Source organism: Chanos chanos, chromosome 9 (genome assembly GCF_902362185.1).
Source record: "Chanos chanos chromosome 9, fChaCha1.1, whole genome shotgun sequence".
NCBI classification, from domain to species: Eukaryota; Metazoa; Chordata; class Actinopteri; order Gonorynchiformes; family Chanidae; genus Chanos; species Chanos chanos.
Window position 1 is genome coordinate 22950042 of NC_044503.1, and position 129442 is coordinate 23079483.

At 39.7% G+C, this 129442-nt stretch overlaps 2 protein-coding genes across 2 annotated transcripts in view; one reads left to right on the forward strand and one right to left on the reverse strand.

The window, feature by feature from the left end:
- Positions 1-18822: 18822 nt before the first annotated feature.
- nphs1 (NPHS1 adhesion molecule, nephrin) lies at positions 18823-97612 on the reverse strand. Its single transcript, XM_030785305.1, has 32 exons — positions 97507-97612; positions 97088-97337; positions 90940-91033; positions 79270-79536; positions 67871-67964; positions 64649-64843; positions 62614-62736; positions 50665-50787; positions 49387-49468; positions 48354-48457; positions 47416-47537; positions 45398-45569; positions 43707-43864; positions 42877-43018; positions 42605-42729; positions 42022-42190; positions 41171-41300; positions 39944-40116; positions 35979-36119; positions 35588-35728; positions 33294-33415; positions 32047-32209; positions 31605-31761; positions 31155-31306; positions 30447-30558; positions 27833-28014; positions 22524-22637; positions 21930-21975; positions 21223-21349; positions 20863-20941; positions 20003-20169; positions 18823-18939 (listed from the first exon to the last, which is right to left on the reverse strand). The coding sequence occupies exons 1-32, from the start codon at positions 97610-97612 to the stop codon at positions 18823-18825; spliced, it is 4449 nt and encodes a 1482-aa protein (XP_030641165.1).
- Positions 97613-128888: 31276 nt separating this feature from the next.
- Positions 128889-129442, forward strand: part of kirrel3l (kirre like nephrin family adhesion molecule 3, like) — a 19075-nt gene continuing 18521 nt past the window's right edge. The window contains exon 1 of the mRNA XM_030785306.1: positions 128889-128898. Coding sequence (XP_030641166.1) covers positions 128889-128898 — 10 coding nt within the window. The remainder of the gene's footprint in view (positions 128899-129442) is intronic.

Here is a 129442-nt window from a genome sequence, read left to right on the forward strand (position 1 = left end):
AGTCCCTTTATAAATGTTTGCTATGAACCAGACATGACAAACCAAAACTGCCATTTCTGAAAGAATAACAATATTTAGCAAATCAAGTTCAAGCTCAGAAAGAATCTGGGGTTAATTTGTGTTACTGCATTGTCATGGGAACCATCACATCCTAGCACTGGCTGTGTCAGAGAGACTAAACAAATCTTACCACACAACTGAAAACCCTCTTTCACACATTACATTTATAATATTTCTTCCAATTGTGCACATTTCCACTATAATTTTGCCGGTGATGGTGTTGTTGCTGTTGTTGTTGTTGTTAGTATAGTTTGTCTGTGTAGTTGTTTTTCAATGTAGTAATGAATAATTTTAGGAAGCGGAAAACCACTGGAGTCTGAACAAGTCTGGGAAGAACCAATTCGTCCCACGTATAACTTCCTCAAGGCACCTGGACAGTACAAACCTGGCGCTAACGCATTGCACAGATGTGTGGACCACACAGCTGGCCAAGTACTGCTTCCGCTAGACAAAGTGGTATGCAGCTCCTGAATACAATTGTGCCTTCTTTACGTAATGTCTTTGGAAAATGGCTGGGAACCACCTTTTACCCATTTTTTTGTGTTTTCCGTTAGGGTTAATCTTGATGGTCAAACATAGAACAGGATTCCTGGCAACGACTCCAGAAATTCTTCTCAATTTACTCAATCAAAGACAATGTGAGAAAAAAAAAAAATCTCCCTGTGAAGACAGAATGCCCCTATACCGACCCACCGCCATACCTTTTAACACACACGTACACGGACACACACACACACACACACACACACACACACACACACACACACACACACAAATGCAATGTTGATGTCCATTGTGTTCTGTTTCCTGCTAATGGTTTTACTGCAGCAGTCCCTTAACAGATGGGAGATGACCACAAATACACACAAATAATTTACAGTTCACCAAACTGTTACCATCAGCAGCACAGCTGGAATCACATGGGGTAATATTTGGTGCTAAAACTAGACAGGAACCCCTATGACTTCCTCATATAGCTCTCTTTCTTTCCCTCCTTCTCTTTCGCACACACACATACCACACGCCACACACACACACAAACACACACTGATACGCACACACTCACACATGCACATTGTGTTCTAGCCATCTAGACATTTGGTTAAATCCTGCCAAGGAAACCATTTAAATTTTGTCATTGTTACATTTGCCAGTGTCCAGCTGGTCAAGACACTGAATCTGCCACTGGTGTTGGAAAAGTCTATTTAAGGTTAGTGGATGAGATATTGCACATTAATGAGGAAAAAGTAAGCATTTGAATATAGTCTGGCCATTATGGAAGGCCAACATATTCCATTAAGAACTGCAATATGGTTTCCACGGTATTTTATGAACATCGCCGTTTATATCAGCATGGACAAACATTGGCACTCATGTAAAATTTTCTAGGTCATGTAAAATATGCAAACAATTAATTAATCAAAACATGTTTGGTAACACATGTTTTGATACTTCTATGAACATAGTACCTCTCCAGTAATGCTTGTGGCATGCATGCCTCCACTGCCAGCAATGTTTTTTCATGTCACACTCATTTTAAAGTCAACACGCCCATTCCAGGTAAAAGATAACTCTGTGGCTATTCAGACAAGCTTCTGGAGCCATGCAGTGATTTTCTGCCCGTCAAAACCAAAGGCAATACCATCCCTAATGATATACGTTTACGCTACTGCAGGATTCTATGCCTTTCTGAACAGAGTCAGCATCGCTTTCTAGCTTGTTATCCCTTAACCCTAGATTTATTACAACATGGCATCAATTAGCCTCAGTTAAATCAACTTGTCCAATTGACCACCTGCTTAAAAACACAAACGTGAAGAGCCTCAAGGCTGTGAGTTATTTAATAGCATAATTTTGTCTTAGAAGCGATTTAAGTGGCCATAAATTTAAATGTCAATAAATGAAAGTGTCAAACCTTCAATATTTTAAGGAATGCTTCACAACTCCAACAGCTCTGAGAAAAAGTATTCATTCAAATACATGTTAAATCCAAAAAACATACAAACTGAATGTCTCACCTCCGGCTTGACCCTTGTCTAGTTTGGCCTGTCGGTGCTCGGCATTGTCACCTGACTAACCGCTGGCTCAAACAGTTCATTGTCTGGTCATTCCCTACGCATGTTTCTAATTCATTCACTCATTTAGACTCTGGTACATATATAGTCCTCGGGTTTAGTAAGAGGTCCGTCATTCCTCAAGTTACTAAGTCAGTCTGTCAAAAGTCTGAATTGGTATTGCTTGAGTTTGGCTCTGGTTTGTTTTCTGATTTCGCTATTCTGCCATATCTCTGAAATTCTTGATTGCTGTGCACCAGACTGGTCTGTTTTCATGACCTGATCCTGGATTACGTCTTGAGTAAAACTCCCTACACTGCACAAACATCCTGTCTCCCTGAGTCAGCATGACACCAAAACCTCAGAAACCTCAGACTACAGACATTCACCAATTATGCTGAAACAGCTATTAAGTGTACCAGGCTATTTTTTTCTGTCATCTTAAAAGAGACAATATAATCACAAATCCATTACAACACGCAACAGACTGTTGTTTTTGGCTGTCTGGCTTAAGTAGCACCTTGTGTGTAAACACTACCAAGACAGCTAGACAGCAATGTCAAATGTAAAGCAATTAATGCAATGACACACACACACAGGTCCAGGTTCTGTGTCAATTGCTACATGTAGATTTATAAATTTCGGACAGACACACAACTGGACAACATAGGAAATTTTAACCAGTCCTGCATATTAGTCTATTGTATCTGTGCTATTTTTCAGCATTTAGTACTTTTTAATAATGGTATCCCCAGCACATTTCTCCTACTCTATTATCCTTTAACACAAAGAGAGCAAATGAGATCATACATTCAGGTTAATCTCTTTGTTTTTGTTAGCAGTCAAAGGCATGTGCATAGTTCTTTGCAGGATTGAGTTTTCTGTTAAAATAAATTCTTACAGGCCAACTTTGAAAGGATTAGCACCATGGTATTTTAACAGCATGGTAGCTTGGTAGCAAACAATACAACCGTAATAGAAATCGTGCAGGCGTCTTGAGACTTGAGATCAACTGAGTTCAAAAAAAAAAAAAAAAAAAGCACTAAATATCAAACAATATTCACTCTATCAAGAAGCACTACCTTCGTATCACTGACTGATTCATCTTGCTGACTGATGTAGACAAATGTGGTTAAAAGAGACACAAGGCGGATGTCGCATGCGAGATGGGGTGACTGATGTTAAATTTACTGCCATGTCTGACAGCGAGTAAAGTGAGCAAGTGCAGGTTTCTATTTCCTTGGAAATTTTTGGGGGGTTTATTTTGTCGATCTCAGCAAAAAAAGAAAAAAAGCACCATGCGAGATGAAACAAAAGTTAAGAATAAAGTAAATAAAAAAAAAAAAAAAAAAGGTTGTGAGGACAACGTGTCAGAGAAAGATGATAGGCAACAGAAAGCCTCCAACAGCCAATTCAGATGATAACTACAACTCGTGTTCGTGATGCCAAAACCCAGTGTCGTTTTTGTCTGATTCAAAGCTTCACTGAGGGTTCGAGACTAAAAGCGGTGTATGCAACCCTCTCGATTTTTCAAACCCACATACTTTTGAAATGTAATCACTGTGTATACGGGCTTTTGCCTTGGACCTAATCTCATATATCTGATACAGTCATGGATTTGCATATCAGGGCCTTGATTTGCTGAATCAGCTGTATTTGAATGTACAAACCCATCCTACCTCAGTCTCTAATCTACCTGTTCTAAGGTCTGATATCAGGGTTTATCATTGACTTCGGAGTTAACTATCAGATTCTAAAGGCAATGGTCATAAAACCGCTCCAGTGGCGGGAGGACTGCACTGTTTACGCCTCAACCCGGGGTTACTACTCAACTTTCGAAAACCTTTTGATGACTCTTGTGAGCTTTATGTGGCTGAGATGTTTTCGCTTGTTTCTTATGGAGTGCTCTCAGATGTTCATGTACAGTATCTGTAAGCCATGGTATGAAACATTCAATAAGGAGCATCACTGAAATTTAAAAAAAAAAAAATGGGGGGGCGGGGGGGGGGGGGGGGGGGCTGGTTGATGTAGTTAAAAGATAAGTGGTACCATAGTCTGAGTTTTGTTTGATATGCACACACAAAAGAGTCTGAGCAGAACCATATCCAGCAGTCAAACTACCAGACCTTTCAACAAATGCCACCTAGACAGGCTTTTGCATCCCTAGTGATTCATGGCAGCCTTAAGAGATGCTTTGAGTATCATTTGATTTACGTCATAATGCAAAAAGCGTAAAAAAAAAAAAATTCTTTAGTTTGCAAGATAAATTGCACTAATCACAAATGAGTAAGTAAAGACATATGTGTTTTTTTAGTGTGTTTATACGCATTTGTCCTCCTTGCTTTCTCGTGCCTCAACCTGCATCGATATCTCCGGGATACTCTGAGTACACCGTCTACTGCTATGGCAACATCAACTATAGAGTGTTGTTTTATTTGAATCCAGTCTACCTGTTGCGTTTTTTTTTTTTTTTGGCGTTTTTATTTAACCCCTCATTGTCCTCCTGTATTACCTATGCAGGTTATACCGTAGGCTTTTTGCGCTACACTTGAAGCATCTCTAGGCTTAAGCTGTCAGCTTAAAGCCAGACAAATGCTCAAAATCGACAGCATCATCTTCAAGTTCGAAGTAGATGTCAGATTTTCTGTCAGACTACAGGTCATCCAAACTCAGCACTGTGTCCATATCATTACCTGAGTATCGATATGACCGGTACGTCTTTATCATGTGTAGTGCTGTCGTACTGTATCATGAATCACATAAGGCAGACTACATACCAGTTGTACTATATATATATCATCATTACATTATAAAAATCATTGGTCTGCTTGCAATTCATTAATTGATAATTGTAAGCAGTCCAATGATTTTTATAAAGTCATAGGACTGCTTACAAAATGCTGCTAATAATGCTCAATTCAATAAGAAATGTCTGGGGGGGGGGGGGCAGAGCGAGAGAGAGCAAGAGAGAGAGAGAGAGAGAGAGAGAGAGAGAGGAAATTGCTTATGAATGATACATTTTCAATGCACCCTGGGGAGAGACAGCACAATTCACATATTCCATCTCAAACTGGAATGTGTGAGGATAGAAGGTATAACAGAGCTGTCTTTCTACTGTGTTTCTTTTTGTGCATGCTAAGTAGGCACCTAAAACAGAGATATTTTGGAAAAAAGTCACTCTAGGACAAGAATGTAACTGCCTGGCTTCACTTACGGTCGAGCTGAGGTCTCTTTGCCACTTCGCCACATCTACTGCCTGCTCTGTAAATAATTAATTCTTTAAATGATTTTATGGTTTTACGGTGATACATATAGTCACCAGGCCATTGTAAATCGATCCTAAGCTAGGTACAGTTCTGAGCATCTTATGGGAAAATGGAGGATGTGAAGCTTCCTGACAAACCACTGTTATTAGAATATTACAACAAGTCAGATGCTTTTATTTGCTGGCAGCGTATATAGTTAAATCCACACAGAAACAAAAAAAAGTCCTCTTAATGTACAACATTTTAGGATGCAGCTGAGTTATATTAATAAATGAAATGATATGTTGTGTAAAGGTTTATGTGGTTAAATGGTTAACTGTGTCGAAGATACTAGGATATTATTCGTACATATGCACATTGCTGTAAGAACTTGTGTCTGTATTCATATGTTGCTCTGATAATGTGCAAAGCAAGTGTTTACTCTACTTTATTCCTTTGTCAACCCTTATGTGTGTTTCTGGGACGTGTCTGTTTTACTCAGAGGAATCCCAGTGCTAGACATGAGAGTTTCACATGTAGTGGTTAACTGACCTTTTTTTTGGCTTTTTGTTTTCTGTGCAAGCTGTCATACATTCTTTAAAGCCACATTCAACTGCAAGCAAGCAGTAAAAAAAAAAAAAAAAAAAAAGCATCTCTACAACAGATCGGTTACTGAGGAAAATTCTACTTACCATGGTCCTGTTCTAGTTGCAAGGTGACAGCGTGAAGTCTGATGTACTCTCTGTTCGTTCTCTCAAACTCTTGAGTGATAGTCTGGCAAACACAGGAAACTTCCTGACTCTTGGAGTGTTACGAGTGTCAGACGCTGGGAGGTTTCAGTTCTTGACGTTCTCGTTGTAATCTGACACCTGCTCTTATCTGAAACACGTCTAGTATAACTAAAATTTCATATGTCCCCTGCAGGACTGTGCTGACAGTGTTAATGAGCCACTACTAACATTTCTATTGTTTCTTCTTCTCCTTCTTCTTACTATTATTATCAGTATTATTATTATTATTATTATATGATGATTGTTGATAGTAGTAGTAGCAGTAGTTGTTGTTGTTGTTGCTGCTGTTTTTTATTGTTGTTGTTGCTGTTCTACAGCAGTTCATATAGTATGAAACTAGTTGAAATTGTACTGTGGTGTGAGACCACAGCTGGCTGACGACAGCATAACTTCCTGCTTATGGTACTGTCATTACAGCTAACAGGTTGTGCTATGTTCCTCATGTGTACCTTTTGAGTTTACTGTAGAAAGGTCATTAAAGGTCATTTTTGTTTATAACTTTGTACTCTTTTCAGAAACTGCATGTCATTAGACATATTTCCCATGTATTAATGTTATACAAATTATTTACAACAGAAAACCGTTTAGCATGGATTCCTAAGTTTTATTTGTAAATGTCTGTTCAGCATTCTCACATTACAATGTTGAATCTAAGGGGTTGTTTTGATGGTCTGAACGGTGTTGTGTAATGGAAATTCACAGTGGAATTTTTTTTTCAGCTATGACACAAAAGATGAAGTTGATGAAGTTTCATGACCATGTTAGACAGTAAATATAGCATGGCCAATAGGTATGGCTTATGTCATCTTTAAAAGGAGCATGGTTTCCATGGCAATTTCACAAAACCTTTGGTCCTTCTGTTCTTCACTCTTTAACTTCAGCAAGAACACTGTCACAAAAGGGAAATAATGAAAATAGGTTTTGAAAGAGGAAACATGCTTCTGTATATCAAAATTCCAAAAAAGGGCTTATCTCAGTTCTTATTTACCAGTACGTGTCTACTGCAGCACAGACTGAAAATCAATGTTTGAGTGATTGAGTTTTAAAGGAAACTCGAAAGATCTGACAGAGTTTGAAAGAGGTCATTTAGCAGGTGTATTGCTGACAGAAACTGGGAAAGAAACAAATAAATTAATACATTAGTGAGTCAAAGGATGGAAAAAAAAGAGATGGAAAACATGACGCATATGCTAAACAAGGAAAATCAGGAAAGGCGAACAACAGTCACAAGTCGAAACTCCTCAGGAGGAACAGGTGTACCTTTACCAGGGTGGAGATAGTAATGTGATCTGATGAGTTCTCATTTATCACTTTTTCCTACGTGTGGACAAGATTATGTTTAAGTTAAGCAAATAACAACTTTCATCCAACACCATTACTATTTCCCAGCTGTAAAGTGTCGTGGTTTGAAGTGGGTTTTTGACAGTTGTCCTCTCTGGGCCCCTGAGTTGAGGGTATTGTGTGGCAGGGCTTTTGGTACGAAATCATTCATATATCAAACTCAACACAATATTTCATCCTCAAAAACATTTTCATGGATGAAGACATCTGCTAGAACTCCCCCTATTGTATATATCCAAGCATTAAAAGTCAGTTGCCAATTGATTATCACACACAAAGATTATCTACAAACAGCTGGTAGACCTGCTGTTTCAAACTGGGAAATGGCTTTACAGTTTTTAAAGAACTTTTTACATTTTAAAACTTTAAAACAAAAGCCAATTAAAATAACGTGGATAGCTCTTACTGAAATATAATGGATACATTCTTGCTTAGCTAAGTGCAAAGGCCCCGTCACTGTTTTAACCTGAATGAATTTCTGTTTGGTGACTTTTAGAGATCTCATATGCATGACCACTATGTGATTGTTACATGGTCACTTGTATCAACAGTTTTATTTTAGTGGTGTATTAGCAGTAAGTCTTTAATGTACAGATTCAAAATGGTTGGACACAAAATGAATAGAAAGTTTTGTGAAAATTAACAATCCAAACAGCACTGTACTGCAGAAAAAAATGAGGGGTTTTTTTTTTATTAACTACCACTAGGTGGAGCCACAGACAAATGCACAAACGAGGAAATCGGACATGAAAACAAAGAAAATGTTTAAATAGTCGAGAAGAGTTGATTAAAATGTACGCATGTATGCACACACACACACACACACACACACACACTATTTAAGTGTTTCATTCATTGAGTTTTACTGCTCACCTGTTAATGTACAAAGCTTCTTATCAAACACGTTAGTCAAATCAGCAATAACTCTCATTCTTTTAGTACATTTGTGTAATGAAATTGCCAGTAACACTGTCCAAAGCGTTTTAAGATCAATTTATGAATGAATTTCATTTTCTCAGCATGGTACTGGAGGAAGCATACTAGTCCAACAAACTCAGATCTGTTTTTTCTTTTGTTTTGTTTTGGGGGGTTAGCTAGTTTGTTTTTGTTTTGTTTTGTTTTTTAAACATATTTCTAGAGGGCAGTGTCTTATGGTGTAAACACTGACCTTGACCACAAGAACAAATAGGCCAGCTAAACAGATCAAATTCATAACATGCAAACTCACATGTCAGCAATAACAATATAACAGTATGTTAAGATGAAAAAATGTCCCAGTTTGTACCTATGAACCTGTGAAGAATCCTCATTACCCTCACCTTAGTGCCTTATCCCTGCATAAAGTGGATACAGGCTGCCTTCTGTTCTCTATCTGTGCTTGTACCAGCCTTCTTTAAGGAGACTGACATGTTACTGCATTTGAATTCGTATTGTATTTGAATCTGTATTTGCATCTGATATTTCTCTATTTGAACATGAACTTCCTGTATTGAGGTCAAACCGTCTGTGCAGGCTGTTGCATATTAGCAAAAACAACATCATCTACACCACTGTTATGGAAAGCTAAAACCTTTACCAGTAGATCTACACAGTACAGACTAAAATCTGGGATTTACATCAGTCAGTCTCCAAAGAAACTGGCATTCCACACAGAAATAAATAAACAAATGTGTAATAAAATAAAAATACAGTCTGAAAATGATATTGTAAATACTTATAATTAGTTATCTGATTTATTTATTCAGCACTCACTCTCTCTCTCTCTCTCTCTCTCTCTCTCCATACACACTTTATTTATTTGTTTATTTATTCGTTTATTTATGTGTTTGTTTCTCTGTTTGTTTGGGGCCATTGACTGGCCAGGTTGCTATGGAGTCACATATGTTTGCATCTGGGTCTGTTCCTTTCTGGTCAATAGATCCTGGGCTTGTCGTACTACGTGGATACAGCTACTGTGTTAGGTAAAGTTTTTGTCATCTCCCCTTAGTTAGTCTCTTTATGTTTGCCACTTTAACTCAGCCTGATGTCAACATTTCCATACTGTTACCTGAAGAATAAATCATTTTTTTACAGGACAGCCTGGTCTGGTTGCTGGATGCTTTGCTTTCTATGTCACTAGCTTTGATCCCACTCCCCTAAATCTTCTATTATATGATGAGACATATTTCCTGGGAAACATTGACTATTTATGCATTTATTCACTTCATTACAGCAGGTTTCGCTCCCTTTAAATTGAATGAAGTGCTACGTTCCCCTTCTGTGGCCCAGAGTACAGGGAAGTATAAACTCTCCCCTGAGTTCATTATGGTGCTTGACGGTAGTATGTTGATTGTTGGTAAAAATACACAGAAAGGTATGCTAGCCATTACTCTCCCTATCTAATATGTTTTTTTGTGCAAAGCGAGTGAACCCTAGGAACAGGTCTTCCATTCCAAATAGAAGGAAGAGAGGCAAATGTGCAGGGACAACTGTAGAGAGAGAAATTGAGAGATAATACTCACTGTGAATGAAAACCTGCGCTACAAGAGTATCCCACTCATTTCCCTCATTTCACTATCTCTTCACATTTTTGGTTTCTACCTCCAAGTGAGCACTCCACAAATGAAACACTCTCAGTTTGTCTGGAATTTTCCCTCCCTTCCCTCCCTTCCCTCAAATTTGGAATGTCCAGTTCTCCCTAACAACATGGGTCAACAAAGTAGAGTAAAGTAGAGTAAACAGCTGCATTGCACATTTTGAGAGAAACATATGAACACAGACATGGGGGTTGTTTGTTCGTTTGTTTGTTTGTTTGTTTGCTGTGTCAGTCTGGGAGGATCAGGGCAAGGACATGTGTCCCCAGTCACATGCAAAGCTCAGTACCACTTCTTTTCACCAGTTTATGTGCATGTTTGTGGGAATGTAGTGCGTGTGCAAGCCCACCCTCTCCCTCGCTCCTTTGGACTCACCTGCAGGTTTGCAAGAGCCCCGCTGGTGCTAAGAGTCACTGAAGTGCAATGGAATCAGGAGTGCTTTGTCTTAGTGACTCTGAGTAACCTGGTCAGTTGTGTTCTTGACGATGCCCCACAGGTAATGAAACATTAATCTGACGTGAAACCAGTATCAACAGTTCAGTGGAATCTGTGGTGTAGTACAGGGCTTACACAAGAAAGGACAAAAAAAAACGAATGTGTCTTACATAACATTAATATTGCGCTGAAGTGTGAGTCTGGCAAAGAACTGCTTTAGTCAAACCGCACCACACAAAATGTATAGTATTCAGCACAAAAAAAAAGGAATAGAACCCCAGCTAGAGAGAAATTATTAGCAGGAATTCCTGTCAAAGTGTCAAAACCACAATGTGATTTCCTTAGTCATTGAAAGGTTGTGCTTCTGGTTGGCTTAACTGTAGCCGATTTACAAGCTGGCCATGGTCCATAATTCCGGCATTTAATGTTGGACATTTCACTCAGTCTTCTGTCATCTTAGGGATAGGGTAGAGGGGGAGTCAATAATTCTCCCTCCCTAAGTAAGTGGTGACAGCCTTTCTCTGTGTGGTTGTTTCTCCTGATTGGCTGTTATGGCTGTTGATCAAATTAAGGTGTCGTCACTACATACCAAGTCAACAATACCATCAGAACACACTTGACAGTTTCAGTATTCAGATGAATCTAGAATCTGATGAACATCTGAACTGATTTCAGGTGGTGCTGGATGGACTCTGATCACGCAGACATCTCATAGTATATTTCTCCACTGTTAATTTAGAAAAATCAAGTAGGATGACAGATTATACCACCAACAATCCCTCACAGTTCATGTTCACCTGATATAGGCCTTTTAGGAAGGCTCTGAACAAAAAAAACAAACAAGTTGACCGTTATTCTGGCAGTGAGGTTTACTTTCATGGCTGTGTGAAAATTGTTTTTTTCATATTAATTAATACGAAAATAAATGGAAAAACCCTCATATGCAATGCATCTAAAGCAAGTGCTTTTCTAATGTAGATACTATTCGCCTCTTAGTTCAGTAAAGTTCACGAATCGATTGAGTTTTTGATTTCTTTAAACCACGCCACATAACCATCAATCTTACAAGAAGAAATATCAAACATTTCTTCCTCCTGTCTGGGCATTAAGCATATTTGTAGTTGAGCGTGCTTGTTGAATGTTTTGTTGTCTTATATTTGGCTTCCTTTGTTTCTCTCTGTGTATGTAAACTGTGCCAGATTGGGTTAGGTGTTCAGCTATTGTGGTGCGAAAGAGAGGATGTGGTGGATCTCTCATTAAACCGAACATAAACCAGTGAACCCTAGTTCTCTCTGAGGTTCACCTTACAAAACGCTGAGTGTAGACCTTGAGCTAACTTTGTTATTGTTTATTGTGATGTTAAGACCTGTGCAAGCTTAGTCTACAGGAGATTTAGATAGATAGATAGATAGATAGATAGATAGATAGATAGATAGATAGATAGATAGATAGATCATTCATAGATTTATACACATTCATAATGGTTCTATAAGCATAATAAGTAGTGTTTTTATGGCTCAAGTTACATCTGCACTTAACTAGTCTTTCATGTATCACAGAAACCCAAAACCACTGACCAATAGCTTTCTCCTGCAGACTAAGCCTGCAGAAATGTTGATTAACATGCAATAGTGAATAGCAAGAAGGTCAGGAACAGGTTTTTAGATAGCCCTTTAATCACAAGGTGAAACTCAGAAATTCTAAGGCCCTTTACACAGGGCCAAGCACAAACACACACACACACACACACATATGCACGCTCGCACACATGCGTGCACGCACACACACACACACACACACACACACACACACAGACTCGCACACGCGTGCGCACACACACACACACACACACACACACACACACACACAAATGCATTGTTGACGTCCATTGTGTTCTGTTTCCTCTTGCTAACGGTTTTACTGCAGCAGTGCCTTGACAGATGGGGGATGACCACAAACACACATAAAGAATTTTCAGTTCACAGAACTGTTACCATCAGCAGCGCAGCTGGAATCACATGGGGTAATATTTGGTGCTAAAACCAGACAGGAACCCCTATGATTTCCTCATGTAATTTGTCGGGATATTCCCTAACAAAGCTCCTTGCCTGCATTCAGTCTCTCTCTCTCTCTCTCTCTCTCTCTCTCTCTCTCTCATTAGGGGATTCAATTTTGTGCAAGTGTGTTTGTGTCTGTGTGTGTATGTGTGTGTGTCTGTGTGTGTGTCTGTGTGTGTGTGTGTGTGTGTGTGTGTGTGTGTGTGTGTGTGTGTGTTCTCCAGGCATATCTTATTTTTTAAAAATAATTTTACGAGAGAAGCAAATTTCCCAAACTGCTATGACAGTTGCAGAGACTCAGCATTCTCAAAATGTATGATGTTAACCACTCACAAATGTGCCTTTTTGTTCCACAAGCAACATGACTTTCATCTTACAAATACTAAATCATATATTATGCCTGATATGTAAAGGATCTTGTTCATCCTGTTTTCACCCTTACGCAGGTTGTGTGAGAATCTTTATCGCAATATACATTCTTTGGTTTTTTGTGTGTTTTGTTTTGTTTTTTTGTTGTTGTTTATGTATGCAATTGTTTATTTATAATGTTTGCACCAATTATTTAAGAGCTGTAGTTTTTCAAGGCATCTGTAAGCTTTTTATTTTTCCCTTCCCACGCATCAAAATTTTCATCACTCTTGCATGTGGGGAAAAAAAGACAATGGCTTTCATGTCAACATGTTACATTTCATGACAGTACCTGAAAAGTTTAGTAGCTAATAGCATTTATTTATCCAAAGAAATGTTCCTAGTCAATACATAGAGCATGATATGGTTGATTGATCTCCTGTTTTGTATGCTGCTTCATACATACTTTAAATATTTGCTCAGTTCATTCAGAATTCAATATGTTTTTTAGTCTTTAACAGCTCACTTGTTAAGGAAAATATCAATTATCAAAGAAAACCATCCTATTCTAGTTGCAAGTTGACAGATTAAAGTATGATTTTCCTCTCCTCTCTCTCTCAACCACCTTTATTACACTTTGGTTACACAAGACACTTCCTGACCAATGTGAGGTGTGGGGACCATGTGTTCTCACCTATGACCACAAGAAAATCTCTCACAACCAACAGAGTAAACAATCATCAGTACCACGGACAGGGACAAGCTGTCAAAAATATCAACAGGAGCCCTTGAAAAAGAGCGGCCACTGTTTCCTGCTCTCAAGTGAGTAGGATGCTTTTTGCACTGCTCCTGCTTGACCTTTCCTTTTTTCTGTCATTTCCATTCTTCCTGGATTCTTTTATTTTCATTTTCTTGCATTTAGTTAACAGAGTTGGTGAAATTGGCAGATATTGACATTGAGTTTTAAAGTAAGACGAAAATAAGACAACTTTGCTGAAGCCAGTCGAGTCAATATGCAACAACTTGGCAGCAAATCACCTTGAAGCTGGAACAAAACAAAATGAGATCCAGCTGCTGTGGAAAGTGCTCTGAGCTACTACAGAGGATTACCATTTTGGAATCAAAGATTTTCCAATTGATCTTGTTGTTGGAATCAAAGATCTTGTTGTTGGAATCAAGGACCGATGCCTTTTCATCAAAGAGGGATGAGCAACCAGAAGCATCCCACAACGTGAGTACAGCGACAGTTCTCTCAGGAGTGCCTGAGAATGTGCCTGATAGGCTAACATTACTGCCAACAGAGTGGCTGAATGCATCAACCCAACAAAGCCTAATGGGAGTACTGACCGAGCAAGGTGCCAGACCCAAACACCAAAATGCTGTAAGGTCAGTTATTACCTCGACCCCGCTAAACTCAAATATAGCCAGACCTGTGAACCCCAGGCGTCATCACAGCAGTAATACCAGGCATGCAACATACAACAGTGCTTGCAGTCCAAGAGGAAACCCTCGGCACCCAAAGCTGCAGAATAGACTTGAATGCCTTGGAGATTTGGGAGAGGAATTTCGGAGGGAAGAGACTGAAAGTCGAAAGTTATCAAACCACAACACCAGAAAGGTAAGCGCAAACAAGAAGCAGCTCTTAACAAATGTTCAATGCACAACCCTAATTCTTGGTGACTCTGCTGTCAGACATGTAGATGGAGAAGGGATGATTATATGCTGCCTTCCAAAAGGGGCCCTCTGTGACACAAAAGACAGACTTTCAGAAATAGTGTCAAAACATAAAACTATCAAATGCATTATTGTGCATGTTGGTGCAAATGACATTTATAGGGAACATTATTACCTCCAAGAAGATTTTAAGGAACTTTTTTGTGTCCAGCCAGGAAAACAAAAAACTTTCCTGTGCTGGGAGTGGATCACTGATAAAAGTTTGCATTCCTAGCAAAGCTAATCATCTGCTCCAAACTCCATGGGATCTCAGCGGTCAAATGGAGATCGTGAGCACGACGAAACAGATAATGTTGGCATGCAGCGGCCATCATTATCACCTCCCAAGGCTGGGGACGGGCTATCTGACAAGGAGGGCCATGCTGAGGCACCAGTGTCTCAGGGAGAGCCATGCCAAGGCAGACACACTAACATCCCACCCCAATTTCCTTGACTCCTTGTCACCATCACCACCCCATTATCTGAAGTTCTCTGAAAGTATGGAGAGCTGGCTGTCAATTGGCAGGCTATCTTTTTCTAGCCCAAGTCAAGTCAAGTCAAACCCACCTCTCCCAAGGGTCCAGTACCCAAATCACTTGCTCCACCCCCACCTTCACTCTGCGTTTTCTCTCCCTCCCATGTCAAATCCACCTCTCTAGCCCCAGCAGCTTGTCCAACTATCACAGAGTAAAGGCCAATTTATACCTCTGCATTGAATCTTCGCCATAGGTACGACATAGGCTCTGCAAAGCTGCGTACCCTACGTCATAGCCTACGCCATAGTCTGACGTGCACCTCCCCAGAAATGTACCACAACAGCTGTGACTGGTCCACTTGGTAGCATCCCTCTCCTTCTGCCTCAATCGGTTCAATGGTCGTACACACTATCTCATCCGACATCGTCTCTCTTTTCTGCGTTGCAGTAATTTCAGTAAAAGTAATCATTGCTCAACATTTATTAGCTCCTACTCCAACATGATCCACTCAGTTTCAGTGGCGAACTGAGCACTCGTTATTTTGAGAGCTCCATTTGTTTGTCCTCCAAAGTTTAGAAACTTGTCCTTCTTTTGAACGCAAAACTTGTTTTACAGATATTGCTGTGCAAAGACTGAATTCCGACTTTTTATTTAACCGTACTCTCGCCATCGATTGTTACGCACGAAGAAAATCAACACAGTGGAATAGAAACCCCACCACAAACTAGCATTTTGGCACTGTAATTACAGAGCGACACAGACACACCGACGCACAAGTATAAATGCTCACAATGGCGTAGGCCACTCTCGTAGGCTACGGTGTAGCCTCTGCGTAGAACCCACGTAGAAGTATAAATCAGCTTTACGAAACTCCCCATGAGTTTCCATGCAGAAACGCTAAGTCTCACCCAGGTGTCTATTTATAAAAACTGCTGGTTCAAGCCACCAACAAACAGAAAGCACCATGGAAACGAAGTCCAACTGTTAAACTCCTGAAAAGAGAGCGTAGGAAGACTGAAAGAAAATGGCGTAAATACAAACTCCAGATCCACTATGAAATCGAGAAATCCATAATGCTTCGCACATATAATGCTGAAATATGCAAAGCAAGACAGTCCTTCTTCTCTGTCATCAGTAGAAATATATACAATACTTATGTGTTGTTTGCAACTGTTGAGATGTTCACTCACCCCCTTCACAGCTGGCATCTGAGCTTCTCTCTGTTAATAAGTTTGCGTCCTTTTTCTAAGGTAAAATTGATCAAATCAAGCAGAATATATCATCTCAATTACTAACAACTCGCAAAATCACTGAAAAAGTAGTTTTTAATCAACTAACTGCCTTCTTAAGATCAAATGGATATTGTGATGACTCTCAGTCAAGCTTCCATGCTAAAAATAGCACAGCTCTCATTATGTTTCTAAATGATATACACCTCAATACCGATTCAGGAAAAAATCAGTCCTAGTGTTATTGGATCTTAGTGCAGCCTTTGACATTGTCGAGCATAACATGTTACTACACAGACTGGAACATTGGATTTTCAGGTACTGTTATCAAGTGGCTCATATCATACTTACAAGACAGGAGCTTCTTTGTTGCCATTGGAAACCATACCTCAACACCAACATCCTTGACCTGTGGTGTCCCCCAGGGGTCGATCTTAGGGCCTTTATTATTCAATCTTTATATGCTCCCGCTTGGGCAAATCATTAAGGACAATAAGATTTCTTATTATAGCTATGCTGATGACACCCAAATTTACCTAGCCCTCTCACCTAGCCCACTTAACAATTTAGGTCCCCTAGAATCTCTTTGTCAATGCATTGACCAAGTTAACAGCTGGATGTCCCAAAACTTCCTTCAGCTGAATAAGGACAAAACTGAAATAATCTTATTTGGAGAACATGAGGAAAGACTCAGGATTGCTACTCATCTTGACACAAAAGGACTTACAGTGAAGGACACTGTTAAAAACCTTGGTGTCTTAATTGATTGCGATCTCAGTTTGAACAACCATGTGAAAGCAATAACTAAATCTCTCCAGTGGATCCAGTGGATCTGGAGAGAAATCTATTGGTAATATCTACTGTCAGAACTAAACATGGTGTAGCAGCTTTTAGCCCCTATGCTGCTCATCTTTCTAACCAACTTCATCAACATCAAAGGTGCTCCAATGGTAGCCAGTTTCAAATCTACACTTAAAACTCAACTGTTCTCAGATGCTTTTTGTTAACTGATCAAATGCACTCTACTTTTTTCCCTGTTTTTAATTCACTCTACCTTTTTTTTTAAATCTCTTATTTTCTGTTCTTTTATCTATTCATTTGTAAAGCACTTTGAATTACTAATGTGTATGAATTGTACTGTATAAATAAAATCACCTTGCCTTGATAGAAGGTTCCCCCATTACAGTGACAGTAAGAGTGACAGTACAGTTCATTTGGTTGCTTTACTTTTTAAATTCACAATCTTAACTTGAAGAAGACATGTGATCCAGTGACTTTCTTATTGTCATTGGCTGTTGTTATGGTCATTGGCTCATTTTGTTGTTGTATCTCATTTCAGAGTGGCATCTTCTCTCCTCACCCTGACTGTGCTTTGATTTGAAATTCAGGTTAATGTTGGAATGGGTTGAAATGTGACTGACACTGGGACAGAAGGACGCTTCATTTTAGCAGGAAGTTACTTTTTTAAATCTTGACAGCTAAATAAGTGATCTATTGCCCTTTGAAATTATTACAAAGAAGGTTAGGCCCACTGAGTGGAAAGTCAAAGATTTTGATGATTAAGATAAGACATCTACTGTTTATCTCCATGGAGATTGTTGTATTAAGACCACCTGCCTAATATGCTGTTGGTGCCGCCAAAACAGCACCAACCCACGAGGCATGGACTCTGCAAGATCCTTGAAGGTATCCTCTGGTTTCTGGGTGTTGCCCTGGCCTCCGAATTCTCCAGATTTCAGTCCGACTGAACATCTGTGGGATGCGCTGGACCGACAAGTCCGATTCACAGCGGCTCTACCTCGCAACTTAGAGGACTTGAAAGATATTTTATATATGGTTATAAATGATCTGCAAGAAGACTGCCTTCCTTTAGACCACTTCATTACAATAAATGGTAAAAGCTGGAGCTAATTCTGGTAACTATACATAAATCAGAATTCCAGAAGTTGGTGATTTGCTACTGTCCTGTCATGAAGTTCATGAAGGCAAACCGGAGGCATGTGCTAGCCAAGGTCTTTATTTCAACAGACTGAAGAATAAAAAGGCTACAGACAATAGACAAATATCATGACCAAGAACAGGAGTGAAGCATGGTAAACATGACAGGTAATATACAAACCTAAGTAGAGAGTTGCAAATAGACAAGGACCAGGTTTGGTAAACTCAAGCTGATAACTAGACTTCACAAAGACACTGTGAAAACACAGGGGTTATATATATGCACAGAAGCAAACAAGGGGAATGAACAGAAACCAGGTGTAACAAATGATGGAATAATTGACTGATTAGTTCAGTGAAACAGAACAGAACTTGACCAATAAGATGGGTAATGAGGACAGAGGCGTGGCAATTCCACTGAACAACCAGCCATCGAGCACAGGAATAGGGACTCATCTAATGTGAAAATGAAGAGCAAAAACAAAGATATGTGTGGCAGGGGGGGCCCCTGAGGAGCAGATTGAGATTGACAGCTAGTGATATGAACCAGGTTAACTACCATCTAAACCAGCTCTCCCCTGAGTTCGAAAGGCAGCATTGAATCCCGTCTGCGTTGGTAAACCATGGAATCATAAATCCCAAACGGTGGATCCAGCTGTGTCCCATCTTGGCTCCTCCCCTAGAAGGAAAAAAATGAGAAAACTGGCCATTAATCATAACAACACAATATATTAGCCCTTGTCCAATATGTATCTTCCTCCGCATCTTTTGAAAACATTGCATCTTCAGAGAGAGATCCAAAGTTTAGGGGAAGCCTCAGCATGATTTCAGCCAGACTGATGAATGAATATGACTTATTATGTTGGAGAATCTCTGTATGTCAGTGGCCCAGCACAGAGTGACATTCTCTGAGTTCTCTGGGCTTAAATACTGTGCTCAAGGGCATGTATGCAGTGTCATTCAATAGTACAGGGCCAGTTTTTACAACCGCATCAGCAATGAAGCTAATAACTATCTGACTGCTGCTGGTTGTTTTTACTTTCCACCATGGGCTAATGATGCCTGAATTTTTGTCCCTCATTCTTGTGCTGATGTAATTGGTGTAGTTTGTTAGACAGTCAAAAGCCAGAGAGTATCAGTATTTAACTTGCTAGGCAAAGAACAACACCACAGTTTAATGATAACAACTGATGTATGTAAAATGTAAGTCATAAAAGTTCATTGAAATTTGTAGCTATGTTACAGATCCAACAATACTTCCAATATGTGGAAATATCAGCATGTTGAATGAAAGATTTCATTCTCTGCAATTTTCTCAACGCAGAAAGAGTCTGCATGCTATTCTTTGCAACAGAGAAATCCTTGTTTCTCCATTATCCAAGTTAAATTCATTAATATGTGTAAAATATGCAGAGCTAACCATAGTTCATGATGTATCTTAGTTTTACAGAGTTGAACAACAAGGATCAACTTGAAATCTTTAAATTCAAAATTATAAGAAGAAAAATATTAACATTGGTTCAGTATGTCTGACTTGTTATTAATGATATTATAGCATATCATTATAGGACATTTAATGATATTACAGTAATAACGCACATAGATGTCATATGGAATTTAAGTGACATGCTGATGGGGTTGTGTGGATCAAAGGGGGATGCTTGGCCTATAAATTTTGGGAAAATTAAGCATTTGACCACAAGAGTGATACAGAGTACTAATGCACAGTAAATACACTTTACCCCAAAGTAGGTGGGCGGAGGTGCTGTCCCTTGTCGCGGCTCAGGGAAAGCAGGCAGAGGACGCAAGAGGGGAGGTGGGACGGGTGGCCCCTGTAGATTTTGGTAATCCCGCCAATATCTCACTTCTTCATAATCATGACTCATCAGGTCTGTGCCACGTCTGGGATCTAGAAAGGGGGCAATTTAGAAATTTGGTTTCAGTGTCACACAAGCCCACAGATGTTTTCCTTATACTTTATACTTTTATTCTGTTTTCTTACATTATGTGATTTTAAGGGAACAGCACTTGTTTCACAGTGGTGAATTAATTACTTAGGGTTATCAATATCTACAATAGTCAGGGGTGCTAAGTAACAAAGTAAGGGTATTTCATTACCACACTTGAGTTAACTGCTGTTACCTATTTCATTTTGCATAGTGAATCATAGGCCGCTTATTTTGTTTTTTGATTTTTTTTTAATTTCTTTTTGTTTTATCATGTGATAGCTGATTGAAGGCTAGTTTAGGCATTGCTGTGTAGGACCTAACTGATGTGGATGTACACAAACAGTTGCCAGATCATGTGTGTTTGTGTGCCTAGCTCATGAGCCTAGCTGTAGTACTTGCCCTGGCATGCACTTATTCATCATTGGTTTACTATGTGTAAAGACAGGCCTTGAAACCTTGCAAAAGAACAGCTCAAACATCAATAAATCAATAAATCACTTATAACAACCGTGGGAGCAATTCTAAACAGCGAGTGCAGTTCTAATTTTCAAGTTGTTGCTGTGCAGTTGTATATTGTAGGAACATATAAGCCAACCCTGAAATAAGAACGACATAATTAGTGTGTTAGTATGTTTAAAGGTAATTACATTTACTGTGGTCTTCAGGAGTCTCTGAGAGTGGATAAAGAGTGGGCTGATAATCTTCTGTAGGGTAGTAGTAATGAGTGCTCTCCTAGCAAGAAGAAAAAACTTGTTTACCACTGTTCAAATAGGTGCACAATCCCAGATATTATAACATAACAAAAAAAAAACCCCACTAATATCTGACTCAGTCATGGCAATAAAAAGTGTAGTTATACGATACTGGTGATTCTTTTCCCCTGTGCTCTACTTTGTTACCAATATCTTTTAATCTTTTTTTTTTAATTTTACATTTCCTCTTGCTCAGTTCTCTTACTTCCGCTGTCTATCTGTTCCTTCCTCTCTATCTGTCTGTCTTTTTCCCTCTCTCACCTCTCCGTAGGTCTCGTAAGTGCTGCTCTCTGGTTCAGAAGAGCCACTGTCAATGAGTAGAGTGCGCTGGGCTGCGGTGTTGATCTGCTCTCCGCTGTCGTAGCGAGTGGAGCTACTCCCTGATGATCTGTAAGATGGGTCAGAGTGACATGTAAGGGTTAGTGCACTGGGGGCAAGTTCGTTATTAGAAAATAACTGCTTGACAGTGTGATGGGCAGACTGTGATCCATCTGGTGTCAAACATGTAGTGAAGAGGTGAAATGGACAAATGCAAAAGGCTTTACTGTAGACATTGTCACCATACATTATGGGGCAGCACTGGTCAGGAACCCTGTGGCCCATAAAGTGAGCAGATGATTGGCTTAGGGTTTTGGATCTTTGCTTAGTAGCATATTACAGATAAGAGTGTGTGTGTGTGTGTGTGTGTGTGTGTGTGTGTGCGCACACGCGTGCGTGTATTAGTACTAATTCTAAAATGCTTTGTTTCAGCCAAAATGTGATTTAACAGCTGGCTTCAGCTGGATAGTCACGTCACACCTTAACATTTGTGGGCCACCACACAAATATGTTGTGCTATTTATGGTGTGTATTTCTCCCTAATTTGGTTTTGTTTCTTTGAGGGGTTTTTTCTGTGTGAGCTAATGGTAAGTGAAAGTCTACTGTTCTACTTACAGCGACACTGAGTCAGACTAAAGTGACATACTCACCCCTCCAGCTCACTCTTCTTTCCCTCTGACACACTGCCCTTACTCCCTGAAGAGCAAAAAAGAAAGTAGTGAGGGAGTGAGGAGAAGATTCATGGAAAAAGAAAGTGAGGTATTGTTAAAGAAAACTAAAATGAGTAAGCACAGTAAGCACATAGAGAGAGAGCCAGAGAGAGAGAGAGAGAGAGAGAGAATCTCTGTATAATATACAATGTAAATAATTACCTGTGGAAGACATAAATTTTTTAATGAATTATAACATTCCATTCATTTTAAAATATGAAGAAATGACGGAAACAGAAAGACAGAAAATGAGAGAGGGAGAGAGAGAGAGAAAGATCTGACAATTTAAGGGAAGGAGGATGGAGAAGAAATAGATGGAGAGCAGAGAGAGTGATGACAGACAACAGGAGAGATGGCTTGGACAGATCCATGGAGGGAGGGAGAGGAGAAAGGGAGTAAGAGGTGAGACAGATGGGACGAATAACAATCACGTTAGACATATGATCTTCTCACTGGAACGCTACACTACTACCTGACAGGAATTCAGAGACGAGACAAACTCTCTTGACAGAGATAACATGCACTGTCAATTACCTTTAAATCCACGCTCCTTTGTTCTCCTTGAATATAGAAAGCAGCCGACCGCATTTGAAAGAATTAGCACTCCGCCAACCACCACAATCACCACGTACACTCGAACGCCAGATCCTGCTTTTCAATCAAGACGTGAGATATCCGCATCAAAGAAAAAGAAAAGCTGACAGTAATCATAAATTTTAGTGTGAACACATGGAAACTCATGGAGTTTCTAATCAAGAATTTAACAAAGAATAGCATCCAGATAATAAACGTTTAGAAAAAAATGTCATGAACATTTCAAAATGACAATGTTGACACAAACTAGCGGTGACACTAATGAAATACCCACAATTCTTTGTCATAAGAATGAAACACTTGGTTTAGTAACCACCGTATATTATTTAAGTGATCTTTTATGTGTGTGTATGTGTGTGTGTGTATACCGTGAAACTCTTATCAAGAACCTTTATTTTGGAAACAATGCTTTCCTTTAACCTCTCAGTTTTTTTGCATTTTATATCTTGTGTTCAAAGTTTAAAATTACGAACATTTTAATTTTGCATGAATACATGCCTACATATGTCACATCAACTAATCTGTAATCTGTGTGATTTAAAGTTATGGATTCGGAGCAGCTGAGAGCTGCCTCAAGACACAGTGATAATTAAACATTAAAAAATGGACTAAATTGCTTCAGTGTGTCTGGTTCATTTGAATACTAGATGCTGTTCTTTTGGTGAATGCCATGCCAGGAATGAGATATCTCATTAATAAAACCCTATGTGTTTTATGAGTGTTGTCAAGTCAGCAGCATGTTGTACCAAAAAGCCTGAAAGTGAGAATGTATAGACCAATATACTACTTTCCCCAAAGTGCACTGTTCAGTTAATGCAGATATCACAGCAAAAAAGGTGACAAAAATCTAATAGTGATGCTAACCATCATCCTGATTAACCAAAAAGAATAAGCCAAAAATGTGTGTTTGGTCAGATATTTTTCTTCCCAACCTGTGGTATGAATACACCTAGAAGAATGACAAGAAGTTGCTACAATTAGCCATGAAGAGCTTTAAAGTTATATAAACCAGAGATGTTGAACAGGGGGTCCGTGACCCCTAGGGGGTCCTCAGAGTTACTGCAGGCAGTCTGTCAAATTATTTGATCCCAAACATTTTTTTTCTTCCAAAAATTAAAATATGACCAAAAATACACACTAACATAAATACAACCTATAACAAGCGAAGATAAATCTTCATATTCATTAAAAAAAATTACAACATTGAAGATACCTATGAATCCTCGTGCAATAACGTGATCTCCCTGAGAGCCGAGCACCAACTAGCTATCCTATGCTAAACCACTCCATATATATAATTTCTGTTTTGTTTTTTTATCTTCCACTTATTCAGTTCACTTCTGTACAAGTAATATAAGCAAGAATTGTGCATTCTTGATTTTCCTAATAAAAAAGAATAACAAAAAAATATGTTCTATAAATATATGAATCTGTCAATAATTATTATTTTCATGGCATAGCACTGTATACACCATTACAAAGTGCTTTTATACACAGCACACATTACTGTTGGCCTGGTTTAATAAGCAACACAATTTTATACGATACGTAATAAGGGGTCCCTCTGCTGTGTCTCCATCAGCCGAGGGGTCCTTGACCTGAAAAAAGTTGAAGACCTCTGTTCTAAACCTCTAAGCCATGAAAGCAAATTTGACTAATATGCTAGTTCTTATTTTATCACTGCCTTTTATGACACTTATTCAAACAAAAGGTAACTAGACTAAATCAAAGGATAATGTACTAGGAGTCAGCTATTATTGAAAAAAAAAGTGCACAACATGGTTTACCTTTTAAAAAAGGCAGCCATTTTCCAATAACTGACTTGTCCAATAACACACATTATCTAACTTTTACCACTGCTAACCTGCCAAAGTAATTCATACACTGTTAGTTTGATGCTTGGGCACAATTCTTTTTTCATTAAACACATCACTGGGGAAAAATACTAACGGCAACAAGACACAGAGCTGGCCTATCTGCGATTGATTTATTTTTGAGTAAGTAGTACATCATTGACACATTTCCACCTATTTGTCACAATTTGGAAATGCTGGAATGTCTTTTGAAACACAGATGACCTTATCTAGCAATGATTTAAAATATCTGAAAATGTCAATGTGCAGACAACGCTGGACCGGCTGGCTTCTGTCTGTGGTGAAAAGTGGGGAAAACTGAAATACTTCCATGAATAAGCCAAAAAAATCTACAGTATATCAAGGTCTCACGGCATGTGCATTGATATTTGTAGATATTTTAAATCATTGCCAGGTTGATGAGGTAAGATCTGGGGAAATGGAAATGGAAATGGAGCTGAGAGAAATATCACAAAAGAAAGGAACAAAAATGAATGTCACTAAAAAAACATTAACGTCCAAGACCAGCGGCTGAGATGTGGAGACTGGGGAGTAATGGCAAATAGAGGACAACACAGTCACTTTGGCCCTAAGATGAAATGACATTGATCATGAACAAATGTGTAACTTCTGTCACTTTCTGTGGCAGTGAAGAGAAATTTTAAACCAATTTATGAGTTAAAGTTAGAGGACGACAGATTTTGCCTGTTTTCATTAGAAGCATAACGAAATGTATAACTGATGAGTGAACTCACAAATCTTTCTTTTGTTTTCTTTTCTTTTCTTTTCTTTTCTCTCTTCCAGTCCAAAAACAAACTGCAAGACTCTGAGGCGTTTTTTCTTCTTCGCCTGTCCACTTAGTGAACATAATAAAAATCACATATTATTTATCTGTCAGTTTCCTAGCAACACATTTTTTTATGTGCTCTTCACAGCTGGAGCATAGAAAACCCACTGCTAAAACACACTAAGTCCTTATACCTACATTGCCTGGTGGGAGTGTTTATATCTCTGCTTACTATGAACTCTAACAGGGGCAAAAGGCTAACATGAGTTAAATGCATTCTAAATAAAGAAGTCCACAAATATGTAAACCTGGATGAAAAAGAAAACACGGCTAAATATGAAAACAAATCAGTTAATGAGGAGCAACAAGTTGTGACAGAACAAGAGACAAATACGAGGGTACAAATGGTTTTAAGACTCTACACATTAAAATAACTGGCTTGCTAGTGACAAGGCAAGAGTTACAAACAGGTCAACAGAGTTACCTGAGGATACAGTTCAAGGTTTAGTGCCTTCTCCCAGACCCCCAGATAGAACTGGCAAATGTGAGTGAGCCTCAGCTGTTGGCATGGGAACCATGTTTATCAAGTCCCTCCTCATAATTTGGTTATCAGCGCAACTTTTCTGATATGTTTTTTTTTTTTTTTGGTACATTTTCATGAGTGGTAAGTTTAACATTGAAAGTTTAATATTTTGTAAAGACCAATAATAAAATATGCCGCTTCTTCCGTCCTTCTGTAGCAATGAATACTAACTGCATCTATCGAATCACATGCCTCTCAGAAAACCCTCAAGTGGAGGTAATAGGTCCCTCTTTCTTTCGTTCACTCTTTCTTTCCATCTTTCTTTCTGTCTCTCAATCTGTCTCTTAAACACCACATTTAATAGTAGATCAATGTTGGTTTGAATATGTTTCAGGTCATTGCAAAAAATGACTATTTTTTGTGAAACATAGACACCCCCCCCTCCTAAAAATCCAAAAATTCAAATCCCCTTCCCCCATTTTTATGCACTGTATACTGAAAAAGTCCACCATGTGTTCACTGTGCAACTTTTTTTTTTGGCCAGTGCTTAGCTTAGAACAATTTTCCTCTGTGGATGTGTGTCATTTTTTTTTTTATTAAATTAGAGTAGTGTGTATGGATTTCTGACACATTTCATTAAGAAACTGTCAGTACTGGGGCTGTGTATCTGCTAGAGAGAAAGAATACATTATCGATCTGGGGTGTGGGGTAGCTAAGAGGTTATTCTGCAAAAGCTTGATTAGCTGGAGTAAAAACACTAATATTCCTCAGCTGTTCTCCTACTGGATAGTTTTGTTTTGGGAACGACTGAGGAATCCCACACTGTGAAACACTTCCTGCATTAATTTTCTTACACAGAGGATGTCATTCATTTCAGTTCAGTTTCTGACTTTTCAGTTACCTTTCAGATAAAAAAAAAAAACATTTATAAAAACTGTGGGCTGACAAAATGTGTAACATAATAATTCAGGTATTTTTGCGAAGCTTATGACCGTCTGGACCCAATGGATAAAGTAAACTTGTTTTTTGTTGTTGTTCTTAACGGTACAATATAATCTCTAAACTTGTCAAGTTGGACAACCTGAAGTGTGTCTAAAAGCCCCTTCAATTGTTGTCTTTAAAATGAATTAGGTAAGAAACTAAGAGAGTACAAAGAAGTGCACAATCAATATGACTTGGACAGCTGATGCTCCTATTCAGTAAACAGCAGTAGATTGCTTTTAACTGAATGAGCCACTAATGGGGAGAATATACTGGCACCTCTTGCGGTGGAGTCTCCATCTTCTGGTGGTGGCAGAAATTCTGATGGATCCAAGTCTATTAAGAATAAAAGAGAAGCCAACGTTCAGTACAGCTACATAAAAGCAAACATATTACATCAACAAAACAAGTTAGTCTGACAAGAAATGACTCCGATGACTTCATCTGCTCCTAACCAGTTGTACATGGAGTAACAGTTTACTTGTGCAACGTACAGGGTGATGTTGTGCAACAGAGATGAAGTGTAGAGTTATATCAATACAAAATATTTCACTGTTTAATGCTAGACATGCATGTTGATGGCACATCTTATTGGCCTGTAGTTGCTGTTTTGTTTACTCAGCTATGCTGAAATCCTGTGAACACATTAAACAAAGTGCTGGAACAAGCCCCTGGAACATTCCAGAATGCTACATTTTTAAGTGTCAGAGAGGAAATGATGTGGTCTGCAGAGTTGCCATGTTGTACCATATTATCTCTGTGATTTTCCTGTCAAATTTGTTTAAAAAAAAAAAAAAGCCAAAAAGACATTGTGGGTTATAGGTGGCTATTTTTAAGGTTACTGGATGCAGTTTTGGATGTACTGGATGCAGTTTTGAAGTAGGATAGCTACTCTTTTTGCTTAATGGCAAAATATGGAAAACAAGTGTTTTTAATCATTATATTCTCAATGATAATTTTACAAAAAAAAAAACTATGTTAAGAGCAGCCTTCTAACTCAGTAACTTCTCCATATAGGAAAAATTGGGGTCAAAAACAACTGGCTACAAATCAACCAAATTATTCAGAAGTGTGTTGCACTAAGCGGGACATGCTTCATACTGACCCCCAGTGGCGACTGTGAGTACTGCGTTGTTGTCGGCATAGGCACTCTCACCCATAGCGTTGAGGGCATTTACAGAGAAGTTGTAGACAGTGGAGGGATAGAGGCCAGTTATGGTGTAAACAGTAGCTCTTGGTGGAAACACATCTACATACAGATAACTGTTATCCCCAGCTTTCCGGTACCTGTCAAGCAGAATTAAATATATCTGTTAAAGACATGGCCTTTGCAACCTCAGACAAGTCAAATACAGTACATTACTGCTAATTAACACTGATCTATTTTCCAGTCTACTTCTGTTAAGGAGGCACCATATGTCTCAACGAATATTAAATACCACATATAAAAATCCAGCAAAATAACATTAATCAACGACTAATTAGTTTATTTGTCTGTAACTGTTTATTTGATTTGTGTGATAATTAACTACATTCTTCTCACTCTCCTCTGGAGTCATAAAAAGGTCCATAAAGTTTTTCTTTCCTCAGAAAACTGAACAAAGGGGCTCCTTTGCTCAATTTGGGTAGCAGATTAACTGTGAGATACACACACACACACAAACACATGCACGCGCACACACACACACACACAATCATGGGGAGAATGTGGGAGAGTGCTATGAAAGGATACAAGCAGATGCTAATTGTAAAGTGCTGTACTGCTGCTCTTTGCTTAGAAAAAGCACAGAGACAATCTGACAGAGAAACAATTAAGCCTTTCTAAGGAAATAAACAAGAGGAATGTTGAGATATTGCATTCTACACACTAACCAAGAGGTACTTTATGCCGCGCTTACAGACTAAAACAGGTGGATAGTTGCTATGGTGAGATGTGTCATTTAACTATCTCTGTACTTCAGTAGGAGACAGACAAGGAGAGTGACATTCTATCGTTCCTGAATTAGACCATTAGTTTATTGTTTGCTGAGCTATAGCTAATAGAGCCTGACAGTTTTTAGACTATAGTCTCCTTTTTGTGTTCAGTCTCCTAGTCTTCCAATCAGGATTTTCACTGTGATGTTAGAGCTAAAATTTAGTGGTTCATATTTCAAGACAGATGTAACTGGGAAACCCTTTTCTACACGGTGCAGTGGTATTGTGAACCAGTGTGAATGGTTGCAGCCTTAACCCAAATACACTGAAACAATTTAAAGGTTTGTGGACTAGGTGAAGACAAAAAGAAGAGGAGGGCCGGAGAAGGGATGAAATGATTGATGGGAGGGTGAGGAAAGTGCTGCTTATCGATTTGACTGGTTTATGTGGTTAGTGTGAATAATGAAGGTTGGTTTTAAAATTCTTCTGTTGAGATTCTACTGACAATTTCCAATATGACAGGTTAACAAACAGTTTTGCACTTGCCTTGGTAACAACCTTGGTGGAAAGACAGACATGCAAAAAACTAGAAAACAACAACAACAACAACAACAACAACAACAAAAAGAGAAGCAAACAAAAATCCATAAGAACTTTGGAATAGTCATGGTCTGAATTCTGGGAACAAACCATTTCAGTCCCAGTCATGGACCTCCAAGGGTACTCATACACTGGGAGACATATACGGGCCAAGCGGGCTTCTTATTTTTCAAGAACTCAGTCATCTGTTTGATATTCAAAAAAATCGACATTTTTTTCTATATTTACAACTCTGATCAGCATTACGTACTTATAGAGTACCCTGGGGGTCGGAATTACAAATTCATCCAGTCATTAAGAGGTTACTGAGTTCTCCCTGTAGAGGATTTGTCACCATTTTGTATCACTGGCTTTCAGAGGCAAAATATTCTTGTCTTAACATACAGAGGAAATGAGAAAAAGACTTAACTGTAGCAACAGGATTGAGAACGGGTAAGGGAGAATATTTTTAATGCATCAAAAAACCCAAACCACCAATTGATACGACTTAAATTCTGCCACAGGGCATATTATACACCAATCGATAGATATCACGCCAAGCGAGCATCCAGCTTGAATTGTGATTTATGTGACAAAGGCATTCCTGCCACATTTCAGCATATGTTTTAGGACTGTCAAGAGGTCAACCCATTTTGGAAAGATGTAACTATTATACTGGCAGGTTTATTAGAAATGGACATTCCCTTACAACTGACTCTGTTGTTGCTTAATGGTGACTCGCAGATCAAACTTACTGAAAAACAGCCTAAAGTCTGGCTTGCAGGTTTAACAGCAGCAAAGAAATGAACTGTGCAGAGGTGGTTACCCCCACATAAACTAACAGTTAGAAAACAGTCATTATATTTTCAAGATGTTATTGCGATGGATCTTTCCACTGCTAGAATTCAGTGTCAAGGATTTGTTTGCAGGTAATATGAGAAGAGAAACATGCTTTGTCGTCAAGATATCTTGTATGAAATATTTTATGTACTAATGTGCGGGTCCATTGTTTGATTTATATCTGAGGTGGGGAGGGGGTGGTGGATGGGAGGGGTGGAAGGATGTTGTTGACATTGTAACACTGTTATGTTTTGCTAATAAAAACACTGTATTCAAAAAAAGAAAAAAAGAAAATGCATCAGACACTCATACAATCTGCACGTTCTTACAGGTCATATGCATTTTATATTTTCTTACTGGTCAAATATTTAAAATGTCTCATTTACCGAACACGGAATTTCTGTGTCAAACCTCCGTCAAACCCTGGCATCCATTCCAGTGTGACACTGTAGGGCGTGACACCCAGCAACTTCAGGTCTGAGGGAGGATCTGGGTGATCTATAATAGAGCGAAACACAGACAAAAGATTTTGTGTTTTACAAAGTTAGTGGAAAGGTACAATGGAGTGCTTTCTGAATGCTCTACACCTTCTCAGCTTGTTTGTGTGAAACTCTGCGACAAAAACAGCCTTAAATTAGGGTTCTGCTTTAGGATGGGTGTATCTGTTAAAACCAGGTCTACTCAGATACACCTGTTTAAAAACCCTGAGATGCCACTAGCAGGTTATGACTTTATTCAATATAATGATCATGTCTCAGGTTGCTGTGTTAATATTGCACACAACATTTAAATCCTTAATATGTAGTATGTGGACAGATACCATCTCAGTGTGAACAGTGTGGCACTTTATTTAGCATATATAGCTTTGACCTTGCCAACATTTCTAAACTGTTTCTAAGGCTTAATAACTGTATAATTAGGTGTCTCACAAGAGAACTTAAAGACAAAAAAAGAAACACACACAAGTTCCTCAGTTTTTTTTCCCTTTAATGTAATTCAGGTTTGGAGGAGGTTTGTGATTGTCAGTTTGCAGACTGTAGGTGACCAGAGCAAACTCTTGTGTGTGCGTATGTGAGTGTGTTTTTTTCGCTCACTGGTGCTCAGTAACAGGATGTCCAGCGAGTCTTCCCCCAGGCTGTTGTGTGCCGTGCAGGTGAAGGTGCCATAATCCAGTGCTGCACTCACATTGATCACAGTCATGGTGCTGGTGTGGATGTAGCCTTCTCTCTTAGTCTCCTCCAGGTATCTGTCCAATGAGAACAGGCCAGATATACCAGCATTATCCAACCAGATTAAATTATATAGCCACTGTATGTAGATAATACAACCAGTATATATGGTTATATCTGATTATTATATGTACATTTACAACAAATATTGGCTTTTACGTTAATATGGATAGGTTGGTGCTCAGCGCTTCCATTCCATAGCTCTGACTATACAAATAAATGAACCTTAAACTTTGACAAATACCTCAGTTTAAAAAGATAAACTCTTCAGTAGGTCGTAGAAATGACGTACAGTAATATGCCCTCTCTACTGACCTGGGGTTGGCAAAGTCCATTATCACTCCATTCTTAGCCCAGGTGAAGAGCACGCGTGGAATCCCCTCTGCCTGACACATCAGCTCTGCGTTACTGGTTCCATCACCGCGACTGGCTACTTTCCTCCACTGCGCCCCCTTCTGGAGTTCTGGCTTAACTGCAAGGTAAAAAAGAGAAGCGTACAAGATCATTTAGCACTTGCGGACTCTGCATTCTACCTAAAGCTACGTTACTTGAGAATGCAAACAAAATCAGACAATGTGCAAATGTTCTTTACAAAACTGAAAGATACCCACGCCCTATATCAAGACCTGAGAAAATGCTCCCAGTGATACATGCACATATGTACTCTATTCTAAAATGTATATGCAAATGAACACCAGCTTTCATGTTTTAAGTACTGTGTGTTGACGAGCATTTTATAAAGCAGAATGAAACTCACAGCGTACAACTAACTGTCCCTCAACACTGGCTGGTGTGCCTATGCCGTTGTCTGCGGTGCACTGGTAGGGTCCGGCACGGGCACGAGTGACATTGTATATGGTCAACAAGCCTGTGGCATCATCTTCAGTCTCTTCACCCAGATCCTCTACCTCACCATCACCCTGTGAGGTAACAGTAAACACGCACAAACACAATAACACACCAACCAACACGTAAAATAAGATAAGTCAAGCAGCTTTAAATGAAAGAGACCGTCACTGATGACACGATAAAGAGTTATTAAAGAGTTATCAAATAAAGTTATTTTTCTCCGTTTCAGGTGGTAATGTCATAGAAGCGAGAAACTAGCACAGCTGACGTTGTGAATGATTGTGCATCCTACATCTGAGGAGTGGCCAAGACAAACAGCCAGAGAAAAAAAAAAAAGACGAACAGAAAGAGCGTGGTTTTTATTTTCATAAAAAAATATGAAGAGTGTACTTTAAAGAACTTTCCAGTACTGATTGAGTACTGGCATATATAAATTCTCTTTGTGTCAGGAAAAATGTCGGCTTTGTCAATTTTGATAGAATGACGTGTGATCCCATGAGAGAGAAGAGTTGCCTCAAGAAACAAGATTAATAAAGATATTAAAAACTTACAAGCAGATAATGCTTGTAAGTGCTTGTAATTTATTGATAACCGTTCTTTCACAGAGTAAAGTTAAAACTTATCTGAGGATCCAATTACTGAAGAAAGAAAAAAAAACACATAAAACTACCTCCTCCACATTCCTTAGTGCTTTTCACAAAATTAAAATGGAAGCCATCCAAGTTTGCATAGATAATGGTTCCTTGGAAAACTTTCACTACAGACAGACACACTGAGATGTAAAATAAAGTTCATGTCAAGACAGCACGTCAAACAAAGTAGAACAGTTACCAACTAAAAGGATTGCCTTGATGCAATTTTTGAAAACTGATACAAGACTGTGTTGATGTAGACAGACAGAGTATTCCATCATTGCATCAAAACTTAAACTAAAACTAAAAAAAAAAAAACCTTATGGTTGGATTGTCAGCTGTAGAATTTTTGAATAACATAAGAGAAACAAAATAAAACATAAAAAGGGGGGGGTGCTTACAGACCCTAATTCTTTTCTTAACTCTGTTTATTTGAATATTTTGAAAAAGTTGTCAGATTTTTTTTTTTTGTCCAATTTTGATGGAAAAACAGGACGTGGACGTGAGAGACGGAGGTTCCTACCATCCATTTCCAAGAGAACATGCCGGAAGTGATGGGATTGGCGTCAGCCAGGCAGAAGAGATCAGCAGTGTTTCCTACGTCCACATACACAGGATCTGTCCTCATCTTCACACTTGGTGCGTCTGTGGGTCAGACACGCATTCTATTACATACACTGTGTTCTGATTGGAAGACTGAAGCTTCTGCCACACTGGACATGTTTTTCATTGGCCCAAGCTGAACTTAAGCAAAAACCATGGGCAGCAGACAGTAATTAAAGAACTAAAATGTGCTGATATATTGAAGCAGTCATGATGCTCCATAAGCTAGTCCACATCTAGTAAACAAATGGAAGAATGTGCAGCTCAAGTAGTCAGTAGTCAAGCAGTCCCTGTCTTGGAACCACTGGGAGAAAGGCTTAGTAGGATCCATACAGTAGGATCCCGTGTGCTCTTAATTCAGGATGATAACATCCTTAATCCTGATTAGTGAGAGTCTTTCAGGACCTTAAATATTTTAGGATTTTAAAACACAGAAGGACCATATAAAATACTGGCCATGCCCTTAAAGATTAAATGTTTTTTTTGGAGTTGTAAGATCTTGAGAGGATCCTTAATGATTTTATAAATCACTAAAGATCTTAAGAAACTTTGTAAGAGAGGTACTTGACAATCTTGTGTGAACAGTTAGAGACCTTCTTTTCTCAGTTATTAAATGTTTCATTTTTCATCATCAACACACACAAAAAAGGTATAAAAGAGTGAGATGTAGACGAAAAAATTCAGTAGCACAACTCCTCCCACTTATGAAAATTTGATGTCTCTCTGTGCACTTGTCACAGAACACTCTCGCTGAAACAAGAGAGAGGGGCTGTACACAATGACTATCCACAAATCCTCTTTCTGTTCCACATGACTACAGCACTTCCAGAAGCCCTCCAAACCCTGTTGTCAGAACTGAAACTGTTCTGTATAGAGGAATTGGCCAAAAACGCGGTCTACCCGCTGCAAAAGTCTAGTTTAGAATGTTTGAATGGCGATACGCAATATATATCTCAGTATTCTCTACAAAGTGGACTAACTGTTCAGTTGTAAGTCAAAGCCACATGTGAGATGTCACAGACTGTGATCAAAATAAAATGCAAAGACAGGTTATCCTTCCCTGTTTGAAAGTATACACCTACAAAACATGTAAATGAAAAATTACATAAAATAAACAGCCTATATAAAATAAAAATAGGCCTGTCTGTGAGAATGCCTCTTCAGTTGTGTTCAACAACAATAATAGACTGATTAAAATAGAGTACAATTACAGGTTTTCCTCTACTGCTTAACAAAACACATGGCTGTGAAAATAACAATAAAAATGTGAACAGAACAAAAATAACAACAGGCTTACCCTGTTTGAAAATATACAGCTGCACAATATATTAACATGTGAGTGAGAAAAACATATAAAATAAATGGGGATCCAGACTAACTTTTTACTTTGGTTGCACTTTTCATTTAGGTACGGCCAAAATTTTTCACTGCGCCCTTTCATTCACATGTCAATAGTTCTCTTCATTTTGAATTACCGGCATATTTTAAGGTTGATGTCGCTCGAGGAGGAGTACAGGGCGCGATTTCACATATACACACATGCCCTATTTTTTTCCCACCCACACTCAGCGAAGAAGAATATCAGAGTCAGAGCCAATCAGAAGCAGAGTAGGGGCGGGTCTTCACAGAATACGGCTGGGGAAAAAATTAACGCTACACACACAGTGACAAACCTGCTAAATGTTAGGTGCACCGGTGGGACCAATGAAAAGGTTTAGTTGCACTTGACAGAAATGGTTGCACTCTGGCACCATGGCAACATCAACCTACAGTGATATAAATGGTATTGTCTCGTCCTATATCTCATTTGAAAATATATCGATATATATATATATATAAAAAGTCTATATACTGCCCAGCCCTAGCTGTTTGATAAATACATTTTTTCATTGGATGAGGATCAGATCACGTTTTAGGAGACATTCATGTAGAAATCCAAACATTTCAGAAAAGAGTTCACAAACTTTCTCACAACTTTAATTAAAAGTATAGTTTAGCTATTTTTACATTATGAATGGGGAGTGATAATCATGTGCTCAGCTTCTTCGTTAGGTGCTGGAACCTAACAAAGGTTGATATGTCTGACACTTGATCTGTTTTGACTGTTTATCACATTAGGGACATTTGAGGCATGCTTGTTAACATTGTTAACTGGCATTGTATCTAGACTTTCACATAAAAAGACCATGAACATGGAGAATAAACAGCTCTCACATAAAACGTTGAGCTTGACGGTGGTGCTGTTCTTTCCCTCCGTGCTAGAACATTCCAAGGTGTAAACACCTGCATCTTGTCTTGTCACGTTCTTAATAGTCACCACCCACCCATTGGGAAAGTCATAACGGTGATCCCTCTCTGTCCAGAAACACACACACACACATACATTTGAAAAATATTTGTAAGCTAATGGTAATCAATCACTTGATGAATTTAGCATGCAAAGACCTAACATCTAAAGCTAGGCTAAGCCAAATACAGTGTGGTTATCTTAATGCCTTTAGACTGATAGCAGTCATTGTTATTCATGACTCTGGCCCATAGAGATGCATTCTGCAAACAATTAAAAGAATCAGCCAATCTCTTATTGAGTCTGATGAAAACTCACCTTTGATGACACTCTTTCCCTGATGGGTCCACTCGCAGGTGATGTCATCTGGATTGGCCGAGACCATCACAGGTAAGGTGACATCTTCATCCTCTGTGGCTTCAACTTCTCTGGGCTGATCAGGAGAGAACTCAGGGGGAACTGATACACAGGTGTACACACACACACACACACACACACACACACAAAGTGGGGTATGTGTCATTTACTAACACAAAAATATACAAACAAATTCAGACACTCAAACATAAATGCAAACATCACCAAGCACTCGAAAGTGATTACATGCAAACAGAATGTGCCACAGTTATTTACGGGCACAATTTCTAGCCTAGGGGGGCTGCTTTGTTTTAAACCGTATTTTCCACCCCAAGCTGCAGTATTCATATTGGTAAAGGATCTATCCTCTGAATCCTTTTATTTCAGGCCATTACCTAGTGTCCCATTAGAGAAAGTACATCAACGCTGTTGATTAACAGAGCTGATTCTTAAATATGTTAAATATAACTGTAAAAGTATTAAATATGGTAGTTCTTATATATGGCATTCATCACATTCATACTGGAATGACCTTCACTGACAGGCTTCCTGAATCGTTCAGTAAGAAGGAAGTCGAACCCTTGTGTCCTCATTCTCATACAGTTAAACAAACCCTGTCCAGAGTGTGAGTGAAGCAAGGACCTCATTAGCAATAACAAACCTTCCCTGCTTCCTTCTTGTTAGCCCTCAGTTTAGCCAATGGCCACACAGCTCCCACTGCTCCTGTTTGGTAAAAACTCTGGTGTAAGCCACTCAGGAGAGGATGTGGGTCAGGTGTGTCAGTGTCGAGAGCCGTGTGTGAGTGTGTGTGTGTCTGTGTGCTACATCACAATTCTTATTTCCTACAGTGACAATTTTGGTTGCAATCATAGAAAAAAGACTATAAAAGGTTGTGAGAGAGCATGTGTGTGGTGTGTGTGTATGTGTGCGTGTATGTTCAAGTGCCCCTGAGAGAGCAACTCATGCGTGCTCCATTTTGTGCTGAGTAGATTTTGAAACACACAACACAGAGTTTATGTACACACAGTATCATCTGTCTTTATTTCATTTTATTTATTTATTTACTTATTTATTTGTCCCTTTTAATATCACTTTTTAGGTGTTAATTTTTTTCTGCATTATTGTTAAAGGCACTGTTTGTATATAGGCACATCACATATTTTCCTTCATTGTACCAATATTGTTGACTACTCTCCCTTTTTTCCCTAAAGCCACTTTTGTTGCAATACCGTTTAATTCTTTATAATTCATCATTTATAATTTCTTTATCATATGATGTGTGATCTGAATTCTGAAAATGCGCACACACACAAACACCCTTCCACGCAGACAGTCAGACAGACAGACACACACTCTGTCTCTCTCTCTCTCACACACACACACACACCAAGTCTTTATTAGGAGAATTTCTATTATGTTTTGTTATATTTAGCAATTCATGAAAAAAGGATTTTGAGATTGAAGTCATCACTGATGAATGACAAAGGCCATGTTGCCTAAAGGTCAATTTATACTTCTGCGTTGAATCTGCACCATAGGTACGGAGTAGGCTCTGCGTAGCCGCGTACCGTACGCCATAGCCTACGCCGTAGCCTGACAAGCACCTCCAAAGAAATGTAACTACACGTCGCTGCGACATGCGTCGAAGCGGAACGCAACAACTGTGATTGGTCCGCTTGGTAGCAGCACCCTCCTTCTGCCTCAATCGGTTAAACGGTTGTACACAGCATCTCCTCCAATGTCTTCTCTCTTTTCCACGTTGAAGTAATTTCACTAAAAGTAAGCATTGTTCAATATTTATTAGCTGCAACTCCAGCACAATCCCCTCAGTTTCAGTCGCCATTGAAAATTTTCAGCAAAATGGCAAACTGAGTGCTTGTAATTCTGAATGCTCCGTTTGTTTGTCCCACTAAGTTTAGAAACTAGTCCTTCCTTTGAACGCAAAACTTGTTTTACAGATATTGCTGTGCAAATACTGAATTCTGACTTCTTTTTGCCGATGTAGTTACAGAGCGAAGCAGACACACCTAGAGCCTACACAGAAGTATAAATCAGCCTTAAGTGAGCAAAATGCTGTCTTGCTATTCATGCTTCAACAAGTACTTTATGTAACTAAAATGTAGTAACAGTAACAATCACTGTTATGACAAAAATCTGGGTGGAGATTTGTGTGACATAGTAGCAAGTGGCAGCTTATGTCACTGTATATATTTGTTATAATATGTGACATGTAAAATTATACAATTTCTACTGATCCGCTTAGATCAGAGATCTGCACATGCCTGGATCTCACTGGTCCTTAAAATCAATACTACTAAAAGCCTATTGGAAATTGGAACATATGTAGTGCTCAACTAAATTGGAGGTATATTAGATTACTCTGAGAGAAAGCCTTTTAAGTTATAGGCAATGTCCAGTCATACTGATATAGTAAGAAAAATCCCAGATAGATCCCTATTTGGAATATAGTCTCCAGACAACCGGGAATCGGATAGTCACCCGGTATCACTGACTCACATTGACTTGGACTAATTTCCTAAGATGAGCGCCAATCCACTCCTGGCCATTTCACTCTCCTTTAGCCCATAACAACATATTATTTCAATGCTCAGACACCACGGTTGCCAACCAGAGGAGAGTGAGGTCCCCTCTCTTGATTCTTTTAAAGGTTTTTTTCCTATTTATAACCTAAGGGAGTTTGGTACTGTCGCCTGCGGTGCACACACGCACACACACACACAGAGAGAGAGATTCACTGGCTTGTCATCTTTTATGGACGCTTTGAAGAGATGTCTATTGTACGACACACTACACAAATAAAAAAAAAAAAAACAGAATCTGAAATTACAGTCATAAAGCCGTCATAAATATTCATTTGGCTTGTGATGTACAGAGTGTGTGAATGATTATGAGGTCATAATGAATGTTTAATCAGAGTTACTTACTGTGAGTTCTACCCGTCCAGACAAATAATGCAGCGTTAATGGAATATCTCATTTACCTATGAATTATTAGATGTCTCTTAAGAAATCTATCCTGTGTGATGCATTAGCGAAGATATTCTTTTGTCCGAACATACAAATGTCTCATTAAGTTTTCCTTACACGTTAAATTATGTAATGGTTTTGTATTGGTTCCTGAGTTTTCATAAATAGATGGATGGATGGATGGATGGATGGATGGATGGATGGCTGGATGGATGGATGAATGGATGGATGAATGGATGGATGCATTGCTTCACAGACAGATAGGTGGATGAAGGTATAGAGGGACATATTCGCGGCAATGCAACAATAATTGTAAATGAGTGATAGCATGACGCATGAAAAGAAGGATGGAGAGTTTGGATGGCTAATAAGTAATGTTATTTAGGAATATCTCAGTGAAACAAAAAGATGAAGGCAGAAACTATTCAGCAGGGTAGATAGAGAGAAAACTGAACGGAATGATAAGAAGTGCCTTTATAGTCCTAGGAAAGACATACAGGTTAGGGAGGTATGGGAAGAGAAATAAAACCAGTCTGTTTCCTGCTAGGGTAGTGTTCAATAATGATGTAAACAGATAAGGGAATAACGAGGAGAGAGACTGAGAGAAAGATTAAAGGGAATGTAAACTGAAAGACAGTACTGGAGAGGTGTACGTATGAGCACCAGTACAGTGTGGTCATTGTCATGGTAACAACTGTTATCATAGTTATATTACTGATTAGTGTGGGCAGGTGAATGGTGAAAAAAGCGGTAAAACTGTAGAAAAGGACAGTGCTGTATGGCACCTTCACAGTAACGAGTAAGTAAACTAGGTTCAACAGACAAGCGGCTCAGCTGACTGTCTTTAGCTGTCTACAGTTTTTTTTAAATTGGAGCTTCGGTAAATTAAAGATCTTTTAATGAAAATTTAAGGCTGTATGTACTTTGGGACGCACTCACAGAGTACATTAAGGGTGTAGAAAGAGTTGACTCCTTCAGATAGCAAAGGGCTGAACGTCTGGCAGACAATCTTTTGGCCATGGTGATGGGAGCCCAGGGGAAAGGACAGTTTGCTTTTGACAGAAACTCCGCCAAACTCCGCCCTCTTGGGCGCCTCATCAACCCCCTGCAGGCTGAGGGAAGAGAGAAAGACAAAGAGTGATAACCTTACACATACAGAATATACAGGCAGTGAACATACATGCATGTGGCAATCCCCTTAAAAAAATGTAGTTAAAGTTACAGAATACCGTGCTGTTACAAGGTGCCTTCAATCCAATAAAAAAGGCGTGTCTAACATGTACAGTGTGAGAAAAGTATTAACAGTAAAATAAATAGAGCAAATATAAAAAATTAGAACTGGGTCTGCTATCTAACAGTGTGTGTGTGTGTGTGTGTGTGTGTATTTATACAACACAAATACTTTGATCTATTTAATTACATGCACTAATATGTAATATACCAGGACAAACTTTACATATTGAGTTCATTCCTACACAGTGAGTGTAGCTCATTGTTAAACATGTCACTGTGTAGCACAACATGTGCATGAGTGAAAATAAATTAGTTTAAAGTGAATTTTTTTTTTCATTTTAAATAAATGCCACTCAGCTGGCTATCGCTTCTTAACTGAGCTTCCTCAGCATGCAACCACCAAGAGATGAAAAAAAAGACACCCCCCCCCCCCCCCCCCCTCTCCCCACCCCCAAAAAAAGGGGGGGGAAAAAGACTGAGCTCATTGAAAATTCCAACAGTGACGGACAGATGACTGCTTTCTAAAGGAATAGATGATGGACTAATGCTGAATGGCAGTCTTTGCAAACACTCTGATTAAATAAAAATTCACTGCCTGCCTTAAAACAGAGCAACAGGAAACCCGGTTATTAGCATCCGCTGGGCATCCGCTAATCTGCTAATTAGCATCTAATTATCATCATAATGTTGTAGCACGAAAGCATTCCATGCATCCCCCTCACTTGATATTGTGGCTATCAAACCAATGAAACTGTCAATAAATTGTGTCTGGGAGGCTCTGTCTTCTTTGGAGAGGTTAAGTGTATCTGTGAAAACGCTTCGAGCTCCAGGAAAGGCGACTGACCAGAAGGGACGTTGCCCCTGGTGACCATAGAATCTCCAGGTAAGCCTACAGAGCCTAAGGAGCTCCACTTGTATGAGATACCAATGTACCTGAGCGTGCCAAGGGCCCAAGAGACATTGGCTTTGGGGTTACTGCTCCCAGACAGGCACTCCAAATGAATCACGTCACCCCGACGCAGGTTGTCTTCCTTCGCCTGTATCTTTACATGGATGGGCGGGACTGCGAGAGAATATCAGTTGGCACAGCATCAATCTGGAGTTCATAACCACATGACGGATAATCTATACATGGACATTTTAAATGTGCTAAAGTATTCCCATATTCCTCATCAATGATTTATATCTAGTTAACATCAATTCTGTACCAGGACACTCGTGCGAAAAATTAGGCTGATATTGGCCAGAGTCCGCACTTACTGGTACAATAATTGTGGCCAAGCCTATGTTAAACAGTGGAAAAAGTTCAACTTGTCAGACCTGCTTAGCAGAAATGACTTTGCCATCAACAAGGCAAACAACACATTTAATTTAAAGGACCGGATTTAGTTCAGTCCAGTCAAAAATATGACTAATAGCTGTTAGCATAGAAATGGCTTAAACTTCTCTCTCATTCACAATACTGTGATCTCGCAAATAGCTCGTGTTGTTTTCAATTTTCTAGACTCTTTGTTCCCTGTGTTCTTGATAGGGTGTTGATAACAAGTGACACACACCTTTCTGCAGATTCATTGAGTCCAATTGAGTTTACACTTACACACACTCCACTTTTCCTAATCATTTCATGATGTAAATTCATGATCAAAAGGGTGCCGTTTCTCAATTTCTGACACACTGAGCCCAGTTGTTTTGACGGAAATCATCGACACAGCAGAGCTAGTGATGGAGAGAATGGATGAGGGAAATGAATGAGAAAATGACTAACATATGGGCAGTGCACTCACACTGGACTCGCAGTTTGGTTTGAGAGGAGAGCACTTTCTTCGCCTCATTCGTGGCGTCGCAGCGGTAAGAGGCCATGTTGTCGCTGGGGTCCAGAGTGAGGTGCAGTTCTCTGAAGACGACTCTGTCTGTCTGCACCTGCTTTGACGCTGTCTGCACTACTTTCCCATTCTCCACATTTCACAGATACAGCAGAGGACAAAATTTGACTTTTACAATTATATATTCTCTCATCCTTCCAACTGTTTTAACTGAAAGATGGTGCAAACTGTGTGTTCTCCATCTATCTATCTATCCATCTATCTGAGGAGACATCCATTATGGTGAGGGCACTCCTTTAAGGACCTCTTTATCTACTAAAAACATCTTAAAATATAAACATTAAAGTTGCAACTCATTTACTCTCTCGTGTGCTGGGAGGTACACAAAGATATTCATAAGACAACTTCATGATAAGTGTCAACTCAGAATCTATTAACAAGCTTGTGCATGAGCAGTCTTGTCTCAAAGGGACTGGTCCAAACATTTACCTTGTGTCAGTTATTATTGGCGGCATTATTAAAACACACACACACATACACAAACCTTGAACCATGTCAGGCGTCCTGCAGTGTTTCCTCCAGCAGAGAAACACACCAGGCGCACTGCAGTCCCTGACCGGAGAGGGACCTCTACTGGTGGAGTATCCAACCACACCCTTTGGGGTGGGTCTGGAAAAAGGATGATGACATGGTTTGAGGTATTGAGAGAAAGGAAGGGGGTGGGGGTGGGGTATAATAAAAAATAAAGTATTACAACAGTCACACTCCAATTCATGTCCAATTCATATAAATAATTAGCCGTTGGTAGGTACTCACAGAACACACTGAGGATTTTGGATTGGGTGTTGGAAAAGTGGGTCTGTTCATTGAATATTTCACAGGTCAAGGGTAAACCGTTGTCTTCCCGTGACACTTTGTGGGTGAGGTTAGACATGACAGTCATGCCTCCATTTTCTCCCTGGAGATGGACATGACAGACATGACATGACAAACAACTCAGAACAAATCAGTTTACTCAGATAATACTGACAGAACTCCTCCAACCAGTCACTTTACACAGATAACACTGACAGAACTCCTCCAACCAATCACTTCACACAGATAATACTGACAGAATTCCTCCAACCAATCACTTCACACAGATAATACTGACAGAACTCCTCTAACCAATCACTTTATTCAAAAAATACTCATATTTTTATGATAATCCAGTAGAATGAACAGGATAAAAAAAAACTATAAACAACAAAATTAATTTTTAAAAAAGTGTCTCAAATATTCACACATCTATTTCCAGTGCTTTGTGTGTGTAACTTTCACAAGAATGACACTACTCATCAGCTGTTTAATGCAAATCAGAGGAATATGTGATCATTTCCTCAAGTAGCGTCAATATAGAATCTAAAGATCCTTATGTTTGTGAACAGAATAATCATTTTTACTGTGTATTGTATTAGGTAGGTAAGCAACTACAGTTACACTGAGTATCAACTTTTGAGACAGTTTTTACCCCTAATTACTCTACCTAACCAGTCAGATGATTAACCAAGAATCAGATGCCCAACAGCTAGCACTAACCTCTTATCGTCCGCACAACGTGAGTGGTTTGACTTTATTGGAAATCATTATAACATGACTGTCATTACCTCGGCAACGGTGACCACGGTAGTGTTCAGTTCCCTGAAGCCCAGCCACCAGCGGATCTGGACTGGGGGGTTGCTGGAAGAAGCGTAGCAGCACAAGGCTAGTTCTTTCCCCTCAATGGCCTTGAAAGGTCCCACGAGGTTTACCTCCGCAGGCTCGACTGGGAGGATGACACGACACTGTTCAGGCACTGACTCTACACATAAGTACTTATGGACCTTTGATTCATTCAGGGCTTAACATAAAGGTAGTAGTTATGTGTTATGCTTGTATGTGGTGATAAAAAGGAATTCATCATATTCTAGCCCATTAGGGAAACATGCCTACAGTGAAAGAGAGAAGAGAGAGAGAGAGAGAGAAACTTATGCACTCAAGAAAATACGTTATCACTCATTACAAGTGTGTACTAGTAACAACAGGTCAGTGACACTTTAATGAAGTCTAAGTCACACACGTCCCTCAACTCATTCACACCATGGACACTTAACACCTCACAACACTCACACACCTTGAACTGTGTTCTTTGTATCTAATTACCTCACCCCATCTCACTCTCCAGATCTTTGTCATACAAAGAGTCTCCCCAGTCCATTGTTCTGTGCAGTAATACATTGTGCAATAATTCATTGCGTAATAATTCACAGCGTATATATTTTTTTGTATTTCTATATAGTGTACACTTTTCTGTATATAGTGAAAAAAAACACCCAATTTTTTACAGCTGACTCGAAGAGATACGCACAAGAATCCCAATGTACCTGTGCAAAGGGCAGTAAAATCTCTTGAATCTTAAGTCAACAAAATCACACCATACATTTCATATATTTGTGTTTTTCTGTTGTTTATTACTGCTTTCTCCTATCCTAAAACAGTTGTACTATTTCTGAAAGCTTTGCAGCTCTATATAATCTTGACTGCATGAGGTAGGAATGATACTGTCTACAGAGTAAAGTGCTGAACTATTACATCTGCAAGCAGCAATGCCCTGAGCGAGGTAATTACACTGGCCTCAAGGTGGCACTACACATGTAAAAACATCAGTGATCAACAAGCATGGACGAACTCTGCTGATAATAAGTCACTACAACTGGACAGCTAAGATATATCTGTCAAAGCATTTTGCATGACCACTTTTTCCATTTTTCAGTTAAACAAATCTCTTTTTACACAGCTCTTTAAGATTTGTTTGTTTCGATGCTTAACACAAAAATTGTCATGAACTCTGAAGCTATGAATCAGTCCTCTGCTATCTCTCATATTTTCATTTCACTAGTTGTAATGTCTGGCTATTGTACGGTTAATTAAAAATTTTTGCTGGCTGAAGAAAGAATCCTCGTATGATTTTTTTTTTCTTTTTAAAAATCTGACACTTCAAAATGTAATTAACAAACGGAAAACAGTTTATTTACTATGGATATTGGGTTAAGAGGTCTTTTTAAAACAATAGCTACAGCTCACCACCTCAGCACTTTTCAGTCAACTTCTATCAATTAGAATCTGCCTACAGCCAAGAAGATTAAAACGCATCAAGGTCTTATGCAGTACTTGCATTTGTTTATTTTTTATCTACAGATCATGAATAACTATTCAGTCGCGGTTCTACTAAATGGAATTCTGTAAAACATTATCCATTGTGAGACACAGAATACGCTCTATGCTAAAAAGTCAGTAAAGTACGCGCAATATTACTCACACACAACATTTAGCGTGCGGGTGATGGACATCGGTGCCTTGGACACCTGGTTGGAGCTTTCACATTGCAGCACTGCATGATTGTCCTCTGGTGTTACCGGCATACTCAGCAGACTGCTGGCCCTCCTGGAGACAACGTCCACCTCCCAGTTAGTGAACAGAATCTCGTCGTTCTGAGAAAGAAGTGAGGTGAAAGAGAACGTGAAAGAGAAAGAGAAAGAAGGAATGGGTCAAAATAAGACTGTGTGATCTGCTTGTGCACATTATATCTACACATAACGTGACTAAGGGAATCCAATAGATCACTGCCTTAGCAAATAGAGAGGTTTAGACAGAGACTGGATCATTAGGGAGCACTGGAGCGGTACAGTGGTAAATTACTCTGTGCAGCATCAGTGGGGCTGGGAGTTTGAATATCAGGAATACTCACCAGCTGGATCAAGAGTTCCAGTAAACACTACTAGCCATGTTCTATGTATTAGTATAGGGAACTGGCAATTCCCAATGTAGTAATCAGCATATTATTCTACAAATCCAAAGCGCTGACCCTCTTTTTTTGGATCTAGTAAGGGGTTTATCATTGACGTAACTCTTATTAAGATATTGCAATATTCTTTGACAGTGGTGTCATGAATCACTATGGTAACACATCATCAGTGAGCCAGTTTTCTGAAGTTTGCAGTTGGGCAGCATGAAATAAGCCTGTGTGGTGAATGACATGGTATTTATCCTCAGACTGAGAGCTGCTTTGGCTCAGTTAACTCTGAGGCTGTCCATATTCTGTGAATGAGCTTTCACAAACCTAAAAGTAATGTGTATAAATGTGGCATGTGTTTGTTTATTTGTTTTTTTTTTTAAGAGTGTCCATATTTAGATTTTCATTTCATACATTCTGTTTGTAAGCGAGCATGTATGTATGTCTTGTCCAGAGAGCAGTTTTCAGACATGGCCAGGGCTCATTCATGGCATTAAACAGTCACTAAATACATTTACAAAATACATTGCTACTCTAAACTAAACTCTAAACTGTTCAACTGCCTGGGAAATACACAGCTCTTTTAATATCAAATGTGCTGTACGTCCACTATTCTTGCTCCTGTCTTTGTTCTTATTCTTGCTATTGTTTTTGTTGTTGTTGTGGCCACTGTTGTCAAGGGCTTTAGTAAAGAGTTCTATTTTTTATACAAGGCTCATTTGTTCTTAAGTGTTAGCAGTAAGGCCAGCTAGAGAGTGTCCGGGTTAGTGACCTGTAGCTTTAACTTTATACAGCTGTCTTGAACTAAAAAAAGGCTTTAGCCATGAAAACTGAAGTTAACTCTTTCCTAGCACACCTGTTTTTTCATTACTATTCGCATGCCTGGACTTCAGGAGCAATTGAGGAAGGAGTTACCTCTTCCGTGGGCTTAATGTTCCACCTGATATTTATAAACAAAATACAGGTAACTCCTGAAAAGTAATTTAACAAACTAAGACTGGCTAGCATGAGTTAAGAGCTAGTTATTAGCAGTAGTACAAATAATAAACATTTCTGCATTAAAAAAAACACATCTGTCATCCATCCTGGACATGACAGGCATGTTTCTAAAAAACGTTTTAAGTAATGTATCACAGAACATTATTTTTAGCCTCACTCTGTCTGTGGTGAAATGCAAGCAACGTGATTACAGTAATGAATGACAGTTTGGTAATGTTCTTTTTTTGCTTTTGTTTTTTTTAATACAAGTTTGTCACAATTATGCTCTAGAACAGAACTACTGCTGTGAACACATATTACAGGTCCTTTCCCGTACCTCAGAGTTCCGTGAAGAGACACATTATGTTCCGAATTAGGACAAAAAAAGCATGATTGCTTCAATGAAAACAACTGAGAAAATGAGACTACTATAAAAAAAAAGAGCTCTCTCACTTAACAGACAGAATTCAATTTCCTAGACTGGAAAAACACAACTCTATAGATACAAAAGTTGTGAAATGAACTATTGTGCCAGAGTTGCATCTTGTTCAGTTCAGTGGCCTAACCTTCCTCCAGTGCAGCATAGCCAACGGGTTTCCACCGTGAGACACACACAGGACTCTGAGAGTGGTACCTGCTTTCACAACCCCTCTCTCCAGTCCCACAATCTGTGGAGCCTGCGGAGGGACTAAAGACAACATGGGATTAGATGATGGATAAAACTAGTCCAAGATATTTTTAAAAAATGATATGGTGTCATGCTACAGAAATAATTTCAAAAACAGCAAGAAAAAATAATGACTCTTGGCGGCCGTTACAGACTGATGTTATTTCATGTTGTGCAATATTTAAATACTGAGAGCCAATAAAAAATACATTTAATACTCAGAGTCTCTCTCTAAAAAACAAAAAACAAAAACAACAACAACAAAAACCCAGAAGCTGAGGTGAGAAGCAATGCAAATGCGTTAAAGCCCAAGGTTAGACATTCTTGCTTTGTTAAATAAACTAACTCTAAACGACTGCTTCAATTAATTATCATGGAAATTAAATCAAAGTGTCATCACTATTTATTTCAGTTGTTTTGTGTGAGAGGATCTTATTCTATTTTATTTGGAAAATTTGTTCCTGTTCAGTCTAGGAAGTTCTCATGGAAAAAATAAATCTGATGGTTGTCTTGACTACACAGACTTCGAGCGTCAGTAACTCTGGACTACCTGGACTGACATAGGTACAACTGAAACAATCAAAATCGTGTAATGCCGCAACTGCAACACGCTAAGAATCATACGATCAAGCTTTCCTTTTCACACTATTTGTCGATTCATGTCCATGACTGTCTGGTTCATTTACAGTATGATTTATAATATCTGTTGTGTCCCGGTTTCATTTTATTACACTTCTCTTTAAATAACAAAAAAAAGACACTTTGAACTTGAAGATGCAGGATCAACGCATAAAGAGTGTTTTGCATGTCAGGACTTTATGAAGAAAAGGTGCTTACAGAACACGTTCATGATCACACTGGTCTCCTTGGCGTGTAGCAGAGCTGGGTGCTTCGTCCGGCACACCAAACGTTGACCGTTGTCTGAACTGTCTGCCCTGATCCTGGCATCAGGGGGCAAATTACACTTATAGTAATGTTTAACACATTCGCCCACTTCACAACAACACCGCACACAAAATCATCTGCCAAACCACAAATACGACCTGACTCTTTATGCTAACAATTGTCGTTACTCTTTATATGCTGGCTGGCATGACATATTCCTGTAACACTTAAAATTTGCCTCACTGTAGAACCTCAATATCACATATCAAACGGATCAATAGCATTCCATTCTCATAATTAATGTTTGCCCTAAAAAGTCTTACAGTGTAAGGGGGAGGCTTTTGTGAACCATCCTATCTAAGCTGTGCTAGTTTATGTATTGTTTGGAAGGGACATCATTGTCGTGTTTTCACGGAATAATTTCAGTTTAGCTTCAGTTTATTTTGTTCAGATGCTGAGGTCCCTCAGCAGATTGTCTTATGCACGCAACATAGCATCTGTCATTTTATTTATGCAGTTACTTTTTTTTATGTTGTTGCCTTAATTCATTTTCTCTCCCCCCCCCCTGTATTCAAAGTTCTTTGACAGTTGAGTTTTAAATTCTTCACACCTTCAGTCGCAACAAGCTCAGTTTTTCTTTCACACCCCCTTTTTTTTTTTTTTTTTTTTGATGCACAGTTCACAATATTTTAGAGGTGTTCAGACAGCTCTCAGCAGATCTGCATTTAGCCACACTTACGTCAACTGCATATTATAGCATATACAGTGTCATTTGCCTGCACATAAAAGAAAAAAAAAATGAGCTGGTCTTAGTGCTGATTAGCTTGGCTATTGGCTTATAATTCAGCACAAACTAGTTGCGGTTTCAGTACAGGAGGACTCCCTGCTTTTCCCATTGTGGCCAGTAAATAAGTTCTGTGTGTAAAATATTACTGTGTATCTGGGTTATGAATAAATCTGAATCCCCTGTCACGGACGCACTCACGTCACTTCGGCCTGAGTGTTCACCAGCTTCTCCTCCGAGCCCGGCATGGTGACGACTTCTATATCCGTCAGCTCCACTCCATCTGAGAGAAAGAGAGAGAGAGAGAGAAATATTCTGTCACTTCCACTCCAGCTACGAGAAAGGCAGAGAAAAGAAATCCTGCGAGTAATGTTATAGAATTCATTTGTTAAAACATTAAAAAGGAAAACCTTCTAGACTAAGCATTCATTCTTTAGATCCATTTTTTAATCTGACTTTTCATATTAAATTTCTGACATGACCCATAACCACTGTCAGTGCAAAGGCTCCAACTTAGTGGGCCTTTTTTCACAACACAGGCATACCTATACAAAAATAAGAGAAGAAAAAAATACAGAAAAACAGTAAAAAAAAAACAGTTAACTAAGTCAATAGAAACAGAGGACCACACAACTCAACATCTTAACAACAAAGGATGCATGGTGCAAAGTCCAAAGTAAACTACAGTCAGTGCAATATAATGGGGTATGGTTCTTTGTTGTTAATTTAACACTATTTGGCCTATTTGGTTGAGGGAGGTCTTTTTTTTTTGGCCCACAGGCAAGACACAAAATTACACTTTGGCCCTTGATCAAATTGAGTTTGACACCCCTGTTGTAGAAATACTCTTGTTGGTAAATGTACCGTGATAGCAGCAAAGTTGCCAAAGACCCAAAAGAGAATGCCAAACTGTCAAGAACTGGAGGCGAGATTAGACGCATTCACGGATAAATTCACAAACTCAGGATTCAAGACTTCACAAAGGTTTTCATGCAAACAGAAAAAGCATATTAGATTAACAGATACAGGTGCCCATACTAACTGTATAATTAACTGATTGGAACAAAGAGGTGACTACAATTAAAACAGAGCAGCAAATCACTAGCATAAGGGGGAGTGAGAACTGATGTTGTTACACAAACAGTTTGCTTCATTGTTCTCACCAAAACAGACAGGTCCCTCTTTAGTCATAGTCTAAGTTGATCTGCTGCACCACGCCAACTGAAAACTACAGTCTTTCAATACATCCCCTGGGTTCGCAGAATCTCCCTGTTTGTTGAATACCTTGGAGTTTGTTCCACTCCAGTTTGTCCTCATTCAGGATTTAAAAAACATAACAGCAGTGAATGCGTCATTTAGGACAACTTTCCCTCTGAATGCTGAATCATACAGATCTTATCAACTCCTATAATGTTACTGTTTAACAGATGTGAAAGGCAGGATCTAAACTCCGCAACAGATTTTTTTGCCGTGACCTACCCTTGAACATAGTAATCTGGGCCGAGGGTTTGGAATCCACCGCTGTACAGGTCACAGTGTGCTCTCTTCCTGCCACCCATGGCTCCTCAGACTCCAGCTCGATGTACAGGTCCGAGGGTGGAACTACAGTAAGCAAACAGAAGTCTGGGATTATTATTTGACTCAAAACTTAAATGCATATTATAAAGCCTAGTTCTATGCTGCTTTGCAAGGTTATACTGGGCTAAAAATATTGATCTAACAGTGAGTTTTCTGTTTTGTCAAAAAAAAAATAACAGCAATTAGTTGGATACTGTCTTACAAAAAGATATGACACTAATCTGACCGCATTAAATTAGTTTTCATTCATAAGATGCAAATAAATGGAAATTGACTTTTGGCTACAAAAAAAGTATTCATGTATTCATGTAAAATTAAGCACTCTCACTATCACTGATCACTCACATTTAAAGACCACACTGAGCAAAGGGAACAAATCCACTCCCAATTTTTAGATAACTTCAACAGGAGGAGGGCAGATATGAAACAGTAAACAGGCAGTAAATTGGTAAAGAAAAGTAAAGTAATAGAAAAAAAAAAATAACCTAATAAAGAAATTAGTAAAGAAGTGTGTAAGAACATTAAAAAGGGAGGCAGGGAGAGTGTCAGTGTAGCAGTAAGGTAAGTATCGTGTTAACCTAAGGGTTGCCTGTTTGAATCCCAACTATGGTTATTCACTACTAGAAATACATGCCATTTAGCATAATAAATGCTCACTGAATGTTGACTTGGATAAGACTCAGCTAAATGAAAGAATGTCAAATATAAATTCATAATGAAAAGTATGAAAGCCTTAGAGATTGTTAGACATATCTGTGATTGTACTGTTGCCTTTTCTTTCTGATGTAAAGTTACATCCCTGAAGAACAGGATTCTAACATTTGGGAATTTGGCTAAGTGGGGCTAGACATGTGCCTGAAGCTTCAGAATAATAATAGTCACCAATCCTGTCACTCATCACTCGCATTGCATTGCATTTCATCTCATTAACATTATACTGATCTGAACCCTAAGGTATGACTAAGATATGTGAAAAATTAGAAATTAAAAACAAGCCACTTTTCATAAAGCATCTTAGAGTGGGAAATCCCCCAAAAATGTTCCAAATTTCTGAGAGTGGCACATTTTGCTCCTGCCTGAAGAACACAAGCTGTTTATGAGCGTTCCTGTATAATAAAGTACATTGATTGAAGTGCTTTTATGATTCAGGTATCCTAATTACTCTGAAATTAGTGCAATCAGAATCTGTCAACTGAGGATTTTTCATGAAAGGAACAGAAACCTTCCCAATGAAAGTTGATGAGATGATGAGATATTTTCAAATACATGGAGCAGATGTATGATTCCTTTCTCCATCCATTTTTCTGAATGAGTGGAATTTTTATTGGGGGGGGGGGTTGTGTTTTCTTGTTGGGTTACTAGATGTATTTTTACTTGGTGTCCACTTGACCTTTGTGATTATATTACTGTCTCAACAAGTCACGTGAGCTGATGAGATGATGTCATACAGCAGCGCTGGGGACTGGTAAACCAGAGATGGATATCTCTTAGCAGAGCTCCTGCTCTGTCTCTAACTATGGATCTTGATTATGATCTGCATGGATCTGTAGAGAAAAAAACCATTGCCTCACTCAGAATACTGCATAACCCCCCCTCCCCCCACCTTGTGAAAGAAACCTTGCCATTGCCTGACAGCTATCAACAAACAAAGATAAGCAAGAAGGAATCTCCATGGTCACCGCATGACAAGCCAATGGGCCGTCTTATACTGAATAACCTATCAGACACTGAACCAGCATCTACCAGTGGTAAAAGTGCAAATGTAGATGAGCATGGAATTACCTTCCTGTCCTGCAGGGCTGTAGCCATGTTGGCACCACCGAGACTGAATCAGAAAATTTGGAATAAAGGAACAAAGGAATCACCTCCTCACTCTGTTCTAAGCACTCAAATATTATATCAAGGAGTACCTCAAAACACTACACTGTTTATCGGACAGTGAACTTTAATTCCACTGCATGATGAATGTATTGCATGCTGTCATTCTCTGCTACGTGTCTCCTTTTGAAATGGAGGAACTTCTGAAACAATGAGCTTTGAAACAGGTAATTTCACACCATGGATGGTTCAGTGTCGCCCTACTCCATTAGCCATGAGTTGCCTATTGCTGACATGCAGACAGCTTTGATAATCATTTAACACTCTCTCAGTTCACCTGGATAAACAATGAGGCAAAACAATTCATCTTTGCTTTTGCAGCACTGATTCACTATCCAGACATGTTGATGTGTTCAAACTAGGGATGTGCAGAGAACGCAGTATTTGCATTTGTATCTGTATTTGTTGAGGCAGCAAAATTATTAGTAATTTTGTATTTGTATTTGTATTTGTAATTTTGTATTTTATATTTAATTAGTATTTGTTATTGTATTCAAATACAAGTGGAAAAATCCTATTTTTGCCTTGATTACACTTCAAATTTTAGGATATGAAAGTGTTAATATAAGTGTTCTTTAATAAACTATTATAATAATTATGAACACTTAAATTTAGTATTGGTTTATGGTTTTCATAAACCCAGCAATAAACATGCATAATCATAAACATCATCGAAAAGAAAATCATTTTAAAACTAACATTCAGTTCCTGATCAACACTCAAACCAATAAACTAAACTCTAAATTAATAAATGCCTATGTGAACATTGTGAACCCCCACCACCACCCGGCCTAACTGGAGGACGCTGAACAGGCAAAACATAAACAAACAAAACATCATTAGGCCTACAAATAAATGCTGTTCTCTCTGAAGTACCGTTAACTACACTACGAAAGCTAACGTAGACTAATCTCCTCCTTCCTGGTCAAACAAACTCCGCTTCACATATTGCAGGTCCTACAACGGCGTATTAGGGCCACATTACGCAAAAAAAACCTCTGAGATTTCGAGAATGAGGTCGTAATATTACGAGAGCAAAGTCATAATATTACAAGAATAAAGTTGTACGACTAAAGTTTAGAGCGGAAATATCAGAACAGCCTGCCACCTGCGTTAAAATGAGGAATGTGGAGCATCTTGTGAAGTTATACTTTAGTTTAGGTTGCACAAATAACAAAATACTTAATCTTTTGGCACATCAGCACCAGATCATCATAAGTATTAGGGCTTTGAAAAGACTTTGCAAGAAACTGTGTCTATTCTGAAGAAAGAACCACAAAGACTAGGAGGAAATTGCCTCTTCTGTGAAGGGGGAAATGGCTGGTAGTGAAAATCATGGGTTTTTTAAAATATTTTTTCGATTTTATTCTCATAATATTGTGGAGGTTTTTTCTTGTAAAATCACAAATTTATTTTCGTGATGTTATGATTTTTTCTTGAAATATTATGACATTATTCCCATCAACTTACGACTAACTTTATTCTCGTAATATTACAACCTTATTCTCCAAATCTCAGAATTTTTCTTTCCTCAATGTGGCCCTATTACTCTGTCATACAGGTCCAACAGGAAAGAAAAAGACAAGTAACCTTATAATAACCTACCTCAGGAAACAGTGTACTACGTTTTGCCTAGTTTGTTTTAATCAGGCTGCGCTGCTCCTTTTCCAGTCTGTGCTCTCCCCTTCACTGTCCTATTGTCTTCCTGTCACTTCAGCACAAGCAGGCGGAGCACAAATACCCACCGCACTCACAGTTATGAGGAACATCAGCTATTTGACATGTTCTTTCTCTTCACGAAAGGAAATCATTTTTAAAATATTTGTACAAAATAAATATTCGTAAAAACCTTCTATTTGTGCTTTGCTGAGCACTGTATTCAGATTTGGCTCCACTCCTAGTTCAAACAATTAACAATAATGATAACAATTGCCTGTAGAGCTAACCATCTAATTTTCTTCACCTGAGTGTCTTATCCCACACTGATGTCACTGATGTCAGAAATGACCCAATACAGTCTACTGCCATTCCAGCAGGAGGGTTTTCAGCAGCCTTGCCCCTTTAGGAATGAGTGTAGCTGCTCCTTTCGGAATTCTTAAGGCCAGAACTGAGTGCACCCTCAGTCTCCGGCATTTCATAGATGTTCACCTTCTTCCCCAGGCCAGAGGAGCTCAAGACCCAACTGCCACCCGTCAGAGCGTAAACTAACCTGCCTATGTTCTATTTGCATTGGCATGGGTATTAGCTAGTGCTCCTGGCAACTGTACTCATTTCGCTAGATTTAGATGAAACTCATCTAAGACACTGAACTAAAACAAGTCTCAGAGACTGTTGCGTGCTTATTGCTGCCTACTGCTTTATAGTATTACATAGCATGTACTCACATTTCACTTTTGTTCCTTTTGCTGTATTAATTTGGTTTCACCTTGACAGCCTTAGTTCACTGATCTGTTTTGCTGCTGAATTACATATCTGCCTGTTAATTTCCTTCCCACAATAACTGCCAGAAAGCAGTTTTATTCATTGGGTTTCATGTACTTGGTTTTACCTTGATCGTATTATCTGGATTGATCCATTTTACATCGTCTACTTCTGCCTCTTTCATCTGTTCTTTCAAAACTTTCAAAACCCATGTTATATTGTTTCTTTCGTGTCATATTGGTTCTACAATCTTTAAGTATTTATAAGCTCAGTTAATGTCTAATTTCAGGTCTGGTGCCCAGAAATTACAACCAGTAGTATTAATCAACTTCTGCCACCTTACCAATATCACCTACAGATCTCTATTCAACAGCCATAATGACTGAGTTGTAGTTGCGTAGTTATGAAGTAATGATCGTGGTCTGGGTCATCCAAACCTTCAAGAGCTCAGTGTCCTTTTTGCCAAATGATCAGAGAGTGGTAACTCAGTCGGATGGTCAACGTCATCTTCTGCGGTGTTTGCTTTTACGAACTAACTAAAATTAAGGTGACACAGCTCTGAGAGATTGAGGGAGATAATTATACCTAAATACAAAGAATGTCCTGTAGTAAAAGAGAGGACTCCAGGACACAGCACTCTAGTCACTTTTCACAGACAGGCAGTATTGTTGATTTGCTCCAGTTTACAGAGTAGAATATGAATAGATGAGTTCAATGACTTCATGCTTTGATTTTGATGGACTTTGCAGGAATAATAGTACATCATTTCCAAAAAAGCTGATCTAGCAGACAGAGCAAAAGGTTGTCATATTGGTTAAATTCGTCATTTTGATTTGACACAGAAGCTATTGGCACCTGCAATAACACAAAGAATGCTGGGAAGTCCAAGTGTGGTGCCTCACTGAATTGTGCAGCTTTGTGAGGTCATTTCACTGCTTGTTTCTACAGCACTTGGATGAATTATAGGGTGTTTTGAGCAAGTGAATGAGAGATTCTCCAGAACAAGATTTGTGCAGTGCTGCAAAGGAAAATGTTCAATTTGCTTTGTCAAATACTTTTACTAAACTGATCCGAAAACCTGAGGGCTAAGGTTACAATGCGGCTTAGTATGATTGTAAAGGCAGCTAATCAAAAGAAGATAGGAGAGCCACAGGTCTGCATTGATGAGCTTTTTCAGAGGAAGTCTGAGAAAAAAAAGCTAACTAATTGCATCTTTGAATTTCTGGACCGTCCTCGACATGCAGCTTCTGACCTCTTTCCTTCAGGAGGATGCTTAAGAACCTCAAGGGCACAGTTAAATGGAATGAATTTGTCTTTTATACCACCAGCTTTTTATTTTATTCTGTTTCATCTATATGGTGCGATATTGCTATGGTAGCTTGTGAACTGTTGGGCTAACCTTAGTATATTTGTTTGTGTATCCATAAATTTATGCTTTTTAGCTCTGGCTATGTAAAAACCATAATAAAGAGCTGAAACCGAACTGATTTTGACACATCAAGTGATTCCAACTATTTTGTTTTGCTTTGATGTATTCATCAAGTTGGGGAGGTGGCATGTTCTACTCGACAGATTTCTACCTTTGATAAAAATGTATGGGGCCTTCACGAATTAGAGATGAAATGATGCTATCGATTGTTATCGCTAGTGCTTTTATAGTTATTTTGAGGTCCATATTGAGAGAAGACATAGGCTTTGGGTTGTGTATAGAACTGTGAGATTTATTTAGGATTAAGATTAAGGAGTACTGAGATTAGGGTGGTCTTCATACGCAGTGGGATTCTTACAAATAATCTGAAAATGATATGCTTGGAATGTCTGTCCATTAGCTTTATCAGTAGACAATTTGTTGATTGATATTTCATATCCTTCTGCTGTCAACAGTAAATCTAATGACTGTAATTGGTCGTTATTTATCTTAAATTATACTATTTGGGACCGCATTCATCTCTCCATGTTTTTTTTAAAGTTGTTTATATGTTTTCTTTTATTAACATGGCCTAAAGACATCAAATTGTCTTCTGTATCCTGTATATCAATCCACTCTAAGTAGTTCATTGTTGCTGTCATTTATATTTTTATTATGTTTGAGTTGATTGACTAGATACTTTCCAGATTTATCTCTATGTCACTGCTGTAAAAAAAGTATCGTTTTTATTGAAAATGTTAAGTTGAAATAAGTTTCTCATAACTCAGTTCATATTTGTTCTCTTGGGACAAGTTCTGTATTTGTGTTCTGTGTTTGCTCTGTTGTGTAAACCAGTCATGAAGGTGTGCCTGCAGGGTGTGTGTGCAAAGTCACTAGGGGGCGCTATTGTAATATGAAGACTCCTAAACAGATCAAGGCCATGCTCAGAGAAGAATGATATGTGGCTCTGGCTTTGAACAGAACAGCTTTATCTCTGTGGACAATGGCTCTGAACAGAACAAGATGTTTCCCCTCTGCTTTCTGTCTCCCCATTTGTCCTCATTATCTGTAATTTTTAACGGCATCACATCTCTTATAATCTCTCTATCTGTCTGTCTATCTATCTTTCCTTCTCCATTCTCTCTGTCCCTCAAGTCTTCTTCATTTAATGTCTAGCATTTCTCTTGGTCTGTCTCCCCTCTATCTCCCTATCTACCACATCCCACAGCGTGAAACTTGGTTCTTCACTTGTGAACCAAAACAAAATGAAAATATGTTCACACCTTCACACCCCACCCATTTCCCCTTTTGCTCTCTTTCTCACACCTGCTCCCTCACACCTGCTCCCTCAGCAATACTTTCCCCTCAATCACACACCGCAGTGCTCCACCCAAGCAGAATGACTGACAGACGCTGGGTTAGAGGCTGTGCTTGCAGTGAGCCACAGTGGGTCCTCAGAGAAACCCACCTGCGTCAAGCATCTCGCAAACACACCCACACACACACACACACACACGCACGCACACTTCCACACACACACAAGTGCACGCACACTACCACACACGCGCACGCACACACACACACACACACACACACACACACACACACGCATGCACGTTCACACGCATACACACACACGCTCACACAGATATTCCCGAAAAATGTGAGCAAGCCAAACATGCAAGTGGTAAGATTCTTAAATATGCAGAGCAAATGTCAGATAAATGAAAGGAAAATGCACAGGTAAGACAGATAAATCCAAACACACACACAACACACACTAACAACAAAAACACATCTTTACACTCAAAATTACACACTCACACACACACACACATTCACACACCACTGCACGTACCCAGTATTAGCACACAACGACTAACATAGCCTGGCATGGCGACATGTCTTTTTAGTGGAAATACGGCTTGCTAAGTGCAATGACAACATGTCAACACTCATAATTTGTAGTGAGGAAGGCTACACTGGTCTGTCCGAACACATAACCATCAATGCAAACATGCAACATGCTCTTAACATACAGTCAAACACACTCACACAATGTATAAACTACAGTTATGAATTTTGTTGCTTATACACTTCACCAGCTTCCGCTGTGACTGGCCTATGATCAAGGTTGTGGAATTTAGTGGCTTCCCTCTCATGGTTTGCCCAATTTTCATGACAGAACTGGATTTGAGGAGAAAACTGACAGTGTGTATTTCACGAGACTTTAAGATTTAGCCAAAAAAAATAGTCAAAGATGGATGTTAAATGACAAACATAGAATCAAGAATCCTTATAAATCTCAAAAAAGACTGTGCCACTCTGATGAACTAATGAAAAATTTTACACACATTCGCGCGCACACGCACACGCACGTGCACGTGCACGCACACACAGAGAGCCAAATGAGTGGCTCAGGTGCGAGCTTTGAAGCTGAAAGCCAATGAAACAGTTCAACCCCTTTCCTCTCCCTCTTTGTCATTCCCCCTCAACTCTCTTTTCATCTCATCCCCTCTTCTTTGTACCACTGATTTCCCCATCTGTCTTATACTCTTTGCTTTTCTCTTCTCTTTGCTTCCCAATCTCTCTGCACAGGTGAAGAAAGTGCATTCTTCCTCTTTTTCCATCACTCCATCTCAGCTTCTCTCATTTTCACAAAAATGTATTATGTCTTATAGCGTGCGTGCGTGTGTGCGTGTGTGCGTGTGTGCGTGTGTCTGTTTTTATCACATAGCACACAGTAAGACATCAAACCCAAGAAGTTGGCACATGTTACAGTGCAACCTACCTCAAACATACTAAAAAAAAAAATTGAAGCTTTCATTTCCCAAGCTCAGCTAGAAACTGTAATTAAATAAAAGAGAATGTACAGTGGACGCCGCAGTAACAGAAACACATGGGAAGGTGTCAGCTCCAACATGACACTGGTTAATGGGTCACTGAACCACTGTGTGGTGTGAGAGCAGCCTGTACCCCTGTGCCATAGCATTTACTCACACCTGCAGACATAGTGGAGGAATGCAGAGTAGTCTGCTGTCCCTCCAAAAGAGGAATTCCTCCAACTGTCTCGCTGATGGTGGGAGAAACTGTCTCCGCCATGAACACAAGGTGTGTAAAAGATGCTTGCGTGAGATTTTATCTCTTCTAGGGTGTAGTGTGTCTCCTGAAAACCCGAATATTTGGATTCTACAAGCATTAATGAGCCATGAGAGCAGCCAAAATAAGCCAGGAGAGATTGAAGATATTCCACAGAGAGATATTCCTAACAGATATTTCAGTAAAACAGAGTGAATGGTGACCTGAGCCACCTGAAATATGAGCAGCTGAGAATTCAGTTTGAGTTTCTCACTAAAGATACTATTCAGCCGTTGCGTTATTGTGTTAGATATGTAGGTTGTTCCAAAAGAAAGAAAAGAAAAGAGAAGAAATGAAAAAGAATGCCAAGTTAACTTCTATTTGTTCTCTTCAGGTTCCATTTTAATTACCTCTACAAAAGTTAGATCAATATGGGTCTAAATTGTGGAGAGATGGTGTCAGCTGTATACAAAGGTGTTTACCCATACATAAACAACCACATAAGCCACTATATTTTGAGAGAGAGCACTAGTTTTCTGGTCAGACTTGGAAATAATCTGGGATGAAAATTTTCAGGACATCACCTCTTTGCCAAATTTATTCCTCTGGGATCATTGGCATCTGCCAGCATGTATCCTTGAAATTTTCTGCTATGAAAAAACATTGGGCTTTGATCTGCTGGACACTGAAATGCGCAAATGCAATCTCTTTTTTTTTTTTTTTTGATGTTGTTTAATGATGACTCAGCCTCCATGCTCTCTCTCTCGTCATCAAAGGAGAACTTGGCTGGCGGTTCCAACTGCTACTAAAACGACAAACACACAGCTGTGGATTCACTCCCCTTTGCCTGGTACCCTGATTTACTTCTCCACCTTTAGGAGTGTTCTGCTCTTGCTGCACTCAATGGTAAATGGCACTCACTGGTATAGAAATGACAGCTCAGTCTTGAACATACATTGGGAAGAACCGCTCCAGCTAGTGAAGCCCTAGGTGTGGTTTCTCTTAGCAGACATTAACAAACATCACCACAGCGATGCTGACTCTTTTTCATGTCAGCCGGTAGTGGAAGATGGTCAAGTGTTTGACGAAGGTTTTTTTTTTGGTGTGTGTGTGTGGGGGCGGGGGGTTATGTAAATAAATAAATAAATAAATAAATGATACATTCATATCAACATATCGGTCACAAAATGCAGCCAAAAACTATGAGGAATGACTTGATAACCGAACAAAATATGGATTTCATGCTTCACTGTGCAAACTTTTGTTGGATCAAGGTTCAAGACCACTGCGCATGGGCGAACCAAATCCACAACTTTGTGTGAGGTTACCCTAGATGGTGATCCGCAAGTAGGGCTTTTGATCAATCGAACCACAGAACACCCCCAGTGCAGCTTTACTTTAATCCTGGACTGTAGCCCTAAATATGTGATGGCAATAAAGTGACAACTGAAAAAAACAAACAACAACAGAACAAGAGGCTGGACTGAATTGTTCAATGTTACAGCATTTTTTTTACAATTTGGTCATCCCATCTCCATTTGATAGTGGAAAGAGTAGACCGTCAAAGAAGACATGACAATCTAAATTTGCCATTTCCCCAACATGAAACTGTGGATTAAAAGATTAGACACAGTGACCCATGCTGGCCAGTCAGAGGAATGAGACCTACTGCCACCTAATGTGTGTGCGTGTGCGCGTATATGTGTGTGTGTGTGTGTGTGTGTGATGATAGTGGTATGAAGAGAACACCTCTGAGTTTCTGTACCATTTCTTATTCTTCTGTCTGTGTGATTTATGTCTGCGTTTTTGCACCCTTGATATGTGCTGTGACATACAGTATTAATTTTGTTATGCATGTGTTGTTATGCACTTGTCCCAGGTATCAGCAAAATTAATTTAAGAATTAATTTAACAAAAAACATTTTATCTCTGCATTTTCAGCACGGAGGATGAAATGGACAATTCACTTGATTTAAGTAATTAAGTAATTAAATCATTACTAATGTCTTGATATTTGTATGAATATATGTGTTTGTGGGTGCGCGTGCGTGCTTTGTGGTTCTAAAGCAGAGCCAACTGTATACGGCAGAGCACAGAAACATGGGTTACACTAAAATATGGGACCTGCCAAGCACATAGACAGGCCCTTTTCCCCTTTCCCCCTAATAGAGCAAGAGACAGTGTGTGTGTGCGTGCGTGTGTGTGTGTGTGTGTGTGTGTGTGTGTGCGTGTGTGTGTGTTGTTAGAATTACAGCATCTGCTCCAAAATTCTGTGCTGTCTGGCAAAGGAGCCAGTACATTGCATTCTAGGGCTGGGAATACACACTGACACAAAAACAGCGGATGAACACAAGACACTAAAATACATTGATAGCCCCTCTCTCAGCTTTGATTAGAGACATTGGAGGAGGCTCTGTGTGTGTGTGTGTGTGCGTGTGTGTGTGCGTATGTGTGTGTGTGTGTGCGTGTGCGCGCGTGTGTGTGAACAAACACATGGTTGCACACAAGGCTTGAATGTGCCTCAGATGTGAATGACAAATGTGGGACTGGTCCCTGCTGTGGCTGCAGGCACATTGAGCGTGTGTGTGTGTGCGCGCGCGTGTGTGACACATTCTTTCACACAATCCTCTGTTCTTTCTCTTTCATCCATTCACTCTCCTCTTTTATCAGCTCATTGGCGTCAATAAAACGCTCTTTTCAAGAGAAAGAAACCCCTTTACCCCAGCCCCTTTTCTTTCAATTTTTCAAACACACAGAGACAAGAGGGAAAGTGGAAATGAATGGACTGTGACTAGCGTAGAAAAGGCCATCAATGACTCCTGTCTCTCACATATGCACAGACTCCCACCACCAGAGACAGACAGACAGACAGACAGACAGAGAGAGGAAGAGAGTGAGAGAGAGAGAGAAAGAGAGAGTTGTCCATGCTGCAGAAGGCTGGCCAGCAGTTGGTTCACAGAGTGGGGTGCAATGCCCAACTCCTCCACGTCCCCACCCCCTCCTCTATCCCCACCCCTCCCCCCTCCCCCCACCCCCCACCAACACCACTTAGTGGTTCTGCTTACTCTGCACATTCAGCCACGCTGTCTGAGAGATGATGGCTTGACTGCTCATGGATCGGCTCACTTGGCACTCATAGGGGGAGTCATCCTCCAGGGACACATTCAATATCTGAAGATGGTACTGTCCTACAACAGAATGGGAGAGAAAGAAAGAAAGAAAGAAAGAAAGAAAGAAAGAAAGAAAGAAAAAAAGAAAGAAAGAAAGAAAGAAAGAAAGAAAGAAAGAAAGAAAGATGTGATAAGGGATTGAGCTGCGTACGAGATCAAGGAAAGTATAACTAGAGTTGTTAGTGAGGCAGGTGTGGAAGTCGACACTTTCAGGGTCAATATCTATCTAAACCCTCTGAAAAGTGAGAAATCTCCAGCTTTAAAAGTTCTCCCACTATTTAACAACTTCACAGTTTTGGGATCCTAACGCTGAATGTTAAAAACAAACACGAACAAGAGCATTAGCCAAGGTGTTGAGTTCCTGACAATGTTGACACAGAAAGGTTAACACGACTCCCAGGAGTATCAGATTTGTTAGTAACACCATGTAATCACGTAAACGTTGCATCCGTCCCACTGTTAGCGTTGGAATCTGTCTGATCACAAACATACAATCAATCTGTAAAATCTATAAACACAGTATTTGAGCTTGTGATGCCGCAAACATTTCAAATATGACAACAGCAAGACTTTGGTCTATGTTGGATTTTAAATCATCGTCGGGTTTTTTTTTTCTTAAGTTGCTAATTGTTTTAATTCAGGAGCTGAAAGTCTAATCCGCAGACAAGTAATACAAGCTGTTCTTGCAATGGTTCATTTGAATCTGGGCATTAAATGACTTAACACTCAATCCCAGCCACTTTGTTCAATAACCTGAGACATAGGGAAATGTAATCACTTTAATTTTCATTGGTTATGGATTCAAGAACTGAAAGCTTAATGGGCAGATGTATAAAAAGGCTGGTTATGGACTAAATTTCACTGTTAATGGGTACTCTCCATTAACAGCAAAATTCTCTCATTTTTAGTCCTGGGAGAATATAGCCTTTTGCAGAGTAATGGAGACCCCGCTGTTGACTTTTTGAGGATATTAAGTTCCCTGATTTCCAAAAGCCTCATCTTACTGTAACTCACTGAGGCAAATGGCTGGGGGCATGCTTTTTTCCCGTAAGCCTGACCAATATAGAAGGGGTAACCATGGGAGGTGGGACTTAGAATGGAAAGTGTGTAAATGATTGGTTGGAGCCATTCAGCATTTGATGGTCATTAGTAATGAGGAACCAGAGGCAGCTCCTACTGACACTGTGGATGGTACCAGTGTTCATTATCGTTATGTTACAGTCCATACTTTATTTCTATTTAATTCTATTTATCTCCAATCAATTTAGGCAAGTAATTATATGTAATGTGCTACTTTGCAGAACCCAAAAGTGATCCCCAAAGATGGTATGAATTTCCTAACTTTTTCCAAAGCCTGCTTCTCCATGATTAAAAAGAATTCTCTTCCTAGGAAAAAGATCTTTGGCTTGACGATTCCCCTGGCCCCTCCTACAGATATCTGGAGGAAAATGCGTACTTTAGCTCTGAGATTTGCGTAGGAGAGTAAACTCTGCTGATTAAAACATTAACTCCTCACAGGCCAAAGTTAATGTACCACTTCCTGCATCAATTGTTTTTTCTAAAACTTTAATTACGATGATGCTTTCAAAATTCACAATTCCTAAGACAAAAAAAAGGTCTTGAAGGATATTCTTGTGTGTTAAATTTCACCACATGTATTATTCATATTAAGAACACTGAGTTCACTCTGCCTGCTTTTCAAGCAGTATTTTATGAAGATATTTGCCCTGGGGCCCCTCTGTTTGTTGGCAGCTAAGCTGTTGTCATTTCGTGGGTCTCAAATCAATTTCTCCAACCATATCTTGAAAGATCTGCTTGTGTACGTTTTCATATATAAAGGAAGCATTTTATATGGTTCCGTTAAGAAATTCGATCTTTTATCGGGTCTTTTTTTTCTCCCTCATAACCTTATATCTGTCGTCTTTCTTACCTTTCTTCTGGTCACCAATCATGGTGTAGCGGGGATGACCCGGGAGGGTGCGCTGGTGCCCCAGGAGAAGTTCGTCCTTCGCCCACTGAACGGTCCCCGAAACCCTCAGCACCTCACACTTCAGCAAGGCCGTGCCCCCTGCCCGCACGGTCAGGTTACGCGGCTGTGTCTTGAACGCTTGTTGACCGCTCGCAACTTTAAAGAATGGGGTGGGTTTGGAGTGGTGAAAAAAAAAGAGGCAGTTTAAGATCATACACGAAAGGATCCTTCTATGTTTCCCACAGGTTTCAGTGTAAAATGAATCTAATATTGGTTGGTCAACATCAAGAAAAAACCTGCTAATATCTGAAAAAATGCAATTACTGCTAGCACCATCATTATTCACACACATAATGAATACTGATTCACCAGAGATCAGAGACTCATCAAAAACACTGCTCCCTCATAGTTTACTTAAGATTTTTAAAAAGGCAGACTGGGTACAAAACACTAACAGCAGACAAGAGATACGCCTCCTGTTTGAACTAGCATACGTTTTATAAAGCCGAAGTCATGAAAAACAAACATGACATTTTTGTTTTGTAAATGTGCGGTATGTCACTCAAACAGTCGTGAGAAAAAATGACTAACTGAAGCCGAAACCCTTCCCTTCATCATTTGTAATTTTTTTTCTTTTTTTTTTTGACATGAAAAGATTCATACAGTTACCTAACTTATAAATACCAGACCATAACTTATAAAGGTCAAGTTTAAAAGCAAGACAGAAATGGTAGAGTGTGATGGACAGAGATCTGCAGCATTTATATATACGTATTTGTTTGCAACAACAAAAATACAGATTCAAATGCCTATCCAAAAGTCAGCATTAACTTTCATAACATCAGTTTCATTCCACTGATATGGGACTGAAAGCCTGTTCGACTACACAAATGCACCTTGCAAGTAAGGAGGTGTCAGGCCTTCATTTCTCTCTGCTAGCCAATCAGTGCCCTGCTTTGTCAACTCAACAGCCACCTGCTCAGTCAGCTCATTATTTGATTATCAGGTACACCTGTTCCCTGTCCATTAGTTCACAGAGTCTCCTGTGTAAATACTCCTGGTTTGATTATCTTGTACACCTGTTTTTTTTTACTCACTGGTAAAGTCTCTCACATGAGCAGACCAAGCTGTGAATTCTGCCTTAGCCTACTTTTTCCAGTTAGCTGTTTTTTGATTTACCAGTAGTCTCTCACATGAGTGGATGAAGCTGTGTATTCTGTCTTAGCCCTACTCTGTTCCCATTTACCTCCGTGTCTTGCTCCTGTTTCCCTTTCTAGCTGTTAGCTTTTCAGTTTCTGTGTGTCTACTTCAGCCTGTGTCCCGACGTCTGATTTTGTCTATCCCACAGTAGTCCGTTTCTTGTGCACTGGACCTTGCCTGTTTTTGACTTTGTATTGGATTGTGTTTTGAATTAAAGTTTGCCTGCACTTGCGTCCACTCTGTCTCTGAATTCGTGATAGTAATAACTTCCTCTTTTGTTCCCTTGCCGATGTTATCCAGTCATGCTATTCATCTGTATTCTGGTGTTACTTTTATGGGTCAAGAGTTTGGTCAAGTCCGGGTCACGTCTGAACTAAAATCCGTTGTCTCAGATTTTCACATCCTGTGATGCGGTGCGGGAAGTCATTTGTCATGTCTCTTGATATGCGTGCCTCCAGTTACAGACGTTAGCAAGGCTATCTTTAGTTCGTGAATCATTGGTAACCTTCAAACGTGAGCCAAGTGGTCCGAACAGTGTGACTGATCACAAAACAACTATGATTAAGTGAGGGAATTATGAAATATGACTGAAGCATCTGCATACATGGACAGCATTAACAACACCTTTAAAAACTCATTTGCATGTTGTTTACAAAAATGAATGCGTAAATACGAGAGGTGAGAAAATGAGATAGAAAGAGGCAGCTGGCACCTTCTTTTCCTGACGCTTTGCTTGGGAGGAAGGAATGCCAAGAGGGAAAGACATGTCAGACACATGCCAGTCCTGTATTCCCGGAGAGTTTAGATATTTTATTTGAAGAAAGGTGATGCAGTGGGGTTAAATTGCGACATCGCAAACAGATTGGAGAATATTCCAGCACATTTCAGAATTAGCACCTTTATCACCTGGGGACTGTCGGCTTTCTGCCAGGGGTGATTTTGTTTGTTTGCTTTCCGATTGAACGTGTCAGATCATTGCGGTGTGCATTAATTCTACGTGAAACCGTCTCCTGTTACAACGCAGTTATAGCAACAAGACTTTATTGTGTCTAACGACTTTCTTTTTGCTGGAGGACTTACCAGAACACCCTTTAAAATATCATGTCATATTAACGCAAAGTAGTCTCCCACCTTCCTTCTCTCAAAAAACAGAAATATGCGTTCTTTCCTAATTTAAAACCCTTGGTTGGAGCACCTTCTGTAGATTGTAGATTGACTTTATTAGATTAGATTAAATGACCACAGCAGAAGTTTATGCTTTGCCTCTGGTTAAAATGCATTAAACGGAAGTTAAGGGTGTCAGAGTAAATGGGTTAACTTCTGAAATTAAAATAAAAATGCATAAGACTTTTTTTAGGCTACACAAGCTGTGTTGGTGAGGCTTTGCCTATGTGGCTATGCATGTCAGTTTTATCATGTAGCACTATTCTAATAAATGACACAGTGGTTTTCATTGCAAGACTTGCAGCCTCCCATACCTTTGTATTCTCAGAGTGCCCTCCTGTTTAGATAACTAGTTAGGTTACGAATGTGAGCTTGTACCTGTCAGCTTGTAGTGAGCCAACAGAAGAGAGAGACATACTGGAAAACTATAAAGCCTTCACGTATATTCATGTTTAGATTTCACCAGAGGTACAGTAAATCAATTTTAAATTACAATTTATGAGTAAAACATTGATGATGCCAGGAATGTGCGTCCCCCTGTGGCACCACAAGACAGGCTGAGCGTGGAGGCTTGGGGACAGAGCTGGACTGTGAAGAGGCACATTGTCTCTGCTATGTTTAAAGTAAACGACACATAGAAGCTAACACAGTATCTTTTATACTTAGGGGTAAACTGCATACATTAATATCAATCAGTATAATAATCACTTACTTTTAACTAAGACCGTTATACAATAAAGGTTGAACTATACAGTCCAATATGTAAAATACTGAGTACATATATCCACATGCATTCAGTCAATTCGTATTATATCTTACTCTGTAAAACAGCGACTAGGAGAAACACACGACTGGAGATGGAAATCAGTTCTACCCTCAAACCCATCATGTCCAGTGGAAGGTCAGCGCAGTCCTGTGGTGATGACAAACACAGAGAGAACACGGTTATGATTACACTTATCAAATATGATTGAGCCTGGAGCAGTAGCTCTCTGCTTAATGAAGTTACTATGGCCTAAAATATGTCTGTGTTAAAATGAAATGAAAACTAGCCTGGCTGGAACACTCTTAAGTCCACAGATAAAGGGAAGAGTCACAAATAATACGAAATAAATGTTTCAGTAAGAGTGGGAATAGCACCACTGTCACAACTAATATAAATACAAAAACAACAACACATCTGAAGTTTCTTTTTTTTTTTCTTTTTTTTTTTCTCACCGTATACCACCCACTGGTATCACAGGATCTTGGTGCATAACCTGGAATGCTTGATTTAGCTATATCTAGCTAGAGGCCTGTTAGTACACACATCACTGCCTCGTCAGAGACGGCATGAACGAAATGGTGTCAGACAGCAACACACTTTAAAGCAGGTTTCATTAAAAATTGCCTGAGATGAAGGTAAGATCAGATGTCCTATCTGAAGTTAACCTGCGTACTGTTATGGCAAAGCACAACATTAATTATGACACAAAATACATGTGTGGTAGCCCAGAAAACATCATTTCCATACCTTGAAATATTTTTTTTCAACTATTTAGATTCCTGAAATATGCAATCAAAACTGGAGTTATGTTGCTTTCAAGTTCTGCATCAGCGTAGCTTTATCGTTATAGTTATTCATGCAATGTGGAATGTGTGTGTGCCTGTTTCTCAGTAAAAATTTGTTAGACGTCAAACACACAAAATGTATGCGGCTTTACTTATGAAAAACCCAAAGCTTCAGAAGAGAGCGAAAACGCAGGCTTTGAGGCCTATGTTTTATCTAAGGCTTGTCAAAAATCGTTGCATTTAAAAGAACAGGAGATGCCACTGCTCTGCATTGTGTTTATATGTCATGTGCATGAATTATTAGTCATTTATCCACTGCCAAGTGCCAGTTTTCATTTAAATGTAACAAACTTTTCGCCTTCGATTTCCCCAAACAAAGACATCTGCTCTCCAACCCTAGTCCAGTCAGAGTAACTGAATGGTCTCTTAAGTGCATGACAGTGACACTTTCCATAGAGAATATTATGGCCTTTCACACACATGCTAGTTGTAGCCCATCATGTAATGAAGCTTCATTCTTATTGGAATATGTGTAAAATCACATTATGGCAATGCTTCCTGTATCAGGTCTATAAATACATGACTCACATGGACAAAATGAAGAAACTAAATGTACAAAAATTATTCTTCACATTTTTAAAGCCAAAATACCTTGGGTTAATGAATGAATGAATAAAACTTTTCCAATTCAACAACAACGGTAGAAAAGCAGCTGAAGACCAACAATGGGTTGTGGGCATGCAGTGATTTTAGGAGGCTTAGTATCACAGCAATATGATTCCATTTGGTAATGCTTCACTAGCTGCAAACTCTCCCCCTCTCTCTCTCTCTCTCTCTCTCTCTCCTCTCTCTCTGTCTCTCTCTCTCTCTCTCTCACACGCACACACACACACACACACACACACATACAGAGGCAGTATTGATATTCTCCTGCTCCATGTTTATCTAACAGAAAAAATGTTCTAATAGTTGCATTTAATAATTGCCCTCAGAAAATGTTTGTGTCTGCCTGAGCATGTTATCTTAATAAAGCATCACTTTACAGTCAGCGCATACACCTTGGTAGTCTATCGAGCATATGTAAATACTTTTGGCATGCAATATCTTCAAAGATTCATGATGTATCTTTATTTACAAACTTTATAAAATGGAACTATCATGCATACATACAACATACAACAGTTCATTTGAGGCCTAGAGCTCAGTCTAAATACTTCATGAATGTATCGTTCACATTTTCTACTATGCACCAACCCCATCTGTACAGCCTTAACTCTACTAAGTTAACTGTCTATTGTTTGGACTCTAACGACACACAAAGCGAAAAATGTGGCTTCTAACCTTGAGAACTGGCACCATCCCAGACAGCCTCAAAGTCAGGAGGCAAATCAGAACTTCAGCTTTTAATGCTTTTCAAAGCATCCTCAGAAGTAAAGGGAGAAACCAAAATAGAGAGAGAGAGAGAAAGAGTGAGAGTGAGAAAGAGAGAGACACAGTGAGAGAGAGAGAGAGAGAGAGAGAGAGAGAGAAGTAGACTGAGAAAGCTTAATCAATCAACTCTTCTGTCACTCCACCTTCACCTGTGTTCTGGGAGTACCTGAGAAACCAGCATCGGGAAATGCATCTCCCACCACACAGAATGAGAAGAAAAGGAGAAAATAAAAAAGCTGAAGAAGAAAAAAGAGACAGTCTTTTAAGTGTGCTGAGGGATTCATATGAGTGAGAAGTTGAGCTTACCTGTTAAGACTTAGCTGGCATCACAGGACCTTCTTCTGTGTGTTCTATGCCTGGCTGAAAGCCACCTCTCTCACACACACACACACACACACACAAAGGCTACAGTTAAAGAAAAGCTATGCATGCCAGTGGGACTTTCCTACTTCCACTCCTTTTTTGCTGACACTTTAAAAAAATGCAGGGAGGAGGAGGAGGAGGAAGAGGAGGAGGAGGAGGAGGATGAGCTGGGCTGAAATTAAAAAGAGATCCCACTCCCTTTCTAATGTAACACTCCTTACCTCACAGTAGAGCAATCTTTCAATCAGTTCCAGCACTCCAACATCCAATGAGTTTCTCATAACACCATTCATTTGAACGTTATAAGCTCATGTGATGGCATTGGATGCACTGGATACATATTGTTTCCTCAGATGATCTGCTCATTATGAAAGATTGTTTGTGAAGGCATTTTCTTTTTTCTTTTTACTAATCAAAGGGGGTCCTTGAGAGATACATAGTCATAGTTGTCATGGTCGTCTCTTTCACAGTCACCAGTTTTAGTGACAGAGTTTCAGACATAACATATCAGGGCCAGGGTTCATGCAGTGTGTGTGTGTGTTTTATATGACGAATGACATTCAATCTGTGTTTCGATATATCCAAAAAAGAAAGAAAGAAAATAAGAAAGAAATTTGATATCGGATTTTATATATTTTACATAAAATTTTAGTTATCAAGATTTTATGTCTAAGCATTCCAGTTTTTTGATGTGAGATGATTTTTTAAAATAGAGCATCAAGATTTTTGCCCCAGTGTTTATGTAGCAGATCAATGTATTATTCCACTCGCCATGTAGTGTTTATCTCTTTGAGACTGAGACCCCGCCCCTTGTGCCTATGCAGACTTGGGAAGTAAAGTATCACAGGGGTAGGTTGAAAAGTTTAATCACCCATTAATTTATTCAATCTTATGTTCAGAGATCATATCTAAGTTATTTTATTTATTATTAATAATAGCTTATGTGCTACTAAAGAACACGTTGGTGAAATATAACGGTTTTTATTGAGTTATTTATAGCGATTAGCATATTCATATCAGCTGTTTGACCAACCGTCACTAGGCAACGCAGCTAACATTTCTTTCTTTATAGTGTTTTCGTGTGGTTTCAATGTTGCTAGTGAATGAAGGTCCTGAAAATGTTTTTATTATTGTCAGGCACATTTTTTTGTTTCATACATTATTATTTTTATACATATATAAGATTATATAGTGTACATATAGTATTATTAGTTATACATTTTGTACACTGTGTTCTCCCAGTCTTTAACCGATATCACAGGGTGTTTTCGTGTGGTTTCAATGTTGCTAGTGAGCGAAGGTCCTGAAAATGTTTTTATTATTCTCAGGGGAATCTATGAATAAACATCAGTGATCACAAATTATCAACTTGGAGAGATTATTAAAAGGCAAAAATCACAACGCAGAGGTAGAGATAAATGAAGAATTAAGGCCGTTACATTTAGAAACACATAGATATCCCAGTTTAATTTACTTTAAATTTCAATAATACCATTTACATTAGATTAACATCAAAAATGTGATGTTTACACTAGATTAATTTCTCATAGCTAAATATTATGATTCTGCATCAAATCGTCTTCCTTTTCATCAGAGAAACTGCTCTAGCACTTTCCCACTTTATCGACATCTTGAAAAAAAAAAAAGATTGAAAGACGATATTTGGCATACTGAAAGTGCTGGCTTCCTGCCTTGTATTAGCAAGGAAGTAGTAGTGTTGGCTAGAAACCCTGCCACCTTTCTTTCTTTCTTTCTTTCTTTCTTTCTTTCTTTCTTTTTCTCTCTCTTTCCTTCTTTCTTTTTTCTTTCTTTCTTTAACAAACATTTCCTACATGTCATGTTTGTGGACGAGAAACTTCATGCTTTGAACCTTGGAGATGCAAAGGCATAGGAGTGCAACAGCAGTAATTAAGAATAATTAATCATTGTCAAAGCTAAGAATGCCAGGCCTGAGAACTCCAAGGTCCTTGCAATAGAAACCATTGTTTTAAAGTTAAGAGTAGAAATGTAAAGCAAAGGACAGAGAAAAACTAGGCTATTGGGGGGTATTTTCTATTACAGAATCCTTAAGTTATTCATATCATTCACGCCAAAACCCGAGACTGTCCAACTGGACTGTTCCTTCGCTGCTCTGCTATTGGGCAGTTTTTACTTTTGGCTCCAGTAATCTGGTAACCGAGAAATCCTGCTTTGTGCAATACCCTCCTTCCCTGAGGGCTTGAGAGGAGGCGGGGGGGGGGGGGGGGGGGGGGGGGCTATTTCATGGAGAAGGATCTCTAAGTTATCCTGCTAAATTCACTCTTATCCAGCTAACTTCACTGGAAATCCGTTTTCACAAAGCAAGCTCAACTTCTATCCAGTTAAATTACTACAGCAATATATCTGACCAACCAAACCTGTTTGGTAGCATTCCAACTGACATCTTCGCCTGACCACAGATGTCAATACTCTACTCCTGATTGATCAAGATCAATAACTGTTAGGTTTTCGATTTTTACAGGAGGAAACAAGAAGGTATGGTACAAAAAAGAGTCTACATACATACAGATATACCACAAAAAAGTTCTCCTGTCCTTGGCAACAATTTATTAATAAAACAATCATGTAGTAGCAGCTGTTCATTAGGACTGTTTACACATCAAGCTTATTTGGCCAGATTTATGATTTCAGTCAAGTCATGTGAACTTTATTATCACTCCTCTCATCCACCAGGTGTTGCGTCAGGACTGGAACCTAGTCCACCTAGAACCATAGTGTTACATTGAGCAGCTGCTGACAGAAAGATAAAATGACAACAGTCCAAAAAAAAAAAAAAAATCAACAAAAATACCGTAAATACAATGATTTATGAGAGGTTTGTGATCCGATGTGAACTCTGCCCTTTGTGAAACACACGTATCTCAGATTCAGATGCACATCTGACCCGAGACCCAACAGAAGTCAGGCAATCTAGCAAAATATAAAACTCCCAGATGTTTGTGAGAGCAGGAGGGGCAAAGGACTGAGGTAAATGTAGTCAGAGTAAAGCTTCTCACAGATTGACACAACAATTCATATTCTCTGTAAAAATCTAACATGGACACATATACAGCTAGTTGAAAAGCAGACTGACACATTGTATAATGAATGGACCTATAAATCATTATCTGACCCTGCAATACACATAAAAATCTTACTGTCATGGTCGACAGAGGGCTATAAATGAAACGCTTGGTAACAATTTTACTTTTTGTTACTGCTTAACAAATGACCAGGTCAGCAACCATCACATGGCATATGAAAGGCAGGCACGGACATGTCCTTAGGACATAAGCTCATTAGAACCATAATACCGATTTCTTTGGTACAGGGCGAGGCCACAAGATACAGATTTCCAGATGCATGTTAGCCCTGTTCTAGGAGTGACAGAGGGAGCAAAGAGAGAGGGAGAGAGAGAGAGAGAGAGAGAGAGAGAGGGGATAAGTGCATTCAAGGGGACAGATGCTCCATCTTGCTCAGCAGATGGGCATTAAACACTGGAGCATCAGGCAGAGCCATAAACAGACCCCGAAAAAAAATTTTTAGACTGAGGTCGTTGGAGGCGCAGATCACAGGAAGGGGGCGGTCGTCATGGAAACACTTTTTTTTATTATTATTATTATTATTAACACACACAAAAAAGACCTCTTAATAATAAGTGGAAACATAACACAAAAGATTTTATCCTTCAACAAGTAAATGTAAAAGAGGAATGACACCAACAAGTGGCATCTGGTTTTTCCGTCTGTTCACATTGTTTTTCTGACTGACTATTGGTTGCCTATCACTGATGGTCATTTTTAGAAAGAAATGAAGCGGTTTCAAATAAGAAACTCTTTCAGAAGTTTAAAAAGGGAAAGATTATTCTTAGAAAGATCGTGCCGTTATTGTTTGTCATTGTATGGAATATCTCTTATGCTCGCCAGGGAAGTGTCAGTGGCACAAAAAGATAGTCATCTGCCACATACACGTCTGCTGGATTTGCCACAGAAAAACTACAACACATAAGTGGAAAACCCTCCAGCTTCTCCAACGAGTGAAAAACAAGAAGAACAACAACAATGATGATCTTTTTGAAATTGGAAATGCTAAAACACTACAGATATATTGAAAAGCTGAAGTTGAATAGAGGGCACATCTCTGCACTGAGCACACATGAGGAGGCATCACCGTGGAGATTCGACAGGTAATGCACAGACAAGCAAGAGGGCAAATCAGAATGGTTTGTTCGTCTCTTGCTTCACTGTCTTGCGTTTATTTTCTATAAAAATAAGGGAAAAAAAGACTTTTCTCGCAATACTCCATTGAAATCTGTTGAAAAAAGAATGTAACTGTGAATGGACTCCATTTTCCCAACACACTGACACACGCACACATGCACAAAAACATCACCGATATGAGATGAACCGTCGAGTCCGAACTTGTTTGTAGGAAAACACAGCAAAAAAGGTACAGAGGAATAAACGTGAGATGGTAGTAAAAAAAAACAACAACATGGAGGAGGTAGGAGGAAAGAAAGAATGGGTATTATTATGTTTTACTAAAAGAGGACAGAGAGAGAGAAAGAGAGAGAGAGAGAGAGAGAGAGAGAGAGAGAGATTTGCAGAATTTAAAAACAAGATGCAATAGGGTTAGAATGAAGAGGAAGAAAGGAAGCGGAGGACACAAAATGCAAACAAAAAGAGAACAAAATATACAAAAAAAAAGTGTGAAGAAAGATCTTTGAAACAAGCGCTGAAAAAAAGAAAGAAAGAAAAAAAACACAAGAAAGCATGTCTGCAGCAGACACACATGTACACAGGTGCAGGGAGAGATACAGGGAGCCGAATATGGCGAAAGAGAAAAAGCTTGGTACATAAAAAGGAGCATCAGAACAATGTGTTAATATGCTGAGAGAACAGGAACAAACAAAAGTAAACCAATAAACTTCAATTTAAATGAACTGTGACAATAATTCTGAAATAAATTAGAAAACATATTAAAATCATTTTCAGATTAATTAAGGCCCATTTTGAAAATGCACACTGCAGTTCACTTGGTTGACTAAATTTTTATTCTTTTCAGTCTGTTTAAACTGTTGTGTCTGGCTCCAGTAACTGATTAATTTCCTGTAACATTCACTCCCTTCATCTTCCAAGCAGGACAACATGCTAACCCAACCCTCCCCTAAAACATCAAAGCTCAGTATGGCAGGGGAGCAGGGGGGAGGGGGGCGGGGGAGCAGGGGGGAGCGGAGGGAGAGGAGGGGAGAGGAGGGGAGAGGAGGGGAGAGGAGGGGAGGGGAGGGGAGGGGGGGGGGTTGTTAGCTCAATGCTAATTCCTCCAATGCTGAAGTACCACATGAGGCATGCAGCTCTGAACAGGTGGAGTAATGCTTATCTGGGTTAAGAGGGATTTGGACCACTGTACCTCACTTATGCTCCCTCAACCATCCACTCTCGCTCCTCATCTGGCAGTAATATGCAGGTCATGGTGAACATGGGCGAAAATCCAGAGGAACTAATCCACCAAATCGGCTCTGTTTAACCCTAAACTCTAACAAGCTTCGAAATATATCTGCAATCCAATAGACTGATATTCAGATATGTAACAACAACAGCAACAGACATACCTTCAATGGAGAATGCTATGATCAGAGATTTACCCTCGTGGTTCTGCTTTTTATGGTACCAAACAAAGTTTGCCAAAAGGACAGATGTAACTAATATATAGCCCTGTTTTCATGGCTTTGTGGTGTTAGTGCATTATAGCATGGTGAATAGCCCTGTTTCATTTGGTACAATCCACTCTGAATAAAGTGGTATTCATGTGACAATACTCATGACGACACAGACAGCTGACTGCCAGCAACTGTGGATAAGCACTGAGAGCGAGCGTGGCCATAACAGATTCACCTCCATAACTATGTTCCAACTACATTTTATGTGGTATGGTTGAGGTTAAAACCACGAATGCTAAATAAAATATTTCTCTGTGCTTAGTCAGTGGTCTAGCCATCTACTCCACCTCATATATCCATGTCTACATATCTATATATATGGGAACAACCTAACAGACCAAAGGGTGTGTTGATCTTGCAAAGCAGCAGCTGGCACCAGGAGAACAGAGACCATGTTGGACTGATGTTCCATGAGCAGCAACTGCAGTCCCAGAATACCCAGTTTGGAACAGCAATATCCAGATCTAATTGGAAGAGCTGAACGCAAGCACATAGGAACATAACTGAACACCGCTGAGCCATGAGACCCAACACACACACACACACACACACACAAGCTATACACCGCAGTGAAAACCAAGGCTGATATTTAGTTGAGAAGTTGTTCTCAGGTTAGTTTGTAGGCAGGTAGGCAGTTTGCTAAGGTTCTGTCTAAAATGAGGAAATGGAAAGAGACGCATAGGGCATACCTGGGGTAGCTGCCCAGAGTGGACTTGTAAAAGTGGAGAATGTTGAGTCTAACCAAAATAAAGGACATGTTTATACCAAGCTGTTGTCCTCTTCAGTGCACTCAAAAGCGTAATTAACATTACAAGCTTAAGAACTTTTCTTTAATTATTTACTGTATGTTCAGATGTAACAGCTTCACTAAAGGTTTGACTCTCAAGATTTAAACACATGTTATTTTGTGCATGATGTCTTCCATCAGATTTTTCTCAGTGTGGTCCTTAAGAGTCATGAATCTTCTCAGGTCTTTTGCACAGATACCCTGACTGTGCTTGGACTCTGGGGAAGACCACCACGCCCGAGTTAAGCCAAGAATGTCATTGTTAACTTCTGCTGCCTTTCACTTTAGGATTGGGTGTTTTGCTAGCACTATAAATTCAGCAAGGAATGTGGACATCTCATTTTCAGCTCAGTAAAGACTGGCTGCTAGACAACTCAGTCTTTCTCAGGAACCCAAACTTACACACAAACACTACCTACAAGTTAAAGGCTACAAAATTAAACCCAATGGCAAACACAATGACAAGATCCATATTAACCAAAGGATGTTAGGAAACAGCTATATGACACTGCTCTCTCACACTTACAGTCCCAGATAGCAAATACCTCTAAAAGTTATTCTAAATCTATCAAATATTTTAAAAATCTAAACATCATTTTAGGGATCTACTGCAAAGAAAGGTATAGCTGTTAAAATTCCACTGTGTGTTGTAAAGCCAAATATCTTTTTGATATTCTGGAACAATTGTCATTGTTGCATCACAGGTTTGTTCTGAATGTATTTTGTATGTTTGTTCAAATATGAGATAGTGCTTTGAAAACCATCTTGGTACACTTAGCTGGGTGAATTCTCCTGCAGTATTACTGTTAAGTAGATAAGTATTTTTTTTCTGAAAAAAGAAAAATATATATATATATATATATATATATATATATATATATATATATATATATATATTTATTTTTATTTTTTTATTATTATTTTTTTTAAATAATAAATTACTTCCATGTTTGTGACTAGCGTAATGTTTGAAACATGAAAGGCAAATTCTTCCATCTCTCCTGTGCAGGATTACAACAATAGCATGTTAAAACTAAAGCTGTCACAGCCACTGGAAGGCATGAAGTCTTTTAAGGTTAGAGTGCACTTGTGGAAAATGAAAACTTGGTAAACGTATCCTTTATGGTTCACCTCACTCCATCTTCAGCACAACTTGAAATGAAATAGTGCTGGGGGGGGAGTCAAGGCTAACAAGAAAATGGTATTCTGAAAGGTTTTTAAGCTGTAATTTTTATTATCGACTTCCCAGCAACATCGTTTTCTTCAAAAATTATCCTATGTCATTTGTTATGTAAGTTTAATCTGATCTCTAGAAGCACTTGTGTGATATCTAAGTACATTACAACTTTCAGTCAACCTTTAAAAGTCCGCAAATGGCACAATGGGTTAGTGATAATCAGAGTTGCATTCACTTAGCTCAGGGACACAGCAACAGGGGCTTACAAGTCTTTTACCTATTTATTTGTTGAGTATCAATTTTAACTGAATGACAATTCAAATTTAGTATCTCATTGGCACAATGCCTATGCTTGGACTCCAACTGCATGTCTCAGAATGCATATTCAGACTCAAAACTTCTATTTTTGAATTGCGTATACAATGGTTGACAAAAGTTGGTTTAAAACCAGGGACCACATGGCCCACAACTGACTCAATTATTGTAATGTGACGCAGAAATCCATTGCGTATCCATGGCTGCCTCCAATTAACATCTTTGTATGCTGTTGTCCTCGGAGAGTCCCACTTGAGGGTGCTGTGTTCAGGACCCTCCGCTCCACGTCCTCCGGACAACTGACGGTCCCCTCACTCCGGGAACCCGGCAGCCGCTCCTCCCGACCACGCCTCTTCTCCGCCATTGCCCCAAGGTGGTGGAACGACCTCCCCCATGCAGTCAAGACTGCGGAATCTCTTACCATCTTCCGCAGGAAACTGACAACCCACCTCTTTAGAACACACCTGTCCCCCAATGCCTAACCTCCCTTCCCTAGAGGAAAAAAAAAAAAAAAAAAAAACCTTTGTCTTGTATTTCTGTTTGTAAAAGTATTCCAGGGGCGCAATGCGAAGGGGCAATTTGACGCTCAGTCTTATTATGATCTCTGTTGAAGGTATTAGAAATCCGACTGATGCACCAATTGTAAGTCGCTTCGGTAAAAAAGCGTCTGCCAAATAACTAAATTGTAATTGTAAATTGTAATTACAGTCAGCAACAGCCTACTGGAAGAGCTGGGATATGTGTCATTAGAGAGTTTGGACATGATGGGAAACATTGATGGATCGTAGGGATTTTTGGTCCGAGCTCTGGTGGGCAGAGCTCCTGAGGGGGGGGCCTCTTTGCATTAAGTTCCCAACACAGGTGGTCTGTGTCCCGCCCTGCTGAGTCTGTCTAATGTGTTCCACTAGGACAAAGTCCGTTCGTCTTCGTGCCCTGTGACCAAGAGATTTCCTCAGCTGCAGTCCAATAGTCCTGAGGGAAATCTGCCACTGACGGTTCCTCGACCAGGTGCTGAGTGCTACCGTGGTGTGGTGGACTTCATCTGTACTGGCGTCCACCGTGATAAGTGCTTTTTGCCCAGCAAGACGGGCCACTGCACTCATCAGAGCTGAGGAGGGGCCATCCTACTCAACAGCACAAATTATCATACGCTTGAAAACATGGGACAGAGAGGGGAACAGCCTAGCAACAATGATTTGTTTTACACTAAAAAGGATCAGACACACATTATTATAGAATAAATTGTTCTGACAACCCAATAAGCAATTGAAAACATTTACTCCTTTATTTTTCAGCTGCGATATACATTTACATTTATTCATTTGTCAAATGCCTTTTCCCAAGACAACATACAAAATAAATACAAATAGCATGCCAAGCGCTGAGTCGATGTCCTGTGTGTTAAAGTGTTAATGAACATCAGAAACACCTCAGCATGAACACCGTGACTGAGGGGTCATGCCGACCAAAAGATGATCTTTAAATTAAAGCTACATGTACTTCAAACAGCACTGAATTTATCATTGCTCACCGGGGATGCATTCCTTGTATGACATTTTCATTCAGCATCACTTTATGTCTGCTTTTTTTTTTTGTTCAGTTTTCTGATGTCTTTCATACTGTATGTTATATAATACAGGTTTTGTTACATTCAGAGGTGATGTGAACTTTATGCCGTATGTATGGGTATAGCCTGATTTAGCTCTTTCTTTCCGACACATGCGCTCAGAATACAGGAGAGTCTGAGGTCAGAGGGTAATCCACTTATCAATTTGTAGCTCTTTACCTTTCTTTGTTGCCCTCAAAAATAGAGAACATTAAAGCAGCTTCTTAATAAATGCTATTTTGCACTTACTATATGTCCTTGAGTTTGCTTAGCAACAGTATTAACCAATGAGCAAAGAGAAGGTGAACACATAAACTTTCACTCCATAGCAGAGAGCTTTGAGTCGTTGTTTTGCCAATTTGCTCATGAACACTATGCCACTGATGTTCTGGTGCACTGAATAAATCAACTTGTCACAGTCCCCAGACTTCTTAGCTTTTTCTGCACAACCTGTCAGTAGTTTTGGGTCTGGGAAATCAACAGAACACAAATACTGATATTTTAGCCATGTAATGTCATACTTACTTATGTGACATTCGCACTTATGTGACATTACTTGTAAAATGTTTTATCAATTGAACATTTGAACAATTCACTGTGTTTAATTAACTGAACATTACAAATCATCTCGATATATGTATGAATATATGTTGTGTGTATATATATGTGTGTGTGTGTGTGAGTGAGCATGCACCTATAAATGTGTGTGTGTGTGTGTGTGTGTGTTTTATTCTTTGCTCTGTGTCTTGAGTTGCATACTCTTTTAATTGATGCAAGACCCCCCGCCCAACCCCCAGTACTCGTGAACTCAGGAAAGTTTTTCAGGAAAGGAGTATTTGAGTTGTAAAATTATGCATTCACGCAACCCCTAGCTGTAGTGCGTGTGCGTGTGCATGTGCGTGTGCGTGTGTGTGAACGTGCGTGTGTGTGTCTGTCTGTCTGTCTGTCTGTCTGTCTGTCTGAGTATCTGTGTGTATGTGTGTGTGTGTGTGTGTGTGTGTGCGTGCGTGTGTGTGTTAGAAGGGGAGAGCAGAGCTGGGGTGTTTGCGAGTTTCTGTGTTGCTGCAGGAAACCAGAGACAAGCAGCTGTGTGTCTTTACATGTTGATGAAGGCAAAGTGAAGAGGATTTGGGTGCATGCTGGGAAAAAATAGCCCACCCTAATGGACAAGGGCTGATGGAGGTCAGAGCAACTTCGGATTAAAAGCCCCACTCTGAGTGTGTATGTGAGAGAGGACGCGCATGTAAGTGTGTGTGTGCTTATCAGTGTGTGTGTGTGTGTGTCTGTGTGTCTGTGCATGTGTGACTGTTTCTGAGTCTGTGTGTGTGTGTGTGTGTGTGTGTGTGTGTGTGTATGTGTGTGTAAAATGATAGGAGTAGCTACTGTGCACCTTAATTTGTAGTAATTTCTTACTCTTAGCAGGCAATGGAAGAGCGGATTTATTTAGATGGTAGGCCTGCTCTGGATTCCCTGATATAACTATATTTCAACAGGTCTTAATCCACATTATGCGGCTTTAGCATGAGATACACTAGGATTTGGGGAGGATCAACATCTGTTCACTGACAGAGCAACAGAAAAATAGCTCTGTTTTTCTCTCCTCTTTTTATGTGTGTGCGTGTGTGTGTGTGTGTGTGTGTGTATGTTTGTGTGCGCTTCCTGGCTGTATGTAACATTTGAGGAGTTCCTATTTGTTTTTTTTTCTTGATATGCCTCTTTCTTTTTTAAATTCATCAAAGGCTTTGATCAGTCACCTCATGCTGGGCTGTCACGGCAAAAATCACAGATAAGGTTGGCAAGAGGAGAAGTATTTTGTGACATGGATACATACTCTTGACACAAACCAAGCGGAATTTAAAAAAAAAAAAAGAAGAAAAAAAAAGAAAAACTTTTGTGTTGGAAACAGGTTTTATTATCGTCATATGTTCTGTAAAAATGTTAATAATTCCAACCCAGCAGTCAAGTCACATTGACTTTGGTGCAGCACAATTATTTTCTTATTCATATTTCTCAGCTATGGATACAATGGCTAACAATGCCTAGGATCTGACTGGTTTGATTTGAATGTATTTTTCAAAGTATGATTTTTAAAGGCAATACTTTGAATGAAAACCTAAAATAAAACAGTAAGTGAAAAAGAGAACTTCCTCTGCAGATGAAACACGGATAAGACATTTTTACAAAATTTCTATGTTGCGTTCTTTAAAATGAATGTGATTTATATGATTAATTACCTTGACACCTGACAGAAGGAAATCCTCTCGTGTGAAACATTCCAGGTCAGTTTTGGTGTATCAGATCCAGTTTGTTCCTTTGACTGTCCTGTCATTCATCATGCAACGGTATCACCAAAACCAACAAATCACTGATGTTTTATTGCATCTGGCTAAATCAAAAATATGACTGCAGGGGGGAAAAAAGACAGGTGACAACACACAATATTCTACCACCAACTATTTCATATCAATTGAAGTTTTAACAGTTACTTTCTATGTCTGAGATTTGGCTGTGTTTGGGATTATTTTTGAAACTTTTTGGGAGGCTGGAACAAAGCATTGAGGAAAACACAGCTTATTAATATGAAGGCATCACACAGGTGTATGGACCAGCTCCTCAACCCAGGGACAACTCCAGTCCCTGTAGAGCTGTCTCCAGTGTTAGGTCTCCCTTATTTCACCCAGTGCTCACAGGTATAACGTGAATCATTCTACTTCGTTAAATCCCTCTCCTGGATGATTAACCTTCCATTTCACATTTATTCATGTAGCAGACACCCTTATTCAGAGAGGGTCAGTAGAAGTGACGTGTCCAGTTACATTTCCAATAGTGATTGCTAGTGTCACTCTTGTAGTATGAATAGTGATTGTTACACAAAACTGTGTGTTCAGTGTTTTTGATAGACTATTATGATACAGATAAAGTAAAGCATACGCAGCTGAAGTAAATACACATGTAAAGGAACTTTAGCTACATGCAGCGATTATGGGGGCCAAGAGGTTATAAGAGGTTATAAAGCTCCACTGTGAGACTGACTGGCCTTAAATCTCATTTCCCATAGACATCAATACTGAAGCATAGAATAGGTGTGTTTTATGCTGCTTAAGTGTGGCATTCGAAAAGCATGTTTGGGTGAGATTTTGAGATTTGGAAATACAGCTACTGTCTGAAATGATGTCTCTCAGTTGAATATCGTTTTGAGCGTGTGTGTGTGTGTGTGTGTGTGTGTGTGAGTAGCTGTCAGTAAAATTCTGAAAACAGCAATCAGATCTGTCACCACAAAAAGAAATTGCGATGAAGACTCTCTCCTCACACATACACTCAAGTAGCCAACAAGTTAATAATCTTACATCATAAAAAAATAAATAGCTTATTCACAATTTTCAAATTTGAAATTTTTAAATTTAGTTGCTTTTGAAATATTTGAAATTATAGTGCAACAATAACCAACGGGATGTTCCTTTGCTTTGCTATTGTCAAACCTCAGTACCCACTGAACATTGTCAAACCTCAGTACCCACTGAACATTGTCAAACCTCAGTACCCACTGAACACTGTCAAACCTCAGTACCCGCTGTTGAACATTACAGTGGGAAACATGTTTGTCTCAGTTCTGACAAAGCACTCACCAGCACCTCAGTGGAAACAGATTATGAGCACAGCTTTTCACAACTAAGATTCAGAAAACCCATTACCAACATTCATCTAAATGTGTGTGTGTGTGTGTGTGTGTGTGTGTGTGTGTGTTTAATTATTATTATTATTATTTACTCCAACTACTTACCAGGTAATAATCATGGAAGGTTTAGGAGTCCTCTGAGGTTCTGTCTTTGCCAGTAGAGGGAGAGTTTAAATGGTGAACACATCACCATGTGGTGGAAATGCGTTGTCCCGTGAGTTTCATGGTAGTGAGTTGGGCAGTCCCTGGTAGTATTATAGTATTCGGTGGTGCTTGACACCCAAACCGCAAACATTGAAGTATATTCTCAAGCTCTGGCAAACCAGTCTAACAACTTCAAACTTCAGTTCAGTCATAAGACAAAGTGAACAGAAATGCTAAGCAATTTACCATTTTACACTTGCATAGCTCTACACGCCAAAATGTAACCTACAGAATACTTATTTTTTTAATAAAGTATATTGTGCGATACTAAACAACAGTTTCATAGGGAGTAGAAGATCTAAAATTAATCCAGTAATTAGCCCAACAGCGCAAACTCAATTTAGCTGGTCTGGCACTCATTTGTTATGTACACTGAATGTCAGGTCTAATGCTTCACAAATAATAACTTACCATAATAGCTCTGTCAGAATAAAACTCATTCAGATAAACACATTTATTAGTTTAAAATAATCAGAAGGATTAATATGAGGAATGGTGTAAAGCATTCATAACCTATCCAGAAAGTGTGTGTTAGCGACTAACTGTGATGTAAAGGCTTCTGTCAAATTACTGCTTGAGTTGCATCTCTGTCACATTACCTGCACTCTGTAAACGCATGTGCCTTCGCCTTTTCTGTGTCCGATTTGACCTTTTCGCACACGTCAGAACCTGTTTTGTTCGGATCATAGATGAGTTTCCCAGGGTCCAGCGGGGTGCAGCCATTGCCACTGCAGTGTGTTTTCTGTTTTTCGTAATAAAGCTTACAGTCACTGACAGTGAGCAGCAGGGGACGGAACCAAATCAGCCAAAATATATTTAACAATGTGGTCGACAAGCACTCGCAGCAGAGCTGTACCACACACACTGATGACACTAATGCTGCATCTCTTCCAGAGCACTTTCAGAGAAAAGAGGGGAAAAAACAGAGTGTAAAAAGACTTTAAAGTGTGCTTTTTGGGAACTGAATGTCAACTGAGCCATAGGTTTGGCTAGGTTTGTAGGTAAATGTAAGAAAATATTTACGCTAGCAAAATTAATTTGTTCAGTTACACTGTTCACCTTCTCTGGCTGCTGTGTTTGGGCAGTAACTGTAGTTTAGCAAAGAAACTCCAGTTCAGGAGTTCACATTTGTTTTAAGGAAAGCCGTATCTGTATGCTGGTTGTTAGTGACTTGGCTTGGAGTCCTACTGGGGGGAAGCTGGATCTTAACTGGGTTCAATTCAGAACCTCAAGCCCCTCCCCAAGACATTGCAAACAGACTGAAGACCGAAGAAAGGGTCTGTTTACTGTGCAAAGGAAAGTAAGAGAAGAAGGTAAGGTGGGTTGCTGACAAAAAAAAAAAAAGACATGGAGAGTCAAAAGATAAGTAAAGCAGACGAGCTTGAAAGATGACTGACTGATCAAAAGGAATAGGAAGGACTCTTAAAAAAATCCTCTTCTGAAATTTCAATGGTAGTTCAAATCAAATGAACCGATTAGCAGATGTCGTTGGATGTATATTTTCCATACCTCTAGAACTGCATTACCGCCAAGTTACACAAGACTGGATACTTCGTCAATCTTAATCCACTCATTAAAAAAGATAAAGAGAGCCCCCATCTTTTACCTATCACCAGTTATATATGGATATTAATTGTAATGAGTCTGATTTTCTGTGATGTGGTTCTTTTGAATATCAACAGAATGAGAGCACAGTGAGAAAAGAGAAAACCCACTGGCAGGGGACGATTCCCATGAGGGTCCTGACTGGGAAACCCATCCATAGTTCTGGCACGTAAATGAATGGCTGGCTACCTAGCAAAGAGAATTAGCAACAAATCTCTAAGGAAGCATCTCTTTTTATTTGTTTTCAATAAGGGGTGTGAAGCATGGTTATAATTATGAGTTAATTTAATACTTTCAAGTCAGAGTAGTATTTCTACAAACCTTTTTTCTCTTCTCTCTTTTTTTGAAGGTTAAGGCAGGGATGTGTAGAAAGCATAAAGGACTTTATCAGAGAGATATTATACAATGAACTGAAACGGCCACTGAATTTGCATGCTGGGTATCTTTTTTAAGGAATATCATCCTTCCCTTCTCAAGAGAAGTCAACACTGCCTACAGTGTTATAACGTTCCAATGGATGTCTGTCAATTACAGCTAATTGGTAGCATTGTTTCACATGCGAAATCCTGGTAAACAATCTGTAAACATGGAGTCCAATACTTGACATTCATCGCTGGTTATTTTCACACAGTAAGAATGTTCCTTATGTGACGTTGAATGTGGGAATACAGTATTGGTTCCATTTCTTCCTCAAAAAAAAAAGGAAGGTTATTTTTTAATTTGCATAGCCTGGTTTTTACATATTGATACACACTTTAGCCAAATGGCAGTCAACACGCATCTCTGCAGGCACTGGTAGCCCAGAATTTCTTGAATGTATTGTCTAACAGTAAAAATGACATGATACACTTTCTGTTTTGATGAAAAATAGACATACCTCATTTTTCAGACTATTCCAGCTTCATACTAGCCTTCTGAATGCTTGGTCTGCCCATTTTTTTTCTTTCTTTTAGATTTCTCCTTCCTTTACATCTAACAAGTTATGTGCTTCTGTAATACTTCTCCCGTTGAATTTGGATCCTGGCTGGCTCTCATTTTAGAGATTACAGATCTGTAGATCCTGTAGCAAAACCATTGGATTATTTCTTTTTTCACCCCCCACCCCCCCCCCCGCTCCTACATGCTTTCAAAAACATTCAGTGAAATTGATCTCATTAAATCACTATTCCTATTATTTTAGAGTAAATTTATTTTGACCTTATCCAGAAAATGTATTGCAATATTTAAGCACTGTTTCTTTTGGGTTTTGTTTTTTTGTTTGTTTTAGTTTCTCTTTTTTTTTTATTGTTGTAGTTGTTCTTTCACATTTTTAACAGAACGCTCTCATCTGGGTTTTATGGAATAAATCTTTAAACTGTCTGGTACACAGGCTAGATGAATGGATCTGAAAGACATTCATTTATAATTAAGTTAAATGCATCACTTATGAATATTTTTCCTTGTGTTAGGCTTTTCAGAACTGGGCGTTATGGTGGGAGTAAGCTGGTGTTTTGTGGAGAGAGAGCTGTTCCCAGGCCATTTGCCAAATGTCTAGCCTTTGCCTTAGTTAACCTGCAGATGTAAAATCTGTTGATGTCTGAGACTGAGTGAGAGAGACAGAGACACAAAGAGAGAGAGAGAGACAGAGAGAGAGAGAGAGAGAGAGAGAGAGAGAGAGAGAGGTGGTAGTGGCGGCGATGATGGTGTGGGGAGAGAGGGGTTCTGCTTAGTTGACTTTTGGCTAAAAAAACAGAGAGAGAGAGAGAGAGAGAGAAATGAATGAAAGAACAGCTGGTCCAGAAAGGGACAGAGAAAGAGAGGATGGAAAAGACAAGTGGAGATGAGAGAGAGAGAGAGAGAGAGAGAGAGAGAGAGAGAGCAAGGGAAGCTGTTTTGTCACAGCTGTCTCATCACAGCGGGGTGCTTGAGCCCACCTAATGTTACAGGTGCAAGCCCTCATTACTTTCCACAGTTTCAACCATCTTTCCTCCCTCTCGCTCTCTTTCTTTCTCTCTTGCTCTCTCCTTTTCTCTTATTGTCAGGCCCCGGCTGCCGGGAACGACCGGCTTCAGTGAATGTCAGCACAAGCTGACACTCTTCCCACACCACACAGTGGGAGACCAACCAACCTCATCGCCTTGGCAACACTTCTTTTCTTCTGGCCAAAAGGGGAAGAAAAAGACAAGGGAGGGGAGAGGGAAAAAAGGGGGCTTTTATTCGCCTTTTTTCCCAGTACCCAGACTAAGCATGAAGTGGATTAGCGAGGGAGTAAGAAATGGAGGCCAAGAGAGAAGAGGAAGCCAGAGTTTGGAGGGATATTAAGAATTTGTTATCTTGTTTGTGAGTGTGTGTGTGTGTGTGTGTGTGTGTGTGTGTGCGTGTGTGTGTGCGTGTGTGTGTGTGTGTGCGCGTGTGTGTGTGTGTGTGTGTGTGTCTGTCTGTCTGTCTGTCTGCGTATCTGTGTGTGTGTGTGTGTGTGTGTGTCTGTCTGTCTGTCTGTCTGAGTATCTGTGTGTGTGTGTGTTGGTGTGTGCGTGTGTGTCTGCCTGTGTATATTTTATGAGTGTTAAAACCCATTATGTTCCCTTGGCAGTGCATCTGTTGCTGCTGGTTAGAAAGGAAATATTTTCTGTCAAGATTCTTCATCTGGGATGTCTGCAGGCTTGAATATTTTCACCTCTACCACCCTGCGATTTGCTTTAAGTACATTGCTGAAATGTTTCAGTGCTATAAAACTGTCAATTTGGCTTGTAAATATTCCGTGTCCACTAATTCTCCAAAGCTGTTCTAATCTTTTAAAATTCATCATTTATGTAGATGAGCACATGCATATGGGAGAGGAGTGACACAGTGAATTATGGTAGACATGTATCCATCGCACAGCCTTTGACTTAAGACGTACATTGAAGTTATGTTTTCATCATGTGCCTTGTTTTAGTTTGTACAATATGAATCTACAATGATACCACTGACGAGAACCAGTGTACCAAAGCACACACCATATGTCTGCATATGTCTGTACATATGTATCTGCATATGTAGAACAAAATCATTAGCATTTAACAGAAAACACAAACAAAAACAGAAAAAAACGGCATTTAACAACAACAATAACAAATACACTTCTATGATATAAAAAAAAGGCATTAGTACATGTATTGTGAATTTAAGATGAAAAATATCCATAATTATCTGATTACATGAAACTGATTACGTGATACTGAGTATTTCCTGAGTATTTTCCTCAGTCAGAACATTAAATAGTTTAATCATGATTTCAATACAACATTCAGTATCAGAATTGCTTTTGAACATTCACATAGAATGGAATCTAAGTTATGTTTTTAGAGACTCTTGATGGCAAAATGAAAAACGCTATTGCGTCACAAGACACAAATTACTATCGTGCCCTTCTTGAGCCACCATTCTTTGAAAACATTTTGCCTTTTATATTAAATGAACAAATTAGTCAATACAGCACTTTTAAAATTGAAAAGTGTTATAATTGGGAAATACTTTGGCAGATCATTTGAAAATATTTCTCTATCCCCCTGGGTAGGCTGGAGAACTGGCTTTACTTAAAAATATTTTTTTTATTTTTTGTTATATTTTGTTATCTCAGTGTTTGCCCAATGGCATTTTATGATAAAAAAAATGTTATTTCTTTGGGATTTGAATGAAGAGGTCTATATTCAGTGGCTTTTTTTACATTTACTGTGACTATTTACTGTTTGTTGTTGTTGCTGCTGTTGCTGTTGTTGTTGTTGTTGTTGTTATTTCTTTTTTTTGTTTTTTTTAAACCTTGCCCCTTTGTCTGGGAGCTCCAGAATTATGAAGGGACAATAGGGTAAGTAAAAGAGTGTGTTAAGGGAACTGATGGTACAGCTTTATGCTTTATTCTCAGTCAGATTAGCGTGAAACCTTTATTACACATGCCATAAATATACCATAATATCTTTCCTACAGATAAGTAAATACATTGTAAATACATTTTTGCCAATAATTCTGTTGACAGCTTGAATCAAGCTGTGTCATATTCTCCAACAATGGCTGCAAGGGTCCAGGGACATGGAGCACAATCAATGTTTCGTCTTTTTCAGAATTACAGTTCCAGCCATAGATTGTAAAGTGTTTGTAAGTTACATGAAAAGACGGTTGGAAAGGTTCAAAAAGTCACCTCTTTATCTCACAAAACATTCACGTATTTTTCTCTCTCTTACTAACTCACACTCTCTTTCGCTTTCTTTGCCCCTTCTCTCTCTCTCTCTCTCTCTCTCTCTCCCCCTCTCTCTCTCTCTCTCTCTCTCTCTCTCTATCCATTTTTATCCCTCAGCCTGTTTTTCTGAAGCCTGAAGGGTTCTGGTGTCGCTGATGCTAGAATTTGTTTAGCTGCCTTACAGCTCAGCGCTCTCTAAGCTGCGTGCAGAATTGGGCTATTGCCATGAGCTACACAGTAAGCGAGAGAGAGAGAAAGAGAGAGAGAAAAAGACACAACTGCCATGTCACCAGTGGTAAGGTTTTTAAACTTATTGTTACAGTTAGCTGGTATTCAGATCCTCAGCTTACAGCAGAACACACAGACCAGACATCAGAACAGAAACTCATACATTTTATGAAGCGTGAAAGAAAAAAAAAATAGATAGATAGATAGATAGATAGATAGATAGATAGATAGATAGATAGATAGATATCTGTCTATCTCACACAGACACAGACACAGACACACAAACACACACACACATACACATATACAAAATAGCAATAATAATCCAGTGTTTAACCACATTAACCTGATAAGGAGATGAATGGGCCAGGCAATGAAACACTGGGTACTAGAATGACATGGTACACAGTCCTTATGATCGCAACGCATATGATGTTTTCTGCAGCAGCTTCTATGATATAGCACAACAACAGCTTGATCTCAATTCATAATCAGATTAGAAAATAATCCACCACCGCACACTGATAAATAATTTAGAAGCCCCGAGCCCAGTACACATATGTATTCAGGTATTTCAGATCAATCCTGTTAACAGTCCCTGTCTAATGAAATGGCCAGCAGATTAAGCTAAATGGTTAGTGTTTGGCAGCCCCATTGCTGACCAGTGCAAATAAAAATGTTCAGTTCCTTTACAGCACAGAAATCATAACTTCCTGTGATCAGTTGGAATGTGATCATTTAGGTCAAGGTAACTCAGCATAGCACAAACAATGACGTAAAGACGTTTATGTTCTCCAGAAACTTCTGTTGTCTGGATACATCTAACCTATAGGGAAACTAGCTTTACAGTTTAATTATTCATACAGTTATCTTAAAATATTAGTTCGTCCATTAAGAGCTTCTGCAATTCCTCAAAAAAATCTCATGCCATATGCTTTCGAGTTGAGCGCTGTTCTATTTCAAGTATGTTTTAATTGTGATCGTAAGAGACAGGGCACTGAGTTAGCGGTTACGGTGGTGGTGGGCACCTCACAAGGCTCACGTTCAGAAGTGCTGCTGCCGATGTTGTAGAGTTCCTCGCGTCGGCGGCTAAGGTTTCTTCTGCGACTGTTAAAACCGCCGTCACACCGTAGAGACCGTAAAAACAAAAGAGAATTCTTCCATCGCGGTCTTCAAGACTGCAGTCTCCATGGTAGCTTTCAGCTCAGTATGTGTTTCCCTCTCTTTTGTTCCTCCGTGATGTAACCACCGTGATGTAACGGTCGTATAAAAGACCCATAAACCACAGGGAACCATCAATGCACACATCGCACCCTCTCTGTCAACATATGGAAGTAACGTTTTCCTTTATTCGGTACTCAGCGTGTGTTGGCTTTACTCAGTGGCTTTTGTCTGTGGTAAGCCAAACTCCTTAGGACTGCTCTTTCACACGTGTCATCAGTAAAAACCATGTTATTTTTGTTTGGTTGGTTGGTTGGTTGGTTGGTTTAGTTGCTAAACTTCTGAACTTTGGTTGGTGCTTCAGCTGACACATTTTTTCCCACTAATGCCCAGAGAAGAACTACCCTATTCTCATATGAACTCTATAAAGAGACCAATGGCAAGGCACATATGTCACAGGAACGTACCTGGTACAGTGTCCAGCACAATTTCAATGTTTATTACAGTTTCAGCCACTCCTTCTGACACAATCACTGTGGGATATAGCACTCTTCCCTGTCTATATGTCAGTATACACGATGCGGTGAAAAACTGTCTTATAGTCAGTCACAAGATTGCTTCATTCACAGACATCCTCAAAGACCAGAGTAAACAAAATGTCCTGGACTGGAAGACTCCATATGGAAGATAAAATCTAAATGACACACTGAACATGTTTTTTCTCTCATTCTAACAAATACCTATGTCCTGAAATGATGGTGGGGTCTTTTGAAAGCATCTAATGTCAGTCTGTGTTATTATATAAACACAGATTCATGAAATATGTTCTTGAATTTGACATAGAGCAGTAGCTGTATGGGTCAAATGGTAACCATATGTATAGGAAAGCCGTAGATCCCAAACACGGGATTTTTTTCATTATTTGGTCATATGAACACAGACACACACACACACGCACACAGACACAGACACAGGTTTATCTGTATATGCTATTGGAGACCTCCCATTGAAATTCATTTCACTGTAACTGAAGATTAACAACCTAACCATGAAATGAACCAGTACCAAATATTTTGGCTTGTTTTGCTTTATCAGTGACAGGAAATTAAAAAAAGAAGAAGAAAAGAAAAGAAAAGAAAAGAAAAGAAAAGTAGAAGAAGAAAAGAAAAGAAAAACAACAGAATGTCACCATTTTGTTAGGTTTTTTTTTTTCCTCCGGACATTCATATCCCCATGGGGACATTTTGGTCCACACAGTGCCACAAGTACTTAAACCACACACACACAGAGAGAGAGAGAGAGAGAGAGAGAGAGAGAGTCACTACAAATTAGTGTAAGCAATGAGGCATCAGCTAATCATCTTGCATTTTCATCATGAACAAGAGCCACAATTGTTACACAAGCTTTAATTTAAATGTCTAATTTACTGCTTTTTCCCCATTGTTCACATGGCCTTCTTACCTCCTCCAGCCTTGACCTGGACAACTACATATTCATAACTTATTTAAAATAAGTGACTCAGATTGTGGACGTCTGGCCCCTTGTAAAATGAGGCTGTAGTTGTAATCTGTTCAGTCCACTATTCTGCCTGTCTGGGAGGTGAACCTGCAAAAACACAAGGGATGAAGTGAGGGTACTAGTGACCAACATGGTTCTTGAAGATCAGAAACATCGCAAGCTATATAATATATGTTTTCACCTTTTTACCGCTCATGTGCAGAGTCTGGGTTTTTAAGAATGACATTAGAGCAAAAGAGTTCAGGAGGGAGTCAGTTTTTAAGGAGAGTCGAGTTTTAAGCAGAGTTGGTTTTCAAAGAGAGCTGGTTTTTAAAGAGCACCAGTTTTTAGGTGCTTTGAGGGCTACAGTGAGAGGTAACATTTCTTGCCAGGAAAGCATTACTGAGCTGAATTGAAAGTGAAGAAGCTGCACGGTGTTAGAGAAAGGGCAACTACACTGTTATCTTAAAGCGAGCGAAGGAAATATACAATGGCAGGTTAAGACTATAGCTCCAAAACCAGCTCCAGCTGTGATGCTAGGTGAATGCACAAGAGTTTCTTTCGCCCTTCTCCCTGCCTCGCTGACTGTGGTCCAAAAACCGTGAACGCTAAATTTTGACAGCCAATCACTCTCCCACAATGATGGTCTCTGCTCTCTGGTTGCCTGCCGTGTTTACGTAACTGGGGGCAGACTGACGTTATGCTCAGGCACTGAGGCCTTGCATAACTGGTCCCACCCTCAGCTGTCACATAGGTATATGCATTAAAGTGAGCTAGCTCGTCTGGGCATTTCTGAAGAGCCTTTGGTTTAATAAAGAATGAAAGAGGGAGAAAATGTTAAAAGGTACTGCATAGGGAGAGAGTTGGGCTAAACAAAGAAATGAGGCAAGGGAGGTGTCATTGTTTTTACATTTTTACAATTTCAGCTTTTAACGCCAGGCCTGTTCCTCCTTTTGTTTACTTATTTACTTATTTATTTCATTTATTAAATGTTTATTTATTGTGGTTTAATTTTTTTGTTTTGGTATTTATTTATGTATGCATGTATTTATTTATTTATTTTGTGGGGTTAATATTTTATCAGTTATGGCACCGTAAAGGCTCATATTTTGTGTTGCTGTTTCAAGTTAAAATAGTCCAGATAAGAAGAAATTAAGTGTATTTAGGCATCAATAATTCAGTTGGTACAGAAACATCAGGGCATCCTTCAGTCGACTAAACTGTTGTAACCAGACTTGACACAGCTCACTCATCTCTTCTTGGCTCTTCTCGCAGATTTTTATTATGAACCAGCCTGAGGATCTAGATCCCATGGGGACTGTCCTCGGTATATCAGATGACATATGTTTGGTCATGTAGCCAATATCGGGAGGATCTGGTCAACAAAGGGGATTTTACTACAGTCGTTCTAAAAGTTATTCATCTCCCTCATTTCTCTAGGAATGAGAAGTAGATAAGCCTTCTTTTCCCGGATTAACCCAGTGATGCCACGGCGTAAATCGTTAAAGTCACCAGTGCTTAATACATGTTATTACACTGGAGTTGGAAAAACAAAAAGGTCACCATGGACTTATTAACCTGTATCTTGAAAAGAAGTACGCAAATAAATTTGAAAAAAGGGGGGTGGGGGGAGAAGAAGAAGAAAAACACTAGCAAAGATGTAGGGTACCATCAGCACACTAATGAAATCTCCACGCTTCCTTCATGTTTTCCACACCTCTGTTAGAAGATCAAATAATCAAACATCAAAACCTTACATAAAAAAATTCTAGTACTGACATTTTTCTGCAAATAAAATCAATTGTGGCTGGTATAATCAAAGTCACAATGTCTTTTGATTTTTGAGAGATTGGCAAACACTATGATAAATTGGCCAAAATAAAGGTTAATTAATTTAACAGCATGATGTATACAAGGCTATCATTATTTTGATCCAGATTCAGCAAAGAAAAGATGTAGAAATATCATGATCCACAGTGGAGCAGCAAATGACATTCAAATTAAAATTGGTCCCATTTTTGACATTTGGCTCAAAATTTGTGTCAGTTTCTTCATTTTTGTCCGTTTTATTTTCTCCCTTTGCTGATATGCTTTCCCTCCATTTATTTTTCTTTTTAAATGCCAAATACACTAAGAAATGTAGTTGTATTCTCAATTCAACAAGTATCCCAGAGTGAACCTGTTGGCTGAGAGACATGGCAAATGAAGTAACGAACTAAAAGCAGAGACGTTTCAGACTAATCACAACTGTTGTCAGGGTTATACATGGCCTCGCTGTAAAAAAAAAAAAGAGGAAAAAAAAAAACATGATTATAGTGCTAACACAAGCCTTGAAGGCAAATCTGTCCTTGATTTTCCATTGCCTTGGCCGAAAATCTTTCAACCCATTCCCTCATTTTCTTTACCAAACTGGGTCACACTCAAGTGAAAACAATGTAGTAGCAGAGCGATAAAGAGAGATCACAGGGAGGCTTAAAATAAACATCGAATTACTGAAGAAAATACAGCGGGAAAAATCGAAATAATCTTTTTCGCTGTTGTTGTTCAAGACACTGAATGAGCTCCTTTTTTTAGGACGGGGCGTTGGGGGGGGGAGGTTGGACGGGGGATAGTTCTGTCATAGCTTACATCTCATCCACAATAACACCCTTCTGCAAGGCTTTGTAATCCATTCAAAACATAAGCTGGGACTGGTGAACTGGGGGAGGGCTGGGACTGAGGGTGGGTGGTACTAAGGTGGGGGGGGGGGGGGGGGGGGGGGGGGGGGTGTTGGGGGGTGGTGGATAGAGATGGAAGGAAATTTCCAGATGTTTGGTAAAAGCTTCATTTCCTGTTTGTTTCTGTGATCCTGTAGCGCTGTGGAGCGAGGGTCCGTAGCGACTCAAATTGAGGCCCTTGTCAGTTCCATCCACGTTGTTCAAAGAGCAGAATGAACACACACAAACGTGAGTCCAAGATCTCTGAACCAAGAGTATTCTACAGTTTTTTGGTTCATCCATTGCAGACTCCTGTTGTGCACAACACCATGCAAAAATTTTTATTTGTTATACTCCTCAGCAATGAATATCGAAATGGAGAGATGAGATTGAAATAAAGCAATCTGTGAAATCTTATGATCTGCTCTTGGCTATAAGGCTGCATGGTATAGCTACATATGACCAGACTATGTCCCTCTCTCTATTCTGAGATTGATCCATAGGAGCAGCAGCAGCAGTAGAATATGTATTCAAGAGCCCAAGGTCCGCTGGGTCCATTATATGTTCACAGATCCAAAAGGAAAACATGCAGTTGAATCCAGGCGACATAGCTAGATGTTCCTCCTATTTTGCATTTCATAAAGGTAAAAATGACAAGATATTCTGGGATTTCTAAGCATCTACTCATATCCTTCTAAAGGTTTAATATTATGGACTCATTCTTTATGTGTGAGAACAATTTTTGTGTGTGTGTGGTGGTGGAGGTGTTTGTATTTATTTTTTCTTTCACTTCATGTGATATTAATCTTTTATTCAGCTGTACTGTATATTTAACATTGCAAACATTTTGTATAATTCGCTGTTCTTCGTTGTTTCCCCAGTACATATTGAGCATGAGGTCATGGAAAGGTCAATTTATCATGCTGTAGTTCTTGACCTTCTTTTATTCTTCTCAGAAGATAGAGAACATAGCAGAACCTCCCTGCTAAATTATTTACTCTGTGTATTTTTTTTTTAACTTACTCTGTGTGGCCCTGAGTTTGCTTCACAATGGTATTACGAAACCAATTGAGATTTCTTTTTAAATTCAAAAACCTTGGAAATGTCATCCCCTTTTCCAGCAATTTGGTGGTTAGCCATTACTACTCCCATTTTCTTGTGCAACTCCCACATGGGCCAGGAAAGTGTAGAGTACCTTCGATGCATATGGACTTGCTAACTGCTTCTTGTCACCAGACCGTGGTGGACTATTCCAGGAAGCTGTAATGCACATGGAGGTTTATGCTATGCCTACCAGATCCACCTGCTGCCAATTTGATGCCCTGACCAACTAATGGGAGCTGTTATTCCAGCATTGGTGAGTAGATCCCTTGCTGACTCCCCGACAGAAAACACTGCCAATTTGGTTGATGCAGATGCCTGGCAAAGCCAGAGGCACTGGTGGCAACATTCAAACCCAGGTATCTGGGATGGTGCACTAGGGTCTTTTCCCTTGTGCCATCTGAGAGCGCCTCAAAAAAACCTTTCTGGAACTTTTCGAGTCTTTGTGTGTGTGTGTGTGTGTGTGTGTTTTTGTTTTTGTTTTTTGTTTTTTTGGACAGCCACTAAAGAGTATCATATTACCTATCTTATAGATCCTTATCTCCACAAAGTAAATACTTGGGCATTGAGAAAACACCTAACGTCATACCCTGTGTAGGTGGATTGGAGACATGAGCCAGGTAACCATTTCAGCCCTGGATGAGACACCTATTGTAACAGTTACAGTGGTAACATGTGTATGTCAAAGGTGCTTGGGCAATGGCACCAGTGCAAGTGGGTGCAGGTGTGGTGGCATTCTGTGCAGATGTCATCTGAGGAGGATCCAGGGCTTTTGGGAAGGAGCAGGCAACACAGCCAGCTACAAGACACTTGGACCAAGAACCAAACCAGGGTCTCCAACTCAGCCAGTGAGTATCTCTCCTCTGCTCTACCCAGCTGCTGGCCGTTGCTTACAGCAGTGGTTTTGCAGAGTCTGGCGGCAGTCACCTCCGACAGCGGCTGAAAAACAGTCTCAGCTGGTGGTGGGTGCTTCCAGCAACAGTATGACAACAGGCTGGGGAACTAGGGGTAGACCTGTACTCAAGGCTTGCCTCTGCACTCTCCCTCCTCTGGGCCACACAGCTGATGGCAGTCGTCTCCAGCAGCAGTTCAGCAGAGTCTGAGGAACTGGGCGGAGATGTTTACCAGCGGTGTCCTCCTTTCCCTTCCCCAGACTCCCGCCTTTATCGAGTTGCTCATGGGTTCCCATGAGCTGCAGGTGCTTGTCATCTTGCCTCCGTGATGTTTCCATTGGTTGCGTCTCCCCATGCACCTTTGTAAACTCATAATTACTATTAGCACATGGCTTGTTGAAGGTCAGAAATGACAGAGTGTCTCTTATTTTGCAAATTTTATTCAAGTAACTGGGCACCCTATTCTAAATGTACACAAAGTCACTTCCACTTTTTGAACAGGACTTAAGAAAAATGTTTCGTGCAAACACTAGAACTGCCAGCATAGCACCTACTTCCACAAACTATAAAACTTTTGTTTCTCTAAAAAATGAAAACGTACAGCTGAGGATGTTGTTTAAGTTGTTTACACATTGAGGTGATAATGAAAAGTGTGCCATGCTCTATCAAATTTCTAAAAAAAAATATATATATATATATATATATATATATATATATATATATATATATATATATATATATATATATATTCTTGAGTCAAAGGATGGTTTTGGACTTGTGAGCTGATCACAGGATATATATATATTGTCCCTGTAAGAATCTGAGAAAACATCATTGTCATATCTGTTAATTTGTTCCCATGTCTCTGCTCCCTAACTTATTTAGTTATACTGAGGGCACCACTGATGCACAATTTCATTCAAAATATTAGTGATACAAAAGGAGAGAATTGGCAATTTGCACCTGAAAAGCAAGATTTGATTGGCATAGAGAGAAAAGGCAAAATTCTTGCTTGGTTACCATAGCTGTCTGACATTTGGTACTAATAGTTTATATTTGGTGCGAAAATTATTTACATCTTCTTTTCCTTTCCACATTTTTGAATTGGAAATTACGTAGCCATCCTCAGTAAAAAAAAAAAAAAATTCAGGAAAAGCCATAAAAATATGAGACTGTGCCTGGCAATTAGTAGGGGCAATTAATACTTTAACACAATAAACAAACAAAAAAATAAATAAACACATTTCTTTTGAGCATTCACTTAATGGTTCTGGAGCTCAGCTGGCACCGAGATTGAAAAGGGTAAACTCCTCTGTCTTCTGACCAAAAACTCACTTCATAAACGTATAAGTCATGGATATACTGGATACACTATTTGGGTACCTTCCATGGGTTAGTGATTCTCATCGAAATCAAGCAGGACCAAGACTCAAGAGCCAAAAATTTGTAAGGAAAGTCCCAAACCCATTTCACCTTCAAAAACAAAGAGAGAGAGAGAGAGAGAGCGAGCGAGAGAGAGGGGAATTCAGTTCATTCCTCCTCACAACCCACCCCCCCCCCTCACCCCCACCATCCAGTGGACACCCTGGAGCTGTCCAATCACTAACGGGCTATTGCAGGCATTTTAATTGATTTCAGTCACACTTTACCGTGAGCACGGATTAGCATGTCTTGGAAGCAGGGGAGGAGAGCTTTGTGATCCCTGATGGATGATTAAACCTCTTCTTTGAGACAGATTTGTTGGTGCAGGAATGGAACAGGCCTTCAGGTCATGGGGGGTGTGGGATTGGAAAATGTCTTAATGTGAAGATCGGAGCATGCTAAAACTTAATAATATCTGTGAAACTGTGGGGAGGAGAACCTTGAGCCTTGAATCACCACCTGGTACACCGGACTGATTTATGAAACAAGGACTTTTGAATCTGTGGCAAGATACTGGTGAGGAGGGATTTTCCCTGAGGTGAACCGTCAAAGATGAGCCAGGACTGATGTTGGGAAATTTATGCTACCTCTGCTCATGTGTCCACTTCTTCATCTCTCTCCATTTTAGCATTTTTTCAGTCTCTGTTCCCTCCTTTATTTCATGATTCACCCCTCAGAAAGTAGGCTATCGAGAAAAAAAATCATTACATTTCACAAAAACAAATAAATTGTGAAATATTTCTTTAGTGCACAAATAAAGTAAAGTGCCTCCAGACGGGAAGTCATAAAAAGTTTAAAAAAAACAAAACTATGAAGTGTTACTTTAGGTGAAAAAATAAAGGAAACTTCTTTTACTCAGCTTCTTTTCTCTTCAGCACAAGGCTAAAGAATGATTGACTATCTACTGGTTTTCAAAATGCAAGCATCAGATTGAATTCAGGTTGTTTTATGACTCCTGAAATAAAGCCCATAGCAAAATACTACCTATGAATGTATAGCATTCTGCCCTTTTGAGGCCTTCCATCTCCCCAAATGGCCCACTGTAAAAAAAAATTAAAGAGAACATTACGCCACTTAGCCAGATTAGATATGATTTTTACAATATACCTATATTTCACCCTTTATGGGGGAAATCATACAGCACTGCCATTCATTTATTTCCAGCATATTAAAAAAAGCATTTTTATATTTTTAACCGCCAGTGTAGGGAAAAGGAGAAGAGTGATATATGTTTTTTCTTCTTTTTTCATGTTGTTGTTTTTTTGTTTTTTTTTTGTTATGTTTTGTTTCGTTTTTATATGTAATTGATGCTTTCCTGACTACAGAGAGCTGTGAATTTAGGGCTCCACGTGTTTGTTTTTTGTCTTTTTTTTTTCCCCCTGGTTTTGGGAGGGACTGAGTGAAAGCACCAGACCGGGACAGCGCAGGACAGTGCCAACTGAACAGTGATCGCTTTCCAGCCTGGCAGGCCTCCCTCTGCAGCACTCCCAAAGTCCAAGCTCTGCCAGCTGCTCATAGAGAATGCTGGGCAAAAACACACACACACACACACAACCCGACACACACACACACAGCCTGAATGCTGCAGACAATCTCAGGGCTATCAAGCCATATTTAGAAGACTGAGGGAATCTGGGCAGTAGCATTTGGATGTTTATCTGTGAACCACAAAGACATTTTAAGCAATTATTTTCACTTTTGATCTCCTGAGCTGGCACATGTCCGAGTGCTCGTCTTCTTCTGCACACAGCAGAATCCTATAACCCCCCACACACACACACACACACACACACACCAACCCTCACCTTCGTGATTGGACATTTCTCCAGATGTAAACATATGCCCAACTACTGAGCGCAGTGGTGTGAATGCCACTTTCAGCATAGTTCGTCATACCTATGTGTTGGCACACATTTGAGTTCTGCCGTTCCAATCATACCTCGCCAGCAAACAGCTTCACCGGGACCAAACAGCTACCAACGCAATTACTGGTGCATGTTTGCACAGGCAAAGAGCAAGACTATGATGTGGCGCTTGTTTCCTGAGCAAATGTCTCTTTGTTATTGGGACTGTCTCTCGTGGCATTTTCAATAAGGGGTCAGCCAGCAGCAGCAATCAGCATCATCACTGCTGTCTGGAAAACAACCGAGAACAAAGAAAAATAAAATCAAATTCACACAGCCCCTTTGAGCAAGTGGTCACCCATCAGGAGCTTCCTCAATAACTTTATTTTGATCCAAAAAAAAAACAAAGAGAAAAAAAGAGCAATTTTAACCACGAATCACAAGTGTCATTTTGGGGTTGATGATGACAGCCATGATTTTTTTTATGATTTCCAGAAAGTGATGATACTTTAGCTTTTTTTTTTTTCTTTTTTTATCTGATGTAAATGCGTCTACACATAATCATTCTGGCGTGAGCAAACAGCTGATGCCTAACAGAACTCATCTTTATTGACCCCTCTGGCTCCCCAAGAGCCAAATGCACTTTGGTTTTAGGGGCGGGGTGTTGTGGGGGGTCTTGGGAAATGAATAGCGGAGACATTGACAGCTCTGGCCCGCTAACAACCGTAACGGGCAAACAACTGCTAACCCAAAAAGATCCCTGTTTCCCATTTGGGAAATAAAAATAGCATTAAGTAAGACCAAAAAGAAAATGCGTGCTCTGTGAAAAAGACAGCCCAGGTAGCAGAGGGAGGATCAGAGAACCAAGGACGCCACCAAATTCAGTGCTTTGCATTCTGCACATAAACACGAGCATTAGTGAGAAAAGGAGATCAAGCATTCTCTTGTCATACATAGAGACATACTGTGAGGAACAAGCAAAACTGAGAATAAAACAACAGAATGAATTTTACATATTACTTCTGTATGCGCTGAGACATTAGCATACCGATAGTTAACACAGATACATAAACAAAAAATGCTGAAAATGCTGCGGGAATATGTTTGTTTCTTTTTTTTTTATGTGAGCTAGGGAGAGGTGAGATTTTGACATTTCAGCCATGAAAAATTGTCATGTTTGGAACACTGGGGTGGGAGACCAGTGACCAGTGGTTTGCAGCACTGTGTTCTGCATGACAAGAGAAGGTGGGAAACTGATTGTGAATTTATGGGTGAAGCAGAGGTTTCCCCATAGCAGCCGGTGGGACTTGTCAAACCTCAGAACCCTGTCATGAGTGAGACCGCCTCATGTCTTATTCAAGATGAACTGGGGCCAAAGCAAAAAAAAAAAAAAAAAAAACATCCGCTGATTCTCTTTTTCGCCAGACTGAACGAACATGGAACCTGATGGTTCCAGAATCACAACAAAACCCACTGCATTTCGCAAAGCTGGTTTTCTAAGTCCCAGTGGATGAGTGGTTTACCAACCTTAGTCCTCCTACTGAACACGTGATTAGTAGAACATATTCCATTCACAGACTCCTCTTCTCTCATTTTCTTCTATTTGCCTCCCATTTTATTTATTATGGTAATGAACACGAGAGGAGTGGATGCACAATAAATTGCATCTCTAGATTACTGTTGAGTCGTGCTATTTCATTCCAAAGTCTTATTGCCTTTCCCATCAGCCACTGTGTGCTGCTCCTCCACTTTGACCAGCTGGGTCTCCTCTTGAGCGGTTCCCACCACTCACATGACAGTCACCACTCAGAAAATAATCCAGACCAAAATAAAAATGAAAAAAAAAAAATCTACCTTATGAAAAAAAGATCTGCCTTATGCTGAGCCTCTATCGTATTCCTTACCTTTAGCAAGCTGGGCATTTCAGCCTCCTAGGAATGTAACCGCACCGTGGCCAGTCTGCTTCTCACTGGGTGGACAAAGGACACTGTTTTGGGTGCATTTGCTGATCTCTATACATCCCCCAAAGCAGAGACCTTAGACTCTGTGTCCACTGCTCACTTCAACGCTTACTTGAATTAGCTTCGTGCTAATGACTTATCTGAGGGTTACTCTGATTTTATGTCCCAGACATATGTAAACTGTCGTTGTTACTGACAAAAACAAAGGCCTTTGCTGTCCTGCGTTTTGGTTTAAAACAGCCGCTCAATCCATCAGAAAGAAGCATCTGTGTATCACTGAATAGGGCTGGATAAACTCAGATTGTGGCAAGAAAGCAAAGCACTTATAATGGAATTCTTCAGCCGATGGAGTGCATAAATGGATGCCACTGAAAGCCCTTCAAGATCACAGAGGTGATCTTTAAAGTGTGGCAAGTACAAATCCACCATCATCAACATCCTCATCAGCCCTGCTCCCACTCAGACAGCACTTCATGAGTTTCTGAGATGGAGCTGGTACACACCACAGTCCAAGTGACAAAAGCCTGAACTTACATAACCTCTGGCTGAACAGTGAGAGAGCTGTCTTCTGCTGGTATAGGAGATCATCTGCAATCCATTAGTGGGCTCTGTTTGGATGAAAAGAGAATACTATAGGATGTTTTGGGTTTTTTTTATTTATTTATTTATTAAAGCAGGTGAGTGATTCCTCAAGCCATCAGAGCTTGGTTTTCGATGGTCTGGTTAACAACTACATGACCCCTCTTTCCTCTTGACCCGTGTAATCAGCACAGCTCGGGAGATCAGCCCATTGTTTAGGAAGCTCTGCTGGAAGCTCCATGGACCCAGTGGGAAAACCATAAAGGTTTCAAACGAAAAAGCTTAAGAGCGTTTTCAGTCCTGTGGTTTTCTCTGGTACAGACCACATCGGTTACATCATTAAACATTATTGACAGCACTGAAGTTTTTCTTTTTTAATTATCTTTTTCATTTCGCCAAATCGAACAACAGAAACAGAGAAGCAAGCTGAAATCAGAAACACAGTTCAGAAAGAGAGAAAAAAAAATGGTTATTTCTAGCACAATAAATCACAGAATCACAGACGAAAGAAAAAAAAACAAAAATGAAAACAAAAATACAAAAAATATTGGCAAATAATAATGATAAAAAAAGTGGACTTAGACTTGGACTTAGAGTTGCCCTGGGGGAGCTTGGGGAAAGATTAACCGCAAAAAAGTAATGTAATGGACAGTTTGTGTTGTCAAGCTTTGGCGTTGAAGTTTTCCATTTTCATTTCAGGCACAAACTCAGGAATGACATTCCAGACTACAAATCATTTCAACACAAACAGTTTTCATGAGGGTGTAAATATGTGAACAAATGTGCTTGGGAAAGCTCTTCAATATTTTGAAGTTTATGACTACTTTATGCATCATGGATGATAAAATCATGCTAAAAGTACACAACTATTTAGTATTTGGCCTCTGTCATTTGGCATCAATGCAGCAATGGGCATACAAATGTCTTTCTGCTTTCATATACAAAACAAACTTCAATGTACTTTGAATGGAACGGTTCTCAGACCATCCTTCATGATTTGGCCAGAGTTTGGATGTGTCTAGAGGATCTCAGCTCAGATGGAGCTTCAGCCAAAATGGACAAATTTGGTGACTAAACACAGCAGACTTGAGGGTGAGGGGTACCCACACAAACAACAGAAAATGGCCTCAGCCAAGGAGCAGTTAAATCAGCTAAAATACAACCCTTTTATTTAATTAACAGTGTCTTTCATATATAGACTTCTCATTCTGCAATACCTATGCAGTAACTTTCAGGGTTAACAGGATATACAATGCTTTAAAATACATCACTTTTTTAACATGTTGCAGATTACATTATAATATACAGCATCACTTTTTAAACCAGATACGCATTACATGAACACTATATGCAGCAATGTTATGTCCTTTAGGTTCTGGGTTTAGTAATGATATAAGTATTGTACTAAATGTTTTATAAATGGTCTTACAAAAACACTGTATCCAGTTATTTGTCTAGAACAGTGATTCTCAACTCCAGTTCTGGGGGCTCACTGTCCTGCATGTCTTTGTTTTAACTGACTGACACACCTAATTCCACTGATCAGCTAATCATCAAGCCCTTGATTAGCTCAATAAACTGTGATAATGAAGAGTTAAAACAAAGACGTGCAGGACAGTGGGCCCCCTGGACTGGACCTGAGAATCACTGGTCTAAAATACAGAGCCTGGAAGGGAATCCTGTTATCAGGCTGTAGCTCTTTCTTTTGTTCCTATCACAGGACAGGAGAAAAACAAGACAAGCTTCTGTACTAAACGTTATTTTGAACTTTCTGCCCTTGAGTTTGCTTAGTAACAGTGTTATCCAATAAACAAAAACCAGGGCTGATAAATGTTCACAAAAACCATGAAGAGCTATACAGAGCTTTGTTACTGGCTCTTCACAACCCCTCTCAATTTTTCTTTTGTGTGTGTGTGTGCGTGTGTGTGTGCAATCCTTTACTCACAGTTGGGCAATGACATGGTATTTAAGTTCCACTTAACATTACATCCAAGCTAAACAAAGCAGCAGCATCTCAGTGGCTCCCTTAATATTATACATATAAAAAACTAAGCAGTTAGCTTCTGTTAATAAGTGTCCACACACACACACACACACAAAGTACAAATAACATAAAACTATCTGAAAAGTCAGCACACCCCAATATCTACTTATCAGCCGAACCCCAGTAAACTACAGGAACAGGCGCAAATCGAAGGACTAAGAGCTACACGAGAGTTGTAGCACTTCTTGAAGAGAGAGAGAGAGAGAGAGAGAGAGAGAGAGAGGGAGAGAGAGAGAGGGGGGGGGGGGGGGAGGGAGGGAGAGAGAGAGAGAGAGATCCACCCCTCCCATTCGCTGTCTCTCTTAACAGCTCTCCGTCTTACTATTGAAAGCTCTATAATGACAGTCCCCCCGTGGCTCTGTGATTGCATCAGAGGACTTTGATCTGACCGGTAATCACGACTGACAGTGGAGGGAACGTCAGGGGTAGCGCGGTACTTACCCGGCTGATACACAGGGCGGGAGGTGGTGATGGTGATGGTGGGGGAGGGAGGGGAAAGGGGAGTGAGGGGGGGGGGGGGGCTCTTCAAACCAGAAGGAGGAACGCAACATAGGGGCCAGTTGCAGGATATCAGAACAAGAGAGGGGGTGGGGGGTGAGGGGAATCTCGATTTAATTGAAGAGCCTTCACTGGAGGCCAGTTTAAATTCCCATTAGGCCGCCCTGCAATAAAGAAGGTGGAGAGAAATCCGAGGGAAAGGCGGATAAACTGGCAGTGACAAGGAATCCTTCTCGTGTGAAACGGAAGCGTAGACACACACACACACACACACACACACACACACATACATATATATGTACGCTCCCATTTCACAAGAGAAGGTACATATATACATACATACATACATATATACATACATACATACATACATACATACATATATATATATATATGACAAAATGCTCACAGTATGTATATATTTACAAATGTTCCAATATCATTTTTTCACAGATGTCAAACTGCAGACAGATAAACGTTTAATCAAGGTTCCATTCACACCCTCACAGAAATGTATTTTATATACAGTTTATTTGAAAAAATACCTGAGATTGGCTCTTAAACATAATTAACCAGCCCCCCCTCCCACCCCCCGCGCGCCCACACATGCACACGCGCACACACACACGTGTACATACACAAGCACATAATGAGACGTGCACCCTTACACATATGCACTCATACTCACACACACAAACTCTCTCTCCAGCACACAAACATAAATGCACGCACACGCACACGCACACATACACACGCACACACACACAAACACACACTCATGCACACACACTCACGCGCACACACTCACACGCACACACTCACGCGCACACACTCACGCGCACACACACACATACACACACACCTCATTGTTAGCTGCACAAAAAATTCTGCTGAGCAGCTTGAAAGGGGAGGAGGAGGAAATAATATCACGCCATGCTCATTTAAGGTATGTGAGCGACTAGATGCTTAAGAATGCCTTTTTGCTTGTCATAGCTCATTATATTTACTGTGAGTCTAACCCTCCCCTTCAGGCAGCAACTGCTCTTATCTCTTTCTCCCTCCTCCTTTCACGTTACGCTTCCCCCTTTAGCCTGTATCCCAGCCAAAGGTGGCAGAAATTCACATAAAAGTGACGAGGTAACAACATTCACCAACTTCAACGGCACTGGCAAATTAACCAAAACTGATTGAATTTAAATTAATTTGAATTGGAGTCTCTCAGTTATGGCAAAGAAAAAAACAACAACAACATGGAAACAAATGTATGAAATGTAAAAATGTTTGAAACAAATGTATATTCCAAACTGACATGCAAAATTATTTGAGACATATTTGAGATACGTCTGGATTTGTTTTTCTTTCTGGGTTTTATTTTTTTTTTTTTCGTCTTGACGAACAGCCTTGATCCAAATAGTTCAGCAAAGCATAAAAATGGAAGTTTAACAGTGAGCGACATAGAGTCAGACTGAATTGTCTTTAAAAAAACAATCAAAGACACCTGCATTGGTCAACATGACATTGCAGTGAAATGAAGCGTTTTCAGCCGTTCCAGAAAGTTCCTCAGACTCAGGAATAGACGTACGTGGTCTCTGTTTTCTCTTTGCTAGCTGTGCTCATGTCTCAGGGAACATTTAACCTACCTTAGTTCATTCAGAATTCCTCTGAAATGTCATTGTCTCCTGCGCATTTTCCTAGTTTAAAAAATTACTACAGTCCTTGGAATTCTAAAGATGTATTTGTTTATATCAATACTCCTTTCTTGCCAAATATGCCATTTTTTGGAGTCAAGACGCATTTTGACAGTGCTTAACACTGCAAGGGCACAACAGAATTTGTTTACATTCGATACCTACCTGATAGATACATTATTTAAGCAATGTTTAAGACATCACTTGGCATTTACAAATAATTCAAAATGGGCAAGCAGATACTGTCTTTTTAACATCAAACTTCTTGATAGCGTTAGCATACCTGCTTTGTTACACTTATTTGACAAGTGGGTGGCTGTACAGAGACATGTAATTTTGACAGTGGCCTCCAATGATTGGCTGGTTCCTGCTGATCGCTTACTTTTGTGACAAATGTCTCACACCGGGCGAACGTATGTTCGTACTGATTCGTCCAGAATGTGAGCTGTGCAGTTAGCAAGCGCATTAAAGAATCACTGCTGTGCCAATGGCCTGTCGTTAGTTACTTAAAAAGTGCAAACTCTTGGGCTAGGATTTTGGATGTGTCATTATCTCTCTATTTTTTTTTTTTTTTTTAGCATTTTAGGATTTTAGCAGGGTTCTGTCAAAACAAGCAAAAGCTTGTAAAGAAAGTTTGTGTTTATGTACCAGAGATGAGCTGGATAAGAACAGTGCCGTGGGTAAAAACTCTCTCTCTCTCTCTCTGAGCCTCAGAAGATGTGTTGGCAACCAGGCTATCACTTTGAGCCATCTGCTCACTCGCTAGGTTATCTGACTCCCCCCAGACCCAAACATTCAGTGAAATGGCACGGGAGTCTAACTTTATATTTGTACATTTTCAACATAAGTTTTGCTGTACCTTTGCGGCTACATCTATCAAAGTATGAAAATTCCTTTGATAACTTTTACCTGCATGATGTTAAACATGACAATCAGCACTGTATGTGCGTGTCTCTGGGTGTATGTGTGTATATATATATATATACATATGTGAATGTAAGTGTGTGTGTGCGTGTGTGTGAGTTGATCTGGATCAAATACTAAGAGGTGTACAGTAAGAAAGTGCCACATGAGTATGAAGAGCTGAGGTAAAAATGTGTCAAAAATATTTCAGAACAATTTCAAAATCATAACCCTAAGTTCAAGATAGAAAAGAGACTTTTTGTTTTCCAGTTACCTGCAAAAGTCAAAATTACCTTTTTTCCTTTCCTTTCTCTTCCAGTGGAATGTTGGGAGTAATGAGTCACAGAGTGACGTGTTACTGTAATTATATTACTTTCCTCCATAATGAAGTAAAGTAAAGCACATTACAGTTCAAATGTCACATTACAGTTACTGGATTATCAAAATGTCGGGTCCTGCGTTACACATGCCTTTTCAAAAGAATGTTTTTCGTGCTGAATATCTACATTTAACTTATAAAAAGGATAGTTCCAGTCCTGGGTGCTAATTGGTCAACACAGTGTTCCAGCAATGTTAAAATACATGATTATAGAAGCAGCTATGATGCGACACACACCTGTTCACCTTAACTGTGTATCTATAATATGACTACTCACTGTCACTAAGGAGAGATTGGGTCCTTGACAGTAGCTCCTGTTAAATGGGACAAGCCCAACAACTGGTTAGTCAGCTAGCTAGCAAGGTCTGCTACATCTGAGAAAACCCAAAAATGCAGTGTAGCCAACCAGGACAATAACATGGAAACCTTTAATGTTACTTTAAATCACAAAACACAGATAACACAGCTGTCAGCTGATGCTGATACCAAAACATATTACTAGCTACCTCAGAAACTACCGGTAGTTAACCATTGAAGCTAAAAGACAACATCCTGATTAATGTAGCTACACTATAGTTATCGTTAGATGGCTGTGCTCCTGCGTTTCTATTTTTTGTCACTGGTCAAAAATGTGAACTCATGAATGAGGCCACGCTTTACAGTTATTTAAGAGCAGCAAAGGGGTGTTCTTAAGCATGACACGAAACTATTGCATTGAAAATAAAGTAATGAAAGGATTATGGTGTTTGTGCTTGTATTTTTATGTGGGAAATTGGGGAATTTGTAGTTTTAGAGAGTAACTCAAAAGTAAAGTAATGAGTAGTGTAATTACTTTTCAAAAGGAGTAACGGGTAAAGTAATCCCATTACATTTTAAGGAAGTAATTGGTAATTTTTTTTTTTTTTTTTTTTGAGTAACTGGCCCAACACTGTTCCAGTGCTATAAAAAGTGTGACTATGACTATGACATATCTCTGAGCTTAAACAAAAGTGCAGTCTTATATCAGACAATGACACACAAAACACAAAATCATTCACAAACATGAGGTTGCCTCTCCACACATAGAGATTAGCCCTACTGAAATTTTGCCTTGCGGTTGGGTCTACACGCATACGACAAGGCTTAAGAGGTATGCCAGGTCTTGCAGTACAAGATTCCTTGCCCAAGGTCATCTTGACAAATAAGCGTGGAGGATCACCAGCAAGGGGTGGTAATGATTGGATTTGTAGTGATATGGATGGAATACCTGAGTCCGACCAGAACTGCTGGTGTACAGAGAGAAATAAAAAAAAGCTGCAGTCAAATCTTCCATATGCTCGACTTGGAGCTATTTCCAAAAGTAAAGAGCTGATAAAATGCAGGGACGTTTAAACGATGTCTGAATGTGTGATGTTGATTTCCTTGCTCGCTTTTATCATATCTTTTCCTGTCAGATAAATTATGTGTAATGGTGTTCCTTACCTTTAAAGTACTTTTAATAAAAAAAAAAAAAAGTCCATTTGATTTTATCTGTCCAGAGCTGGGAGGCGAAGTGAGGTTAGGGCTCTTCAGCATTTTCACTCAAGATGCTGTTGATTGGTCCATAACTGTTGATTGATCTGCCACAACTGATTGAGCTGATCGATCTTACAATTGGACCAATGAACCAATTAGTACCAATAAAATCATAAAGACCTAATTGGGATAGCAGCTTATTTTTATAATGATTTCCCAACTAAAAAAAAAAAAAGAGAGAGAGAGAGAGAGAGAGAGAGACCACCAAACTTTCAGTGTAAAGTCTGGAATCTACCCAGGGAATATGAGACACGGAAATGAAACCCCAGGCTGAGGGGGAAAGCATTTGTATCAGTTTGATGATACAATGAAAGTTACAGGACAGTTGGTCAATATTACAAGTTACATTTTTTGTGTTGGATGGTTAATATTGCTTTTGAATCATTTTCTTGCAACTTTTGGAATGTGTCTTTTTGAGTTTCCAAACATTTGAATCTGAATCTGATGCTTTAATTTGCAAAGGTCTCTCTCTCTCACACACACACACACATACACACACTTACATATATGGTTCACTGGTCGGAAATTTGGTTGCAAGTAATGTGCACTTGCTGCCTGTATACCTTCAAATACAGGTTTAATAAGATGCACTGTGAACTGTGAGTGACCTCAGAAATATGAATTGAATGTTTAACTCCAGACAACAATGTTTAGCCTTAGTCCAGTTAGCCTAAGCAAACAGCTCTCTTGTCATCACTATTATCATAATATTTACTGAAATAGTTAAACTTCTTAGAGGAGATTGAATAATAAATGTGGAAGTGGGGAAACCCTTTGATCATAACCATATTTTAATTAATCACTGATCAATAATTACAAGGGTGAGTGATCAAATTATACTGTAATTATGAATTTGTGTAATTACAAAACAGTTTATTGACGTTGGACAGCTAATCTCTAGTGACACTAATGGCTTCCAGTAAGACTGTATTATAAAAAAAGAAAAAAGAAAAAGAAAGAAAGAAATGCAATTTGGCCTGGTAGCAGCTTCCAAGGTCCTGAGGGTGTCATTACATCATTGAATTATTGTCACTCTATGTGAAATATTTTAATTATATGATTGTCAAAAAACTGTTTAGAGATTTAATACGAAAGGTAAAAGCAACCAACTTCAGCATGATGCAACCCTCCAGTATAATGTATTGAGTTCGATGGTAGGGAAGAAATGCACTGGGAAAACGAAGAAGAAGAAGAAGAAGAAGAACAACAACAACAACAGCAACAACAAAAGGAAGTAAAAAGTGGAGGAACAGAACAAGAACAAGAAAGGTACACCAATTTGCAGACCTGTGAACAGCCATGTTAAGCAAGTGTGTAACAGGAGTTTAAATCCTTTATGAAACTGTCCCAAATTGGAACCACAATAGGCTCTGATTAAAACCCATGTTACTTGGACCCTGATATAGCTGTTTACAGCTCTGAGGGATTCATTTGTCTGGGTGTTAGTTCATCACAGATTCACCAAGGAGACGTGAAAAGAAAAGTCACAAGTCATACAAATGACTTTGGAGCCTCAAAGCTTTGTTTCAGGATCACTCTTTGGGGCTAACTATTGTGTTATCGACAAATATGGTGTTTAAAATATACGTGTGTCTATCCCTAAAATTAGGGATAACCATTTAGTTAAAAACGTTCACCACTTTCTTTCTTTATTTATTTGTTTATTTATTTATCTATTCATTTCTACACCGAAAAAAAATCAACCCGGCGTTATCCTCAGTTCAGCTCGTTTCATTCCTTTAACTCCAAAACGCAAAGAAACAAACGCGGGAACAAACGCACCTGTTTATCTTCCCCAGTAGCACAGTGGCTCTCTGCTTGCATGGCTAATGAGGCCCCTACAGCGCCCCCGCGCCCCTATTCTTTTTCTAGTCTGCTACCCAATCACGAGTCCTGAAAGGCTTAGGACCCTCTCCTTTCATTTTTCCTGACTTGCCCAAATCAAGCATATCCCCCCACAAACGGTCGTCATTGTGGATTATCCTTCGAGCCCACCATAGCGCGCTAAGAGACACGGGGGAGAGAGAGAGAGAGAGAGAGAGAGAAAGAGAGAGAGAGAGAGAGAGAGAGAGAGAGAGAGATCATTCGATCGCAAGAAGAGGCAGTAGTGTAGGAGCAGTAAAGGGAACACTTTCGTAGAGGGTGCCGATGAAACTGATTCATTGCCAGAGGACTGCGAAGCGCGTTTCAGCATCCTTTAATTGCAAAAGAGAGTATTACCTTAAGAGGACAGTCAAACTGAGGACCAAAAGAGACGAATAATTTGTTTGTTAAACTTGGGATAATTTGTACGAATAACAGATATTAGAGCAACTCGAATAAGGAAGTGTTGTCAGAATTTTGTGCTGTGATTAGGGTATCCAGCCGCTGTCGAACCAACGAGGGGGAAAAGTTGGAAAATACAACCAAGGAAGAAGAAGACGCTCCGCGAGATGCTGTAGATAGACTTGGCTGATAGTTCATGCCCACAGCCCGATTTGACGTTATCTCGCACTGCGTTCTGATCAACTGCCCAGCGTAGTTGCCTGAAGGTGAACGAGTACCAGTGAGATCCCACTTTGAGACTACATGAACTGACGGAGCGACTGACGAGACTACGCTTCTGAAGAACGGAGCCGGAGGCGTGCGAAGCAGATCAAGAGAAAGAAGATGTTTGCGTTTTTTATCATCTTGGGCTTCTGGGGAACAGGTAGGACCACTGTTGGCGCTTGTGCACTGTTTTGCGGTCCCGAATGCTGTACTGATACAAATGAGTAGACGCAGCTTTCCTTACTGACTGCGCTGCGCCAAAGCAATGAAAGGAAGGCAAATTAAATCTTTTCTCTCTTTGTTGTAATATATGATGAACCTTGGTGCTTAGTCTTTTACACAACTCACTGTGTGGTATCTTGTGAACAAAAATATCTATTATCCCAGGACTAGATATACTCTTTGATTTAAGTGGGATGGCACTGCGCCAAATCTACAAAAACGCAAACGGGATTGAGACCCCCAGATAGCCCAGTTTTTGCTGAGTTCATCTTATTTCACTTTGCAGAGCGTTTTGTTCTTTGCTTTCACCAAATATTACCTGTCAGACATTGTAAATTAACTAATAAAATATTGTGTCTTAGAGCAATTGTGCTCTGACATGACAATGGGTTCGTATTGCGTGGATATCACTCCACAAGCTTGTGGAAATTAGTGGGTTATTGAAACGTGCGCGCCGCTGCAGTTTTCTACTTCAACCTGTCACCACAGAGGTGTTTGTGAAAGAATTGTGTCGCAGAGTGACTGTAGGTTATGTTCGCCCGACCGCGCGCGCGCGCGCACACTCACACACACACAACCTTACAGTGCGTGCAGTCAGGCTGTAGCGGTTTACATGAAATTTCTGATAAAAGTGAATATTGTTACTCAGGAGGCAGGACCGACCGCTCACTTCGTGGTCAGTCACCAGCGTTACCTCTGATTCTGTTGCTTTGCCTGTTGTGCCTTGCTCCTTTTTTAACCGTTTTCCCCCACTCCTTCATACAACGACCAAGCACGCAACACTGCTGTTGTTGAACCCACCGTAAGTTTACTGTGTGGACCTAGTCATAAACATTTCATACCCACTCTTTTGTGGCCATAGGGTTGCTCTTTGTTGTACCGTTTCTGAAGAATTGCCGTTGATGTATTTATATTGCCAATGACCATGTGCAACATGGGACCAAACAATTAACTCCATTTTCTGTAGAGCTGAAGTCCCAAATACTGTATTATTATTATAACACATTTTTGTTTATTGTTGATTATTTTTGTAATATAAAAATGTTTTATCACAATGTAAATATATAAATGCAGGTAAATGTGAAGAAACCTGCATTGGAATGACTCAATAACAAGCAAACAAGAAAATAACAAACACACAAACAAATAAATAAATAAATAAACAAATACATAAATAAATATTGGGTGAGGGAAAACCATCAGCACAAATTCTAGATTGCCAGTCAACATAAAATATTTAAGATGATGCCAAACATGACATCTCAATAAATTGGCTCGGATACGTGTTGTGTTTATTGTGCCTCTGTACTCACTCTTATGAAACACAAAACAGGTCCCATGAATTATTTTAATATTATCACTTTTCTTTGTCTTGTAAAGGCAAGCACATCCATCAAGGTACATTTTTATGCTTGTTACACTTCAATAGATATCTAATCATGTTCACAGACTGCATCATTTTGATGTAATGACATTTCAAGATGGGATTTTAAATTGCTTGACACATGGTTTTGTTATCGTGACTGGAGAAAAAAGACGGTGCGTGACAGGACTGACCTGAGCTGTCTCTCTTCTCTGACAGACAGGCAACAGATGTTGGAGGGGGGGTGGGGTGGGGGAGTGGCAAAGGGGTCAGACTTAAGTTCCCAGACCCTCATTTTACCTTGCTTACATATACACTAACAATGTGTCTCCTCTCTCTCTCTCTCTCTCTCTCTCTCTCTCTCTCTCTTCTCTCTCTCTCACTCTCTCTCTTCCTCTTGCACACACACACGCATGCACGCACACACACGCGCGCACACACACGCGCGCATACACGCACACCACACGCACACACACGCGCATACACACACACACGCACACACCACACACACACACACAAACAGCATGTTTCTCCAAAAGAGCGGCACTCTTCTGTGGCAGATTTATTTCTTTATTTTTTCCAGCTTCACAATGGAATTCTGTGGAATTCTATGCTCAGTATTCAGAGCCGTGTTCTCCCAGTCCCTCTCTTGGAACTGTGTTTGTGAACATGTTAAATCTCATAGAGTTTAAATTCAGTGGAGACATGGAATGATCACACATGCTCAACCAATACCCTACCCTCACTTCCCTTCTCTTTGAAGTCATGTCCCAAGCAACTCGAAACTCAATGACGTGCCATGGAAACTCATCATCATCTTCTCTCTCTCTCTCTCTCTCTCTCTCTCTCTCTCTCTCTCCCTCCCATTACATCAGTTTTTTTATTTATTTATTTCTGCTAGTTCTGTTGATCTATGTATCTTTCTCTCATATTTTTTAACACAAAAATGATGGACAGGTATAGATCCGTATAGATTAGATTTCTTGATGTTTCTGACCATTCATCATTTCAGAATCTTTCAATATCCCATAAGGTTGGGTGACAAAGGTGCATTTTAATTGTATCTGACTATAACATCTGGTTCAAACCGAAGTGTCGATGCGGCCTCCAATCACCTTATTTATTTATTTGTTTATTTATTTATTTATTCATTCATTCGTTTATTTATTTATTCAGAATGGCCTGATTTCTTAAAGTGTTTTCAGAAACCTGCTCCATGTAGGAAGGGTTAAATGTAAGATTTGACAAGATCAGGTTGGATTTGATGACTTCATACCTTCAGGATGCGAGATCCACAGACTTGCGTTCCAGGATCTCTGTAAAACACGCATGCATCCTTTATCACCTCTATAGTGGTTTTAAACTTATTAATTATTGACCTAATGGAGAAAGTGGTGAAGTTTTTCCTTTATTTTTATAACAACCTCCTGACTTGTGAAGGTCAACACCCATTCATCATCCTTTCTTCTGGGAGCCCCCCCCCCCCCCCCTTCGTGGTATTAGCTTAAAAATGGATTTCACACATGCCTTCCCCAGGTTTCATACCGGGAGAAACAGATGACCTCAGAAGGTCACAAAACTGCTCCTTACAACTTAAAATGAGCTGAATAAGTGGAGCACTGAAGGATATTTGTTTTCGTTCCACTTTATTTTAAGAATAGGGATGTGACCAGCTGTGACATGTCTTCTTTTAGGGAAAGGAATATACATATACAAGTGTGTGTGTGTGTGTGAGTGTGTGTGTGTGTGTGTGTGTGTGTGTGAGAGAGTGTGTGTATTTACCTGTTTAAAAGTCCCTGTGTGATTGTATCAGTGTTTGTTTGATCTTTGTGGAGTCTGTGGTTTGTTGGGAAAGACAACTGGGGGAGGCTCAGATATGTAAGTACAGTGATCAATCCCTACATGCAACAACAGAGAAAACACAGGGCAATACAACACAGGCCATTATTAATCACCCTTTTCCTCTCTCTCTCTCTCTCTCTCTCTCTCTCTCTCTCCCCCTCTCTCTCTCTCCCTCTCTCTCTTTCTCTCTCTCTCTCTCTCTTTCTCTCCCTCTCTCCCTCTCTCTTTCTCTCTTTTTCTCCCTCTCTCTCTCTCTCTCTCTCTCTCTCTCTCTCACTCACTCACTCACTCAAGAGCAAAAAGATTGAGGGGAAATCAGTGAAGGGGGAAGAAGTTGGAAAGGAGCAGATTAAGAGTGTGTGAACGAGCGTGTGTGTGTAAGTGTGTTGTGTGTATGAGAGAGTGTATGAGAGAGTGTGTGTGAATTGTGCGTATGAACGAGAGAGAGAGAGAGTGTGTGTGTGAGTGTGTGTGTGTGTGTGTGTGTGTGTGAGTGTGTGTGTGTGATAGAGTATGTATGAGTGTGTGATACGAGAGGCTCACAATAGTGCCGATGCAGCAGAAACCAGCCTGGGCGCAGGAAGACTTCTGCATTATTTAGGAGACAGACTCATGGCAAAGATATGGATGGGTTTTGGCCTACTTTGATTCTGCAGCACTTGCAGGGCTTTGCACCAGAGCGTTCGTTGGGCCAAGGCAGTAATCCCAGCCTTGACAAGGTGAGGTCTACAGACAGAGATTAGCATAGGAATTACAGTCAAAGTTTTGTTATACTGCTCAGCGCAAACAAGACTTTACATTTTCACATTTCCGTCCTTAAAAATATTCCTGGAATGTACACGTACTGAACGCGAGACAAAAGTTCTAGAAACCGGCTTGCGCGTAGATCTTTGTCTCTCGTTGCCTCGAGTGAGGTCGTCGGCAGCCTGTTACCCATCTTCCCTCCTTTCTTTCCTCAGCTCCAATTTTCCCACCAGAAAGAAAAAAATTAAACTGTGTTTCTAGTGAAGCAAAGCAGATTTACAGCAGGGGCAGGGGGATGTGGCAGAACAATGGGTCTCTGTATTTGGGGCCAGGACATGGTACACACAATCTTATTGTCTTCTTCGTCTTCTTCTTCTTCTTCTTCTTCTTCACAACACTAAGACAATGCCCCCCCATGGTTCTTCCCTACATTCATTCATAGCATCACCCCCCCCACACACACACACACACATACAGCCCACCCCACGCCACCCCAAAACTACTTACACCACCACCTTCAACTCAGTAACAAACATACAAAGACATACACGCATGCTGGCACCACAAACACGCACACACACACACACACACAGCATGCACGTGTGCGAGTGTGTAAAAGAGGGAGAGAGGAGAGAGACAGAGACTAATCGGAGGGAGATGGATGGTGAAGCAGAAAACAACAGGGGTCTGGAAGGGAAAAACAAAACAAAACCCTCATTTTAATCAAATTTTCCATGCCAGCCATGCAAAGATAAGGAACTTGGCACTGTGAGCTCCAGGGGTGGGGGTGGGCAGCTGGCAGAGGGGGTGGGGGTGCTGGAAGGGGGGGGGGGGGGTTGCGCTCGTTATCTGTAACAGTTAGTGTCTTAAGCACACAGACACCTAATTGCACAGCCAGCCACACAAGAGAGCCGCTGTCTTTAACTGGCAGGAAAGAACGCACCTACATTTCTCTCATTCCTTCCGTTTTCTCTTGATCTTCCGCACAATCTAGTCCTTCCTCCATCCTGACAGGTCTTCATCTCATCAGCGCCGGATGGATGTGATATAATAATAAAAAAAAAAAACATACAAAAGAAGGAAGAAAAGGAACTCTTGAAAGAAAAAAAAAATGAGGGAGAAGTAGTCGATTTCACAGAGCTTGCTGGACTTCAGACTTCAGCTTAGAAGCCCAAAACAATGTTCACGTTCGTGGATATGAAGGTTTTGGCTCCCAGCGTGATGAAAACTAGCCTGCTAATTAATCTTTCCCCTCGGTCGTTTTATGCCTCAGATTACCTGGGGGTTTGGTTTGGAGAGAGACTCTTCAGTGCATTACTTTTTCTATTTGGAGTCCTTGTGACATGACAGTTAAGGAAGAAAATGGAAAATGGACATTTTCTAATCAGAGAACGTTTCCATTCCTATTCCCGTCTCCTAATCAGTGGTGGAATTGAAATACAGTTTTACCGTTGCCTCCTGGGAAGATCGGATCTGTTTATCTCGCTGATCTGAAATGTAATGCAAAGCGAATTGTGTGTTTACACTTCGCTTTGCTTGGAAAAAGAAAGCTTGGACTGATTTCTTTTTCTTTTTTTTTTTTCTTTTTTTTTCAGTGAATCACTAGACCAAAGCCTGAGGTAGAATCACTTTCAAAATATTACTTTATAGAAAACTAGATTTACTGCATATACTCAGTATACAAACCTGCTCGGGTTGGATTGTGTTTCCCTGAAACACGTTTCCCTGAAAAATGTCATTTCTTATTAGAGGAGTGCATCAAAATTTGGTGCGGCCCCAAGTCGACACATCACGTTTTTATACATGCTGCTTCAGAGACTGTTAAAAGAATAGAGTATGCGTTCATTTCTATTTTACAAGAAATTTTGCCCCCCGAGACAGGAAGCTCATATCACTTGAAAAGACTGAGAAAATGCACCAAACTTCAGCAGTACATGTGTGGTTTTCAAAAGCAAAGCCTTTGTGGAGTAGAGCAGATAAAGAATTCTGTTCATAGAAGAGAAAACCCTGAAAGGCATGGGTAGCTGCTTATTTGTTTAATTGTCCATCCATCCATCCATCCAGCCAACCATCTATCCATCCATCCATCCATCCGTTTTATTTACTTCCACTGCAGGGAGTGCAAGATTGTCAAACGAAGGACTGAAAATAGGTCAGAGAAAATGATGGAAACCCAAGTGTAATCAAAGGATAATTTTTACATATATGACATAAAGTAAATAATGAATGAATATTTTCACAGTACACAACATGAGAGAAATAAGAAGCATCATAGTAACAAATATGAATCTTTAAACACTGTGTAGCAGTATCAATGGCCCCATTATCTTTCACTTCACTGTCCGAACTTGAGTGCTATTCACCTTCTTCCACTTCCATTTTCTGTATGGTTCTCAGGCTTTGTCTAACTTCTAGAAATTACAGTTAGCAAGAGATGTAGGCGCTTTGAAAATTAAAGTGATCTCTTCAGTGTTAAGTAGAGAATATGTGTTAAGTTAAGAAAATGATTGGTTTTGCCATAACAAATGCTTGTTATCTGTGAAATTGTAGGGTACCAGTGTTTGTAAGCATGAAAGTGATTGCCTATTGTTGTTTAGCTGTTACCATAGCGATAGGTTTGATTGTCACTTCCAGACATAAAATAGCCAAGCCTCACGGGACTAAATGATATTATAATATTTATAGCCCTTACATCCTGTGGCTTCAGAATTAGTATTTCACTTGTTTTATCCAAAATCACTAAATAAAATTTGTGTGCCATCATAACCAGTCAACAACAATGTAGATATTCGCAATATTTTACTCTCTAGCTCTATTAACTCTTAAATTTCTCAGTGATTCTAACTACATTTGTGATAATTGTGACTTCATTACCGTTGAACAGTAAAAACAGGAGAAGGAAACACCTTTGGCAGAACTAGTCAAACTATTATGGCCTCTGGGTGATAGGTAGCTCATGTCAAGTTTTAATTTGGGCCATCAAGATGTGAAGAAATACGGAAAGTACAGATGGACAATTAAACAAATAAGCAGCTACTGATGTCTTTCAGGGTGTTGTTACTCCACAAAGGCTTTGCTTATCTATATTTTTATCATTTGAAATAATGTTCTCGTATAATGTTGAAATATCTTCTTTTGGATGTGACTGGATATGCAAATAGCTTAACATAGGTCACTAGATGAAAAAATGCCAGGGAGGATGATAAAGGAAAAGAAAAGGAGGGAAAGGAAAAAGGGATAATGAGTGCAGTTAATTTGGGCCCAGGGTGAGAAGAAGGAGAAGAGCTTTAAGCGATCTAGTGCCGTTATTCTAGACAGGTATCCAAACAATGCAGCTCCCCAGAGAAGCAAAGGGAATGGAACACACACACACACACACACACACACAGTCTTGTGCAACCTCAGCCCTCCTACACTGGATGGTAGTTCTCTTTAGTTTGTGAAATTCTCATGGGATCGCTGCTCAGGTGTGGGCCATTCTGAAAGCGGGAGAGTGTAGGCAGAGACACGGAGCAAGAGGAAGAGACGGGAGGAGAAAGAGATAGACAGATTGAGAGAGGGAGAGAGAGAGAGAGAGAGAGAGAGAGAGAGAGAGAGAGCAACATCAAAGAGAGAGAGACAGAGGAAGAACAGAGACAGAGCAGAGAACATCACTTGCTTAACACATTGTTAGTTTGAGGAGCGTATAAAATCAGACCCAGTAGTCTTAACACGGGAACCAATTTGCTTCTGCCACAAGGTACACTGGAAAACAGACAATAATTTGTGTTGGTTTAGAATGAGGATGGAAGGAGGAGGGGGTGGTGATAAAGGACAGGCCACTAATGCCTATCTATGCATGATGCGGTTTGGTATAGCAGACATTTGTACTCATTGTTTTCCTTAATTTGTTTTCTGGGAGGCAAGCCCTGCAAGGCGGAGGTAGTTTCAGGGGGAAAGACTGCCAGTCATTTGGTCGCCAATTACAGCAGTGAGACAGCATAATTAGACGTAAAGACAAACAGATGACAGCACACTGAGAGGAAAATATGCACAGGGGGAGTGATGTGTATAGATGAGTGGTAATGGTCCATTTCACATCCAGAGAGATGAGAGAAAGTGATAGAGAGCCGGCAGAGAGAGAGAGAGAGGACAGAGAGAAAGAGAGAGAGAGAGGGAGAGAGAGAGAGAGGACAGAGAGAAAGAGAGAAAGAGAGAGAGAGAGGGAGAGAGAGAGAGAGAGAGAGAGAGAGAGAGAGGACAGAGAGAGAGAGAGAGAGAGAGAGAGAGAGAGAGGGACAGTAATGTATACCCTGGCACTCTTCACACTAGCAGCCTCTTTGAGGATTCACACCTCTGTGTGTGTGTTTCTGTGTGTGTGTGTGTGAGAGAGAGAGAGAGAGAGAGAGAGAGAGAGAAGAGAGAGAGGGACCGTGAGAAAGAGAGAGAAAGAGAGTGTGTGTGTACATGAGATAGAGACAGAGAGAGGGAGAGAAAGAGAGAGAGACAGAGACAGAGAGAGAGAGAGAGGCTCTGCAGTGTCCATGGGAGAGAGAATCTGTTTTCGTTTCGGGACTTGCTGTGCTTGCTGTTGGCTGGCTTCATGCACTGTGACCCACCGCTGTGAGGCTGTTTGCTTTGTAGGCCACGCCTCAACACAGCAACCAGGGAGAACAAAAGAAAAGTGTTTAACTACAGTCCACCACTCTCAGAGTGGAACTATTTTACATTGTCACATGGTGAGCCTAAAAATAAAACAAACAAAAAAACAAGACAAAGGGCATTCTGGGCATTCAGGAAGGCCAGACTTAAATAGGAAATCCCTGTCTTTGGTCCACCAATCATAGTTAAGAGATAATAAATAGAGGAAGTCAGTGAATGGCAGAAGCCAAATATTATCCCAAAATTTTATCCCAGCTTCTGTCGATTAAGCATTTACAAATCTTCATGTATGTAATCCCAGACAAGCTCAGAGAAGTGCAGCAAGATTCACTGAAAAAAAAACTGTATAAGTGATTTGCTCTTATGCATTTGTTCATATGCAGTCTTCAGGTACCGGTGTAGCATTTTTCAAAAGTCCATGCCGTTGGTTTCAAGTTAATTCAGAAGTTAGTTTGTTCGGGAAAATTTTAATATTCAGTGTTGAAGTCGTGACATAGTCATTTCAGATGATTATGACATGTCTCTCAAATGTCTGTGTGACGGATAACAGAGTTGCTATCCCTAAGCTTAGCCCTTTGTAATTATTTGATCCAACCTTGTTTGTAGTGTTTCTGAAACAAGCCATATCCTTGACATCATACTCAAATTAAAATGAGAACGGAGAGAGGAGAAACAGTGGCCTCTAAAGGCTGGAGTATGGAATTGCAACTGTCAAATACTGACATTTTGTGAAACCAGGTAGGCAGTAGCTGTCGCATACCTAACTATATAAGTTTAGTTGCATTAAATGTTTTGTTTGTTTCTTTGTTTGTTTTTTGAGTAGAATTTTTAATTCAACAATATCATTCACAGAGGAGGACGTAAGGAGGAGTGCAATTTAAAGAAGGCCCCATGAGGCTCCTACGATAGTTTCCAAATCGCATTTCTTAACAAGCCAGCCATAACAACTGAGAATTTATTTGTCTGCTGAAACTGAAAAGCTGTTAATCTCTTAGATGCTTATTCAACAAGTCATTGTGTGTTTATGTCCTTCTTTTTTTTTCCCCTTACTTGTAACGTAACAGTACTAGAAGTGGTAGAATTGCTAGATCCATTGGTAACCTGCTGCTCTGCTCCCTTCTGCTCTGTTTAAAATACTGAATGTGGTCATGAATACTGAGTAGCACAGTGGTACCTTTCACAGCAAACACTGTGATTAGAATGTATATATATTTATATATAACACTAACGATACTATTACAATAATAATAATAAAAAAAACTATATTTGGACTGAACAATACCTCCAAGCAGTGATTCTTAACTTTGACCACACCTATATCTTTAACTTCTTTGAAAATAATAAGCAGCATAGTGCCACACCTATAACCGATCTTAGATGTTACTATTTATGGGACAAATTCAGAGAGTGTATAGTTGATTTCATTCCCATAGTCTGTAGATAATAAATTAAAATTATGAATGCCATCTCCTATATCTTTGAAAATAATTCGCCCCGGTTCCCCATGTCGTCCATTATCTTACTCTCTATAATCCGCTCAGAAATAAAGAATGTTTGATTTTTTTAGCCACATTACTGTAACGAACAGAGAAAACAAGACTGCATATTAACACATTTGCCACACTTCAGCATCACCAGAGAAAATTCTATAATGTTTTGCGCTGACCATTCGTAAATAGAATTAGTAAAACTTTGTTCACGTGGAGAGGTTGTGCATGAATAGAAAAAGAGAGAAAAGAGGTTTATTGTGTATTCGTGTGCTCTGTGTGTGTGTGTGTGTGTGTGTTGACATCTGTCTTTTCTTTTTTTTTTTGGCTGTGTTGGCTTAACAGTGGTGATTAATGAGCCCGTGTTGAAAGCGTTCAATCTCAGGCTACCTAAGGAAGCTGATCAACGACTCGGAGCTAGTCAGGCACGACTCAGATTTCCTTTTCAGCCAAGTCAGAGGGGAGGCCTTGAGATCCCGCCATGCTGTCTGTTCAGTCGCTCAACTGCCAAAGCCAGCCAAAGAGTCTGTTTTAATGCATCTTGAAAAGAGTGAGGTGATTGTGTGTGCATAGGGGTCGGCTAAAGTCAGTTTCTGCCAACCTTTTTTGTTTGCTGTCAGGAGAATCAAAGTCTCTTTGACTTTGTTACTGTTGTTGTTGTTGTTGTTGTTGTTTTCTTTTTTCTTTTTTGCTGTTGTTATTCATGAGTTGATTTCCTTTGCATAAGGAGCAGGTTTGACAACAGGAAGTGAGAAAGAGTATTTTAAAAACATGGTAGGTTTTTGAAAATGCTCCTCAGTTTGAAAAGGCTACCCACCCCCCACCCATTTTTCTTTTCTTTTTTTTTTTTTGGTGGCCTTGTTCCGGTGAGTCTTTGCTTGAGGGTTGGTGTGTTAAAAATGTCCAGCACTAGTCTCTTGAGGGGCTGAGTTTATTCCCAATGCTCTGATTCTTCTTCTCCTTTGGCTTTGATTAGAAACAGTGGGGTTTTTTTCTTTTTCTTCTTTAACACGGGAGATGTAAGAAAATGTCCTCGTTAGCAGAGCTACAGACGTACGTAGAGGGAACACAAACATCATCATGGATTCCTTACCTTTTCTCTTTCTATCTCTCTCTCGCTCACTCGCTCTCTGTCTCTTTCTGTCAGTCAATCTCTCTCTCCACCTTTGCTTTCTCTTCGCCTCTCTGTGATTCTCTACAACGTGTTAACGGGTGCTACTGTTGTTCAATACTTATAACGCGTGTGTGTGAGTGTATTTTCACACCAATTAACAAGTTGTGGTTTTGCCTGCTGTGGTGATGATGGCCTGTCTGTGAGTGGGTCTTTTGGAGAATGTGTGTTTGAGTGTATGAGTGATTTTTATTATTATATCTGGTGTGTTGTATGACTATCTGAACTGATGCCATGAGGTTTTTCGCTGTCTTTCTGCATTATGGGTTTTGTCCCCTGTGCTGTTTACAATTTATATTTATTCATCAGTTTACCAACAAAGAAATAAATAAGGGAGTATCCTTATAAGAGATCCATGCTTTATAGGTATTTCACTCATTGTCTTATTGTTCTTTTAATGATACTATAAAGCAACTTTGGCTGTTTTTGATGTGAAACGAACTTTACAAATTAAGTTTATTTTTATTATTATTGTTGTTGTTATCATCTAGTTCATGCCTGTAGCTCTGGCTTGGCTGAATGAATGGCACACAAAATTCAACTCTTGGCGAGGTGGTTCTCCGTTTGAGATTCTCCAATTCCATCAAAACTACAAGTCAAGTATATCCCGTGAGCCAGCATGGCAATTTTTTTTTTGCACTCCTCTTTCTCTCTCTCCACTTTTCCTACCTCCTTTACTCACCTCACTCTTTCCGCTTGGAAAAATCAACCTGACAGATATCAAATAATCTCGCTCTTATTTATCCAATAAACTATTCCAACCCTACTGTTTATCTCTCACTTACCGCTCAAATGGAACAGCAAGGTGGGTGAGCTTGGTTGTTGAAAAAGAGACTGAGTAAAGTAAATGATATTGCAGAAAACTGAAGGAGGTAGGAACAAAGGACACATGACAAATAGTTACTTGGACCAGTGTGGACATGAAGACAGTCGGTTTAACCAGCCATATGTGCAAGGGGCTAGCTAACAGATTGGGAGACTTTTTTGTTTGTTTGTTTGTTTTTCTGGATGTAGATAGTAGATGGAAAGACTCTGCTTTACACACTGTTAGTGTCACAAAAAGGTTTATCTATTTTTTTCTTTTTTGCCTCCAAATTTGTTTTTTTTTTTAATGTCGCTATGTTACATTGAAATTTAGTGAGGTTGAAGTGTGTTTGACTATGATTCACAGAATGTTTTTTTTATCCCTGACTTAAGGCTTTTCTTTCAAATGAAGTCATATCCAGTTTCCAGCTCAAAACAGAGAGAGAGAGAGAGAGAGAGACAGAGAGACAGAGAGAGAGAGAGAGAGAGAGAGACAGAGAGAGAGAGGGAGACAGAGAGAGAGAGAGAGGGAGACAGAGAGAGACAGAGAGAGAGAGAGGGAGACAGAGAGAGAGAGGGAGACAGAGAGAGAGAGACAGAGAGAGAGAGAGAGAGCGAGAGAGAGGGAGACAGAGAGAGAGAGAGACAGAGAGAGAGCAGGAGGCCAGGATGCAGATGTAACGTCTCACCCTTCGTATTTACTCTCCGCTCCCAATTGTGTTGTGTGCGTGTTATTTGCTCTTCATCTATCTCTCTCTTTCTTTCCCTCCCTCTCGCTTCACTTTATTCACTAATCCATAGACTTGATTATCCTAAGCTTCTTTCATGCAAGCCACTAGAAGGAAGCCGCTTTTTTTTTTTTTGAGTCGGTTTTAATCAAGAATTAAAACAATCTTCCATCAAGGAGAGAGATTGAGTGGTTTTAAGGATAAGAATGCCCTGACTGTTTTGGGGGATGAAGGGAGAAGGCCAGACGATGGAATATGGGACAGATTGAACGGCTTTAGAAAAAGAGAGCAGGGAAGAGAGAGGAGAGGCGGACTCGGTCAAAGTATCGGAAACAGTCGGAATATAAACATAGTATTTGTCTTCAGTTTGTCTTCCGCTTCCATCTCATTGATACCCATTCTTTTAACCTCACACAATTCTTTTCACGCTGTCTTTTTTTTTTTTTTTTTTTTTTAATTCTTTTTACTGTTTCATAGGGCGTGATTGAAAGTAAATCATGTTTGGCCTGTCTTCATACAGTCAGATGCTAATCTCTCCTATCTTATGATTGATAATCACCGCTGTTGGCTTACGAGTCTGTCATTCTGTTCTAGCTTATCACATGTCTGCACTCTTTTTTCCGCCCTGTTTTTAAATTATTGATGGTTGTTTTTCATAATCATCACATATTTTGAGACTTGCTCTCATGACAGTGTAAGAGACAGGTTTATGGAGTGTCTACAATGGATCCGTTCTCCACAGTATGATTTATAGATGGACAGTAGTGTTGGATCTGCTCCCTTAAGTAATGTGTAAATGCGGGGGTGGCCATTTTGGATCTGTTTCCTTTAATAATGGGGTCCTACAAGGCAGGCTGAGTTAAAGCTTTTGAAGTGGGTAAATTTGGACCTCTGGCCCTGAGAATGTCTGAGTTATACACTACATTGAGGGTGAAACATCCTAGTTTGACTATGAATCTCAGAGACAATTCAAGCAGTGTGTGTGTGTGTGTGTGTGTGTGTGTATGTGTGTTCATGTTTGTGCCAATTAGTGTGTGTGTAAGAGGGAAAATGAGAGACAGAAGGAGAGGGAGGCAGTGCTGGTTGTGTTTGTGTGTGTGTGGGTGGGTAGGTGGATGTGTAAGGGAGGCTGAGAGGAAGAACAAGAGAGAGAGGCAATACTTTGTGTGCGCGTGTGGTGCGTTGCTCTCTAGCTTCCCACCGCCTTAAAGAATGTGCCCTCCACAGAGAGAGACTCACAATGAAGTGTTGAGGTTCATCAGGCGTCATGCTGGTTAAAGGTTAAAAGGAGGGTGGGAACAAAAGCCCAGCCCTCTGCATTCTTTAACTGTGCAGCATCCAGCAGACAGCAACCATATGCCCAGGCCATAGAGTCAGCCACTCGGACAAAGTCCCGTTCACGCTCACACCAGAGACACGGCAAACCTGCATTCTGATGCTGACAGCCTTATCAGAACACAGCAGCAACAGTTGCTTGACATGAGAGAGAGAGAGAGAAAGAGAGCAACAGAGACGGAGAAAGAGAGAGCAAAAGAGAAACCTAGGCTTTTCCTATCAGATTAATAGGTGAAAAGAAAAATCCTAGCCTACGGGAACGTTTTTGTTGTTGTTGTCCTTTTTTGTTTTCATTAATTGGCTCCTAAGAAAGTCCCCCTTCAATATTTCCCCAAAGTTCACACCCATCTCTGGACAGAATTCTTCTTAATCTTACCAGTAAAACAATTAAATGTATGTCAGTCTGTTCCAACGCAAGTGCTCTCATGTTGAACCTGTCCCGTACTCAGGGTAGCCCAAGGTTTATGGGCCACCGTGGTGCATTAAATCTCTCCGATCATAAAGCAACAGCTGCTAGGACTTCAGTCAGGAGGGGCACTTTAGGTTAAGGAGAACTTGGCTGGGGGAGGGGGGGGTGCGCAGAGTATTTTTCATAAGTCCGTGGAGACTCTTAGCATGAGGCAGATCATATGTGTGTTCTGAGTTGCAGCAGCAACCCCAGCGTAGGGGGTTCAACTTTCCTGGAAAACTACAAAAGTAGATTATAGTCACAGACAGAACCAGTTTTTGCAAAACCATACATGACAATAGGGACTTTGGGTCCTCTGGAATAGGCCAGCATGATTTTGGGACATTCTAATTTGAATTTACTATCTCCCGGGAACATTCTAATATGATATCATCTAGAAGATTCCAGAGTGATTTTGCTGGCTTCTAGAACATTCAAGTAGGATTCTAGACAACAGACATACATCCAGTACAAATCGTTGAAAATGTGGTTTCGGGTTTGCTCGACGTTACATTTGCATACCGTGAGCAGGACATCAGCAGTAAAACGGTGGTCATGGTTTATCACCCTCCTTCCTCCAAATCTCAGTAACTTATCCACTGTTTAGAAAAAGCCAAATAAACTAAATCAGCAAGCAGTGCATTCTACAGCAAACTCCATCGCTCAGTTCAAATTATTCTCCCATCCCTCTCTCTCTCAAATGAGTATTATCTCTTCTTTCCTTCTCCTTCTCCTCTCTGCTCTCTTCCTCTCAGTCAGAGTGCTAGGTTAATAATTAATTGATTAATCAGTTCTTTCATTAATCTTTTATTCATTAATCAGGGCTCAATTTTTTTTGCTAGAGGTAGTGGTGCAATCTGAAAAAGAAACAGGGAAAAAAAACCTGACTTCACATTTCAGACCAATCACCTTCCCTAGCTAATCAACATTAAAGAAATGGACTTTCATAGAATTAGCTTTTTTTTCCCCCTTCAGCCTCCCCTCCTTCCCTGCCCCCCATCTTTTCCTCTAAAAAACGGGATGTACTGAAGTTGCCTGCCCCCCCCCCCCCCCACCCCCACCTCCTCCCTCCCCAAAGCGCATTATTTGGTGCTTTGAAAGCTCTTAGTCATCAGCAATTTTTTTGAGAAAAAAAAAAAACATTTCAAGACCAGGGCAATCTGATGAAGAGAATCCAGTCTGATGGTTAATTAAAACTCCTTTTTTCTTTTTCTCCTCCTCCACCTCTGTGAGTAAAGAGCAGAAATTGTGGCTGATGAGGGAAACCGGGGAGCGTTTATTAATCAGGACTGATTTTCCATCTATTTGTAGGCCCTGAGTTTCTAAAAGAGCCGTTTTCAGAGAATTCATGTCTTTCTTTAGAGAGAGACAGAAGCAATTTCCTAAACTGCTTCGAAAATTATATGCCCAGAGATCCAAGTCTTGACCATGGAGGAGGGTAAAAGAAAAAAAAAAAAAGAAGATCAAAAGACAGGAAGAAAAGAGAGGCAAATTTGATGAAATTACCTTTGATTGTGTTAGTCTAAACTAAAATCTGGGGAAGATTATGCAAAAGATGATGGTTCAGATAAACTTAAGGTGATTAAAAAAACAACAGAGCAGAGGCAGACAGCTGAATGTTTGCTCTGTTAAATGGTGTGTGACAGAGATTTATGTCTGGATTTGTGTTATTTTTAGGATTCAATTTTCACCTCTTTCTTTAAGTTATCATTCAGTTTTCTCTTCTGAATTTTCACACTGCTTGCTTTTCGTGAACAACAAAACACAAGAGATATACAACTCCATAGGACAGCAGCTTGGATTAGAACAGTGAACCAAATACATATATAACCTCTGGACTAAAAGACTGTATTCACCACAGAAATCATCTAGTTTTGTACCATTTGCAAACTGATGGGTTCACCTGAGGTCTCTGTGTACCACTGACAAAAAAAAAAAAAAAACAGTCGAGAAAAGCTCTACGAGAAGTAGAAATGATGCCC

Coding starts and splice junctions, on each gene's coding strand:
- nphs1 (XM_030785305.1), bottom strand. CDS start 97,612: ATGGAAACATCACGGAGGCAAGATGACAAGCACCTGCAGCTCATGGGA. Junction 91,034..97,087: donor ACCTGCACCCACTTGCACTG/GTGCCATTGCCC, acceptor CGGTTTTAACAG/TCGCAGAAGAAACCTTAGCC. Junction 40,117..41,170: donor TGGGCCCTTGGCACGCTCAG/GTACATTGGTAT, acceptor CTCTTCCCTCAG/CCTGCAGGGGGTTGATGAGG.